The sequence below is a fragment of the Nelumbo nucifera genome, chromosome 1 (assembly GCF_055504915.1).
Source record: "Nelumbo nucifera cultivar China Antique chromosome 1, China Antique-T2T, whole genome shotgun sequence".
NCBI classification, from domain to species: domain Eukaryota; kingdom Viridiplantae; phylum Streptophyta; class Magnoliopsida; order Proteales; family Nelumbonaceae; genus Nelumbo; species Nelumbo nucifera.
Window position 1 is genome coordinate 17830242 of NC_142649.1, and position 144179 is coordinate 17974420.

The window sequence follows — 144179 nt, forward strand, 5'->3', positions numbered from 1 at the left end:
TTAATTAAAAAGAGTAAAACTCAAGCAAATTCGGCATCTTGTTCCAATCCCATCAAGTTCATGCCTCCATAGGCATGCATAGAGCAATGATAGGTATTTTTGCATAGAGTAATGGTCATTTAGTATTTTTGAATCCATAACTATAATGTTAGAGAGTAGAGATAAAAGGGGATGGAGAATACCTTGCATCATTAGAAACCAAAAACTCCTTATGTAAATAACTAAATCCAATGCTCGGTTGAAGCACATTGTCGTTGATCCAGGTTTCATTTGCCCATCACATCAAGGTCTCATACCTAGATATGTTGCAGAACCTATTGATAGTAGTCGATTTTAGTTTCTCTTTCATTTTTTCTTCATGGTTCCCTTTTGAAAATTTGAAGGATAATGTAGGGTAAAAGAATCTTTAACAACCACAAGGTAAATTTAAGTCCAATGACAAACCTCAGTTTTATTTTTAAGTTATTTTTTGAAACTTTAAGGTATTTATAAGTCTTTAGCCCTATTAGAGGTATAAATTGGGTCGGGTCGCCTGTGGCCCAGCACGGCACGGCACCACACGACAGCCCACGGGCCGTGCCAAGGCCAGCATGATGGTCTGTGTCGTGCTGGGCCTGGGGTTTGAAGTCCACAGCCGGCACAACATGGCACAATCAAGTAGGCCGTGCTGCCCACGACCCCCATGCCAGCACGGCCCAGCCCACGGCATGGCCCATATATACTATTTATATATATTTATATATATACATAATATTTATATATTTTATATATTTATATATAATATATAATATATTATATAAATTATAGTTATATAATAATATATAGTATATAATATATTAATAAAATAAACAATTTTTTCAATTTTATTATACTAATTTATTTAATTATTGTATATATAAGCAATTGTATACATCAAAATTCACATAAAATTAAAATTTTAATTTTATTTTCAAATTTTTAAATAAATAGGCAAAAATAACTTTAGCCCAGTTCATGGCCCGACTTGGGCCAAGGCTTGGCCTACGGGCCAGCCCGGCCCGCAGCACGGCACAACACAACACGGGCCCACGTGGGCCTGGGCTGTGGATCGTGCCGGGCCGACCCCCAAAATTTTCACCGAGAAGGGTGGCACAGCCCATGTGGGCCTCAGCCCCTTCAGTTCGGGGTGGACATCTGATAAAGGTGAGATAAATGGAAGAGTAGCTAACTAGCACGCTACAACTAGCAGCCTGCTAAAAAACAGATGTAACAAGCAAGAAAACAAAAGTGCGCTAACGCGCACTCCGGCTTTCGAGAAGACTTTCTTGAGCATGTCAATTTATGGACTAGTTGTGGCATTAGCACTTTTATTTGCGAATCCCTTTGTTTAATCCTAGAAATGTGATTAAAAACGTATTTTTGATTTTTTCTTATTACTTTGCTTGGACTTGCCTCTTGCTTTTTCGAATTATATCAAGATTTCACTCCTACAATCACTTATTCATTGAGACAATTTCCCATGGGAAAGTCTGATTTGAGAATGAAGAATTAGCGAATCGGATGTAACCGTTTCTGGTCACGTATTATTTTTTTTAGTGCAACCCGGTTGCTCCCTACAGCAGATGATCATCCTGCCTGCTCCCAGGTGGCCGGTGACTCAAGGGCTGAAGCGGAGCTCCCGGGTGTAGTGCAACCCGGCTGCTCCCTGCAGCAGATGATCTGCTCATCTTTGTAGACGGCAGGAATTGGTTGCCTATAAGAGCTGAATTAGAGAACACGGGGTGGTTTACCCGGCGGGGACACTCCGATGGCTAAGTTAGCACATAGTAGAGAGCTTGAAGATGATATCAGAGAGTTAGAGAGCTAGAGAGCAGGGGTTACCATCTCTTTTCTTGCCTCCCTTCATTTCCTCCTTTGGTGGGTGAGGTCTTTATATACTGGAGTCCTCGCGGGTTTGGTGGAGCAATTCCTGGATTCCCGCTGTGATGGGACCTGTTTTCGTGTTAGGTGGGGATAATGCCACCAACTGGTGGGGTTGCCCATTCCCACATGAATCGGGGAGTGGGTGAGCTAATATAGCCATTACAAGTCATAATCCCATAAAATGCGGGGTACGGTGGTGAGCTCCTCAGGGTTGTCATGCGGTGGTCGGTCTGACTAGGAAATGAGCTGCCCGTAAGGTGCCAGGCAGCATGGTGGCGAGCTACCTGTAAGTGCTGCATGGCGGCGAGCTGCCTAGTGGCGAGCTGCCTGTGAGTGCCAGGCTATGTAAGGTGCCAGGCTACATGATGGCGAGCTACCTAGTGCCTGTAAGTGTTGCATGGTGGCGAGCTGCCTACTGCCTACGAGTGCTACATGGTGGCAAGCTGCTAGAAAGTGGTGAGCAGCCTGGTTAGTTAGCACTTAGTTCTCATAAGGTGCCAGGTGTCATAATGTCATTGGAGGGCCAAATCCGCCCTCATCATTTGCCCCCCACTCCTGAGCTGAAAGTAACTCGACAAAGGGAGTAGATTTCTCCTTTTGGCCCGTAATTCGACGAGTTCGTAAGCGTAGATTCAGTTTCTTAGGCTCTGGGAGTTGCTTGGAAACGAGCTGCCCGTAAGGTGCCGAGGTCTCTACCAGTTCGGTACTGTAACCCTTAGGCTCTGGGAGCGACTTGTAGTCTACTCCTGGACTTTGCTAATGCCGAAGAGGCGACTGGGTCTTATGCAGTATTGTAGCCCTTAGGCTTCAAGAGCGAATCGTAGTCCACTCCTAGATTCTGCCCATGCCAAAGAGGCGACTGAGTCTTATGCAGTATTGTGGCCCTTAGGGAGCGACTCGTAGTCCACTCCCGAACTTTGCCCATGTCGAAGAGGCGACTGAGTCTTATGCAGTATTGTGGCCCTTAGGCTTTGGAAGCGACTCGTAATCCACTCCTGAACTTTGCCTATGTCGAAGAGGCGACTGGGTCTTGAGCAGTGTTGTGGCCCTTAGGCTTTAGGAGCGACTCATAGTCCACTCCTGAACTTTGCCCATGCTGAAGAGGTGACTGGGTCTTGAGTAGTATTGTGGCCCTTAGGCTTTGGGAGTGACTCATAGTTCACACTCCTGAATTTTGCCCATGCCGAAGAGGCGACTAGGTCTTATGTAGTGTCGAGCTACCTGTGAGGTGCCGGGCTGACCAAGTGCCGAGCTGCCTGTGAGGTGCCGGGCTGACCAAGTGCCGAGCTGCCTGTGAGGTGCCAGGCTGACCGGGTGCCGAGCTGCCTGTGAGGTGCCGGGCTGATCGGGTGCTGAGTTGCCTGTGAGGTGCCAAGCTGACCAGGTGCCGAACTGCATGTGAGGTGCCGGGCTGACCGGGTGCCAAGCTGCCTGTGAGGTGTCGGGCTGACCAGGTGCCGAGCTGGATTGATGAGATTCATTGCTCTTTAAAGACCTGCAAGGAACTAAATGTCAGAGGACCCGGGGTGGCTAACCCGGTGAGGTCGCTCTAGTGCTTAAGTCAGTACTCTCATAGTAGAATACGAGCTAAAAATCACAAAATTTGAGAGCTAGAACTTACTTACTTGTTTCTGGCTAAAAATCACTCGCCAGGTCGACGCATGTGCCAGGTCGCCAGGTCGCGCCTAGGGCAGGTTGCTAGGTCGGTGCCTGTTCCAAGCCGCACGCAGGTCGCCGAGTGGGCGCCTTAGAGCTATGATTGCACTACATCAACCTCGTGGTGCCGGTCACCCACTCCTACAAGAAGCTGCTAGGAGCTCGACCAACGGGGGCAACACTACTGATTTTAGGTCGCCAGCTCGCATGGGAGCCTTGGAAGGCTCGACCAGCAAGGGCGCCCATGTAGTCTGTTGGCTGCCAACTTCTGCAGAAGCCACAAAGCGCTCATCTTTGTAGAGGGCAGCTCGCGAAGATGACTGATGAGGTTTTATTTTCTGTGAGAAGAGGACTTAGTTTTTTGTAAGATGAGAACTTAGCTTTTGTAGAATGAGAACTTAGCTTTTTGTAGCGATTCCCATAGACGGCGCCAAATGATGTAACCGTTTCTAATCATGTATCATTTTTTGTGGTTAAGTACCTCATCATCCCGTCTGCTCCCAAGTAGCCGATGACTCAGGGGCTGAAGCGGAGCTCCCTGGCGTAGTGCGACCCGACTGCTCCCTGCAGCAGATGATCTGCTCATCTTTGTAGACGGCGGGAATTGGTTGCCTACAAGAGCTGAATCAGAGAACACGGGGTGGCTTACCCGGCGGGGACACTCCGATGGCTAAGTTAGCACATAGTAGAGAGCTTGAAGATGATATCAGAGAGTTAGAGAGGTAGAGAACAGGGGTTACCATCTCTTTTCTCTTCTCCCTTCATTTCCTCCTTTGGGGAGTGAAGTCTTTATATACTGGAGTCCTCGTGGGTTTGGTGGAGCAATACCTGGATTCCCGCTGTGATGGGACATGTTTTCGTGTTAGGTGGGGATAATGCCACCAACTAGTGAGGTTGCGCATTCCCACCTGAATCGGGGAGTGGGTGAGCTAATATAGCCGTTACAAGTCATAATCCCGTAAAATGCGGGGTACGATGGTGAGCTCCTCGGGGTTGTCATGCGGTGGTTGGTTTGACTAGGAAACGAGCTGCCCGTAAGGTGCCAGGCAGCATTGTGGCGAGCTGCCTGTAAGTGCTGCATGGCAACGAGCTGCCTAGTGGCGAGCTGCCTGTGAGTGCCGGGCTCTATAAGGTGCCAAGCTACATGATGGCGAGCTACCTAGTGCCTATAAGTGTTGCATGGTGGCGAGCTGCCTACTGCTTGCAAGCGCTGCATGGTGGCGAACTGCTTGGAAGTGACGAGCTGCCTAGTTAGTTAGCACTTAGTTCTCATGAGGTGCCAGGTGTCATAATGTCATTGGAGGGCCAAATCTGCCCTCATCAGGATCCACTTGCTCTTCCTTCCTGCCCTTAGTCCAATGGAACCCCATTTTTTAGTGCCGACAACTCCCATCATATGAAATGGGTTCAACGTTCAATTATGAAACCCTTAGAATAAGAGGATGAATCGAAATATAGCTGCTACACCAAAACTAGGCGCAAAGAACCAACCAGACTGACCTAGTGGATAAATCAGGAATACAAAAACAAAAACAACAATTGGAACAAAGAATGCAATTGCGTTATAAGGGTGCAATGGAACAGATCGAGCAAGCTCGAATTGATGTAACGCCATGGCCCAGCACGACCCACTTTACACCTCTGAACCCTATTATTTACTATCATCGTTATCATAAAAAATCATCACGTGCAAACCATGTGCTCACTTACTAGTTATGTTAAATGGATATGAACTTATGATGGTAAGAAAGAATTATAAAGATGAATCTATGAATGATCTAGTTTCGTAACTTTCATTAATCCATCAAGAACTTATGACAAAAATAAAACAGCTTTTCTACTTTTTGATAATTTAGAGAAATAAAAATAATAAAAACTGAATAAATATTTTAGTAGTTAAAAACTGAAAATATATAACTTTCACATGATATGATATATATCTTAGAAATTTTGATGGATCAAATATTTTCTAAATTAAGATTATATATTTCTATAAATTATTAGTTATGGTTTAATTTATAATAAACAAGTAAATAACAACATATTGATGCTTAAGAAATAAAAATATTATTTACAAAATCGACTTGTTTGCTTTAATAATTTATAAAAAGTTAAACCCATCAACTTAATTTTTTTGGTTGTTTACACTTTACAAAATTAAAAAGCTAAATATAAAAAATAATTAAGCAATTTTGGTCTTTAAGTGGTTATTTCATGGTTATCTTGGATTTAAATGGCATATGTTAAAATTGAATTTTGATCTTTAACAAAGAATAATAAGAGCTAGATATGGCATTATATTTTATAGCCAAATTGTTTTTCCACTTTTTTGTCCTCTGAATGCAATAACTATTGAATGTATGAATGTTACAACATCCGAAATGAAGTTGTCTAAAATATTTACCCCTTTGAATTTATTTTATTTAATTTTTCGTAGATGAAAACAGAAAAAGGAAAACATGAAGAAAATGGTTTTATGTAGAAATAGACTAGTAGCATTTACTACACCAAATTAAAAAAAGCAAGCGGGAAATCTAAAGCCATGTTTTGTTCAACTCTCATTCTTTTTCATTCTTACCTTAGATGAAATTCTAAAATGGACAAGAATGGGTAATCATGAATAGAATGGAAAAATACCACTATGAACCAAACACATTTTTCTTGGAAAATAAATTTTTTTCAAACTAACAAGTGTCCATGTTGCTCATTTTCATTCTTAACAAAAAAGAACAAAAACTTTGTTAGCCACAAACCACTGACCTAGGTCCAAAATGTTTACCCATAATTGGCCATCAATACAAGTTTCCATGGCAATCCACCAATAAACATTTATAGAATGGTTTTGGAAACCTAGACCGGCGGTTTATGACCACTAACATAAAGTTTCTTTGAATGAAAATGATCAAGATGGGGCATAATTATTTTTCATGCTAAATGCTACCACAATTTTTATGCTATGAGCTGATTTTTCATTCTATAAAGAATTAAGGCTAATGGAAAGAATTTTATAACCAAATGCTCTAATGTTATTCATTCACGAGTAAGAAATAAAAAAAAAAAATGAGACCTAGAGCAGCAAACCAAACATGGCCTAAGCCACTAAAAAGAACATATCCTAATACGCCCAAAAGGAGTAAACCAAACATGGCCTAAGCCACTAAGAAGAACATATAAAACAACAAAGTATCGACTTGTTCCAACACCAAAAGGAGTACCGATTCACCCAATACGCCCAAATGTATCTATACCTCTGCATATCCAAAGAATATCATAATGCATGTCCATTTCAAAGCTTATTAATAGAATATGTTGTATGATACTTGAACCTTGGTAGCAATTAGTTGGCATTTTCATTGGGAAAAGATATTGCGAATGAATGTTTTGATTTAGGGCACCACAAGATTCATCCCACTCCTCTTACCATTACACAAAACACAAAAAACAAAACGCTAGGCATTAACAAAAAAACTGGCAACATCGCTTCCTTTTCATTCTTAAAAAAATATGTTTTCCTACTTTTCTCCCCTACTAAATAGGAACATTTTGCACTTGATTCCTCTTGTTTTCTTGTTCACTTTTCTCCTTTAGTTATCCTCCCTCCATGCCCCTGTAAGTTACATGTTTTATTTATTTATATGTTATATACTGTAGTTTTCTTTTGCCGTTTTTTTTTTTTTTTTTTTTTTTTTTTTTTTTTTTTTTTTTATCTGAGCATTGCATAAGTCTTATCTAATACTTTATATTCATTATTTCCCACGCACTGCACGGGTTTTTCGCCTCAGTTCTGTTGAAAGAGTCCGACTCCCATCATACATACACGAGGACTCTTTCCTTGGACTGCAACATTCAGCATTAGAATCATTTTTTTGTTCACTTTCTCCTAATGTGTAAGTAGATTCCTCAGACAGCCCTGTAAAATGTTTCTGAGTAATTCCTTTCTCTTCACCTGACTGTACAGTCTGGTGTGGGAGCACAGCAGCTTCTGCTTCTGGGTCAACTTGTACACTGCAGTGGTTTCTATCTGACTGGAGGATGATCTCTTCACCACAGACACCCATTTCTACTGATCCATCTATTGTCAAGGGCACTGGATCTCTTGGTCCTGGAACGGGTGATAAACCCCTAATTCAATTCTTTGATTAAAGAATGGAAATATATATATATATATATATATATATATATATATATATGAAAAGAAACAGTCTTTACTCTTTACAGGCAAGAGCAAAAGGCATACCTGCACATCTGCTCTCTGTAACTTCTTTCTCATACAATCTCTTTTGTAGCAATGTTGTCCCAGGAAACATCATCAAGTTGATGTTGTTCAACTGTTCTTTCTCTTTATCCTCCATTGGTTTAAATCCGAAACCCAATGTCCAAGTATCCAATAAATTTGGAATTGCAGCTACAACCAGTTTCTCAACCTTGAATGACTTCAGCATCTATGAGGGTAAAAGCAAGTACAAGGATTGAAGTAAAATACCTAAGAAGCCTGTAATCAATGTAACTTGCTGGTTTCGAACACAAAGTTCAATCTGTGCTCGTGAACAAAAATGATAAAAACTCAATGATAAGATGCATGACTTTTTTCTTTCCTTTATAAATTTAATGAGATCTCTCCTTTTTCCCCTGTTGAACAAAATGGAACCTCAAGCAATAATGAAGAGAAAGGCCAGATGAAATCAAGTCATGCGGTATTTGGTCAAACTTTCAATGGTGCCATTCAAGTGGACCTCCACTATAGTGTTTGTTTCATGCCAATGTATGGTTTTAGGTGATTCTCCCACTAAGCATGCATTTAGTTATCTTTAAGTACCAAGACTTGAAGACAACCATTGAAAAAGTCTTCAGAACTTTTGAGTGATATCCACCACTATGACCACCCAGACACATTTACTCTATTGTTGTGAAAATATAAGTATTTACAATTAAAATACCTCTTCAATAGCACTTATAAGGCGTCGACACATTCCCTGTCGGCGACGTTCACTTGAAGTTGCAATAAGAGGCATCTCTGCAACTGTTACTCCATGGACCCTGCATAAAATCAAGGACTAAATTAGACTTGGATTCCTTTGGATTAGTCAACCAGACCAAGATCCATAACAATATCAAGTAAGGAGAAAACCAAAAAGGTTAACATCTAAAATAGAGTTGCAAGACCATGTTGTGGTTTAAATTCAGTATTTCTATAGTCATTTATATCCTTTATTCACCCTCTTATTTAATGAGATATTTACCATTTATCAAAAAAATAAAAAGAGTATGAAGGTCTACCTGCCAGTCAACAAAATTGGATTAAAAAAACCTGCCAATTTTATCATTCTGGCTGTTAACCCTTTGTTCCAATTAGTAGTCAAGTCCTTGGTGCTCAAACCATTAGGAACATATGCAGCTACTAAAAATTGTGGCCAAGCCTTCATCAAAAGGAAAGAACAAAGGGAAAAAAAAAATACTTGTGCACAGAATCTTGAAGCTCTTAAAGCCAAGGCAGAGTTTTATGAGAATGCCTCCTTTTACAGTTTATTGGAATAGGAAACAAAATGATATTATTTTTTTATTCTAATTCTCAAATCTCAAAGAGTTCAAGGCATGTATGTTGTTCAAAGTACTATTATCATTGTAAGGGCAATTGAGCCATTCGACTAATTAGGATGGGGGAGGGTGTTGTAATTTTATGTGCTCTAATCTAAATACAAGTGCAAGGGCTACACATGACACTTTTTGGTAGCCCATTCTTCTCTCCTAATTCTTTTTTTTTTCATTTCTAATCTCATACAAAACATCAAGAAACTTGAAAAGTCATTTCAATGACCTCTTGCCAAAACAAAACTTTGTAATTAGAGGACAGAATCATTTAAGCAGTGAAGTTTTGAAGGTAGTTCCATAGGTGATGCAATGCAAATCAGTCTGGTGTGGGTAGAGTTTCAGGGGCATTATGGATAGATTATTCTTGTATTCATGGGACTCAAAGCTTATGGTGGTTTGGTTAAACCAAAATCAACTCTCTTGCAAGGCCTAATGCTTATATCGCATTGAGTCTGTAGTGGATAGAAGTGGAAGGAGATTCTAAGGTCATATTCGTTTCATGACCACCTTCCAAGAAAGCCTTGCACAGTTCATCTCATTATTCATTTCCTATCTAGCATAGCTTATGCCTTGTTGGCCCTCTTTTTCCACATGGAGGGCCTGAGCAATGTATTCTTATCTTCTGGAATATGTAGTATTTATTTCTCCACATGGAGGAAAGTAATTAGTTTCAAGGTATCCATTGATTAACCTACATACTTCTCAATGAACAAACCATCAAAGCTAAAAACTATGCAAGTCCTTATCCAATTAAAGAAGTACCTGATTGATGCTACAGATATGAGCTCATCATCCTTCTCTAACACCACAGCATAAAATCCTTCATAATTCAAACGCGCAAAATTTGATCTGAAAATTAAGAAATGGTTTAATATTGTTTGCAACTTTAGATGCTAGCAGAAAAAGCCAAAAAAAAAAAAGTATAGATCTAAAAGAACTAAAACAAAAGTTCCAGATTCTTGAAAATAACAGACAATCTAACATTTTAAGAATGTAACTAAGGATTTGCAACATATACACCCAAAAAATTTCTTGTTTGAGTGTGTTTTCCTCTATCTTGTTTTTTTTTTTTTTTTTTTTTTTTGGGGGGGGGGGGCAGGAAGAGGAGGGGAGGTCTTACTCTTACAGAAAATAATTTGCACTATCCTTTGCTAGATTAGCAAGAGGTACAAGTGTGAGATGGGAAGACTGCTCAAGCTGCCACGACTAATGATAAGGAAAAGGACGGCGCACTGGAAAATCAAGATTGCCAAGATTGTTAGAGGTTGCTTCAGCTTTTCTAAAGGAACCAACTACTACTACTTATCAGAATAATGGAGAAGGGAAATTGTTGGGTAGAATAAAATAGTTGCAGGAGCTGGAGATACCCGAAAGGTGCTAAACTAGTTGTAATGGAGAAAAGAGGGTTGTGACTAACAGGATTGCAAATGGATGCTAGCTTTTTCTTCCCATTAAAACTGGTTATAAATCATTGGAGTTTCAAAGACTTTGAACAGATGTTTTGCTGGACAGTTATGTATAGAACAGAAATGTTGGCCAGCTTTCCAGACCCATGCTCTCCGGGTGGACCTGTCTTGCAACTTCATAGGCGCCATGAATGTTGACAGAAGGTAGAAATCGACCTATTAAATAAAAAGGTAGAGACCCTTTTATTAGCATTTTGAATATGTGAAAGGCAGGTCTAACTTATTTCCAGGATCTCTCAATGCTTGAGCCTTTTCTTTTCTCTTCCTTTTTTCCCATGGCAATAGGATATTGTGGTGAGTTGATTTTTTCTATTTATAATTTTATACTTTTGTTAGAATGTTAGAGTGATGTTCGGCTGATAAGAGTTCTTATTAGCCCATTCTTATGTGTAACTTATCTTGTAACTGGGCTTGTGTTAATGGGCCTAATCCTGTTTAATGATTTAAGTCATCTGGGTGTCCCATCACTAATCAGGGGCATCCCAGTAATTTCTTGTACCTTGTACTATATTCATCTATAAATAAAGGACTGGTCGACTGGCTAGTACAGTTCGGCATTCTCTTCAGTTCTGTGGTTCTCTTCTCTTCCTTGCTACTTCGAGTATAGCTCTTCAGATTACATGGTATCAGAGCATTAGCTCCTTCCTGGTTTCAGCAGGCGCACTCTCTTCTCTTGCTGTCTTTTCATCTTCTCTCTTCTTTTTCTGGGTTGCTGCAGTGAAGACCTAGGAGTGTAAGAGAGTAAAGCAAGTTCGAACCTAGGGTTTCTCTTGGTTGTAGGACTCAAGGGAAATAAGACCCAAAAGTAGATGTCCTACTAGATTATCTCCAGCAAATAGTAGCTATTGGGCTACTAAGAGAGGTCTGTATAGGACAGACCTAGTTGAGGACTGATTTCAGCAGTCCTAGCACTAGCCGAAAGGGGGAGAACTTCCTCTACAGTTGCAGCTTCGTGCTCCAGCAAGACTTGCGCAGAACAAGTGGTAAAGACTTAGCCTTCTCTACAGTTGCAGCTTCGTGCCCCAGCAAGACTTGGGCAGAACTGTGGTAACTTCAGTTACAGATTTTCTTCAGGTCGGTTATCAGTCCTACTTTGTGAACTTCAGTTACTTCAGGTCGCAGAACAAGCCCTAACCGAAGTAACTTCAGTTACTAGCACTGTGAACTGGTTCAGTTACAGCCCCTTACTTGCTACTTCGGCCAGTCCTAAACAGCACTGCACAGTACCCGAACTGTGAACACTTCTACCAGCACTGTGAACACTGTGACCACTTCGGCCAGTCCTAAACAGAACCACCTACAGCACTGTGAACAACTCTTGGACTGAAGTCAGGATGTCCTCACTATCCGGTGAAGTTTCCTCTAGAGATAACAGACCTGTTTCAAGGTCCTCAAACCTGGAAAACCCTAATCTGCACAGCTTGCAGATTACAAGTGTGCTGCTAGATGAGTATAACTTCAGAGAGTGGTCTGTCTCAGCAATGCTGTTCATTACCTCTCGTGAGCACACAGGCTATTTGGATGGAGACAAGAAACAACCAGAAATTGGCAGTCCTGAATACACCGTGTGGCGCAAGGAAAATGCCACAGTCATGTCTTGGTTGCTGGCCTCTATGACTCCTAGGGTGGCCAGAACTGTTCATCACTTCCCCACAGCTGCTAAAATTTGGGAGAAAGTATCTAAGACATATGGCCAGAAAAAGAACAATGCTAGAATCTACAGGCTGAACCAAGACATTGCAGCCCTAAGGCAAGGAGACATGTCCGTGGCAACCTACTTTGCAACACTGGAAGGCCTCTGGGAAGAGCTTGACCACCATTTGATTTTGGATTGGGAAAATGCTAATGATAAGGGGAGGCATGATAAGCAGATTGAGGAGGGCAGAGCCTTCAAGTTTCTGGCGGGTCTTGACCCTGTATATGAAGGTATAAGGTCACAGATTCTAGGGAGAGATGAATTACCTGAGCTTCACCATGTCTACTACCTGGTGAGGAATGAAGAAGTAAGGAGAAAGGAGATGCAAGTTGACTCCCAAACACAATCAACAGAACTACCTGGAGAACATTCAGCCTTAGTCTCCACTAAGGGGAATAGATTTTCAGACAAGAAGTCCCTCAAGTGTACACATTGTGGTGGTGAGAAACACACAAAGGAGAAATGTTGGGTATTGTACCCTCATCTGAAGCCAGCTGCTCTGAGAAAGGACAAAAGGCAACATAAGGGCCACACAGCAAGTGGGAATCTTGCCACCAACAACAGTAGTGACAACTCACAGAGTATTCAAACAGTGTCATCTTCCACCGCAAGGCAGGCTGCCGACTCCTCTGGACCAAGTACTTTGGGCTTCACAGCTAGTGAGGTAGAGGTTCTCAGCCGGGCATTAGCCCGTCTGAAGAACAATTCTTTAGCTTCCACCTCTCTTGCCAAATCAGGTACAGCCTCTGCATTTAGTGCATCTAGTTCCATAAATTCTACCTCTTGGGTGATTGATTTCGGAGCCACTGACCATATGACACATATGTCCTTATTCTCTACATATCATTTGTTGTCTGGCCAGGATAAGATGAGAGTAGCTGATGGGTCCATCTCCACCATCTCTGGAAAGGGGGTGGTTGACCTAAGCAAGGATCTCTCTCTTAAATCAGTCCTACATGTTCCTAGTCTTACCTCAAATCTGTTGTTTGTTTCAAAGCTTACGAAAAACTTGAACTGTAGTATAACTTTCTTTCCTTCTCATTGTGTCTTCCAGGACAGATTGACGAGGAGAACGATTGGGAGTGATCATGAGTATGGGGGCCTCTACTATTTTGATGAAGATGTCAGCTCAGCCTTGCAAGCTTCTACTACTAGTCCGGAAAGTGGGGAGTCAATAGCTAGGCTGCACTTGTGGCATGCTAGGCTAAGTCATTTGTCCTTTTCTTCCTTAGCAATGTTGTTTCCCGAATTATGTAAGGGCATTCCGAGTCAGAGTTTAATTTGTGATGTGTGTCAAATGTCAAATCAATGTAGATCAATGTATCCAATTTCTAGTAATGAAATTCAAGCCCCTTTTGATTTGGTTCATTCTGATGTTTGGGGTCCTTCACCCATTGTTTCCATTGATGGCTTTCGTTACTTTATCAGTTTTATTGACCATTATTCTTGGTGCAGTTGGATTTATCTGTTGAAAGGACGTGAAGAAGTTCCCCGGATAACTATGATGTTTTGCAAGATGGTTGAAACACAATTTGATAAAAAGATCAAGCAATTCCGTTCAGACAATGCAGTTGAATACTTTGAAAGATCCTTGAACTCATTCATGGAAGATGCAGGCATGTTACATAAATCATCATGTGCTTACACCCCTCAGCAAAATGGGGTCGCTGAGCGCAAGAACAGGCATCTATTGGAGACAGCTCGAGCCCTTCTTTTCCAACACAATGTGCCTAAGCAATATTGGTCTCAAGCTGTTCTCACTACATCATACCTGATAAATCGGATGCCATCTAAGGTACTGGATATGAAGACCCCTTTCTCTGTTTTGTGTCCCACTCTTCCAGAATTTCCTCTTCCCCCGCGGGTTTTTGGTTGTACATGCTTCATACATGTGAAGGATCCAAAGAAGACCAAACTGGATCCTAAGACTACGAAGGGAATATTTTTGGGGTACTCTCCTACGCAGAAGGGGTATAAGTGTTATGATCCTGTCTCCAAGAAAAAATATGTCACCAGGGATGTAGTCTTTTTTGAGTCTCAACCCTATTTCCAGTCTTCTTAGAATCCTCTTCAGGGGGAAAGTAGTGGGTTGGAAGAGGATTCTCATTCTCTCTTCTTTTTTGTTCCCATTTCATCACCTTCCACTACTACTAGCTGTAACATTCCGGGTCAACCTAGTGAGACTTCCACTGTGCCAGTTGCTTCTCCAGATTCGGCTGATGCTTCTGAAGGTTCCAGTAAACAAGAGAAAGAGATACTTACATACAGTAGAAGGAAGAAAGCCCCTCAACCTCATGATTGCAACCAGTTGAACTCAGATCAATCTGTCTCTGCAATCCAAGGTAATTCTGACTCACTCAATTCAGATTTGGATCTTCCTATTGCTCTCCGTAAGCCTATTCGCTCTTGTACCACTCAGCATCCCATAGCCGATTATGTTTCTTACCCACACTTATCCCCTACCTATCATTCCTTTGTGTTTGCTCTTTCCTCTGTATGTGTCCCTTCCAGGTATTCAGAGGCGGCATCTGATCCAAGGTGGAAAGAAGCCATGAATGAGGAGATGAAAGTCCTAATGAAAGCAAGGACATGGGAATTGGTGGACCTACCAGAGGGGAAAGGCACTGTTGGGTGCAAGTGGGTATTCACAGTAAAGCACAGGGAAGATGGATCAATTGAGAGGTACAAGGCCAGACTTGTGGCAAAGGGATTTACACAAAAGGAAGGAATTGACTACAAGGAAACCTTTGCCCCAGTAGCAAAGCTCAACACAATCAGGGTTCTACTGTCACTAGCAGCAAAATTCTCTTGGGAACTTCATCGACTGGATGTGAAGAATGCCTTCCTAAATGGTGATCTTCATGAACATGGAACCCCCACCTGGATATGATGTTGGAAAGAAGGTATGTAAACTAAGGAAAGCATTATATGGTTTGAAGCAATCTCCCCGGGCATGGTTTGAGAGACTTTGTTTGGCCATGAAGAAAGTAGGGTACACTCAGAGCAGTGCAGATCATACATTGTTTACAAGGAGACAGGATGACAAACTTACAACACTCATTGTGTATATGGATGATATGGTGATTACTGGAAATGATGTGAAAGAGATGAAGAGGCTGAAGGAGTTCTTAGCTTCAGAATTTGAGATCAAAGACCTAGGAAACCTAAGATACTTTCTTGGAATTGAAGTTGCTAGATCAAGAGAAGGAATCTACATATGTCAAAGAAAGTATGTGCTAGATCTCCTAGAGGAAACAAGCATGATGGGGTGCAGGCCAGCAGACACTCCAATAGAACCAAACCATGGATTACAAGAATCAATGGGTGAGGAATACTGTGATAAGGAAAGGTACCAAAAGTTGGTAAGAAAACTGATATACTTATCCCTTACTCGGCCAAACATTGCCTATGCAGTGCATGTTGTCAGTCAATTCATGCATTCACCAAAGACCCCTCATATGAGAGCAGTGGAAAGAATCCTCAGATACTTGAAGACTTGCCCAGGGAAAGGAATTCTATTCAGAAAAAACAGCAGACTTGAAATTGAAGCCTACACTGATGCTGATTGGGCTGGATCTGTTGGAAACAGAAAATCAACCTCAGGTTATTGTACATCCTTGGGAGGAAACCTAGTCACATGGCGCAGTAAGAAGCAGAATGTTGTGGCTAGATCTAGTGCAGAAGCAGAATACCGGGCTATGGCACACAGGGTTGCTGAACTCTTATGGCTCAGGACTCTCCTTAATGAGCTTGGTATCAAGACTGAGGGTCCTCTCAAGCTGTATTGTGATAATAAAGCTGCTATCAACAATGCCAACAATCCTGTGCAGCATGACAGGACAAAACATATTGAAATTGATCGACACTTTGTCAGAGAGAGAATTATTTCAGGAGAACTCTGTGTGCCTTATACTCCATCAGAGATGTAGATTGCAGATGTATTAACTAAAGGGCTGGCATCAACGAAGTTCAGGGACATACTTGGCAAGCTAAACATGACTAATATCCATGCTTAGCTTGAGGGGGAGTGTTAGAATGTTAGAGTGATGTTCGGCTGATAAGAGTTCTTATTAGCCCATTCTTATGTGTAACTTATCTTGTAATTGGGCTTGTGTTAATGGGCCTAATCCTGTTTAATGATTTAAGTCATCTGGGTGTCCCATCACTAATCAGGGGCATCCCAGTAATTTCTTGTACCTTGTACTATATTCATCTATAAATAAAGGACTGGTCGACTGGCTAGTACAGTTCGACATTCTCTTCAGTTCTGTGGTTCTCTTCTCTTCCTTGCTACTTCGAGTATAGCTCTTCAGATTACAACTTTTATGGTGAGTAACTCCTAACAGTTTTGTCCAGGGACTTAGGTTTAGGGATTTTCTTTCAGTGCTTTATTTTTTATGGTTTTCTTTGTCCTTTGTCTCTTTAATCCTTTTCCCCTTGTAAATTTTCTCTGTTGCTGAGCTTTCTCCCCTTGTAAATCTATCTTGCCTTCCTCTACATTTTGATTGATGGGATAGGCCCTGATAAGTCACCAGGTGAAGGATCATCATATGTGCATTCCCACTCAAACCCTCAACCCCTATGAGACTCCTCCCTTCACATGGAGAAAAACAGGTCTGATAAAGCTCAAAACAGCATGGAATGCCACCACTTTTTGACTCCTCCGACCACTGAGCACACCACACCACAAAGGAGAAATCCCTTAACAGACAAAGAGGACCATGACTCCGTTCCATCCTTATCACCTTCAGGAAATAATCTTGCAAAACTAGTAATTGCCTCACTCCATGGACGATTAAGAGGTAACCGTTGTAACCTCTATCACCAACTCAGATGCAGACTTTGTCAACTGAAACCTCACCCTGCCCAGTTTTTCAATTCCCCACATCCATGGAAACCATTCAAAACCTACTTACCAAGAAAGGGTTCATGGAGTCCCTCCATCAATATCTTTGTCCCATATAAAATGTAAGCATGTAGACTTGAAAGAACCCATAGGTCCCATACAATAAGCCCTAACCCATAAGCCCAAGAGAGGCCAAAAGATTCCATAGGATCTGCTTAATGAGGGATCATGGCTTACCAGATCACACTACAGGACCCTGAACCAAATCCAGTAAACCATACCACTCCCCAAAGTTCAAAGTATCGATACAATACATCCCGTATTGGGTGTATTGTATCATATCTTTTGACTCCCAATACACCTATTTAAAGCAAGTTTGATAAATGTTTTAATAAATAAAGTATATAAAATATTATATTTTTATGAGATTTTGGAAAAATAAAACTAAAAAGAAACTGTGAAGGCAAAAGGTTCAAAGTATTGATACACCCCTTCTTCCATATCGGGGTGTATCGATACTTTGAACCTTGCCACTCCCCCCACTCAGACAAAACTGAACAGACATGTGTGTCAACTGTCAGACAAAGCCCGAGACTCATCCATGCCTAAGAAGGCAAAAAAAAAAAGGAAAGGAAAATAATGTAAAGTTGAATAATCTACAACCATCCATTGACATTGGTAAGACTAAGATTGAATTAACTCAAGTAATGTATATGGTTATTTAATCATATAACACATGAAAAATCAAAGAATTGAATCAATAGGAGACAAAGAAAGCATTGCTAAGGCATGATTGAATTTCAATACACACACATCCTTAGCAAAAAAAAAGCTAACTAAAACAAGTAACTAAAACAAGGAATTATCAAAAAAAACTATCTATCTATTACACATTGATATATATCTATTACACAAACTAACTAAAACAAGGATGTCCATGCTTTTTTCTGTTTTTTTTTTTTAAATTTCCGTATTTTTCATGCCTTTTAAAATTGAACAAAATAACTCTCTCTCCTCTTTCTCATTAACTCCAATTATCTCTCATTAATCATACTATTAACTCTCTCTCTCTCTCCTCAAATAACCCATGCCACTAATTCTCTTTCCTCTCAATTACTCCATTAAATTGCCTAAAATTCATTAATTCTATCAATATCTCTAGACATAAAAGGAGAAAGAGAAGAAGCAACAGAGAAAAAGAAAGAGTATTTGCCAAAAAAGATGTCAGTGGTGGCATACACATTGACTTATATATTAGGGTGTTAAAAGAATAGAGAAAATTACAATAGTACCCCTGATTACAACTTAACAAAGAAAAGATAGTAACAACATTCTATTCTAAGGAGTCTCTGAGGATGGAGAAAGCGGAGGGAGGCTTCGTGGAGAAAGCGGAGGGAGGTTTCGTGAAGAAAGTAAAATGGGGGTCAGCTCTGAGGAAAGAGGCCAAAGATTTCCTGTTCGAAGAGATACAGATCAAAGGAAGACTGGGTTTGAAAGTAAGAGAACAGAAGAGAGCCACGATCCTTGTGGAAGGCTCAGAAATGATTGAGTAGGTGAAAGAGTTTGTCTCTGATGCAGCTGCTAAAGGGAAGCAGAAATATCAGAAAGAAAATTTCTCAGGATCAGGTAGGAGGTATGTGCTGGAGAACAAGAGGAATGCAAAAGGTGCATTTATTTCTCTTACTGAATATTTCTCTAAAGGAAGGAAACAAATGATTTGTCTTCCTCAAGGGAAGAATGACCAAGGGTGGAGAAGGATTGCTGGGATACTAACAAATTTCCTAAATAGAAGGAAAATGGAGAATAAAGAGAATTTGAAAGTTGATGAAAGGGGACAACGACCAGAAACCAGAAGCTAGTTTCTGTGTAAAAAAGAGGAAACAAACAAAAAGCTTGTGGCCATGGCAAATAGTAGGAGGGACCCTTCATTGGTAGCAGATGGGACAAAAGGAAAATGGGAAAGAATGCTAGTGGTTGAAGCTGGAGGAGTGGTGACAGACTGGTGGAAAGTTGCAGAAATGTTGAAGAGCAAGATGGAGCTAAGAAGCACCTTTATTGTGACCCCACTCGATCCTGCTAAGGCAGTGTTGGACCCTCTTGAAAACCAGGTAATGTTAGAGCACTAAGTATCCAAGATGATCTGGGAACCTTCTCGGTTTTTAAATGGGCGTTTTCATCAAATTCAAAAGTGTTCTCAGTGGAAGATAACGTAACTGTTCGAGTGATTGGGTTGCCATTCCATCTCTGGAATCAAGAAACAGCAAACTCAATTGCTTTGTTGTGTGGAGCTCGCCTGATGGTGTTTTCTGGGGAGACCTGCTAAGTGCAGCCATTCTACTAGATGGTGTAAAACCAGAAGATATACCGAGGAAGGTGAATGTCGCTGTGGAGGGTTTGTTCTTCCCAGTGTGGTTACTGTCCTCCATTGAAGCTACCCTTTGGAGAGAAGCAAGGCAGGAGGAAGACGAAGAGGTGGAGGATTTGCAGCTACGTGGCAGTTTGAAGTTGGCTGGAAAAAAGAACAAGGAGTTGTCACAAGAATGGACAGCCTTTAGGCAGCCCAAAAGACTTGGATCAGGAAACTAATAGAAGTATTAGACGTGTTACACAAGGCAACGGTGGGAAAACCAACGCTTCTTTTGCTCAGGCAGTTGCTTGTGGCACTAAGCAATTTATTTCAAAGGAGAGGAATGGTCTGAGTGCAATACGGGAGGAGGGAGGTGATTCATCGGGTCGGGCAGAGGTATTGGTAACTTCAGGAATTTGCACAGGGGTCCAACCAGCAGGCCCATTTCTAAATTGTAATTCTGGGCCCAGTAGGCCCAAAAAGTTAAGTGGCTACTCTTAAAAGACCCTAGGTAGACAGTAAAAACTGTCTAAGTGTGTGATAACTTAAAGGAGCACGTGACAAGGCTTACTCCTCAGGTAGACAGTAAAAACTGTATACCATCATCTTCTTTGAGCCCTTTCTCTCACTCGAACAGTTCAGCGAAGGTCTCCAGCTCGTTACAGTGGAGACCCTCGAAGAAGATGCCTCGTAAGGAACAGGAACGACGTAACCCTAGGTGTGTGAAGAGCAGTGAGGTTTTCGACTCTGTTTCGGAAAGTTTGACAGACGATGAAGAACCTCCTGATTCGGATTCAGATTCGGGAGAAACCATCAGCTTGGGAAGTATCGACCTCCAAAAACCAAAAGACATACTGGAAGAGGGTAGCCTAAACACTGAACTGTTATTCCTAGAGGAGGAGACAGACTCGCACGACTCTGGTAATGTCAAAACGCAAAGAAGAGTGAGCCTTAGAAGTGGCGAACAGATTTTTCCCAAACTGGGTATGCCATACAAAAGACAGGTGGAGTTGGGAACACTTAAAGAGGTAAGGCAGATTGCATCCCTGCCAATAACGAGTCTACTCCATATGTGCAGCCTAGTCAGGACATCAGGCCAGAGAGACAGGAATCAGACTTGGAGCCTTACCTAAGGATTCACGCAGAGGGAAAGAGAAGTGAAGTTTCTTTGACTGTAGAGGGTGAGAAAGTATTGGTTGTACCTAGTCCACTTCCAGGGTTGAGTCCGGAAAAGGGGAAGGGCCTAGTCCTGACTCCAACAATTGATACCCAACAGCTGGTCCACATGCAACCATCTCTGCTAAATCCAGGTAAGCCTGTCCATTTGGTTTTAGATACTAATATGGGTTCTCTGCCTGTAACAGATATCCTGGAATCTCAATCAGACCAACCAATTGGCAGAAGGGGAGTGGCGATTGATAATGACAGAGTCCGATCTGAGAAGGGAGTTGGGTTGTTAGAGAGGAAACAGGAGGAATTAGAATGGATTTGGGAGCAGATTTGTGCCATGTTGGAGGAATATAAACAGAAGGAGGAAATGACAGAGGTGGCTCCAAAAAAGCCTGAACCAGAGGCAAGACCCAATAGATCGGGGCAGGAATTAGGAAATAAAGGGCAGAATAGGAAGTCAGTGGGAAATAAGGGTAGGAAAAAGAAGAAAAAGTCTGAGGTAGAGAGACTAATAATGGACATTGAAGGGGATATCGAGTTCAGTGGCAGAGGGGGAAGAAAGAAGGGTTCTAAATGAAGAAACATTATATTGGAGGGCTAAATTCTTGAAAGGTAATGAAGATAATCAGCTGAAATGTAAGGGGCTTGGGCAGTGCCAGAAAAAGGAGATCGATTAAGGAGCTACTTAAGAGAGAAAGACCTGATGTTGTGATGTTGCAGGAGACAAAATTAGCCAAACTGGATAGAAGGTGGGTCAGAGAGGTCTGGAAAATAGGAGGGGTAAGATGGTGCTCAGCTTTGTCATGGGGAGCCTCGGGGGGAATAGTAACTTTGTGGATTCATTTGGGTGCTAACAAATGTATATGGTCCAAATAATCACAGAGAGAGGAATGAGTTGTGGGAGGAGCTTCATGGAATTCAAGGTTTATGGGATTTTAATGCGATAAGAATCACAACTGAGTCAAATAATCCCAGGCAAGCCATTACAACTAGTATGAGGAAGTTCAATGACTTCATTAATTCTTGTGAGTTACGAGAGCTTCCTTTACTACAGCCTACCTACACTTGGTCCAACTTCCAAGAAAACCCAACTTGCTCAAAGCTTGATAGATTCCTATTTAATGAGGGTTGGGAGAGCCACTGGAGAGGTTTGGTGGCTAAGGCCCTACCTAGGATAACCTCTGATCACTGCCCTATAGAAGTAGGACAAGAACCTCTTGGTAATGGACCTAGACCATTCAGGTTTGAGAACATGTGGCTGACACATCCGGACTTCTTACCTAAGGTTAAGGAATGGTGGAGTGAAGAGATGAGAGAAGTGAAATGGAATGGGGTTAGATTCAACAAAAAATTAAAAAGGTTAAGAGGCAAAGTAAAAGAATGGAATAAGGATCAATTTGGAAGAGTTGAGGAGGAAAAAGCTAAATTATTGGTTCAGATTGAGGATTTAGATGCAAAAGAATCCCAAGGGATGATGGATGAGCAAGACAGAGAAATGAGGTGGAAACTAAAAAAGGAGTTAGAAGAGACTTTGTTGAGGGAGGAGATCTCTTGGAGACAAAAGTCCAAACATAAGTGGATCAAGGAAGGGGATGGGAATACCAAATTCTTTCATGCTTTGGCTAATGGGAGAAGAAGGAAAAATTTGATACTAAAGCTTGAGGTTGATGGTGTGGAGATAACCTCTCAAGAGAAGATTGCCAGTAGGATTGTGGATCATTTCAAGTCAATCTTTCAAAGACCCTTAGAGAATCAATTAATAGTGGGGGTCCTGGGGGAGGAGAATTGGCCAACTTTGAACCAAACAGATAGGGGATGGCTAGAAAGAATGATTGAGGAAGAGGAAATTAAACAAGCTATTTTTTCTATGGATAGGGCTAAGGCACCGGGTCCAGACGGATTTACAATGGCATTTTATCAGGATTGGAGTATTTAGAGGGCATAGTCAAAGAAGACTTAATTGGAGTATTTAGAGAATTTGAGGATAAACATTTTGTGAGTCCTGGAATCAATGCCACCTTTATAGCCTTAATTCCCAAAAAGACTAATGCCAGACACCCCAAAGATTTTTGGCCAATCAGCCTGGTGACAAGCATCTATAAGATTCTAGCAAAAGTGCTCTCTAGGAGGATCAAAGCAGTTCTCCCTTCTCTCGTTAGCCAAGCACAAGGAGCCTTTATACAGGATAGACAAATTACAGATCAGATCCTTATTGCAAACGAGAGTGTGGAAGAGCTAAGGAGATCGGGCAAAAAACGATTTGTTTGCAAACTGGATTTGGAGAAGGCCTATGACTTGGTGGATTGTAGTTTCCTGCTGGAGATGTCAAGAAGACGTGGATTTGGAGATAAATGGTGTAATTGGATAAGAGGATGCTTAAATTCTTGTCGTTATTCAGTGTTGGTGAATCGAGTGGTTAAGGACTTCTTTCCAGCCAATAGAGGCTTAAGACAAGGGGATCCACTCTCCCCTTTCCTCTTTACACTTGTTGCTAATGTCTTTAGTAGGATGATCTCCAAAGTAGATGAGGAGGGCCAAATAAAGGGATGGAGAATAGGGAGTAGAGGCATTCCAGTAACTCACCTTCAGTTTGCTGATGATATTGTTATCTTCTATGAAGGGAATGAATTGAGAAAGGTGGAGAACCCTTAAGAATTTAATAAGAACTTTTGAGAGTGCCTCCAACCTGAGGGTAAACTTTGATAAAAGTTGTGTGGCTGGAGTAAACATGGAGAATAGGGAGATTGAATCCATTGCAGAATGTTTAGGTTGCAATACTTCTTCTTGGCCTTTGACATACTTAGGGCTACCCTTAGGAGCCAACCCTAAAGAAAGTAGTTTTCGGGCCCCTATTGTGGAGAAATTTGATAAGTGCTTGGCGGCTTGGAAAAAGAATTACATCTCAATAGGGGATAGGCTAACTTTAATTAAGGCTACACTTGCCAACCTTCCAACCTACTTCCTTTCGGTGTTCAGGATTCCTCCAAGGGAGGCTAAGAAACTAGAGAAGTGAATGGCCCCAAGAGAGAACCAGGAGAGGTGAAAAAGGATCACTTGGTCAAATGGGAGATAGTTAACAAACCAAAGGAAGAAGGGGGTTAGGGAAGTGGTTATGGAGATGGCCCCAAGAGAGAGAGAGATAGATTATGGCATGACGTGGTGGCAAGCATTCATGGTTGCTCAGGAAATGGTTGGGATTCCGGGATATCTCGCCAAGCTACCCTTACTACACCTTGGAAGGCTATACATGGTATTCTCCCTCGCTTCCTCATTTTCATCAGGTATGATGCTTGTTCTGTGCTATTTTGTTCTGGGAGGATATTTGGGTGGGTACTCAACCCCTCAAAGATTGTTTCCCCTCGCTCTATTCCCTTTCCCTTCACAAAAATGAGCCAATTGCAACTTTTCGCCCGAGCCCGTTAAATCCCTTATCTTTAAACTGGGACTTTGGTTTTCATAGAGGGTTAAGGGTCGGTGAGTCGAGTTGTGTTATTGAGCTAATTCATTTACTAGAATCCGTTTGTTTGGACCCCACTTCTTCTGATCAAAGGGTTTGGACTCCTCTTCCAAAAGGTACATTTACTTGCTCTTCTTTCTAAAATCCCTCAATTCTAACCCCATTTTCCAAGGATTCCCTGTCAAAGAAGTCTGGGCGTGACCTATTCCCCCAAAAATTGTTGTATTCTGCTGGGAAGTCTTCTACGGGAAAATCAATACTTTGGAAAAGTCACAGAAAAAGAGACCCTCTCTGTCTTTCCCCAAATTGGTGTTCCTTGTGTAAGGCCGAGAATGAGGACTGTTTCCATTTGCTGATCTCCTGTTCCTTTGCTACAGCTATATGGAGTTGGAGCCTTTGTTTATTTGGAGGTAGGTGGTTTATGCCTTCTGATTTAAACTCGTTATTCAATGCATCTGTTTTTGTTTGGCACACTAGAAGAGGTAAGGTCATGTGGAAATGTGTCAGGGCAGCCACTTTGTGGACTCTTTGGGAGGAAAGGAATGCAAGAATTTTCTTAGAGAAGGAAAGAAGATTAGATGAAGTGAAGGACTACATCCTAACAAGAGCAATCCATTGGCTAAAAACCATGGATATTTTTTATGACTTCTCATTTGATGACTTGTGGAGGAATTGGCTAGTAATAGCTAACACTTCAACAAAGAAGAATAGAATTCTGTCAGAATGGGTTCCGCCTTTGGAAGGTGTCATCAAGCTGAACTTTGATGGAAGCAACCAAGGCAACCCCGGGCCTTCAGGTATAGGGGGTATCCTGAGAAATAAGGACAGCAACATAATTTCCGTATTCTCAAGACTGGTGGGAGTGGGGGACTCCACAAGGGCAGAAATCCTTGCTATAGTACAAGGAATTCAGATCGCTAACCAGCTTGGGGTGGAGCATCTCCTAGTTGAAGGGGACTCTCAGGTGGTAACAAGGTGGCTTCTAAACCCGGATACCACCATTTGGGGCTACAAAGATCTCATAAAAAAAGTAAAGTGGTTAACCAACAATATGAGAGTTGAGGTAAAATGGGTTAGTAGGTCTGCTAATTCTATGGCTGATGCTTTAGCCAAACAGGGGGTTTCTAGGGAAGATCTTTTTTGTGCTTCTTTGTAAGTTGTTATTAATCTGGAAATCTGTACTTAACTAGCCCGGAGAGGTTGCAACTCGTGCCTTTCCTTGGGGACTTTGTACTATTGTCTATTGCTGATTAATAAAATTATTTCAATTATCAAAAAAAAAAAAAAATTCTATTCTAGTAACAGTCTAACAGCAGTCCTAACAACACAATTTTAAATTTGGGTTGGGTTTGGGCCCTTTGGGGAGAGGAATGAACTATAGGAGGAGACTTAAAAGGGCATGTGGGGAAAAAATGTATAGGATACAATGTTCTTAAAATCGTAATCGTATCATAAATCATAAAGGGGTTTGAATCGAATCGTATCCTAAATCGTAAGATTTTTTATTATTTTTTCAAAAGCTGTTAAAAACTCTAAAATATACCTAAATCTCTCAAAAATAGAAAAAATGACTTTGCACAAGCTTTCTAACCCATAAACATCTTATAACTATATAGTAATGACAGACTTGTAGTAACACTAGTGCCAATAAAAAGCAATATCTTTAATTATCTTGACATGAAATATGAATGAACCATTATTTGTCAAAAAAAATATGAATGAACCATAATTTTTTAAAAGGAACAATAATGTTTTCTAGAGTCTAGAAGTATAGAGTCTTGTTTCAATTGTTTTAAATTTTAAGTTTCAACTTTCAAGTGTTCAACAAAGTAACAAACTACAGCACATCAAGTCATCAATTAATAATTATCCATACAATTTATACAATAGTGAGACAAACACTACAAATGACAGTTGTACAACTAAAGAAATTAATTTCTCTGAAATTAATGAATATAAAGAGATATCATGTGTATAGAACTATGGATGAATTTTAATTCCATTCTAAAGAATCAAATTTTAAAGTCTAAGTATAAGTGCTTCATAAATCATAATCTAATTTTGAAGAGGAAGGAAAATATAAACAAGGGAAAAATGAAGAGAAGAAAGAATGGGGCAAAGTCACTGTTTTAATATGAATAATGAAAGAAAGAAAACAAATGAACCCTGCTTTCTTGTTAGAAAAGAGTGAAAATATAGAATATATCCCTGTTTTTTCATAAAAAAAATGAGAGTGAAAATAATAGAATGAAACATGTTTTAACATTAGCAAAAAAAAAAGCTATTTTTGCACAATAGAAAGCAACCTGCTTTAACCTACAAAGTGCAAATACATCTCTGTTTTTGCATAATACAGTTTTATTTTATGTGTAAAAAGGAATGAAAAATGGGGATGAACCCCGGTTTTGTGATTAGAAAAAGGGTGAGGGGAATATATCCGGGCTAAAGCCATACTTTCATGCAAGAAAACAAGTACGAATATTGGGGAAAAGCCCCTGTTTATGCATGGGAAAAGGGTGGAGCCCCTGTTTTTATGCAAAAAAAATCAAGAAAAAATATTACGAAACAAGGGAAATATTACAAAACTAGGTGCCCCTAGCTTTCATGCAAAAATGAATGAAAAACATAGGACGAAGCCCCTGTTTTCATGCCAAAAAAAGATTGAAACAAATGGAGCGGAGCCCCTGTTTTTATGCCAAAACACCGACTGAAATAAATAAGGCGGAACCCCTGTTTTCATGCCAAAAAACTAACTGAAATAAAGGAGAAGAAAGAAGACAAGAAGAAAGGAGGAGGAGGAAGAAGAAAATAATGCAAACCATGTACAAATAATATAAAAACGGTAGAAATCAAAAAACAAAAAAACAAAATCTCTCACCTTTCAAGGCAAACAAGTAGAGGAGGTTTGGAGCTTCACCAAAACAATGGAGGGTTTCTTCTCTTCCAGTCTCCGGCCAAGTATTTTCCTTCAATGGTAAGTCATGTTTGATTGACCAAAGTGGATATTCTATGTTTTATAACTAAAATGGTGATTCTGCCCCTCTATGTAAAGGAGAAACTTTAAAAAGGAAAAGGGTTAAATGGTTATTTAATCTTAAGTTAAGCTTTCAAACTCTAATCGTATGAATTGTCCAAGAATCGCGATTTACAATTTACACTAGCGATTTGCTTACAAATCGTACGATTAATTCAAAAAACAATTTATATATACAATTTGAATCGTACGATTCAAATCGTGAATCACACGATTTTGAAAACATTGATAGGATATGATATCGTGCATGGAGGATCTGGGTTTGGGGAAACGAATGAGTTAGGAGGTAAAATATTAAATTTTGTGGTAGCTTATGATATGACAATTTTAAACACCTTTTCCTCAAAATGATAAACATTTAAAAGTGGGTCAAATATAAGTCAAATAGAATTTTTCCTTAAGAGAACAAAACGAATTGATGCATAAAGATTGCAAAGTTTTTTGGGAGAAAGCTTAACAACACAACATAGGCTAGTAGTCGTAGATGTGCACATTAGGAAATAGAAGAGAAATAGGTGTCCAAGAAGTAGTTGGAAAACTTGAAACAAGAAAAGCTAGATCAATTTAGATGGAAAAATTAATGATATTTGGCTTATAATGGCGAACAATATAAAGAAAGTAGCAAAGAATGTCTCAGTAAAATATAAAGGGAAGTGGCAAAGTACTAAAAAAACTTAGTGGTATAATGAAAAGGTTCAAAATATAACTAGTCTAAAACAAGCATGCTATAAAGAATGACAAAAGGTTAGAAATGTAAAAAAATGGGAAAAATATAGAACCATAAGAAAGGAAGTTAAAAAAGTGAATGAGGTTAAATGTGAGACTTATGGTGAGCATTACCATAAATTAAGCAATAAAGAGAGAGAAAATGGAATGTATAAACAACAAAGTTGAGAAAAAGGAAAGGCAGAGGTTTAAACCATGTTAGGTGCATTAAAGATGAAAACCAAAGAGTCTTGATAAAAGATGAGAAAATCAAACAAAGCAAAAACAATTTTCAAGAATAATTAAATGAACAACATGGAGAGGGTACTACTGGAGGAGAATCTAGCAATATCAATAGTGTTAAAAATAATACATACCTTCGTAGAGTTAGACTTACTGAAGTAAAAGAGGTACTAAATAAAATGAATAAGGGAAAGGTGTTAGGACCTAATGGGATTTCAATATAAGTTTGGAAAGGCATAGGAGAGGAAGGCTTGTTATGGCTAACCAAGCTATTTAATAAGATAGTAAAAGAAAAGAAGATGTCAGATGATTAGAGAAACAACAATATGGTGCCTATATTTAACCAAGTCTCCACCCTCTCGATTCAAACTTGAGTTCTAGGGTGCAGTCTGTCTACAACCGAGATGAGATTGGGAATATCTCATCTTCACACCTACGTACTGATTCTCAGAAGGGAGCAATCCATGTAAGGAAGAATGGAAATTCTGAAATGAAAATTTGAGACGAACTACGCTTCGAGATTCAATACGGACATGGAACGAAGAATCGCAATGGTTGGTTCAAAGACTTTTGAACTAGAAAAAAGAGGATGTAATCAACACGATGAGATATCGGTAACAGAAAGAGGAAGGGGAACTTGGACTCGACTCCTCCTTTCTCAGGAGGACCTCCCCTGGATCAGGGTTTTTGTGCAAGAAGCAATGGAAAGGCAGACATGACCTATTTCTGACCGTAAGAGAGTGTCAAAAGGAAGAGTTCTTGGTTTACAACTCAAAGAAAACAAATGGGGCAGATTCATTCAACTGAGTCATTGGGAAAAATCAGACAAGGTAAGAAGCATTTGTATACTTGAAGAACCAACTATAGGAGGGTGGAAGATGTTCCCACAACTGATAAGCTATTTCTGCATTCCTAAGCTGACTTTGTGTCCTATAGAAGCTTCGACAAACCTCTTCCCTCCTCTAGACTTGAAGAGTAAGATTGTCAGGACAGGAGGTTCAGCTTTTATTTCAATTCTTCACCTAGATAAACTGTTTGGAAGTTGGAAGTTTGCTTTTGTCTGCACAAAAACTCCAAAACTTAACTGGAGGGAAGTGGAGTTAGGCCTGTCTGCAAACCTGCACACAGAGGACCTCATCAAGCTATACCCCTTCGAAGAAAACAAAGCAATAGGCTTTGCTACTACAGAAGATCTGGTTTTAGCTTGGGTTAAACAGGAGACTGCTTTTATCTATGGTGACAGGATAACTCTAGAAAGATGGTGGTCGAAGGTCAATGAGGTCCCTAACCTTCTAAATTTCAAAGTTTGGTTAAGAATTAAAGGCCTTCCTTTCCATCTTTGGTCGAAGGAGACTTTCTCCCTTTTAGGAGAGCTATGCAGTGACCTGGAAGAGATAGATCCCGAAAAGCTGGACCTCTCCAACTTGAATTTCACTAGAATCAAAGTGACAAGTTGAGGTGTGCATGCTATCCCTAGATCAATTCCCTTGCTCAATAGGAATGTCTGGTTCTATATCTCAGTGGAGATGGAGAAGACGGATGAGTCCCACTCCAGTTGCACCTAGTCAACTCGCCTCAACGGCTCCCACCCACGTGGCAACCCCTACTTCGACCTCTCTCTGCAAGCAAACACATGCAACCTTTGTAAGGAAGAAGCAAAGTTGGCAAAGAGAGGAAACCGGAAAGTCTCGACCATTCATAAAGAATTCTAAAGCTTCAAAAACCCAGGCATCCAAACCTGACCCAAATTCAAATCAGTTTGAAGTTCTGGACCTATCTTCAAAGGCCCACGATTCCTAGGTGGACCCAAGTCCAAGCTTGGTGAGCCCACCAGAAACCCCTTCCTTCTCTGGTTTCTCAGTACCAAAAACCCCCCCTAGCATAGGTCAGAAAAAAGGCAATGCATTCAGAGCTCCTACTCCTTCAATGAGCTCTGGTATTTCGTCATCTTGTGAGGAAGAAGATTCAGAGGAAGACACCAGCTCCTATATTATAGAACGTGATGCAGACCCTCAGGAGATAGCATTTGATAGAGCCCAAAGATTGTTCGAAGGAAAGAATTCTGGGGTAGTGTTGAGATCCTAGAACAAACTCAATTAATTGATCCAGATTATGGGAAACTCTCTGATTTGGAGAGCTTTGATCGTAGACAAGGAAGAGTCTCATCAGTCCATTCTCCTAACTGCCTCCAACCTAGCCATTCAACAACCAGGCCCACTCTCACCCCTCCTTCTTTAAGTTCCTCAGATCCTCAAAATTTAAACCTCTCTCAGAACACTCACCCTTTCTCTTCTTCTTTTGCTTTTCTAGGTTCAACCGAAGAGTTATCCCTTCAAAAGCGCTTAGAACCTCAACAAACAACTGTGTCAAGCGGTATCGGAAGGCAGAACTCGACAGACTTAGAAGTGGAAGAGCTAACAAAGTCTCTGGGAATTGAAAGAAGGGCGACAGGTGGCAAAACACAGGGGGCAACTCAGGAGGAACAAACCAGTAACAAGAAATCCCAGGAAGACAGAAGGAAAAAAGGACCCAAAAAAGAATTACAAAGGCTTCAATGGGGATTACAAGACTGGAACTCAAGAGGAAGTAGGATGAACAAGGGAGTTTCTTCAAGAGAGACTCGATAAAAATTCTAAGCTGGAATGTCAGGGGTTTGGGAGGTCAGCTCAAAAGAAACTTTGTGAAGGAGACTCTAAACAGGGAGAATCCAAACATAATTATTTTGCAAGAATCAAAAAAAGAAACTGTAGACAGGAAGTTAATGAAGTCCATTTGGGGGATAAGGGGAAAGAAATGGATAGTTGTTCCTGATGTGGGATCTTCAGGTGGCATCATCTTAGCTTGGAATGAAGATGAACTCTCAGGCCTAACTCTCCCTACGAGAGAGAGATTTTGGGAGGAATTGGATTCTTTGCATGAAGCTGAAGGCATTCCGTGGTGTCTGGCAGGAGACTTCAACATCATAAGGTACAGTCATGAGCACTCAAGGGGTAGAATGTCAACAAGAAGTATGAGAAAATTTTCAAACTTTATGTCCAGAATAACTTGTGTGATCTCCCCCTTAAGAATGGTCAGTTCACCTGGTCAAACATGCAAGGAAATAACATCAGCTGCAGATTAGATAGATTCCTTACTTTTCAAGATTGGATGGAGAAATTTCCCAATCTATTCTAGGAACTACGTTCTTGGTGCACGTCTGATCATTGGCCCATAGTGCTGAACACTGAATTGATCTTAAAAAGAAAGTCCCCTTTCAAACTGGAAAAATTTTGGACCTTACACAAGGACTTCACCAAAAATGTAGCTGGTTGGTGGGAGGAATGCATTGTGGAGGGATGGCCTGGTTTTAGTCTGCTACAGAAACTAAAGTTCATAAAAAGGAAGTTAAAGAAGTGGGGAAAAGAGGAGTTCAAAGCCCTTGAGGAGGAAAAAAGGCTGATCATTTCTGAATTGGAAGTGTTAGATATGAAGGAACAAATTGGCTCTCTAGAAGAATCAGGTAGAGAAAGAAGAACTGATTTGAGGAAATTGTGGGAGAAGGTTATCGGAAAAGAAGAAATTTATTGGAGGCAAAGATCGAGAGTGAGATGGCTGAAGGAAGGAGATAACAACTCTAGATTCTTCCATGTTTATGCTTCGGGAAGACGTAGGAGAAATCTCATCTCTAAACTGAAAGTGGACCAGAGGGAAGTGGAGAATTCTGAGGAGATCACAGAAGCTTTTCTTTCTTTCTTTAGAAATCTTTACTCTTAAGGAAAAAAATTGCAGCCACTTCTTGGGGAGTTGGGAAGGCTCAACCCTGCCTTCAGACAAGAAATCTTGGATGGAAAGACATTTCGAAGAGACAGAAATCAAAGAGGCAGTCTTTATCATGGATGGAGACAGGGCTCCTGGGCCAGATGGATTCCCCCTATTTTTCTTTCAAAAATGCTGGGATATTGTTAAAGAAGATCTATTAGAGTTTTCAGGGATTTCCACTCCTCTGCCATTGTAAACAAAGGGTTAAATTCAACCTTTCTTGGTCTCATCCCGAAGAAAGGGGGAATTTAAGAGGTCAAGGACTTCAGACCAATAAGCCTGGTAGGGAGCATTTACAAAATCTTGGCCAAGGTGCTGGCAAGGAGGCTTAAAGAAGTCTTAGGACAAGTGGATTAGACCTCGAAAAAGCTTATGACAAAGTGGATTAGGAATGTATTTTGGACTGCTTAAAACTGAGAGGTTTTGGTGATAAATGGACTCAGTGGATTAAAGGCTGCATTAGCTCTTCTTGGTTTTCAGTGTTGGTAAATGGGGAGCCTAAAGGTGACTTCAAGGCTAGTAGGGGGCTCAGACAGGGATGCCCACTTTCTCCTTTCCTCTTTACCTTGGTCATGGACACCTTCAACTATCTTTTTGAGAAAGCTAACCATCTAAACCTTGTGAAAGGGTTTGAAGTAGGGAGAAATTTGGTTCATATTTCACATTTACAATTTGCGGATGATATCATTTTGTTTTTGGATGCATCCTTAGAAAACATCACAAATGTAAAAAGGATAATCGACTGCTTCGAATTAATCACGGGGTTGAGTGTCAATTTTAGCAAAAACAGCATGGTAGCCATAAACTTTGTAACAGAGGATCCCCTAGAACAATTCAAATCAGTGCTGGATTGTAAAGTGGAAAACCTTCCTATCTCCTACTTGGGGACGCCTCTTGGTGGAAATAAATTTTTGGGGCCCGGTGGTGGAGAAATGTGAAAAGAAGCTAGCGTCCTGGAAAAGATGCTACCTCTCTAAAGGGGGAAGACACACACTTATAAAGGCCTTCCTTGCAAATCTACCTATTAACTTCCTATCAGTTTTCAAATCCCGACAAAAGTGAGGAATTTAATCAAAAAAATCCAAAGAAATTTTCTTTGGGATGGAAGAGAAAAGAAACCATTTGGTAAGATGGAAGCAAGTTTGCTAGCCAAAGGAGGAAGGTGGATTGGGAGTTGGACATCTAAAAGAGAAAAAACACTTCTCTTCTGGGCAAATGGCTATGGAGGTTTCCTATCAAATCCAATACCCTTTGGACAGCTGTAATCACAAGCAAATATGGTTCAAGCAACAATGGATGGGATAACAATCTCCTTTTGAACCGGGTAAAGTTATCAAATCCTTGGAAAGGTATTGTCTCCTCACATTCTGTCTTCTTTTCTTTTATTAGATACAGATTGGGAAATGGCTATAAAATAAAATTCTGGAAGGACCTTTGGTGGGGAAACTCTACTTTAGCAGCCTCCTTCCCTAGACTCTACAACCTCTCCCCAGACAAAGACTCAACTGTCTTCTCTTGTATTCCTAATTTGCCCGCTAACAACAACCTGAACTTACAACTCAGAAGACCTCTAAGGGACCAAGAAATTTCAGACCTCACGGCCCTCATCCAAACCATCAAGGAGGTCTACTTCTCCCCCCATTCCCATGATACCCGAGTGTGGACCCTCCACCCAAATGGCAAGTTCTCTTCCAAGTCTTTGTTCAAGGCTGTTTCAACAGGTGAACACAGGTCCTGTTTCCCCTTCAAGAAAATCTGGTGCAAACACATCCCTTCTTTGTATGGGAGGCATGTCTTCAGAAAATAAATACATGTGACCTCCTTCAGAAGAAAAGTCTGTGAAGACTTTACGTTTCTCCTCATGCTTGCTGTTTGTGCCTGCAAGATGGAGAAACGGCTGACCAACTTCTTATCCATTGCAAATTTACTCAAAAGGTCTGGCTGCATTTCTTAAAGCTGATAGGGTTATCAGTTGGTCAACCCAAAACATATTCAAGACTTAGTTCACCAGTGGCAAGGCTGTGGCCTAAGCAAAAGAGGCAAAGCATACTGAAAAATGGTGTTACATGCAGTTATGTGGGGTGTCTGGGAAGAAAGAAACAAGCAGGTATTTGAAAACAAGGCCAGAAATCTAGAAGAGTTACTTTTGGACATCACCTATCACTGTAACTTTTGGGCTGATAATTCGGAGCTATTCCAAGATCTCTCAATCAATGACTTTAACAGAAACTTACAAACTATTCTCTTCCTCCCTAACTCCACTCAGATCCCCTTAAGACATCCAGTTTCACTCAGTGAAGGTGGAATATTGTTACATTTTGATGGGAGCGCAGCAGGCAATCCAGGGTTTGCTGGAATAGGGGGATTCTTAAGGCTGAAGTGATGGCTGCTCTCATTGGAATCAGGATAGCTAAAAGTTTGGGTATTCAAAATCTTTCCATCTTAGGGGACTCAGCAAATACCATCAAATGGTTAAGGGACTAGGAAGGGGGTCCTTGGAGGTTAAGCCATTATTTGGCAGAAGCAAGGGATTCCCTAGACAGTTTAAAAAATATTTAAGAACGAAGGTTATATACAAAGTTGTATGAACCATCGAGGGATTAAACTCATGAACCACACTACGAAACTTTTTGAGGGAATAATTGAATAAAGATTACAACTTGAAACAAGTGTATCAGAGAACCAATTTGGCTTTATGCCAGGGAGATCAACCATGGAAGCTATATTTCTTTTGGGATGGGCGATAGAAAAGTTCATAGAGAAGAAGAAAGATCTTCATATGGTGTTCATTGATCTAGAAAAGGCATATTATAGAGTTCCCAGAGAGATGATACGGTGTGGGTGTTATGGACGCCTTCCTCGGGAAGACGTACCATTGTCGCCGGCAGCAACAGGCACCTGACCCACCGCCAGCAGCAGCAGTGATTCAGTGATGCTCATCCTACCCAGTTCGGCAACAGCAGCCTTATCTAGATCAGATTAGCTCATCTTATTGTTCTTATCTCTTATCTTATCTTGTTAGTAGCTTATCAGATTATGTTCTTATCTCTTATCTTATCTTGTTAGTAGCTTATCAGATTAGGATTAGCTTATCTTATCCTTAGCAAGATAGAACTGGAAGTCTCCCAATTCAGCAAGGAGACTCCCTTTGATTAGGACTCTTGTAATCTCCTATTTAAGGAGACCCCATTATTGAATGAGATATCGAATATTCAGTTGAAGAAGTGAGTTAGGAGAGTTGGTGATCTCTTGAACAAATCACCAGAGGCGCCAAGATAGGTTCATCAAGAGCAGGAAGGAACAAGGGAAAACAGGAGGTTTTCCCCGTGAACCGACCCGTGACGAAATCCTATTCCCGGGCCCTCAACAACTTGGTATCAGAGCAAGGCGTCATGGGTGATCTGGAGCAGCCACCATCCAGGGTCCACGACCTCGAGCACCAACTCGTGGAGACCAGCTCCGAAGTCCATGAGATCAAAGACGAAGTGAGGGAGCTGCGACGCCTGATGGAGCTATTCCTTTCTAGCAGGGAAGGGAACTCTGAAGGAGGGACAGCCGCCAATGGCCGCCGGCCAGATCTGCCAGAGTCTTCGGGCGAGCAGCAGTCCGTGAGCCAAAGAACCACAGTCGTCCCCAAGTACAGCACGCTGGAATTCCCGTCGTACAACGGCAACGGAGACCCCTTAGGCTGGCTGTATCGCTGCGAGCAATTTTTTCGGAACCAACTGACAGATGACCGAGATAAGGTAAGTCTAGCCGCCTTTCACTTAACAGAGGAAGCACAACTTTGGTTTTATCGGTTAGAGCAAGAAGAATTCGGGCTCAGTTGGCCCCAGTTTAAGTCCTATTGCCTTCTTAGGTTCGGACCCCCACTGACCAGCAACCCACTAGGTGAGCTGATTAACCTTAAACAAACCGGCATAGTGGCTGAATATCAGCGACAGTTCCAAACCCTCCCCGCGAGGGCATCCTCCGTGCGACCTGACCAGCAAGTGGATATGTTCACGGCAGCTATCAGAACCCCTGCGGGTGGATGTCGAGATGCAGAATCCCCCAAATTTGGTCACAGCCATGAACTTAGCCCGTGCGTTCGAGCGCAAACTGCAGCTCAGCCGCGGAATTTTTAATATGGGTCGGCCACCAAACTCATGGGTACCCCCAAGATCAGCAGCAACGACCCCCTCTTCTGCTACCAGCCGAGAACTGAAATCTCCCACCACCACCGCCTCTAGACCAATGACAAGTACAGGTAGCAACATGGCTGCTCCACCCATTAAGCGTCTGACCAGGGCAGAAATGGCAGAACGCCGAGCAAGAGGCCAATGTTTCAACTGTGATGACCTCTACTCGGCAGGACATAGATGCAAGAGGCTTTTTTGCCTCCTCATCGATGAACAAGAGGAGGAGGAAGAAGAACCAGTCATATTCGAGCCAGAGATCTCTCTCCATGCGATCACTGGCATTAAAACTTCTCAGACCATGCAGCTACAGGCACAAATAGCAGGTCAACCGGTGCGCATTCTCGTCGATTCAGGGAGTACACACAACTTCATAAGTGAACATGTCGCCCTTCAGTTAAAACTGCCAATGGAGTTTCAACCGCGACTACAGGTAGCCGTCGCAAATGGTGAGAGAGTTCACAGTCCAGGAATTTGTAAGGACGTGCCGGTACAGGTCAATTCTGAACTGTTTCTTGCTGATTTATTTGTACTTTCATTGGATGGGTTCGATATTGTTCTAGGGGTCAAGTGGTTAATTACCCTAGGCCCGATTTTGTGGGACTTCAGTGCACTCACCATGACCTTCCACCTAAACGGAAAGCAAGTTTCATGGCACGGTTGCAGGGTTAAGGAAAAGACACCACAGGTCCATGCACTTCAGACAAAACCGGCAGCCATGGAAAAACTTCTCGTCGAGTTTTCAGATCTGTTCCAGGAACCCAAGGGCCTTCCCCCTCCTCGAACTTGCGACCATCGTATTCCTTTGGTGGCGGGTTCAGCACCAGTCGTTGTCCGGCCTTATCGCTACCCTCACTTACAGAAGGACGAGATAGAGAAACAATGTACAGAGATGCTGAACCAAGGAATCATACGCAAAAGTCACTCCCCCTTCTCTTCGCCGGTTCTGTTGGTGGCAAAGCAGGATGGAACGTGGAGGTTCTATTAGCACCAGTCGTTGTCCGGCCTTATCGCTACCCTCACTTACAGAAGGACGAGATAGAGAAACAATGTACAGAGATGCTGAACCAAGGAATCATACGCAAAAGTCACTCCCCCTTCTCTTCGCCGGTTCTGTTGGTGGCAAAGCAGGATGGAACGTGGAGGTTCTATGTTGACTATAGAGAACTCAATGACCGGACGATCAAAGATAAGTTCCCTATTCCCGTTGTGGACGAACTGCTGGACGAGTTGCATGGTGCCCAGTATTTCTCTAAGTTGGACCTCAAGTCCGGATACTTCCAAGTTCCCATGGCTCCTGGTGACGTGAAGAAGACTGCTTTTCGCCCCCACCATGGCCACTTCTAATTTTTAGTCATGCCATTCGGACTCTCCAACGCCCCATCTACATTTCAGTCACTAATGAACGAGGTATTCCAGCCCCATCTGCGCAAATTTGTTTTAGTTTTCTTTGATGATATTCTCGTTTACAGCCATTCATGGGTAGAGCATGTCGACCATCTGAGGACTGTTTTCGAGCTCCTACGCCAACACAAATTATTCCTGAAACGGTCCAAGTGCTCCTTCGAGGAGCGACAGGTTCTTTATCTCAGCCACGTCATCCATGGGCAGGGTGTGACAGTTGACAGTTCCAAGATTCAGGCTATAAAAGAATGGCCCAAACCTCAATCAGCCAAGGCCTTACGTGGGTTCCTCGGTTTAACGGGTTACTACCGCAAATTTGTACAAAACTATGGAGTGTTGGCAGCCCCGTTAACCAACCTGTTGAAGAAAAATTCCTTCCGGTGGGACGACGCAACAAATGAAGCTTTCCTGACACTGAGAAATGCCCTGTCTTCCACCCTTATCCTGCAATTACCTAATTTCGCCCTCGAATTTACAGTCGAGTGTGATGCTTCCGGAGTGGGTATCGGGGCCGTACTACAACAGCAAGGGCACCCGATTGCTTTCTTCAGTCGCAGACTGGCCAACCGGCACCTGAAGCTTCCAACCTATGAGCGCGAACTAATTGGCCTAGCCCGAGCCGTCCAGCACTGGAGGCCATATTTGTTGGGGCGGTCGTTCGTCGTCAAAACTGATCATTACAGCCTCAAATACCTGTTAGAGCAGCATCTCACCACTTCCCCTCAGCAGCATTGGGTTAGCAAAATGCTCGGGTTTAACTTCCGGGTGGAATATAAGGCGGGATCCTTAAATCGCGCAGCTGATGCCTTGTCTAGGCGAGATGAAGACGCGATGGTTCTGTGTAGCATTTCCCAACCTTGGATCTCTCTGTTTGACGACATTAAGAAGGCAGCACCACAATCCCCGGAATGGTCGCTCTTGCTACAACAGATCTAGTCCGACACCGCCGACCCCAATTGGTCACTTCAAGACGGGTTGGTACTGTATAAGGAACGAGTCCATCTTCCACCAGACTGCCCGTTGATCCCCACCATCATCACCAGCATCCATAACTCCACCCACGAGGGCATTCAAAAAACAATACACCACGTCCAGACTGATTTCCATTGGCGAGGTATGAAGACTTCTATTCGAGATTTTGTCCAGAATTGCTCCACATGCCAACAGCACAAATGGGAAAACCTACACCCGGCAGGCCTCCTTCAGCCCCTTTCCATCCCGACACAGATCTGGACCGACATCTCCATAGACTTCATTGAGGGACTACCCAAGGTAGGTGGCAAATCAGTTCTCTTCGTGATAGTCGACCGCTTCTCTAAATACGCCCACTTCATTCCTCTATCACACCCGTACAATGCCACTTCGGTTGCCCTCGCCTTCTTTACACATGTCTTTCGCTTACATGGGTTACCAGAATCCATAGTCAGCGATAGAGACCCGGTTTTCACTAGTGCCTTCTGGAAAGAATTATTCCGGCTACAAGGCACCACCCTGGCCTACTCATCAGCTTACCAGCCACAAACCGACGGTTAGACGGAAGTGGTTAACCGCACAATCGAGATGTATCTCCGCTGTTTCGTAGGCAATCAACCACGACGGTGGGTGGATTGGCTCCCTTGGGCCGAGTACTGCTACAACACAGCCTACCATTCTTCCCTCGGCATGACTCCCTTTCGCGTCGTTTATGGCAGGGATCCTCCCCGCTTGCTGTCCTACGAGCCGAGTTCTACTCGTTTGGAAGCAATTGATCACTCCTTACAAGAACGCGACACCCTCCTAGCCGATGTCCGCCTTCGCTTACAGCAGGCCCAGCTCCGCATGAAGCTCCACTATGACAAGCACCACCGGGAACTGTCATTCGATACAGGACAATTTGTTTGGTTGAAACTCCAGCCCTACCGGCAACGCTCCTTGCGCCACAAAGCTGCCCCGAAGCTGGCCCCTAAGTTCAATGGGCCCTACAAGGTTCTACGACGGATTGGCAGTGTGGCCTACCAGCTGGAATTGCCGGAAACCAGCCGGATTCATGATGTCTTCCAAATCTCCTTGCTGAAGCCATTTAGGGGTGTTCCCCCGGACCAAGTTCCCTCCCTGCCACCCTCGAAAGATGGCAAGCTGGTCCCCCAACCTAAAGTTGTCTCCCGCTCTCGTTTCAATCGTGGAATCCTTGAAGTCTTGGTGGAATGGTGTAATTTACCATCAACAGAAGCCACATGGACCCCATTGGTAGAGTTCCAAGCCACATATCTAGAGTTCAAGCTTGAGGACAAGCTCGTAGTCCAGGAGAGGAGTAATGTTATGGACGCCTTCCTCGGGAAGACGTACCATCGCCGCCGGCAGCAACAGGCACCTGACCCACTGCCAGCAGCAGTAGTGATTCAGTGATGCTCATCCTACCCAATTCGGCAACAGCAGCCTTATCTAGATTAGATTAGCTCATCTTATTGTTCTTATCTCTTATCTTATCTTGTTAGTAGCTTATCAAATTATGTTCTTATCTCTTATCTTATCTTGTTAGTAGCTTATTAGATTAGGATTAGCTTATCTTATCCTTAGCAAGATAGAACTGGAAGTCTCCCTATTCAGCAAGGAGACTCCCTTTGATTAGGACTCTTGTAATCTCCTATTTAAGGAGACCCCATTATTGAATGAGATATCGAATATTCAGTTCAAGAAGTGAGTTAGGAGAGTTGGTGATCTCTTGAACAAATCACCAGAGGCGCCAAGATAGGTTCATCAAGAGCAGGAAGGAACAAGGGAAAACAGGAGGTTTTCCCCGTGGACCGACCCGTGATGAGATCCTATTCCCAGGCCCTCAACAGTGGGTCTTGGAAAAGAAAGCAGTTTAAAATAGGTATATGGACCTAATTAGGGATATGTATGAAGGGGCAACAACCAATGTTAGAACACAATTGGGAGAGACTTCAAATTTTACAGTTACTATGGATCATGACCAAGGTTCAACACTTAGCCCTTATCTATTTGCATTGATCATAGATGAATTGATTAATGATATTCAGGAGGAATTTCCAATGGTGCATGTTGTTTGTGGATGACATTGTTTTAATTAATGAAACTAATGAAGGATTAAATGCAAAATTAAGCTTATGGACAAATACCTTAGAAGTAAGAGGTTTTAAAATAAGTAAGACTAAAATAGAGTATATGACATGTAAATTTAGTAATAACAAGAGTGTAAATCACGATACACTTAGGATTGGAGACCAAGAGATAACTCAACGTGACCATTCCCAGTACCTTGGTTCAATAATTCATAACAAGGGAGAGATTGAGGAGCAAGGTTTAAAGCTGAAGCTTTGGTTTTTTAGCGGGTTGTGAAACCAATGATAAGGTTTCACGCTAGTAATAAAATACATGGGGCCCTCACCTTTCACAGTGGGACCCATGAATTTATTACTGGCATGGAACCTCAGCATTGGTTCCACAACCCGCTGAACAGCCAAAGCGTTCAGCTAATCCGAATTCGAGATTGAGGAGGATGTCACCCAAAGAATTAAAGTAGGATGGGCAAAATGGAGTGGTGCATTTGGACTATTATGTGTTAGGAGAACACCACTTATATTAAACGAAAAATCCTACAAAACAGTTGTAAGGCCAGCCATGTTGTATGGAGCAGTGTTGGGCAGTCAAGAAACATGTTCACTTGTCCAAAAAATGAATGTGGTAGAAACATGAGTGCTAAGATGGATGAGTAAAAAAACTAGAAAGGATAAGATTAAGAATGAAGTTATCCCTAGGAATGTAGGAGTAGCTCCAATAGGTGATAAAATGAGAGAGCAAACTAAGATGGTTTGGGCATGTGCATAGAAGACCACTAACTGCACTAGTTAGAAGAAGTGATTTGTTACACATTGGAGGGCCTAGAAGAGCTCGGGAAGACCAAAAAGGACATGAGAAACAAGATCGGCGAAATAGGATTCATGTAGTCGACCCCATATAGTTGGGATGAGAAATGGATGGTGATGATGTTAAGTTGGTGGATCAGTCGGAAGGGAAGAAACCTGTTGGGTGTAGATGGGTATTTACAGTAAAATACAATACAAATGACTTAGTTGAAAGATACAAGGCCCAACTTGTTGCAAAGGGATACACACAAACTTATGATATTGATATATTAAGGAACCTTTGCACGGTTGCACCAATCACCAAGATGAACACCATCAGAGGATGGATGTTAAAAATGCCTTCCTTAATGGTGATGTACGAGACGAGGTATATACAGAATTACCCCTAGGTTTTATGATACAGATGTAGGAAAAAAAGTTTGTCGACTAAAGAAGCCTTTGTATGGTCTAAAGCAATGTTATAAAAACGCAAGGCAAAAAAAAAAATCATGGGGCAATTTGTGCTTGAGGCACAAGGTGCAAAAAAGCAAATATTAAACATAATATTAATAAAAAAATATGAACTTAAATTTTAAAATAAATGTTTTTTTCACCTATTATCTGAAATTAAAATACATAAACATAACATGTAAAGTGTATTCAAATGAAAATATAAAAATAAAATCAAGCATATAAAACATATACAAGCATGTAAAACCCTCAATCTCTTTTTTTCCTTAATTGCATTACTTAAAATAGCTAATGTGATGTAAAACATCTTGCATTCCTATTTCTACGAACCACCTTTGTACCAAGCCCCTCGAGGCAAGCCCAAACAAGTCCGTTTTAAGTCTTAATTCTTAATTTGTACACAAAAAATGATTTTATAAATTTAATTGTTTTTTAATAAAATATTTTATTAGGATGAATGAATGAACAACATTAGAAAAAAGGAGGTCCTCAAAGCTTTGGTGTGCAAAGTGAGCAAATGTTGTTCATTCATTCATCCTTATAAAATATCTTCTTAAAAGGCATTTAAAAATATAAAATCATTTTTCGTGTAGGGGTTAAGAATAAGTCCCTAACATGGACTTGTTTGGGCTTGCCTTAAGGGGCTTGGCCGGGGTTCCACCCCTTAGACCTAGCCACTAGGTTCAAAAAGAACAAAAAGCACAATAAAAAAGTGCATGACTAGGCTAAAGCGCAAGGACACTAGGTGCATACCTATGTGCCTCGCTTGAGCACCTAGGCACACCTTTTAAATCATTGGTTTGAAGCAATCTCCAAAGTCATGGTTTGAAAGATTTAGACTTGCCTTGGAGAAGTTTGGCTATGTACAGGCCTAGTCTGATCACACCCTTTTTATCAAGAAAGCAGGCCCTTCCTTGACTGTTGTGTATATTGACGATATTATGGTGATAGGCAATGACACTTTTGAAATTGATTCTTTTTTTTTTTTTTTGATCAATAACAAAAAATGATTCTCTTAAGCTTCTACTTAATAAGGAGTTCGAAATGAAAGACTTGGGTAATCTGCAATATTTCTTGAGAATTGAAGTGACTCTAAACATGGCATTTTTTTATCTCCAAACGGAAATATGTCCTTGATCTATTAGAAGAAATTGGAAAATTAGGAGTTAAACTTGCCAACACACCTATTAAGTAGAATCATAAGTGTAGAAGGTAGTGAGCCTCTTGAAGACAAAACTATGTTTCAACGGTTGGTTGGGAAACTTCTTTATCTTTGTTTGACACGGTCCAACATTTCTTATGTTGTCAGTGTTGCTAGTTTGTACATGCATTCTCCTAAAACAACCCATCTACTTGTAGTTGAAAGGATCCTTATCTACTTGAAGAGATGTCCAAGCCATGGCATACTCTTAAAAAATAATTGTCATATGAAAATAGAGGTGCACACAAATGCCGATTGGGTCAAGTGTGTTGATGATAGGAGATCTACCTTATATTGTGCCTTTGCTGGAGGGAATCGTATTTCATGGAGTAAGAAACAAAATGTTGTTGCCCATTCTAATGCTAAGGCAGAGTGCAAGTCCATGCCTAATGATGTGGCGAAAGTGTTATGGATGAGATTCTTACTTAAGGTGTTGGGCATCAAATCTAAAAGGCCCTTGATGTTGTATTGCGATAACCAGGCCCCATAATCCAATACAACATGATAAAGCAAAACATATACCGACATTTTATAGAGTTGCTTCTCAAGAACTGTGTCTTCCTTATGTTGTCTCTAATATGCAGCTTGCTGATCTCTTCACCAAAGTAGTTACCAAAATCAAGTTAGAGACAGATTTACACGAGTTGGGAATGACCAATATCTATTCTCAACCAAGGTTCAAAGTATCGATACGATGGGCGTATCGTATCGTAACTTTTGAAAAAGATACGGTCCGAAACGCCTGTTTCCAGGTGTTTCGGACCCCCAACTTTTTTTAAAAATAAAAACATCTTATAAGCTTCCCAAAAAACCAAACTTTGAAAAAAAAAACTAAAAAAAAAGTGTGTATCGGCCATTTCTAACTACCGATACGATACGGCCAAAATGCGTATCGTATCGATACTTTGAACCTTGTTCTCAACTTTTGGATAAAAAAAAAAATTGTCTATTCCCCTTGAGGGGGAGTGTAGAGATACAATTCTGTAGACTTGTGCTTCCCTTATTTGTTTATTCTTATTGTTTTTTCTTTCTTATATAGGCGGCACTGACTTTTATTTGCAAACATATATACAAAAGTAATGGGGTGGTAAGACCACAACTAACTACACCCCTTCTCTCATTCTCTCTTCGCTCTTTTCTCTTCTTCTCCTTTCTTCTGTTTTGTTCTTCTTTCTCTTTTTTCTTGTTGAATTTACATCATAATAGCTCAACTATTAAACTTTCAGCCAAGTAAACATAGTGAAGTTAATTTAAGAAATTACTTCAATAAAATAAAAAAATGTACTAATTGTTATTTTTGATAAAAAAATATTAATAGAACTTTTGAAATTAATAAAACTACATTTTGTTACAATTAATAAAAAGGGTAAAGTTTCTTAACATTAGTAATAAAAATAATATCCATAGTTCCATACAAAATTAATTTAAAATTAATATAAAATTAACACAAAACTATTGAACAATAATAAAACTAATATATTTAAGAAAATAAGTAATACAAAATAATACAAAGTTTTTTACTTTTAAAATTTGTTCTTCTTGATTTCAATCAAATTTATTTAAATGTTGTTTAAACTGAACATTAATAAATTTTATGGTTTGGTTGGCTTGAAACGAGGGGGAGGGGAGGGGTAATAGTCATATCTTCAAAGGTTCAGCATTGTCAATCCCTCAAGGAGTTTAGAAACTTCTCAGCAGTTCAGTTCCCAATGGAACAAATAATTGGTGGTTGATTTGTTCTATTTGAGCATTTTTGTATATGTTGTGAATGGTCTATATTGTGTGTCCCTTCTTCTTAAAGGGCCTTTTTTGTAATTCTGGGGGTTCTTCCCTTGATCTATAGTGCAAATCAATTTACTTACCTCTCAAAAAAAAATCATTATATTTATAAAATTCATAAAAATTATAAATAAAAAAATAAATTTATTTAAGTTAATAAAAACGATTAGAATAAAGATTTAATAAAAATAAAGCGTAAAAAATTAATTCCAACCAGTGCATATAAATGTATATGTTATATTAGACCACAATAATTTTGACTGGAATAATATGATGAAGTGAAAGTAGTGCTAAATTCTTGTTGAAGTTTGTCAAGAAGCAAATAACAAACAATTAGAATATACAAAAAACTAGAAAACAAAAATGAACTAGCAAACTCATCTAACATCAAAGTAGAAAAAAGGAAATTGTAATAAATGCATAACTGAAACAAGGAGAAAAGGACCCACCCCCAATTGTATAATACATGAGGGATCATGTCTATGCCAGTTCTTGGATCCACCATCGAAAGAAAGCATTCCTCCATAATAGTAAGAGCCACAGCTAACTTTGAGTTGCATTCAGCCATCAGTGCAAACTTTTGTGCAGAAAGGACTTTTGGATCACCATGAATACATCGCAGAAGAGTCCAAGAAAAGCCATCCTCAATACGGTTTGGCGCACCAACACGGGAACGAAGACCAGAATAAACCTGCATCCAACAGTGAATCAAGTTCTTAAAAGTAAGTCAATTACCCTTTTCAGAATACTAGTAGTTGCAAGAGATCAATCATAATTTATAGCAGACTCCAATCATTTGAAACATTCCATTTTTTTCACTTTTGTACTATAAGAACCAATGAAAACATCAAACAAGCAAATACAATACAAAAATATGGTCATAAAAGGCTAGGCTAGGCTGGGTCGAGGGATTTGGAGATTTTATGATATTTTAACAGGATGGGAGAAAGGCTAGGCTGAGCCAAACCCAATCAGAATGTAACTTAGGGTTGATGGATTTTAGGTTGGGCTAGGGCTAGGGTTGATAAAGGCTGGGTTGAGTTAGGGTTGGTGGTTTAGAACCTGAGTTTGGACTAGGGTTGAACTTAACCTGACCCAACCCACCCTGACCTACTTTTGTTATATAAAGGGCTGTGATCAGGTCATATTCAGGTCGGATCCAGCGACATCCAAATCCAACCCAATAATTGAAACTTCAAATCTTCATCTGATCTGAGATCTGAAATCTGAAATATTGGGCATGGATCAGACATTCAGATTTAATCCAAATCCACCTTATTGTCATTGAAATCAAGAAAAATTAAGAAGTTTTAATCCAAATCCACCTTATTGTCGTTGAAATCAAGAAAAATTAAAAAGTTTTAATCCAAATCCACCTTATTGTCATTGAAATATTGGACTTGCATCAGACAGATTCAGACTCCATATGGGTTATATATGTGTTTACCTCAGATCTAATTCAATTATGAGCCAGTTCTGATCATTTTCCATATGGGTTATATATGTCAAGTCTATAAAGAGTCCTTGCAATTGAAATTGATAAAAGCTAATTTGATGAATAACTCTCATGTCTTTTATGTTCTAACAGAGAGAGTTATTCTCTTTCTTCCTAATCTGTAATCACTTGCTCATTCTTTGGACAGTGAGCTGCTTACATGTTCTATTCTTTATCTTTATTCGCCCAATTACCAGTCTTCACTCTAGAATGCTCACCAAGAGATATAAAGGCTGTAGAAACTCTTAGCCATCCATCATCAAACTCAGTGATTGATAATCAGTTCCCTATGATTTCAAGTAAATCCTGAAGTGACTCTACATTGGTGATAAGAGCTTCCCTCTAGAAATCTCACCAACAGATAATAAAAGGTGACTCTACAATCACCTGTCTTCACTCTAGAAAGCTGACCAGCAGATTTAAAAGCTGGAGAAACTCTTAGCCATCCATCATCAAACTCATTGATTGACAATCAGTCTCTATGATTTCAATTCTGAAGTGGCTCTACATTGGTGATAATAACCTCCCTATAAATGGTTTTGGCAAATGGAAAAATAGTAATATTGATTCTTTTTCTGCTTTTTTTTTTATGAATATAATATTGATTCTTTATCCAAGTACCTGGTAAGAATTAAATTATCATTTCTCTAGGAGTGATGCTTGTATTAGAACTTTCTTTACTAAATTTCTTTTTCTCTTACAAAGCCATGAAGCCACTGGTTTATTTTCCTAGATGAACTGGGATACATGCTGAAGGTGTGATCAGGTTGTCATGGGATGGATTTCTTCAACTGTGGAAGGCCCTGGAACCTCATATTTCTCATATAAAAAGGTAGAGCCTTGGCTACTCCCATGAACCACTCGTTGAGGTAGCTCCTAAGATCAGCAAATGATTTAGCAGAGTTCTTCTTCCCCTTTGTTCGGTTATTCCTCAACATCTCTACAACGGTCCAAAGTCCTCTGCAACTACCTTTTTCTGGTTCTAATTTCTAATCTCCTCCCATCATCCAGTGTCTCTTTCTGTCTTCACTGACGCTCTTTCTTTTTTACTCTAGTTTTATCCTCTCTCTCTCTCTCTCTACGATCCTTCTTGCTTGCTCCATCCGTGTGTTTCAGGCGAATCATATTATGTAATATGTATTCCCACGCATCTCTGACGAGATCTAAACTGTCAATCCGCCGAGTAGCCGGAACCCAACAGTTGAACTTGCATCCATTTTTCAATCAAGCAAGAGGTTCAGCTGCTGCTACTACTACTTCTTCTTCTGTACCGGCAAACTTGCTTACTAAGTCGACCAATAACACTGATAAACAAAAGGACTTCGTTTTCATTTATCAAAAAAAAAAAAAAGTACTTTGTTTTCAGTTTGTTATTGAGGTCTCTTTCAGGGATTGTTGTGGACTCGGGTCTAGGATTTTGGTTGTGGTCTTTTGCTGCTGTTGCTGCTGGAAATTCGTCAGTCTCTTTAGCTGATTTTCACCAACAATGGCTTTGGAGGAAAAGCGGCACCCAAAGACTTTCCATGATGGGGGGAAAGAGAAGAACCCCGAGTTTCTTTTTGGATTTATTTTGTTTTCTTCTAAATTTTTCCATTTTCCAACTGTTTTGTTTAATCAGTTTGGTAAATTAAGTGGGAAGTTTTGAAATCATAACAGTGATGGATTATTGAAATCAGGAGTTCAGTTGTTACGCCTATACTTGAATAATGCTTCTTGAAACTGTTGGAATCCAATTTCAGATAGCATCATCACCAACCTGATGCATGTAAGTCATCAGCATTTACATAAAGAATTTCATGAATTAATGCTGAACTTTTTTAATGATCAAAATTATGCTTTTCTTTCTCTGTACAGGATGGTTTCTACCACTAATGTTAAACCAAGATCAGTTTATTTACTCCATTGGAAACTTTTATCTTACATTGTTTTCTTCATGCATGTATGTATGTGAGAAAAGGATTTAAATCATTTAGGAAAAAGGTTTTTTAATCATGTCAACTAGAGTTTTTCCCTACATGACATCCCCCATTTTCTGTCACAAGGATGAAATATGTGATGGATCTGAACAAACCATCAAATGGTGGATCAATTAGATTGGCCATGTGTTAAATCATTCAGTTCACATTGTCCTTTATTTAACAAGTTTTTATATATCGGCCAGCTAGAGAATTGATTCCAAGAAATCTGGTGATGCCAAACGTGATTTTGTTTCTAATAAACAAAAATCAGATGATTGTGCCAAACATACCTACCAATTCTCTGGATGAAAATTCTTAGAATCCATCCTTTTCTGAAAGGATTCTAAGAATGAGAATTTTCAGAATTGATACCAAACGGGGCCTTAGCTTTCTGTTAATTGTAGTGATATTGTACCATTTCTGTTTTTTAATAAATAAATAGAACCTTTTATTAATTTGGAAATATTAGCACATACAAGCAGCCCTTGGAGAGGCGCGAGCTGTGATCTCTCCACTAAAGAAGAAAGCAAAAGCAAAAGTTAAAGTTGTGCCCAATACAAAAATTCCCTAGCTGCCCCTTGCTTGGCTAGACAGTCCGCCATGGCATTTGCTGATCTCCCCACCCATTGTATTCTTAGGTCCATGTTTTTTGTCAGAACCTTAAACTTTTTAATTTCATTCCTGAAGCACCAAACTCTGGGTTCTGTAACCAGATTATTACAACCTTTGAGTCACCATTTCTGTTTTTTCCCCTACTACTGAAATTTAATGACAGGATTTTTATTGAGCACACACACACACATATATATATATATATACAGAGAGAGAGAGAGAGAGAGAGATTATATGTAATACATGGTACAGTTATCCTTCAACAAATTTAAATATCTTCTTGATAATCCAACTATATAGCATTGTTCACAAACAAAGAATCTTGCATGAATCTATGATTTAGGTTTATCCAATAACAAATATAATTAGTTGGGTTTCTTTCTTTTCTTTCCTTTTTTTTTCATTTTCCAAATCAAAGCGGCAAGTGATTAGAAAAATAGCATCTAATTATCAATCTAAATTTCTAACTGCTAAAATAGATTTTATGTCACTTAGCAATTAACACCATATGCAAACAAAAATTTCAAAGTAAATTGAAAGAAATAAGTTGAATTTCACCCAAAAAGAAATTACAGCTCACAATAAAAATTAATTATAGTTCAAATTTTTTTTCTTTTTTTCAAAACAGAGTAACAAGTAAATAATAGAATAACTTAACAAAGTATACATTGTATAGTACCACATGACCTTCAATTTTAAGAGACGACATGATCATAAAACAGAGGAAAAACATTATACAGAGTTATTAACATATCTGCTCGACAATAAGAACTTCAGAATTTTCTAAAATGTAACAAAAAAGTTTAAAAATCATATAAAAAGGACAAGACAGGACAGTACAATTAAATATGACCACATTTTACCAAGATACAACATAATAAATAAAAAAAGAAAGAAAACAGAGTACATACCAAATGATGAAACTCTCAAGTACTGCTAAAGAAATACAGTTTATATATCAATAGGTTTCTGTATAAAAAATAAGGATCTTTGTACAAAAAGCTCTCACGTTTTGTAAATATCAAACACTGTAGTTTGTACTAACTACTAATATATAAAATGGGTGGAAGAGAGAAACCAAAATAAGCTCTTATTGTTTGATCATGAAGGATGATATTGATCTATAGTTATTTTTTTGAACAGCTTTAAATGAGTTTGTATCATCACCAATGCCACAAGGACTTCAGTTATATTATATATATCATCGTGTAGAGATCATATGTGCAAGAACGTTTTTTTGAGTGTGGGGTTAATTTGGAAGGGTCACACAAGATGCAGCTGCATAAGCACTTCCTCTACAGCTCTACCATCAAATCTTCCATCTCAAATCAATTGCTGGAGCTACCCATGTCAAAGTCCATTGTATAATCATGTTCAATAGTAGGAATTACAGAGGCTACAAATTTCAAGAACAAGAACAAGTACTTGTCAACTTATGGTTCATCTCCTCGTGACATTAGAACATCAATGATCTTTTTCATCACAGCACCATGCCTACATGGATGTACAGATGCATGCTTCCCTGGAAAATGAGGATGGTCCTCAACGGTCACTGTTTTGTGGGCTTGGTCTTGACTAACATCTTTAAGTACAAGCTCTGGTTCTAAGAGAATCCTTGACTCATCATATCCAGTAAGCCAAACACGTGGAGTTTGATAATACTTACCATATGTGACGCTAACATTATATGTTCGAGTCTGGAGAATATTGTCATCATCAGGTTCATGAGCCACAAGATATGTAGATTGAAGTGTTGCAGCATCTGTCTCAATAAGGTTATCAGGATCTTCATACTCTTCCATATCTGGAATATCTTCTTCCTCTTTACCACCAAAATATGAGGGGATTGAGTGAATAGTTTTGTTCTTGCTGATCTCTAAGGTCTCCATGGAAGGTAAATTTTCCTCCTCATCACACTTGGTTTCCTTTGGTTTCCCATGAGTTGCTAGTCAACCATCATTATCTTCATTATCAAGAAGAACTTCCCCTCCTGCAGCTTCATATTCTTCTTCCACAGATGCTGCACTTTGTAAACAAGGCACATTTCTAGTGATTAAATACTACTTATCAGGGGGTAAGTAGGACTTGCGTTTGCTCGGCTCCCCAGATTCCCAATACCAGGTAGGGCATTTGGAGACAAGATTATCGCTGGCAAGAATGAATTAGCTGATGCTAAGAACACCTTTCTTCTTGAATGCGGAGACCGTACGAGGCCCTGTAATCCTCTCGACGGTCCCTTTGAAGGCTTCATTATTGATATACAGTTATTAGTCCTAATGTTTTTGCACATAAAGTTAATTTTGACCTAGGGTTTCTTATTTTCTCAAATAATTTAAACTTTCCACGCTCTAAGACTTTCCAACTTATGTTTTGAAGGCCAGCTTCCATTAATCTCCTTCTCTAATACAGATTTGATAAAACACTGGTATACAACAGCTATGGGGCCTTAGCACTACAATATCTAGTTGTGGACTTTGTAGGGTGAAAGAAGATAATTTGAGTGATTAACAATGAAGAAAAGAGATGGACACCAGGAGCCAAGATCATGTACAAATCTCCATTTCCCATTGTCTTCCAAATCAATGCAATCATTAAACAGATTGTCTTTAGTCCCAGACCCTAAATCCTCTCCAGAATTTTTTTTCCTGATAAGCAAGTAAAAGATGAAATGTCATTAAAAAATACGAAGAAGAGGGTGAAGCGCCCTTGACTCATTTACAGAAGCTTCTATACATGTATACCTTTCAATCCCTCCATACACTTTGCATCAATAAAAAATGATAGAATTCCAACTGTTCAAAAACTATCTATAGGTATAAAAGAGTTCAAGACCTGCACCCATCGCACAAGACGAGACCATTCAAGATCTACAGGACAAGTTTACCCTTTTTCTTTTTTGATTGGAAATGGTAACTTTCATTCAATTAGTAATAAGTACAAATATTAACACCCGGAGATAGGGTGCTGATCCCTCAAAGTATCTCAGAATTACATCGAAGCCCTAAACAATTCCTCCCCAGTAACTCCTTGCATTGCTAGAGTATCAGCCAGTCCATTTGCTAATCTTCTAATCCACTTAAGAAGTACCTCAACCACTCTTGCTAGGCACCTGATTTCTCTTACAACCTGTCTAAGGGTCCAGATTCCCAAGCTGTTTCTTTGCATCCAACCTATTAACAACTTGGAGTCGCCCTCCACCTCAATTTGCTGTAGACCCATCTCTTTAGCCAATCTCAAACCTTGGCATAGGGCCAATGCTTCAGCTCTTCGTGAATCACCTACCCCTATTGGTCCTGAAAAAGGAGACAAAATTGTTCCTTCTCCATCTCTTAACACACCCCCAATACCAAATGGACCCGGATTTCCTTGAAGCTTCCATCAAAATTCAGTTTAATCCTTTGTTATTTTGAAGGTGTCCAACTTTCTTGCATAGCAGGTTTTGAGGGTGAAGAGCCAGCAACTGCACTCCAGCCTCTAATTATATCAACAACTGAAAAATCCTTGAATAATTCAAGTGTTTTCAACCAATGTGCAACCTTGATGGTGATGCATTCAATAACTTCCTCTTTTGATTTTTGTTGCCCTTGAAAAATTCTGTTGTTTCTCTTCCCGAACTGACCAAAAAATGGTTGCTCATGTAGTTCTCATTATTCTTCCCCTCTTCTTCGGCGGTCTAAAGAAGCTCGGGTCAAAAAGGCCCACCACACCTGGGGGAGGTAATGATCCAAAAACATTGTCTTTAATAGAGAAAAAATTGCCAGCAGCCCCATTTTGGTTTCCCTCAGTCCTCTTCTCAGCCCCAAGTCCCAAGAGTTCTCGTTAGCATAGATAGAGGAAATGACTTCGAACATGTTTAAAGAAAGGGAGTAAATATTCAAGATTCTATCCTTAAGAGAGGTGTCCCCAAGCCAAACATCCTCCCAAGATAAAATACCAGAAATAGCTTTCCAAGGAGAGTGTCGCCCTGGGGTCAAGACTAGCATCCCATCCATTTGCTACCAATCCATAGAAGCTAACTATCACCTTGTACCACAAAATATCCTGCCCCGAAGGTAGCCCCCATAGCTATTTTACCAACAATGCTATGTTTCTTAGTTTTATATTTCCAATGCCTAAACCCCCTTGATCTCGGATTCTAGAAACCATCTCCCACTTCACTAAATGATGCTTTTTTGAATCTCTTGGTTCCCAAAGAAAGTATCATGTGATCTTTTCTAGCTGATTGACAACCTTAACAAGTATTGTGAAGGTAGATAAGAAGAACACCATAAAGTTTGTTAGTGTTTACTTGATTTAAAGTGATTAAAGTGTATATTTGAGAAGCGATTTTTGTTGTCAAAATCAGTATAAGCAAGAAGACTTCGAAGCCCCCATCCAACCATCAATTAATGATTTTCACTGGCTTACTCACTAATGCCACCATGGAGATAGTGTACTTTTAGAGAAAATCAGAAAATTATCAAGCTACTGATGACTTAGCCAATAGGGTTTGTAAACCAGTGTGTCAGCCTCGGACCGGAAAAACCAATTTGGCCACTGTCACAGGTTGAGTGGTTCAACTATACAATTTAGTTGCCTGACTCACTCGTATAAAAAAAATGAAAAAAAAAAGAAATAAAAAGTAAATGGTTCCAGATTATCTTTACACCAAAATAAGCATAAAACAACATATACTGTACATTATCTCCAAGAGAGCAACATAAGAACTCACAATACAGCCCAGTACAATTGATCCCTTCCCACCCCCTGCTTTGCCAAAGCATCTGTTCTTTTTACCTACTGAAATTGTATGTCCATCCCCCTAGTTAGCCATTTGATTTCCCTTCTTTCATTAGCAAACTTCCAAAGCCCACTTCCCTTCCGTAACCAACTTAACACCAACTTTGAGTCCCTTTCAATAATTAACTTCTGTATTTTCAGTTCCTTGCTCTAATACCTTCCAGTACAGCATAGATCTCGGCTTTAAGAGAGTCCCCAACCCCAATGAAGCCTGAATACATTGCCATCACCTTCCCATCCTCATCTCTGAACACACCTCCTACACCTGAAGGGCCTGGGTTACCTTCACTACTCCCATCAAAAAATAGCTTTATAAAACCATTGCTAGGTGGTGACCACATAGGAGAAGCAGAAAACCGAGCTGGAGCAGAGTTGGCCACTTCCACCCAATTGGTCAGTAACATACCTGTAAAAACATCATCAAACAGCTGCACAGATTTTAGCCACTACACCACCCTAACTGTTATAACCTCAATAACACCTTCTTTACATCTTTCCTTTCCTCCCATAGATTCTAGCAAGTAGCAGCCCTCACACATCTTCACATAATCCTTCCCCTTATCTTTGGCCATCCAAGGAAGGAGGAGCTAAACAAACTTTGGATGTTTGACGGGCAAGAAATTAATAAGTGGTAAGAGCTTTCACCATTAGCCTTACAGAGAATGCACCAACTCGGAAACAAGCACCAATAAGGCCTTTTCCTTTGGAGTAAGTCACAAGTGTTACATCTTTCTAAGAAGGCTTCCCAACAGAAATCTCCAATCCTTGGAGGAATCAGCTCACCCCAAACTTCCTTTACTGGGAAATTTTGTGCAAGATTACTGGTAGAATGCAAGAGGGACTTAAAAAAGGAAGCACAAGTGAATATCCCAGAGGGAGCTAGAGTCCACAGTCTCTTATCCCTCTCAGAGGGATCCAACACCACCCCACTTAAGATTTGAATCAAATTCATTACATTTTCAGCTTCTGAATCCCTTAAGCCTCTCCTAAACCACAGATCCCAATCAAACCCAAAGTTAAACTCGGAAGGAACCAAAAAACTAGACACAACCTTGCCTTTGTACCGGGAGAGTGAGAATAGGTAAGGAAATTAGTCTTTCAAAGGTAATTCACACACCCAAATGTGCCCCCAAAATTTTACCCGATTCCCAGAATAGAGGTCATACCTGATGTGTTGCAAAAAAGAAGGTAGAATGGCATGTATGGATTTCCAAGGAGATGCTCCAATTGACCTTGCCAAAGACCATGTATCCCAGCCATCCTTTGCCTGACCATGAATACTCAAAATTCACCTTCCAACCTCCACAACCATTTACCTAACAAAGCTTCATTTTTCTTTTGAACATTGCCTAATTCTAACCCTCCATCAGCCCTACTTTTAGAGACCAATTCCCAATTTACCCTATCCTCCTTTTCCTCCCCTGGTTCCCACAAGAAGTCCCTCATCAACTTTTCCAATATTCTACAAATCTTTGCTGTGATTCTAAAAACTGACAAGTAATACACAAGCAGACTTGCCAATGTAAACTTAATCAATTGATTCTGCCACCCAGAGATAAGTAATTCTTCTTCCAAGAGGCTAACTTCTTCTAAAATCTATCAATTACAAGGCTCCAAAAGCTCTTTCTTCGGGTTATCCCCTAGAAGCATCCCCAAATAATGCATAGGCCATTGAGCTACCACACACCCTAAAGCTTCAGCCCTTTCCCTTATAGCTCTCTCTTTCATATTAACCCCCACCACACAGCTCTTATCAAAATTCACCTTCATATTTGACATCTGTTCAAATACTTGAACCACCAACTTCAAATTTCTGGTCCATCTCACATCCTCCCCCTCACAAAACAAGATAGTATCATCAGCAAACTGTAAGTGGGTAATAGGTATACTATCTTTTCTAACCCTCCACCCCCTCACAAGACTTCTCGAATTTGCTCTCTCAACTAACCTCCCCAACACTTCTGCAATCAAGGTGAAAAGGAAAGGGGAGATAGAGAGAGAGAGAGAGAGAGGGTTCCCCTATCTAATTCCCTTAATATTTGGAAAGTGATCCACTACAGTTCCACTCACCATGATAGAATAATGACAAGTCTCAATACAACCCAGTATCCATTTGCACAATTTCTTCCCGAAACCAAAACAATCCAACATTTGCATCAAAAAAGACCAATCAACCATGTCATAAGCCTTTTCTAAGTCCAACTTGCACACAATCCCTTTCTTCCTTGTTCTCTTCAGATCCTCCACACACTCATTGGCAATCAAGGTGAAAAGGAAAGGGGAGATAGAGAGAGAGAGAGGGTTCCCCTATCTAATTCCCCTAATATTTGGAAAGTGATCCACTACAGTTCCACTCACCATGATAGAATAATGACAAGTCTCAATACAACCCAGTATCCATTTGCACAATTTCTTCCCGAAACCAAAACAATCCAACATTTGCATCAAAAAAGACCAATCAACCATGTCATAAGCCTTCTCTAAGTCCAACTTGCACACAATCCCTTTCTTCCTTGTTCTCTTCAGATCCTCCACACACTCATTGGCAATTAAAATTTGATCCACAATCAGTCTATTTCCCACAAAAGCTTCTTGGTTATGTGAAATTAGATCTGGAAGCATCTCTCTAATTCTTCTAGACAGAACCTTAGCAATTATCTTATACAAGCTATTAACCAAACTAATGGGTCTAAAGTCTCTCGGTTGACTTGCTCACATTTTCTTTGGGACTAAAGCTAAAAAGGTTGAGTTCAGTCCCAGAAGATTTATCATCCCTCCTGGAAAAATGGTGCAGATGTACTTTATAACACCCACTAGCATATGTACTTGGGGTAACTTTGACAATTGACCATGTCAACATTCCTAAGAAGTGGGCATCCAGAATACAGCTTTGGCTGCCAGTACCCAGTCCAAACTGTCCAAACATTCAGTCTGATCCAAGCCTAAGAAAATGACCCCAACTTTGCATCCAAACTAGAACTACATAATAACTTCGAAGTTCCAATAACAAGATTGATTTTTTTATTAGCAATAGCTAGATTGACTTTCCCAGGACGTTACTGTACCAGTTTAACATTAACATAAATAAATTGTTGTCTTAACTAAAAAATACACACCATGTTTCTGGTAATATTCAAGTTTAGCATTACAAATGTCAGAATATATCATGAATATCTTCTCTAGGTAAACTAGGTGCTCACTTGTTTAACCAAATCTGAACAAATAATAATAATAATAATAATAATAACAACAACAACAACAACAACAACAACAACAACAACAATAATAATAATAAACACATACCTCTTGACAATCCCCTCCACAAAACCATGTTTCAAAAACCATTCCCTTATGCATACCCTTTTCATGTATACATGCTTCATGATCTGTTGAAAAAAAAAATTACAAGTTTGAGTAGCCATAGCTCAATCAAAAAAAAAAAAAAAAAAATGAGTAACCATAGATGTCTAAATGATCCTGGGCAGTTTTACTTATGAATTTAAAGTCATACCATTAGGCACATCATATCTCTTTTTTCTAAAGTAGAAAATGTTTTATTGAAAAAAAAAATGCAAGGGATTGGTGAGATAATACTCCACCAAAAAAGCCTCTCATAAAAAGACAATGCATTGACTCAAACATTTAAACATACTCTACAACCAAATCTACAAAATTTTACATCCACAAGAAAACTGATTATTCATTTATTAGGAATCATTTTCAGTGATTGAGATTAGAAGACAATTCATTTCAAATAGAACGGAAAAGGACCAAATTCAAATCAATGTCAGTGGTCAACCCAGTTGGTTTGATGGGTCTATCCAAATTTGGTCCATAATTACCTGGTCCATTGGCTTATTCAGCCAAATTCAGGTCTCCATATATTGAAAAAGTTTAGGGGGCACATTGTGATCAGTATGACCCAAAAATGATCTTCAATGGAATGATAATTATGTTCTAACCAAATTCTCCTTGATTATTTACTTTATACCAGTTCAAAGTGCAGTCCATGAACACCACATTTATTAAGTTCAAAGTGCAGTACTCATGGAACATTTCAAGTCTCCAGCCAAAATTCAAAATTAATGCATCACATATAATAGTTATAATAACAAAAGGGGTAAAAGTTACATTTGTGCTCGCATTGTGAACATTTTAGCACGAGGAAGGAATCAGAAGCCTCTTGCGCATTGACCACATAACCACAAATCCAACATGTGCAGTTCGGGCAATACCAACTGCCTTCAGGGAGCTCCTGTGTAAAGAAAGAGATTTTAGTACACATAGTTGAACATATCCACAAATAACACACCTACTTTCTTTTAACCTATGCTAAAATTCTATTAAACAGAAGCAGTACCCATATTGAAGTGTTCAATAGAACAGGAAAATATACCTCTGATTTATCATTTATTCAAATAACATAAAATAAATATTAATTCAAAACTCATATAATACAATACTAATTTAAAATGGCTCGTCAATTAAATAACACAAAACAAATACCAATTTTTTTTTTATCAATAACATCAATTTCATTAAATTAAGAGAATAGAGGGAAAGGAATACAAAGGGAGATAAAATAACTTAGCTCCCCAAAAACAGAAAACTCAGGGAAAGCAAAGAAAATTAAAAACTAGCCCAGAAAACAGCCTCCCTATTCACTCCTTGCTTGGCCAACCCATCCGCAAATGAGTTGGCACTCCTCTTCACCCAGCTGTACTGAATCTCTATGTCCCTACCCAGCCATAAGAACTGTTTTTTCTCATTGTTAAAGTTCCACAAACCACTGTCCTCTGTCTTCAACCAATTAATCACCACCTTCGAGTCACCTTCCAGAATCAAACGGCTGATATTTAGATCTTTTGCTCTTCGAATTCCTTCAAGCGCTGCAAGGATCTCAGCCCTAAGAGAGTCACCTTCTCCAATAGGGCCAGAGAATAAATCAGTAACAATCCCTTCCTCATTCCTGAAGACTCTTCCAATCCCAGAGGGCCCTGGATTCCTTACACTGCTACCATCAAAATTCAGCTTTAAAAAGCCCCAAGGGGGGAGGGGACCAAAACGGACAAAGAGTCCTCTTGCATCTTGCAGTGAGAGCAATCTCTTTCCAGTTTCTTAGCAAGTCATCCATAGGACAATCTGAAAACAACTCCAAAGATTTTAGCCAGTGGACCGCTCTTATAAGGATTCGATCTAACAAATCTTCCAAAGTTTTTTCCTTGTCAAAAAATATGCGTGAGTTTCTTTCTTCCCACAAAGACCAGCAAACCGCTGCCCTAATACACCTCCACATAGTCTTCCCTCGCTTCTTAGGCCAACTGAAAAAAGATGGGGAAAACAAACATTGGGCAGTCTCCGGAGGATACCAAGAACACCCAAAACGGGAGAAAACCCACTCCCAAACAGATTTAGCAACCTTACAAGAGACCATGAGGTGGTAGCCAGATTCCCCATCAGCTTTACAAAGAGCACATATATTAGGAAGTAGACAATAGTTGGGTCTCTTTCTTTGGAGTAAGTCTAAAGTGTTGATTCTTTCCAGGAAAATTTCCCAACAAAAAAAACCCCACCCGAGGAGGAATAGGTCCGCTCCAAATTTCCTTAACTGGAAAGGACAACCCCAGGGGGGTAGGAGGCTGAGTTAAAGTTTCAAAGAAAGAAGCACAAGAAAAGGTACCAGAGCTAGAAAGGGTCCAAAATCTGGTGTCTTCCTTAGCAGGGTATAGGAAGACACCCTCAAGGGAGGCTAGCAGAGCTACCAGGCTATCCAAGTCCGTATCCCTAATTTCCCTACGCAGGCCAAGGTTCCAACCAAAACCCAAAGTGGAAGCTTAAGGGACTAAGAAAGAAGAAATGGGTTCATTTTTCAAGTCTGAAAGAGCATACAAGGAAGGAAACTTGTCTTTCAGAGGAGAATCCCCGACCCAAAGATGTTCCTAGAAAATTATTCGGTTACCAGAGTTTAGACCATACCTGATCCAAGGGGAGAAAACTGGAAGCAGATCGTGGATGGATTTCCAAGGAGAAGCAGCTGAAGCCCTTGCCAAGATTCCAGGATCCCAGCCATTGTCTTCCAGCCCATGAATGCTAGCCACAATCTTAGTCCACAATTTATCCCTTTCCAAAGAGAACCTCCACAACCACTTCCCCAAAAGAGCCATGTTCCTTTTCTTGAAATTACCAATCCCTAGACCTCCTATTGCTTTACACCTAGAGACCACCTCCCAACTCACCCTATGATCTCTCTTCTCCTCTCTAGGCTCCCAGAGAAAGTTCCTTATTAATTTTTCCAAAAGATTTGAAACCTTTGAGGGGATCTTAAACACTGACAGAAAGTAAACAGGAAGGTTAGCTAGGGTAGATCTAATGAGAGAGACTCTTCCACCTAAAGAAAGATAACTCCTCTTCCAGGCCGCTAGCCTCTTCTCAAACATCTCCACAACCGGAGCCCAAAAGCTAACACTCTTAGGATTATCTCCTAAAGGGAGGCCCAAGTAAGTCAGGGGCCAGTCCATAATAGCACAACCTAGCTCATCTGCAGATTCCCTTAGGTCTCTTTTGTTCACATTCACTCCCGCCACACAACTCTTGTCGAAGTTTACCTTGAGGTTAAATATCTGCTCAAAAAGTTGTATTGTCAACTTTAGATTCCGGATCCAACTGAGGTTCCCTCCTCCACAAAAAAGGATAGTATCATCTGCAAACTGTAGAAGAGTTAAGGGAACCTCCTCCCTTCCTACTCTCCACCCTCTTATCAAATTCCTCGAGTCTGCTATATGGATCAAACGCCCAAACACATCAACAATAAGGGTGAAAAGAAAAGGGGAAAGAGGATCTCCTTGTCTTAGACCTCTCAACGCCGGAAAGAAGTCAACCACAGTCTCGTTCACCAGGATAGAATAATGGCAAGTCCTAACACAGCCCCAGATCCACTTGCACCACCTGTCACCAAAACCAAAACTCCTCAACACCTCCATCAAGAATGACCAATCAACCAAGTCGAAAGCCTTCTCCAGATCCAATTTGCAGACCACTCCCTTCTTCTTTGACTTTCTAAAGCTCTCCAAGCTCTCATTTGCAATGAGGATCTGATCGGTGATCTGTCTTCCCTCCACAAAAGCACTTTGGTTGGGTGCAATAATAGAGGGGAGCACCTTCTTTATCCTGAGAGACAGCACCTTAGCAATGATTTTGTACAAGCTAGTCACCAGACTAATAGGTCTAAAATCTTTTGGTTGAGAGGCATCTTTCTTCTTTGGGACTAAGGCAATGAAAGTTGAGTTCAACCCCGGGTTTATAAAACCCCTCCTGTGGAACTCCTCAAAGACCGAAGCAAGATCATTCTCCAAGATATCCCAGCAATCCTGGTAAAAGGCCATTGTGAACCCATCTGGACCCGGAGCTTTTGTCCTATCCATAGAGAAAACTGCTTCCTTTACCTCCTCCATATCGAATCTTTTTTCTAGCCTCTCTCTTCTCTACACTTAGAGTCGGCCAATCCAAACCCTCCAACCACACTCTCTCATTCATAGGCCTTCTGAAAATAGATTTGAAGTGATTTACTAGGGCCTCTGCAATTTCAGCCAAGTGAGACAAAACAGTTCCATCAACTTCCAAGTTAGAGATGTAATTCTTCTTTCTCCTTCCATTTGCCACTGAATGGAAAAACCTTGTGTTTCTGTCTCCCTCCCTTAGCCACTTACACCTAGATTTTTGCCTCCAACTGATTTCCTCCTTGATCAGGATGTCTTCCAACTTCCTCCTTAAAACCCATCTCAACTTCCTTTCTTCCTCTCCAAAGGGGCCTCTCTCTTCCTTCAGGTCCAAATCCTCAATTTGCTCCACCAAAACTTGCTTTGTCTCTTCTAATCTTCCAAATTCCAGCCTATTCCACTCCTTTAATTGAGATTTTAGGTTTTGGAGTTTCTTGTGGAACCTCATTCCCTCCCAATCAACTACCGGATTCGCTTGCTCCCACCACTCTCTGATTTTCTCAGTGAAACCCAAATGAGACAACCACATATTTTCAAACTTGAAAGGGGTAGGCCCTACTCCTCTTAAATCCTCTTTTACCAAAACTATTGGCCAGTGGTCTGAGGTGAGTCTAGGGAGAGCCCTAGAAGTAAGGTTGCCCCAATGATCCTCCCAATCTGTTGAGAACAAAAATCTGTCAACTTAGAGCAAATTGGTTGAGATTGAAGGTTGGACCAAGTGAAATTATTTAGGAAAGGAAGTTCTTTGAGATTAAAAGAGTCCACAAATTGGTTGAACTTCCTCATACTTGTTGTCACTCTCTGTCTGGGGTTGTTGGTTTCCTCCATAAATCTCACTACATTAAAGTCCCCTCCCACACACCAGGGTCCATCCCAAAGGCCCCTAATGTCACTCAATTCTTCCCATAATTTCTCCCTTTGCCTATAGTCATTGGGGCCATACACATTTGATAGTACCCATTCATACCCATCGGCCACCTGTTTGAACTTCAGGGAGACAGAGTGATCTCCAATTAGCTCCTCAACACCTAAGAGAATCTCTTCTTTCCACAGGGTCACAATCCCTCCCAAGGAACCCCACGAAGGAGCAGCCACCCACTTAATACCTCTAGAACTCCACACACTCCTTGCCCAGCTGCAATCAAAATCCATTCTTTTGGACTCCTGAAGCATAACCACATCCGGATTGAACTTCTTAATTACCTCTTTGATTGTTGCTCTCTTCCTAAAGCTGCCCAACCCCCTCACATTCCAACTTAGGATTCTCATTGAAAACTAAAGGCTTTAACCCTAAGTCCTCCAAGAACTATTTAGGCCCTTTTCTTCTAATCCCTTTCACTTCGAACTTCTTGTCCCCCTCAATATCGTTTTTTTAATCTCTCCACTTCACTCTGCCTTCTAAACTTCAACTTGCTGTCCTCTTTATTCTGCATGTAGGCTTTTAGTTCATTCGGGTTCTTCAGCTTGCACCCCAACTTTTTCACAAACTCTGCAACCGACTCTTCCCCAAAAGTTTCCTCTTTCCCTAAAGAAGCACTCTCTTCACTCCTAGGAAGCTTCTTGTTCCTTCTCACTTTACCTCCAACCACAACCCTGTCTGTCCCCTCTAGGCTCCCTCTCTGCAAATCCTTCCTTTCCACTTCACCCAAGAGGCTTTCTAAGATTTCCCTAATTATTGTCTCTCTGCAAGATTCCTCACCCACTTCCCCCCCTTGTAGACTCATTGTGGCTTTCAGACCAAGGGCTTCTGACTCTTGGTTGGGAAGAGAATCTGGTACAAGAGATACAAAGCGCTCATCAGTATCCAAAATAGAATTGACAGAGTTGAGGGATTTACCTGAGGTAGAGAAGTGAGGAGAGAGCAAAGGCGAAGGAGAGGTAGTCACTTTCTTTTTTGGGAAAACAGAGCACTCTGTCTCCCAGAGATGGGGGAGGGAAATCCCTGTCGCTGTATCAACACAAAGACCCCTTTCTGTACCCAAGTATGTACCTCTCTGTGAAGTACCCTTGTTCTGCTCTGAGAAAACCCGAGCAACCTCCTTTTCGGCCTCTTGCAAAGCACTAGAACTGAGGGGGGGCTCAGCCAGTAAAGGGTTAAATTCAAACACCCGCTCCTCCCCCTCCACCTTTCCTTCCCCCACCGAATCCCCTAAGAACAAACAGTCCAGGCTAAAAGAATCACTGTTCTGACCTTTAGATAGAGCTTCAACTGCCGCACTGCCTAAACTCCCACAATCATCTGAACTGTCAACATGATCAGAAACTGAATCGCAGCTCAACCAGCCTTGATCAGCCTCTTCTTTCTCTTCTGGTCTGTCTCTCGAATAGCGCGGGTTCGGGCGATCAGAAAGACTGAGATTTAGCTCGTCGCCGGCTGCCCGTCGGACCCAACACAGAGGCCGGCGCTCTCCAGCCTTGTTCGCAGACTTCGCCCCTCCACAGTCGAGAGGGCGAGACTTAGATGATGATAGATGAAAGAAGTCATCTATCATCGTCCCATGCCTGCCCCGCCCCACGTGACGACTTAAGTTGTCACGTGGGCTTTTAAAACCGATAGGAAGTTCACCCACTGGCCCAATCGGCTCGACCATTCTTAGAGCCAGTTCGGAGAGAGACAGCACGCGAACCGATCTTTCCCAACTTAGCCACGTCAGCATAGGACGGGCCACCCTCTTTACACAACACTTCTTCAAAAAAATTTGAAAAAGAAGCCAAAATAGGAAGGCTTCGAGACTTGGGACACCCCTGCCCCTGTTCCCCTTCCTCTGTAAAACGCCCACACTCAACAGACTTACCCACCAGCCCCTGAAGGTCACGTGTACACCCCCCTGCGAGCTTGTCAGAATCTTCAACCTCTGGTCGTCTTCCCCAAAGCAAAGCTTCAACTTCTGAAACTAACCAGACCTTGTGCCAAGCTTCTTCTGAGAGAACTTCGAAGATCCGCGGCAAGTTCTCCGGATTGATCCCAGCAACCTTGAGTTCCACCGCTCTCAAGTTACTTAAGTTAGCCTCCAACAAAACTCCACCCATCGCTCTAGTAATTTTCCCCAGAATAAGGTCATTCCAAAGGTTGAAGGGAAGACCGAGAAGTTTAATTCAAAAACTTCCGGCTCTGGGTTCAACTTCGTTGCAATCTGGAGCCCAATTCTGGACCTTAATCAGGCTTCCTTCTACAAGGAAAGAATTGAAGAACAAAGTCTTATTTCCAATATCTAGGAGGGCTTTATTTCCAGCAAAAGGTAGCAACAATACATCTTCCTTTGATCCCAACCTCTCTGTTAAAACTTCTAAAACTTTCGTCCAGTCTTCTAACACCCTTTCTGCCACTAAAACCACCCTCTTCTCCCAGCTCCCTCTCCCTTCTTCCACTACTACTCGTCGGAGGATAGACGAGTTGGACACCAAAACTTCAGGGTAAAGCTTTGGGCGGAGCACAGAACAATCCTTCGAGCCAGGGGCTTCTTCTACTCTACCTTCGACCTCCAAGAGAAAAGCCTGAAGATTAGAAGCGAAAGAAGCCCACCCTCTTCGCTTCAGACCTTCTGGAATACACAACACTTGTTTTTTGTTAAAACCAAAGAATTCGGTGACCATAATGAACCACCCTTTTCCATTCCTTTTTAGCACCGCTTCGAACCTCTTGTTCTCACAGGTCAACGAGTTTCTCCAACCTTCTTCTCGAAAGGAAATTACAGCTCCATCTACAAAACCTTTCAGCCACACACAGGCCTCCTCTGGTAGGAGAACCGACGCCCTACTCCCTTCTCTGATTTTCAAAAGAGCCTTCCCCTTTGTCCTTCCCTGCTCAAAGAGGAAAGATTTTGCTTCAATGGACAAATCCAGTCTCCATTTCCCCGCCAACTTGAACTTCCTCTCCTCTCCCATATTCTTAACAGTTCAGTCCTATTGCTTGGCTAAGCTATCTCCTCTCCCTTATAAAACAAATACCAAATTACAACACCATATTAACCACATTGAAGCACTCAGCAGAGTAGGATAATAGCCCCCTGGTTTGTCTATTTAATTTGAAATATCCAAACGATAAGCAAAAATAAATAATAAATGTTGAAATAAAGATTATATGATAATTCACAATGCTAGACTTGATAATGAACAACATGAGACGCATTCCACTTGGAGCAGAAGAACAATAACTCAGAAACTAGTCACAGTAAATTCTGAAACATATCTGACAAAAAAACAAAAACAGATATAGCTCTAGTTAACAACAATGCATACACCAAGTACATCTTAATGTTATATGCACCTCTGTTGTCAAAAGCATCAAAACTCAAAGGTAGAATTATCTCCTCTCCCAACACTCTTGCTTGCTCTAAGTGATTGTACTGCTCGTTTCCTTTGCTTTCTCTGTTCTTTGTTGACCATGGGACCCGAAAAAGGTGAAATTACCTCAGTGAAATTCCATGGCAGAAACTATGCACTTTGGAAGTTTCACTTTCAGTATTTTGTTGAAGGAAAAGGACTGTGGGGCTATATTGATGGTTCTACAGTCATGCCCAATACTAGTGATGCTAAGGTGCTGAAGCAATGGAAGATATAAAATGTACAAGTTTTGTCTTGGATTCTTGGACTGTCACTGTTAATGTTGCAATTCCAATGAGGTGTATCAGCAACTCCCATCCAGACTCAAGATTGCACATGACATGTTTGAATACCTTGAGAAGGTGTATCAGCAGTCAACTATGTCTAGACAATATTAGATACAGACATATGTTCTTATGCTCAGGGGGAGAAAAGAATTCAAGAGTATGCTGGTTTCATGAACCTTTGGACTGAATATGAGTTGGTTCACCTGGGGGATTTGTCTACAAACTGTTTTTTTTCTTTGATATTAAAATAAAATAAAGTTTCATTAAAAGAAAACAAAAAGATACATCATATTCAGGTGTTAAGGCAACACTCAACTTTAGTAAAAAATACAATAGAACTTTTCAATTACACATCAAAACAAAGCTATTCAAATTTCCATTTGAAAACTCAAAACTTCGCCAAGGTCCTAACTAGAACTTATCCATACTCTAGTAATAAAAAGACCCAATCTGCAACAGATTTGCCAACAGCCGCCATCATCCTTTCCAGCTTACAAGCTTTATCTTTAAAAATCCTTCTATTTCTTCCCTTCATATGTTCCAGAAAATTGCAAATGGTATGCACCTCCAAACCATCCTTGCTTTCTTCATTCCTCTTATCTTTGGCCATGATGAAAATATTTCTGCAGGTACCACACCCCCTTCTTCTCTCCAACATTTTTAAGACTCTTGGGTCCCAGATGACCCACCAATCATCTTTGAGTTTTTCCACCTCACTTTCCTCGTCCTTTTTTTTTTCTCTTCCACAGCTCCTTCTCTTACAAGAGTTTGTCCTAAACCTGGGTTGGTGATCTTCAAACCCATTCTCTCTACCCAGTCTCTTAATGGGATCTCATCAGACCTAACGCCTTCATCTACTTTACTCCCCCCTCCTGGGTCCCTGCCCCCTTCTCTCTCTTTTCCCCCTAACCACTCCCTATCCTTCTCCCCTATCTTCCTTTCCCCTCTGTTTTGTTTGACTACTATCTTTGTTGTCTTCCCTTCTTCCACTTACACCTTCCAACATTAGCACCCAAAAACAAAGGAACAGAGTTACCTTGGAGGGAAGGGGTATCTGTAATAACATGACTCGAAGGGGCGTTGGTACAAACAGTCCTATCCCCCTGTTTGGTGTTGTTGAAGATTAATTAGTTTTATGATGTTTTTCTAAGTAGATGTTTTATGTTAGTTGTCAGATAGGAGGTGGGGACCACAGTAGTTATGTGAGTCCAAATTTTATTATGTTTTTGAGTGTTATATATGCTGTTTTATGTTTTGCCACCCTATAAGGGCATAGTTGTCTTTGTACTGTTCTATTATTTTAGTATAAATAATAAGTGTTTTCAACTTCTTCTCTCTTCAAGAAACTACTTTCTTTCATATTTTTTGATTCAGCAGATTCCTACTTAGTATCAGAGCATCGGCTAGGGTTTCTTGAAGCATTCTCATGCAGCCCTAGATCAGCCGACTGCATGAAGTAGTAAAGGGCTGATCGATCTGCTATAGATTGCCCAGTTCTTGGAGTTTTTGGTGGGATCTAGACATCAGGAAGGTGATCTACTGTTCGGCATCAAAATCAGGAAGAACTGGAGTACGGGGAAGAGTCCCAGAAAAGTTTGACTCTTTGTTTTTGATCTGATCTTGGGCGCCCAGGTATTGTTAGTTTTCTTTTGATTTTCTGAAAAGGGCGGTTTGGTTTCTGAAATTTTCTAGGCCTCCTGGAGTGGTCGATCCACTTTTCTCTCTGTTGGGAGGCGTGGGGAGGAGAGATTTCCCTCCAGCTAGGGTTTTCTTCTTCCGGAATGGTTGGTTTCTATGTGTGTGATATTAAATTATTTTTTGAAGGTCTTCAATCTATTTTTTTTCCTTACTGTTGAACTGTTTGAAGTAAAATGGAGAGTTGGAATACCGAGATGAAATCTACCAGTACTGTGGGACTGAGTGTTGGAGGTAGTAGTGATATTTTTGGGTTTGGGATCATTACTACAGTAAAACTTGATGGTACAAATTATTTGGAGTGGGCACAACCAGCTAAGATGGCTATTGGTGCCCGTGGAAAATTAGGGTATCTCACTAGGGAGGAGAAGAAACCTAATACAGACTCTTCCCGATGGGTGCAAGAAAATTACATGGTAATGTCCTGGCTATGTAATTCTATGTTAGCTCATATTGCAAAAAAATTCCTATGGGCTAATACTGCTAAGGAGATTTGGGATGGAGTGACTGAAACCTACTCTCAGAAGCAAAATGAAGCCAAAGCCTATCAGTTAAGAAATCAGGTGATAAGTATGAAACAGGGAGAAAAACCTCTTGTTGTGTATTTCTCCATGCTGAAAACCCTATGGCAGGAAATAGATCACTTAGAAACTGTGGTATGGGAAAGTGTAAATGATGCAGCAACTTATCATAGACTGGTAGAGAGGAATAGGGTTTTTGAGTTCTTGGTGGGGTTGAACCTGAATTTGACATTGCTACGCAGCATATTCTTTCTAGGGAGGGTGTGACACTCTCTCAGGCCTATGTTTTTGTCTCTAGAGAGAAGAGTAGGAGGAATGTAATGCTGAGACAGCCTGGGATTAACCAGTCAGCTATGGTTGGTACAACAAAACATAAGTCGAATGCAGACAGGGGGAGTAGTGAGACTAGAAGGGAAGATAAGAAGGACTTGGTGTGTGATTATTGCAAGAAACCTAAGCATACCAGGGACACTTGTTAGAAGCTTCATCCAAATCTTATGCCTACTCAGATAAGAAACAAGAAGGTAAATGCAAATGTAGCCACTACAAGAGACTCTTCAACCCCTCTCTCCCAAACTGATTGGAAATCCATTGTAGTAGCAGTAGTGAGAACAGAATTGGAGAAGTTTGGACAGCTTATGAGTAAGAAAGATTCACCCAGCTCTAGCCTTCCAGATGGATAGCAGAATGCAGGAACCAACTACACCACTTCCTTTGCACATACAGGTAGTTCATATGCAACTACAAATCTTGCATCCACTTCAGGTAAGGAGGGGCCTCCCTGGATTATAGACTCAAGAGCATCTGAGCATATGACTAATGCCCCTACCATTTTCAGTTCCTATCAGTTGTGCTCTGGTAGAGACAGAGTCTCTACAGCAGATGGTTCACATACGCCCATTGCTGGGAAGGGAACAGTTAGAGTGACCAATGATATAACTCTGTCTTCTGTTTTACATGTCCCTAGACTTCATACCAACCTATTGTATGTTAGTTCTTTGACAAAAAAATTTGAATTGTTTTGTGACCTTTCTACCTGTAATTGTGTTTTGTAGGATCTGGAGTCAAAGAAGATGATTGGGAGTGGTCGTGAGGTGAATGGAGTCTACCTTCTGGATGAAATTCCGAGACATCAGGGTCATCATGTTAGCAGTAGCAGTAGTAGTGGGTCAGAATCAGTGAATCAGATTAGGCTTTGGCACAATCACTTGGGACATCTTTCTTTGAAATGTTTTTTTCCAAAGTTGTTTGAGTCTGTTCAATTATCTACTTTGGAGTGTGAGAGTTGTCAGTTAGGAAAGCATTGTAGATAGTCTTTTAAACCAAGTAATAAAAGAAGTACTTCTGCTTTTAATATTGTTCATACTAATGTATGGAGGCCATATCAAATCCCTTCCATGGGAGGATTTCGTTACTTTCTCTTGTTTGTGGATGATTATACACGATATTCTTGGATATATTTGATGAGATCACGTGATAAGTTCCTAACTTAGTACGACAATTCCACCAAATGGTTCTCACACAATTTGGAGTGAGAACTAAGGCTTTTAGATCAAATAATGCCAGAGAGTACTTTGAAAATGACCTAACCATGTATCTCTTAGAACATGGTGTAATTCATCAGAGAAGTTGTGCATATACACCGCAACAGAATGGAGTTGCTGAGAGGAAAAACAGGCACATTGTGGAGGTGGCAAGAAGTCTTATGGTGTGTGCTTCAGTTCCTGTTCAGTTCTGGGGAGATGCAATTCTTACAGCCGTACATTTGATTAACCATGTTCCTTCACAGACTTTGGGGTTTAAGGTGCCATTTAGCCTTCTTTTTCCAAATGGAGAGATAATTCATATACCTCTGAGGGTTTTTGGTTGTGTTTCTTTTGTTTACATTCTTGGCCCTCATCACAATTAATTGGATCCTAAGGCCAAGAAATTTGTTTTTCTTGGGTATGCTCAGAACCAAAAGGGGTATTGATGTTATGACCCAGTGTCGAGGAGCAGATTTGTCACTATGGATGTTACCATTTTGAATCCACATTCTTCCTCTCGAGTGGTTCTCCTCAGGGGGAGAGTTTTGGGAAGAAGAACCCACAATCTATTCCTCTTCCTGTTTCTGTGGTGCCTCCATCAATTCAGCCAGCATCTACTTCAGTTCAGCCAGCACCTGCACCTCCAGTTTCATTACTTGAGCCACTATGGGCAGCCTCACAGCAATATTAGCGCCGGCAGATGATGGTTGACTCCACACATCCTCAACCCACACCACTCTCTGTCAGTCCTTCCGAAACTCCAAATTCAGCATATACAGTTCCAGGTATTCCTCTTGAACCTGAGCCTGTTATGTTTTCTGATGATAATGTTTCTGTCCCTAACACCATTGTTGCAGCTGATCCCATTCACCTTGATCTTCCCATTGCACTTCGTAAGGGGAAGAGAAAGTGTACAGCCCACTACATTTCACACCATCTTTCCTACAGTGCCTTATCACCCTCCTACCGTGCTTTTCTTTCTTCCTTGGATTCTGTGTCTATACCTAGGAATGTTACTAAAGCTCTCTCCAAACCTAAGTGGAAAACAGCCATGCAAGATGAGATGGATGCTTTGGTCGAAAACCAAACTTGGAAAATAGTTGATCTCCCCCCAAACAAGGAGACAGTCGGATGTCGATGGGTATTCACAGTGAAATATAAGGCCGATGGCAAGATAGAAAAGTACAAGGCAAGGTTGGTAGCAAAAGGGTATACTCAGACCTATGGTGTTGATTATCTGAAAACCTTTTCACCATTAGCTAAGATGAGTTCAGTTCGCATCCTTTTATCTCTAACAGCCACCTATTCATGGCCCTTGTTCCAGCTTGATGTCAAAAATGCTTTCCTTAATGGTGACTTACAGAATGAGGTATATATGGACATTCCAACAGGCTTTTATGAAAATGTTGGTAAAGGAAAGGTGTGCAGACTCAGAAAATCTCTGTATTGACTGAAACAGTCACCGAGGGCTTGGTTTGACAGGTTCAGAGGGGCACTCATCCGTTTTGAATACACACAGACACAGTCTGATCACACCCTCTTTGTGAAGAGGAGAGATGCTTTGGTGTCAATTCTAATTGTGTATGTGGATGATATAATGGTGACAGGAAATGATCTCGAGGAGATTGATGATCTCAAAAAATCATTGCAGCAAGAATTTGAGATCAAAGATCTTGGTGAGCTCAAATACTTTTTAGGGATTGAAGTTGCAAGATCTAAGCATGGGATCTTCATTTCACAGAGAAAGTATGTACTTGACCTACTGCGAGAGACTGGGAAGTTGGGGACCAAACCAGCAAACACTCCTATTGATCCAAATCACAGAATTAATGGTGTGGATGGTGAATTGGTAAAGGATGTGGGGAGATATCAAAGAATGGTGGGCCGACTGCTGTATTTGTGTATGACATGACCAGATATTTCTTATGTTGTCAGTGTTGTGAGTCAGTACATGCATGCACCTCGGGTTCAGCACTGGGAAGCTATTGAGAGAATACTTGCATATCTAAAAAAGCACCCTGGCAGAGGCATTCTTTTCTCAAATCATGAGAATCTGAAGTTAGAATCCTATACAGATGCAGACTGGGCAGGATGCTTAGATGACAGGAGGTCTACATCAGGAGTGTGTTCCTTTGTAGGTGGAAACTTGATCTCCTAGAAGAGTAAGAAGCAAGCGGTTGTGGCAAGATCAAGTGCAGAGGCTGAGTATAGATCCATGGCTCATGGTGTCTTAGAACTTCTTTGGGTTAGATCTCTTTTGAGTGAGATTGGTGTGAAAGTAGAGGAACTTATGATGTTATACTGTGACAATCAGGCTGCAATCAATATTGCCCACAATCCAATTCAGCATGATAGGACAAAACACATTGAAGTTGATAGACACTTTATAAGAGAAAGGGTAACAACCGGAGAAGTTTGTTTGCCTTATGTCTCTTTAGAGTTGCAGTTGGCTGATGTTCTCACTAAAGGGGTGGGGTGGCAAAGAACAAGCTTGAACATGATCTACGCAAGTTGGGAATTTGTGACATTTACTCCCAACTTGAGGGGGAGTGTTGAAGATTAATTAGTTTTATGATGTTTTTTTGAGTAGATGTTTTATGTTAGTTGTTAGATAGGACGTGGGGGCCACAGTAGTTATGTGAGTCCGTGTTATATATGTTGTTTTATGTTTTGCCGCCCTATAAGGGCATAGTTGTCATTGTACTATTCTATTATTTTAGTATAAATAATAAGTGAAGGGGGCGGCTGGATTATTGCTCTCTTTTCTTTTCAACTTCTCTTCTTCTCTTCTTCTCCTTCTCTCTTCCTTCTCTCTTCAAGAAACTACTTTCTTTCATATTTTTTAATTCAGCAAATTCCTACTGGTGTAATCCTTTGGCTGGTCACTTTCCAGCTTTAAACCAGGGTTGAACCAAACCTGGTGCCTTAACCTTCTTTGGAGTATCAGTGTTCTTCCTCTGGCTGAACTCCTGTATTGTCAACTAACCCTCTGTGTTTGCTCCTAACTCTGGCTTGTTTCCCCCTTTCTGGAATACAAGGCATTACCCTGAAATAGTTGGACATGTCGTTCAATCAACTAACTACTATCTATGCTGCCTTCCCTTCTTCCACTTACACCTTCCAACATTAGCACCCAAAAACAAAGGAACAGAGTTACCTTGGAGGGAAGGGGTATTTGTAATAACATGACTCGAAGGGGCGTTAGTACTAACAGTCCTACCCTCCTGTTTGGTGTATTAGTCTGGCCTTGTGAAACTTGAGGGTCTAGGTGCAGATAGAAAAAACTCTCCAAATTGTATTCTTCCAACTCTACTGAGGGATTTTTCTCCAAGCCCTGTATACTTCCAATACTAGAAAGTTCATCTGAACTGGTATCACCTTCTTCCTCTTCTGAACTGCTCCAATTAGAGTCGTTGGGATCCCCACTAATATATATGTTATATGTATGCATATGTCTATATATTAATATTTTAAAAAATATGGTTGAATATGTTTGAATCTTTTTTAATAGGATTGTAAATTTTAATTTTTTAAATAAAATAAAAAAGAAAAACTAAATGGTTGACATTATAAAAAGTCACAAAGAGTGGGGATCCCCGTGGGGATGGAGATCCCCGTGGGGACGGGGATGGGGATAACCAGATGTGAGGGATTTGGAGTTGCTTTCCATTGGATACATAGGTCAACAAATAGTTTGGTTGACACTATGGCCAAACAAGGGACAAAAGGGGATCAATTATTTTGAGAACTCTTGTTTGAGCATCAAGTGTAATAGCAATAGCTGGACTTAGGTGGTAGTTTCCTCTACAATATTGAATGTTTGTACAAGAGTGCCATATGATGTCAGATACTTCAATTTTTAGCTTAATTTTTGTATCCAATACCATATCCAGCCATGTCCAATGTTTTAAAAGTGCAAGGCACAAAAATAGCACAAGAGCCTTTAGAGCCCGATGTGCAAAAACAATCAAAATAAAATACAAAAAAAAACAATAATGCATAAAAATTCAAACCTGAATTTTAAAAGAAATTAAATATTTTAAAAAACCCATTGGATCAAATTAAAACAATTCAAAGTGAAAATGTGGAAGTGATAGAAAACATATGTAAATTGTACCAAAGTGTTTCAAGCACTCAACAATTCATGTCAATTTATTTATCCATCTCCTAGTTGCATTACTTAAAGTAACTAGCGTTATGTTAAACACCTTACATTCCTAATCCTAGAAATCCTAGAAGATTAGCTCACTAGCTCCGTAAAAGCTCCTTGAGGCAAGCCCAAACAAGTCCACATGGGGGTTTGGGGCAGTGCCCCAGACCTAAATTTTTGGCTCGTAGCCATATATATAAAGAGATTAGTTTTCTCATTTTAGTCCCAGTTCATTCTATTTTTGGATTAGGGTAAATATATAGTTGTACCGGTATTGCTTCTTTATTGGAAATTTTGTTATTTGAAATGCTATTAGCCCATGTTGTCAGGGCGACGCCTAGGCAGGTGCCTAGGCAACAAGGCACCCTTGGAGTCTCACCTCACCTAATCACCAAGCAGTTTTCTATAGCGTGGTATAACAAACTTTTATATTCTTAATTTTTTGAGGTTATAATTATAAAATAGACATTTTTAAACTAAAATACTCATTTTGTGTGTTTATATATTAATTTCTTTTTTGTTATTTTCTTATTTGTTAGGGTTTAATCAACACAAACATTGCTAAATGCTGTATTGAACCCTCAAAGACTTCAAAACCTGAACCAATAAGTAAGAAAGAACATAAAATGTTGTCCAATCAACACATTATTTTCTTTTTCTTTACTAATTTTGTGCTTTTATATACTAATTTCTTCTTCTTTTCTTCTTTTCCTATAACAGAAATAGGGGTTCAGGCCCTATATTTTTTGAATTTTCTTTTCTTTCTTCTTTTTCTTCTTGTGAATATGTTGGAATATGTTGATTTTCTATACTTTAACATGAAGTTTATTCTTTTCATATGAAAATTATGGATATTTATTAAGGATTATGGAACCTAGGGAACTACCCAAAGATACATGTTTTTACTTGAAAAAAATCCATCGCCTAGGCGACTAGGTGCCCCCCTGTCGCCTAGCCTCGCCTTGGTGCCTTGAAAACTATGCTATTAGCAAAAACTAAAGCTTTAGGTATTTGATAGGTCTTTGTTTTTGTTCATTTTAAAAGTTAATAGACCATTACTAGTGTACAATCAAAAATATATGAACTCCTAAAAAACATATATGAATCCCTAAAAAACAAGAAAACAATCAATTTAAAAAAGGTGCATGCCTGGGCTGAGGCACAAGACACGCCAAGTTGGAATAGACTGTGCTTGGGTTCAGACAAGGGGCATGCCCTGAAGTGTGCCTCACCTGTATATAGGCTCACCATTTAAAACACCGGCATGTCTTTGACGCATCTGAGTAACATACATTTTCTAACCTGAAGATGAGAAGCTTGGCACATATCACATGTACCATTCCTTAATTAATAGTGACAATCATGGTTTGAATCCCCATTTAGAAGGTGAACGTTAAGGCAAGTACTGAGAAAAAAGGTTTGGGACCATCAGCCACTAGGTGATCAAGGCTAAAGGTTGAGTTAAAAGTAGGCAGGCATATAAGTAGGTAGGTATAAAAGGATGCAGAAGAGGAAGAAGAAGGAGAGATGAAAAAGAAGAAATGTTTCATCCTTTCCCTTTTTTTCCTTTAGGCTTTGTTTGTTTGCAGCACAATTTCATTTGCACTAGTAAAAATGCATGAGAACGCAAATGAGAAGAATGCAAATTCTGGTTCACTTTTGCTTTGGGTTTTACTTTTTTTTACTCAAGTTTTATTTTACTTCAATTGCAATTTAAACATACAAAATCAAGCAATAGCTGAAACAAAAATAAATCAAATTTTGCACTTAAATCATTTGCACTCCCATACTTGTACACCAATGCAAATAAAACAGCTCTGAAAACAAACCAGGCCTTAACAAATTTAAAAAAAAAAAAAAAATCAAAGAATTTGATCATGCTTCTATAACCTCAACAAAGTACAGCTTCATAGGCTAAGATAGGTTTCTGGTGCAAACCCAATTAGGGACCTTGACACCAGACCTGTCCCAATAGAGACAAGACAAGGAAGGTTACCTGTTAAATTAGTCCACTGCCATCCCTATTCCCTAGAGGGTTCAAGTATCAATCACAATAATATATGACAGAGAGAAAGTAAGAATGAGTGACTAAGCAACAGTATTGATAAATATAAGGCATGCTAGGCACATGTCAATGCAACAGATATGTCAGAAACAAGGTTGAACAATATGGAAATGTTTGTCCTTATTTATATACTTCAAAAGGTACACAAAATCCATTTCTTATGCAGATTACATGACTGTCTCATTGTTTTAGTACACCATTTAACTTTGCATTTTGGTAACATTCAAAATGCACATGCAACCACATGCAGAAAAGCACATGCTCATATATTTGTATGCATTTACATGGAGTGGGACATGTCCATGATTTTAGATCTTTCCCATGTCTGATACCCCATATTCATGTCAAAATTCTGTCCTCCAGAAATGAAAGGTTTAAGCATTAAATAATATCAAGTAAAAATAGCTGGATGCTAGGGATGAGTCAAGCAACGTTGACAGTTCTAAGGGAAAGCACAGAATGTTTGGAGGGTTGAGGCAATGCATTGAAAGTAGATACTCAAGGGGTAGAGGGAAGAAATGACAAATGTGGATTTCATGGGTTGAGGGCCTAGAGATTCAAGGTCTGGTTGTGGTTTTGGTTTGGGTAAGCTCATGGGGCTTTGAGATCATTTTGTTGTTTTTTGGGGGTGTGCTTTCTTGTTATCTTGGACTGTGGTAACTTTTTGCTATGGCGGTAGATGCCCAAGGTGGTGGATATCATAATTTTTCCTTCTTTTGCTGTTGCTGGGAGTTGTGGTCACTTGTGGAGGATTTTGGTTTTTGGTCTTTTTCTTCCTCTTTTACATATGTGTGCTAACTGTACAGAGAATGGGCTTTGCTAGGGTAACTTTTTTCTGCCTTTTGGAGTTTACCTCCACTTCCTTTCCTTAGTTGGCCTATAATGTCCACGTACAACTTGTATATTTTCTCTATCGTTTAATATACTTTTTCCAATTACCATATAAAACATCACAAAATATGTCAAAGTGGCACCAGATCCAAATGGTAAAGGAACATTATTAAATGCAGAACCATTGGCACTCCTTCAAGAACTGAAATTAGTTTTCTCTTCAAAGTGGTCCAATCTGATGGTAGATGAGGATGGCAAAGTAGTTATCAGCTGGTTATCATTGAGCAGTGAAGTTACTTGGACCGACCGGTTTATGTTTAGAGAAGCAAAAGTTTTGGCACCTTGCCTACACTGGTTCAGGCAGATCCCAAGAGAAACAAATAGCAATGGCAGATTCTCTAGCTAGAACAGGGGTTCCTAAGGAGGAATTTGGCATGGGGGATACAAGGCCCCAGAGGAGATTTGTAAGATTATATCTCTATTTTATCGGTTGCTGGTGTGTTCGGTGCCATGCTGCTATTATTGTCCCCTTCATCTTCATAATTAGGGAGGTTCAGACCACTTTGAAACTGATATTTTAATAAATTACTGATCAACATGTGTATGTAACAGTGGCAGGAAACAAACCTGTGCAGACAAGCATGAATGATGAAAAGTTGATGGGCAGTTATCACAACATATCAACTCCCCACCATCTCCACAACGTCCACATGTATCATCGTTTTGATCCATCTCATCAACTTGCATTGCTTGCCTGCCACCTTTCCTGGACTTGTATTCAGAAGACCAAGCCTCAAGCTGGCATAGGGTGAATGACTTTCCAGACTCCATAAAAAGATTCATGCAAGGTCTATACAGCTTGAAACCTGCATGAACCTTGAACTCAGACACAGAAAATACCTTACGGCAACACTTGCAGAGTATACCATCCCTTGAAATCCAGCCATCTTTAACCACTAAATTATCTTTTGGGCTCCGATACTGGATCACATCATTCACAAACACTACACCAGAATCAAGTAACCATGACAGCACTGACCTTGGCCCTGAGGACGACCACTTACCATCCTTGTAGTGCTTTCCACCCTTACCAGGACTTCGTGGAAGCAACTTGCAACTTCCCCTTTGACTTTTAAGCTTTCTAACAGATTTTGAAGATTTTGAGTTCCAGACCATCTTCACAGTAGATCCCTTGGTGGAGGGGCTGAAATCCTGGTTTTTAATAATAGCAGCAATCAGAAGGTCATCATCCTCAATCTGACATCTATGCAATCTCTTTGGTCCATTTTCACTGTGGACTACAGATTTTCTTGACCTGCCAATTTTCTTGCAATTCTGGGAAGCAAGAGAAATACTGTTCACCTGCAAAGGGATTTCATCAATGCCATTCTCGAAGTGAAGTTTCCTTCTACGCTTCCTACTTGGGGTGACCACATGCAATTCATCTGATCCATTGCACTGGTGATGAAACCTCTTAAACTTGGATCCTTTTGCACCTTGATGCCGAAGACTGCTGGCAGGGGAAGATCTTCTGCGACTACTATCATTTCTTGCATTAGCTTTGCAACACTTCTGGTGTTCTTTTAGATGCATATGAGTCCTATTTCTTTGGTAACTCCGTGTTCTAACCTTCTGAAGTGATGATAGACATAACTTCTTTGATTTTCTGTTTAATTTGGTTGTCTTAATTTCAGAAATATTCTTAGACATCTTATATGTCATCTTTGTTGATCTGATTTCTGTAGCCACAGATTCATGATCATTCTCGGGTGTTGATGATTCAGCAGCCCTGTGACTCTTCTCTTTTTTGAATGACGAAACTAGTTCTCCTTGGCCAAGTGAAAAATCAAAACTATCTTTCTTAATGTCCATATCAGATGATAAACCTTCCCTGCAGACACTTCTCTTTCGAGAAGAAGACCGTGTTTCACGTCGCATTGTAACTTCTCGGATGATTTCAGGCATGCCTCTCTGAGAAAGATCCTCCTTTGGGTTCTCTATCATTCCATGGCATATCTTTTCTTGAGGATAAAGAAGCATCTTCTGCTGTTCAACTGCAGATTGCTTGCATAGTTCAAGACCTGTTACAAAGTCTCCATTATGTCTAGAAGACAACATACCCTCTTGTGTTCTTTCCATCACTGAATTCTTCAGCACATCTATCCCATTGACTTCCACATCCAAAGCAAAGGGCATACTTTCATCTGCTTGATCTATCACAGTATGTTGCACCAATGAATTATTTGCATTGGACCCTTCTGGTATAGAATGAATTGACCCTCCTGTCGCTAGGTTCACACCACTTAAAAATGTGCTTGAATTTTTACGCAGATCAACTGATGAGTTCAAAGACACATTATTTACTTTAACCTCAGATTCACTTTCTATGACCCTTGCCTTGTTCTTTAGGTTTCCTTTGCCTACCTCTCCATCACAGCAAAGTTTCCTGCTAAACCCTTTGGAGCTATGGTTGAGTACAAGATCCTCATCTTCACAATTTTGTTGAATAAGCACTGAGCAACTACTGTCACCACCACCCTTCTGACTACAATTGCATACAATCCCCTCAGCCACACATTTAGAAACTAAAATAGTAGAAGACAAGCAAGTATCCACCTGTGCCAATGTGCCATTTGAATTACAAGCTGTTATTGGAATCTCATTTCTGCAGCCCAACTGATCCAGAGCAGATCTCTCTAACTGATTTTCCATCCTATCAATATCTTTTCTTTTACAAATAACAGCATTTTCCTTGCACAAATCAACCAATGCATCTTTAATAGCTTTCTTTTTCCTTCCGCGCCTCCTTCCAGAACTTCTTTCACCAGAGTTCTGGAGATCTCCAGCTTGTCCATCCATCATATTTACAGTTCCTGAAGTAGTTGGAGCATTATTCAGCATGCCATCTGGTCGGACACCTGTGATGTCTGAAAAGAGAACCGGTACGGAACTCAAATTCCAGCTGCTCATTTGATCATTTAAGGTTCCTGCAAGCTGATCTCTAATCTTACTTCTGGTATTTGCTCCAGGGAACCTACCCTTTTCCGTAGTTACATAAATTGGCATACCTTTCAATGTGTTTCCTTCCCCTCCATGTCGCCACTGACCAAGGGCCAAGAAATCCCCCTTGCTATATTGTTCCTTGAGAATATGTTCCTTAACCTCCTCAACCACTATATCTACAGTTCTAGTAGTGACAGGGAAAGAATTATGAGAATGAATATCCACCCGTGTGCCTAGTTCATGAGCTAACATCAAATCCCCAGCAATCTGCTCCCTAACTCCATCCACATTTTCCATTGCAAAAGCAACATCTGGCTTCTTGTCTAAATCAATCAACAATGAGTTCCTGTCTGCTTTAACTTCCTTTCCTCCTCTTAGTACACCAATCTTTTTGTCGATATACACAACAGTCACAAATGGATCTAGAAGATTCCAATGCCGAGCCAGCACAGCAGTACTATCCATCAGATGCATCTCTTTTACAATATTTTTTAATGTATTACATAAGTCAGTCCAAAATTGGTTGATATTAGTCCACTGCTTCCCATAATGTTCCTGCATTAAACCACATCCATCAGCAAACAAACTTTCACCACAGGACTTCCAAGCTATATGGAATGCTCGAATAACTTTTCCCTTGGGTGATATATAGACTGAAGCCCAATAAGACCTGCTAATCATTTTCCTCTTTTCAAGGCTCCAGCCAGAAGCCTTAAATAAACGATCAATATGAGCACGGAGATTGGGACGGGGATCCCTTGCAGAATTGCTCCTCTGCCACACATTAACCATGTCAGAGTTTAAAATAATGGATTCTTCTGATCTTTCATTGGAACCCAGAAGGGCTCCAGACTTGTCTTCAACAGTGATGCATGAATCAGCAACCAAAAGCTCAGGTGCAAAGCTTTCGTTAGGAAGAGGTTGACTAATTGCTTTACTTTCAAGGACTTTCTTTCCAGCAATTCCAAGAAATCTTGACACTTTACACTTGTTTTCTGATGCTCTATAATTAAAAGCGTCACCATCATCTGCATGAACTTCACTGCCCATCTCTCCATGTTGCTTAAGAAAATAACAACTTGAGATAATACCCTCACTGGAAGATTCAACTAAATGGCATATTGTTGTTTGATTGATGTGGCATGATTCTGGATGAGAAGCAACAGAAAGAATTTCTTTCCTTGGATCCAATTGAATCAAATCCCTTCCCACATCAGAACATTGAGTTGTAATTTTATCCTTGACATCAGAAATTTGATCAACTGACCATTGCATCCTCTTAGCTTTCACTGCAGCGTCATTCAAAGAAGTAGAGCTCTCAAGAAGGCAGCCAGACTTCGAAAGTCCTTTGCTAGTTCCATCCAGGTTCCCCTTCATACACTCAAAATCATCATTTACAGAACCAGAAACTTCCACAAATATATCTTTTGTAGAGGACTGACTGGTTAGAACCGAATTTTCACTATTTGTGCATAGCAATGTATTTGGGCAGTAACTGTTCTCTGGTTCAAAATTGATAAGCCCAGTAACAAGACATCTCTTAGCAGCACTTCCTGATTCATTTCCATAGAAGACCTCCCTAAAAATTCGGTGCTCATCAATTGAACCTTCAAAGTCATCGTCATACAAACACTCAATTTCTTTGCTGAATAACATCTTTGCCAACTCCTTTCCACAGCTACATTGTTCTCAACATTTCTCAAAATAAATAATTAATTCAAATAGCCCCAACAAGCAAATAATTTCTCGTTGTGGAGTAAAATCCAGTTCTCCCTTCATTAAATTTAGAAGCCTTTGTCTACAACCTTGCAAATAAACATGGGGAAGGGAAAAGACCACAATGCATCAACATAAGAAAACTCTCAGTTCACGCCATCCTATTGTCACTATAAAACCTGCAACTAAAGACCAACACAAAAAAGAAAGAAAAAATAATGAAAGAGCATTAAGAAGCATTCTAATGCTCACATTAACTCTAGTATAAGATTTGTAACTACTTATTCCTTTTCTCTAGGAGAAAACCTACAGGAATTACTGAAAGTGCAGAATTCTCTATTATCTCCCAAGAGAAAATTACAGAAAGGAATCTCCCCCCTTGACACCCCAGACTCACAAAACACTGCAAACTAGAAATGTATTTTGAAAAATAAGATAAAAGAAAGTTAAATTTGTAGCATTTGGATCAAAACAGAAGCATAAATAAACACGTGTAAACAAAAGCACGGCTCCAGAAAATCTAAAACGAACCTTGTAAAGTTAAAATCCACAGTCCTTCCCTAATACCAAATTTCACAAAGTTAAAGCATAATCCACATTCAGATTTCGACCTCAAGAAAAGAAACAGAGAAATGAACACGCAAGAGAACACCCAAAAAAAGACCATTTTGAAACCTCCTTTCATAAGAAGACTACCCAAAATACAACATTTAGCATACCAATTCCTCCCATTAAATCATGCAAGAAAACAAAGCTCAAATTTGGGAAAACGTGGAACACCCATTAAACTATACTAGTAGAGTAACAAATTTCATAAAGAAACTTCAGAACGAAAAGGCATACATGCAACACAAACACCTTGGAAATGACGGTTCCAGTCTTCAAGCGAAAGCAGCAAAGGGTTTATGACTAGGGTTAGGGTTTTCCCACAATTGCAGATGGTTCGGCCACGTTCAACAGCTAGGGCAGAAGAAGACGACGCAGAGAGCATAAAAGAACCGTCCTTTGGCTTCATCGCCTTCTAAAATAGACAGACCCCACTAGTAAATATCGAACAGATGGTGGCTTTGGCTTTGGCTTTGGCCCTCTGGCTTTGGGAAACGCACACAATGTACCCGAGTGCTACACTCTCCAGTCTTCTCCCTGCTCTCCATCCATCATCCACCATCTCTCACCGACTCGCCATGTACATATCTGTTGTTTTGTATGCTGTATATGTACTCGTCGTCATGGCCCCATTTTAAACACATCAGTCACACTGATTCTTGAAAAGTGAGCTTTTTTAAGTAGTCTTAACTCTTAACAAAGGTTTGAAAGAGAGAAAGACTGTGACTAATGTGACCACGGAGATGAGACGAGCTCGTACCTTTTTGGGTTAGGTGGGTTTCGTCTTTGTATTTTTTTTACTTCTTTGCTTTGGGTTAGAGTTTTCCGCGTGCGTGCGTACATGCATGTCAAGACTGTGAAGAGACTCGAATGGTGTTCGGCACATGAATTATCCACGCAGACTGTACTGTGTAGCCTACCGGAAACGAGGAGACTTCGACAAATGTGATCTTTTCATAAGCTCTGATCGATTTTTTAATTTTCGCGATGATTTGGGTAAATTTGATAAATTTAACAAGTTTGTTTTCATGAAACGAATAATGGTTCTACGTGCTTGTTGGAGAACAAATTCTTCGTTGATCACAAGTTCGTTCCCAAATTAAGCGTATACCGAATGCATAGTGTAAACAGAATGATTTCGAGGACAATGGTTTAACATACTTTGAGCTTATGTGTTCCAAGAAAAAAAGAAGTGGAGGTGGAATTAATGGGTAATTCTAATCATTCATGGAGAAATAAATTCAGTCTTTTGATCTTTTCACACTGCTGAAAACGCTGTAATTGGCCGAGGCAGTATCTTTGGGGCATTTTGGTAGTCAACATCTGTAGGTATATTGATCCAAATCCATTAGTAGCCGCGCTGTGTGTAAAATGCTATGTAATCAGTGAATATACCAATGTTTTGTATATACCAGTAAAATGCTATGTAACCATCTGTAGGTACTGACCCAATTGTTAGTTTTTTCAGTTATTTATTTTTTATTTTATAATTTTGTTGGAATGTGATTAGGGTTAGTTATTTCAGTTATGACATCACTATGAAACATTTAAGGCTTCATTTTTCAATTCTAAGCCACTGTTTTCCATCAATCATGCTGCATAATTAATGTTTCTGCTGTTCTGATGGATTGTTCGTTCGATAGTAGGTTGAAAGTGGCTAAATGAGTTATGGTTTGTCTTTTGATGGATAAAATAGTCATAAAACTAAAAAAAATGAGTTACAGTAATAATAAAGACAAACAGGTTGACCATAATACCAGAAAAGACAAGCTTATATTTATAACCAATGAGTTATGGTATAATAAAAGTGGTAATCAATTAGGTGGTATTCATTAAAATTAAAATTGAGGAGGGTTTGATTGTTCATTCTCGCATCATAAATTTAATAAGTCAAAAGTTACAAGTCGTTCAAGTCTTACTACTCAAGACAAAGCAACTCATTCAATTGAATTCAAACAGGAGATGACTTGGTAGTTCAGTTGGTTTGTCGCTCAATATCCTTCTATTTGAGGAGGTCTTTTTTTTTTGAAAATAAACATAAATGTACTACACAATGGGGGGTAGTATGTCCCCAAAAGCCAGTAGAACAATTAAGAAGAAAAAAGGAAGAGATGAGATGCTAAAATCTAGAGAACAAGAAGAAGAAAAAAAAGCCTCTCGAGCCAGCTAGTTAGTCGCCTAATTTGCTTCTCTGTAGACATGTTGATAGTGAAGATCTCCATCAAACAGATCCCTTTTCCATAAGCAACTTGAGATAATACCTTCCATCTTTCAAGGAACATCTACTTTTCTTTTGAGGCAGGAGATGACAAAATACGAATCTCCTTCTATGATGATAGGAAACCCCCTATAGTTTGTAGTTAGGACATGGGCTTCCCATGCCACCCATGCTTCAACTTGGTTGATGGAACAAGTACCAAGTTTATATACTTTGACCGCTAACACCTTACCATAATGGTCCCGGACTATACAAGCCACCGAACAGCTTCCATCACTATTACGAGAGGCATCAAAGTTTATCTTAACAAAACCATATTTTGGAGCTTTCCAACTAATTTGTTTCCACCTCTTGTGAGATGTGGTAGAGGTACTGAATTTATTCCCATCAAAAGTTTCCGTGAACATATTTAGAGCTTTATCTAAAATTATTGGAATGGGAGTAGTACCTTCATTGAAAGTTTTGGAGTTCCTATTTTTCCAGATCACTCATAAAATAAAAGCTAATTTTTCCTTAACAAAAAGAGTTTTGCTTTCTTCTTTAGTGCACATTCTTACCCACTTGTTTTATGTGAACACAAATAAAAAGAGTTTTGCTTTCATTGAAAGTTTTGGAGTTTCTTTAGTGCACATTCTTACCCACCTTAGATTTTCATTTTTAGCCAAACTTGTTTTATGTGAACACAAACTTTAAAAATGTTTGGGTAAAAAAGAAGCTCTCTAAGGTGAAAAAGGTTTGGGTGTAGATATTTGTTTGTTAGAAGCACAATAGGAAGTAAAAACTAGAAAGAAGCCACCGCCACTTTAAATGAAAGAGAAGGGAGGGAGGATGGTTAGAATGCAAGATGATGTGGTCTCCACTTTTATATGATAAAGAATTGAAGTAGGAAGAAGGTGGTGTAAATTCTGCACTAATTTTTTGTAATGTAAAATTTGCACTACCTAATGCAAAAGAGAAAAATATCAGATAGGAACGCAATTCATAATTTACAAACAAATGAAAGTCATGAACATGCTTTCATTGTAAAATTAAGCATAGCATGGCAATGTTCCAACGAGTATGCTTTCATTGTGAAAGTCATGAGCAAATTTCTAGAGAGAAACGAAGTAAGCAAATATGTTGAATCAGTCTGCCCGCTTTCACAAGGTAATAAGCCATGAGAACCCCATCCCCATTACGATCTCATTGAATGCTGGATGCATGATAAACAGAAACACTCGGGTGATCATGGCTTCTCATTTAGTGGATGTTGGCACCAGTGGTGGGGCCAGGAATTTTCACCTTTTAAAAAAAAAATGAGGTGCAAGGTGATTAGGCATTTAAAATGATTTGACTTATTATTATAACATATTTATAATCACAATTGTATAACATCTCACAATTTCAATGTATCATGTCACCTAATGATTCAAGATTCAAGATCACTAAGGTGATTCAAGATTCATCAATTTAATGATTCAAGAAACCCTTTTTTTTCCAAATCCCAGAACTAATCATTGCAAAAATATTTAAAAAAAAATAGACAACCAAAATGCGATTTTCTTACTGATTTCGTTTATTTGCTGATGTGGCATGAATGATACATCAGCAAAAACGGAACACTTGTGAAATGCTTTAGTGCCAAACACCTACTTAATGTTAATGCATATTTTCTACAAGTCAACAATCGCTTTTATCTCTCTATTCTGAGCTAGTTTCCATTGAAGGCCTATTGCACATGGGCTTGTGAACGCATTAGCTTCCATAGAATTAATTTTCTTACTCATAAAAAGTAAGGTTGCAATGCTAAAGACTCAACTTATGTGCACGAATTAAAGTATTGATACAATACTCCTGATTAGACCTGTTCATGGGCCGGGTGGCCCACGGGGCCGGGCCGGCCCGGCCCGACCCCCGGACGGGCTTGAATAGGCTTTTTGGCCCGTGAGCTTAACCTCGGGTCAAAAAGCCCAGCCCGCATAAAATTCGAGCCGGGCTCGGGCTTTGCCAAAATAGCCCGGCCCGACCTATAGTTAAACCTAAGTAAACCCGGCCTGGCCCGACCTATAGTTAAACCTAAGTAAAAATCCTATGTGATGTTCATTTGAATAAATTTTTTTATTTGATAAGGTTGTTGATTCACTTGTAGGCCCATTGTTCATTTAAATAGGCGAAAAAACATCTGAATTAAAATAGATAATATCTATTTGAATAGGGAAAAATTCAAATTTCTTTTATTAGGTCGGGCTTCGGGCTTTTTATCAGGGCCAGGCTCGGGCCCAAGTTGTAGGCCGGGCTTGGGCTCGGGCCCAAGTTGTAGGTCGGGCTCGGGTTCGGGCCCAAGTTATAGGTTGGGTCGGGCTCGGGCTCGGGCCTAACATTTTTCTGTTAATAAAGAGTCAAAGCCCGACCCGAGCCCGGCCCGGCCCGGCCCATGAACAGGTCTACTCCTGATATAGGGTGTATCATATCCGTATCCATGGTCATGGATAGGGGATACACTACGACTAGGAATGTATCTCACGAGTCATGCACATACGCCTCCGTATCAGGCCGTATCACACCACATCAATGGATATGGTATGATATGCATCGATACGGAAGCATATCCGTGCCTAGATTGATAAAACTATATATTGACTGTTTTTGAATTGTTTTTCATATTTAATAAAAATTAAAAAATATAATTATAAAAAACTGAAATAAATAATTTAAGATTAATTTTTCTAAAATATATAATAAAAACTAAAAATTATAAAAATAATATATTTAATCTACCTTAAATGATTTATATATTTTATTTTACACATAATTATATGTTAAAAATGAAAACATAGTTATTATATAAAATTAATAAATAAATAAATTTTCTCAACAAAATTAATGGAAAATAAAAATTATATTTACAAGAACTGAAATGAATAATTTAATATTTAATTTCCCAAAAAATTTAACAAAAACTGAAAATTATAAATAATTTATTTTATCTACCTTAACCTATTTATATGTTTTATTTTACAATTATATGTTAAAAATGAAAATATATTTATTATTCAAAAAAGAGTTACTATATATAAATACTAAATAAATAAATATTCCCAAAAAATTAATAAAAATTGAAATGGAGTGATAATTATTATATAATGTTTGAATGCTCCAGAGTCCCGATATTATTGATTGTAATATTTCTTTTCATATAACCTTTTGAATGGTCTGTTCCCATATAATTTTGGAATCGAAATTAGAATGGTCTGTTCCCATAGTCTGTTTGGTTTAGACAGCAATGAAAATGAGAATGGGATTTCATTCCCAAAGGAGGAGTAGGGAATGACCATTCCCTCAAACGGGGGAATGCCATTCCAGAAGGAATGGGAATGGGATCCCAATTGCACCCAACCAAACAGTTGGAATCGGAATAGCCCATCCAGATTCCGATTCCAAACCCCTATTCCCGCGAATCAAACGGGGCCTAAATATGTTTCAATGCAAGGTTTTGCATTGTATATATTTGTATTTGTATTCTAAGGTTCAGTTTGGAAATAACAAAAATACAAGGTTTAAAAATGTTGTATACAAGGTTTTGCATTGTACATATTTGTATTTGTATTCCAAGGCTCAGTTTGGAAATAGTGAAACTACAAGGTTTAAAAATGTAGTATACAAGGTTTTGTATTGTACATATTTTGATATTTGTATTGCACTCTTTTCAAACTGTGATTTTAAGCATAAGTGCATAAGAGTGCAAATGAGTTGAGTATAAATTCTGTTTTTTTTTTTTTCCTTTCTAATTTGACCTTATCTTTTTTTTTTCTTGAGATAACTTAAAGTAACCCACGTTAGGCTGAGTTTGGAAGGACTACAAATGCAAATATGTAGAATGCAAAACCTTATATTTTGTATTATTTTGTATGTATTTACATTGTACATATTTGCATTTATACTACTTCCAAACTGAGCCTTATATGCAAAAAAAAAATGTAGGTAGGGGAGGGTTATTTGTTTAACAATGAGGTAAAAAGGTAGTTGTGTGGTTCTTAATTTATAAGAGAGATAATTGTGATAGGTGAAAGCTGAAAGGTGGTGCAAATGAGACAGCAAGTACACATTTTGTATTAGACAACAATGCAAATAATAATTACAAACAAATGGATGCAAAATTGAACTTGGTGCAAATTTTGTATTTTGTTAAGATTTGCATTGTGAACAAAAGGAGCCTTAGGCTGCGTTTGGTTGCAATGCAAACGCAAATATGTACATTACAAATTTACCCTTTTTTCGGTTCATGAATGTAAACACTGTTTACACTTTAAACCGTTTTTGCAATCATCTTTTTTGTTTGAAATTGGTGCAAAGTGTGAGTCCATCATTAAATGCTCCAACTATCTTATGCTCTAATGCCTTAATTTTGGTCAAAAAATTAATTATCAAAAGAACACAAAATTGTATCCAAAAAATAGGTACAGTAATACTCTCTTCTCATAGTATAAAAGTGTCAGAAAATACATTTTCGATCTAATAATCATAATTATTTTACATATCAAACACACGCTCGCAAATGCGAACCGAGGTATAGGATGTACAAGGCTTGAGGCTAGGTTTGAGTACAGGCTTAACCCAATACCTGACCTGAACATACTCTAAGCCCGAATCTAATTCAATGGAATATTCAATCCAACCCGACTAGGCAACAAATATTACACTTTTGATCAACCAAGGCTATGTATAAGCGTTTCAATGCCATAAATGTTAATGAGTCAGGTTCAGAATGGCCTGACCCCAACAACCTGATCCCCGACCTGAAAATTCGACTAAAGCTAACCTGGTTCTAACTTGGTAGGATTGGGTCAATGCGGGTTTACCACTTAACCCAACCCACCAGCATCCCTGATGAGGCCATCGTAGAGGTTTATTTGACATCATGTCCTCCTCTTTTTATAGTTTCCTTCTGTGTTCAACCTGAGAAAAAAATCAAGGGTTGAAAAATATGAATCAAATTTAATTTTAGGTTGGGTTAAGCTAACATATAAAATGTATATAGTATGTATTTAAACATTACATTTTTATAAATGGTATATACCTTTTTCCGCCTTTTGGCTAAGATCATGTATATGTATGTAGGGACGTAAACGGATAAAAAGACATGGTATATTTGAATATGATCCGATATTATTCATGTTAGATCTGAAGATCTGATTGGATCTGGTAGGATTCGATTTGAATTCGAATCCTATTGGTTAGTTGGATTTTCAGATCTGATTGGATCTGACTTATTTTCTTTAAAAATTAATAAATTATTAAAAGAAAAATAAAATATACTAATTTAAATAAAGTAAAAACAAAAAATATAGGTATTTTTTAATTATTATCATCATATATAGACATATTTTTATAAAAAAGTAAATAATATAATAAATTTATAAATATAATATATATATATATATCGGATCTTCTTGGATTAGATAGGGGTGACCCGAATCCGATCCGATTTCTAATCGGATCCTATTATCTGATCCAAAGATCTGAACAAGAATGATTCAAATTTGATCAAATAGGATTGAATCGGATCATGATCTGATCTGCACTGTATCAATAAATTTAAACACAAATATTTTCTAATATAAATATCATATTCCCAACCACTATAATAATGCTAAGATGAATCAACTTCAAACTGATAACACCAAGTCTAAAAAACACAAGATCTTACAAATAAGAGTTAAAAAATGAGATTAACCCAAACCCCAGGAAACTCTCAAGCCAGGATGAAGTCATCTGATTGGATTAGGATATTAAACCTCAAACCAGCCTAACTTGACCCCACTTACACCCATATTCGATGATCAATTGATCATTACCCTTCTAACCATTACCATTGCTATTAAAATGGTACCATGAAGCACTTGATTTGCAACAGGGGACACGGGTGCTGATTGAAGGTTTTGAATCCGATCTGGTATGAATATTAGTGTTCACTTCTGATTGATTGGTTACGTGCACCGTCACCTTTACATGTTTGTGTTTTATGTGGATTCAATGCCCGATTCGGCTCAACCAAAATTTTTATATAGGTTGGGCTTGAGTTTTTGAACATTAAGTTGGGCTTGGGTCAAAAAATTTAGGCCTAACCTAAACTCAAGTTGGACTTAGGTTGAGGCCTCGGGTAGCTTGAACTTTTCAATCCAATTTATGTCTACTTAACATTTTATGATATACATATCTACATATTATTAGGGTTATAAATGAATCGGCCCCAACTCGATGGATTTGAACTAATTGTCCCGATGAATCGATTCTAGTTCCCAATTTTTTGTCCCAATTATTATTGGGTCCACCCTATCTCAAACCAATTAGAACCCAACCCGAGCTTATATATATATATATATATATATATATATATATATTATTAAATATATACATACATGTAATATTTAAGTAAAGGATGTTTAAAATGGTAATTTTTGTAGGGTTTCATTCAAAACCCTACCGAAATGCCCTTTGACCCTTTCATTTCTTCTCAATTCGAAAGCCACACTACAAAACACAAAACAAGAAAAGGTAGGGGCACATGGATGAACGCTCAAACAGTTCATCGTCCATCGTCCGTCCGTTCGACCGGTGACTGTTCGTCAACTCCGTCCATTTCTTGTCGTCCATAGTCATCTACATCTGCTAATTTACAACTACATCTACATTTGCATTTTCATACTTGAAAGCAATAATGAAAGAGGGGCTTCTGGCTGCATCTACAAGACTCTGTTCAGTGTCCATCTATCTGTCCATTTGCTTCTCGCCATCTGTCCATCTTTTGTCGTTCGTCTGTCTTCTCTCACCGTTATTTTCTCCTCATAGGTATATTCTCTCTCCACCATTGTTCATACTAGCTGATAATGAAGAAGAATCTTTATTTATATTTCTTTCTCTTTTCTCGATTGCAATCTTTCTACTAGACTTCTTCATCTGGAACCAATAAACCACAGTGTTCTTACATTTTTGTCCAATTATAATCGGGTCCATCGGGTTGGACCTGATCGGTTCGGTTCTGGTTCCAAAATTATAAAACCTATAGGGTCTGGGTCGGTACCAAATCCATGGTTTTCCTTGTTGGTTCGGGACCAGTTCTACCAGGTTCAACACACTCAAGCCCAAACCCAGCTCGAGATGTTAGGTTAAGCTTGAGTTGAACCTAGGTTGGTAAACTTAAGCTTAAGCCTAAGCTCGAGGTAGGGATGCAAGCAAATCAGATCGGATTCGAAGGGTATATCTGAATCCAATCCGACAATGTTAATTGCATATCCGATCAGATCTGATAGACATGGATATGAATTCGAATCCAATCAAGAAGTTGAATATTTGGATATGATTCGATACAATTTGTTTTCTTTAAAAATTAATAAATTATTAAAAGAAAAATAAAATATACCAATTTAAATAAAGAAAAACAAAAATACAAGTATTTTTTAAATTATTTTTATCATATATATACATGTTTTTTTATAAAAAATAAATAATATAACAAGTTTAGAAAAATACAATATAAATAATATACTTATAAGTAAATAAATAACATATATATGTATTATATATTTATATAAATAAATATATAGCATTATATCAGATCAGACTGGATAGGGGTGATCTGAACGATCTGATTTCTGATCGGATCCTATGATCTGAGCCGATCCAAATTGGGGTCATCTAAATTTAACCAAATTGGATCGGATCTTAGATTGGATTGTGTTGAGAATGTGTATTTGGCTTTAGAGGTATTGTTGTCTTTTCGTTTTTTTTTTTTTTTTTTTTTTTTGTATTTGGGCGCCCTTATAGGGACATGGCTGTAATTTCAGATTTATCATATAATAGATCTTCTGGGTGTGAACAGTAACACCCAAGTTCTCTCCCGTAACTCTTCTTCTTCCTCTTCTCTTCTTCTTCTTCTTCTTCTTCTTCTTCTTCTTCCTACAGACTTGGTATCAGAGCGGGAAAAAGCCTCGAACTAGAACCAGCGGCAACCCTTGAATCTGATATACTCTAGTTTGCCTTGATTTTAGGGTTATTGTGGTATGGTTCTTATCTTCATCTGATGTGTCTATGATTTTTCCCGGATTTTACAATAAAAAATTACAAAAAAATACTGGTTCGATATTTGGACTTTTTCTTCCTTGTTTGAGTTCAATGCATGCTTGAAACTTGTTGGTTTTGGTTTATTTGGCATTGCTAAAGGTATGGGAAGTGGTTTCACATCCTTATAACCTCTGATCTTTCTATGGGAGGTCTTTTTTCTTCCCAATATTACCGCCAGTTCAGTTTTGGGCCTCCCATTGGATTCCAACCGAGTGTTTCCCATCTTTTGTGGGTCTTGTGCGTGTTGGTTGGTGGTTGTAGTGCTGTACAACTGTTAAAAGGCCTACCCAACTCAAATGGATGTGCCTAAGGAGTTAGAAACCTCTTCCGAAGTGATGCCAGGTAATGTCGATGTCTCCAATGGTATGATATCCACTGTAAAACTTGATGGAACCAACTTCCTAGAGTGGTCTCAATCAGCCAAGCTTACTATTGGAGGTAGGGGTAAGCTGGGATTTATTACTAGTAGGGAGGAGAAGCCAAAAGCTGATGACCCCAAACTTGCTAGATGGGAACAGGATAATTCTTTGGTTATGTCATGGCTGGTTTGTTCAGTGCAACCACATATTGCCTGCAATTATATGTTCCTCTCCACTACCAAGGATATTTGGGATTGTGTTATAGCCACGTACTCTTAAGCAAAAAAATATAGTCTGAGTCTATTAACTCCGAAGAGAAGCCTGTAATATACATCAGGGGGAGAGGACTATAGCCATGTACTTCTCATCTTTGTAGTCTCTATGGGAAGAAATAGATCATTTGGAGAACTTGCAATGGAAGAACCTTGAGGACGGTGAACAGTATCGAAAGTATGTTGAGAAAAATAGAGTGTTTGACTTCTAGGCTGGATTGAATGGTGAGTATGATTTTACCTAACAACACATCTTGAGTGCAGATATTGTTTCCCTTGCTACTACATACTCCTTAGTGCAGGGAGAGGAGAGTAGAATGGTTGTTATGATGCAGACCTCAGTGATGGATCGTTCTTCCTACATGTCTTCAAGGTCCAAGTCGAGTACAAACAAACAGGGTACTAATGAAAAGCATGAAGATGTGGTATGTGATTACTGCAAGAGGCCGAGATAGACGAAAGATAGGTGTTGGAAATTGAATCCACATATGAAGCTTGACAAGTTTAAAACCGCAAAGAAGGGTAATGCTCATCTTGCTACTATTGGAGTTGATTGCCCTCCTAATGTATAGGCTCCCACACATGATTCCTCTGATGTGAGGGAGAAGCTCAGGATTCTATTGACTCAGCTCGAGAAGTCTGGGCTCTCTGCCTCTACTAGTTCTAATAATCCTTCCAGTGCTTTTGCAAAATCAGGTATTGCACTTATTTGTCAATCTTTTCCTATTAGCTCCTAGGTTGTGGATTCTAGAGCTAGTGCACATATGATTGCTATGTCTTCCCACTTCACCTCTTATAAGTTAGCTCTAGGGGAAGGAAAAATCACTGTAGCCGATGGATCGTAGACCCCTATCTCTGGTTTGGGGGAGGTTAAGCTTACTTGTGATCTTTCCTTGAGCTCTGTCCTTCATGTCCTCCACTTGTACAAGAATCTTTTATCCATTAGCACTCTTACCAAACCTCATAACTGTTCAGTGACCTTTTTCCCTTCTCATTGTATTTTTTAGGACCTGAAAATGGGGAGGACGATTGGAACTGGACATGAAGCTAATAGAGTTTACCTTTTTGATCAAACCTCTGAGCAAGGATTACTGTGCTAGATTGAGTCATGTCATGATGAAAATTTGAGTTTTTTGAAGTTTTGGCAATGTCGCCTCGGTCATGTGTCTTTTAAGTCCATTAAATTTTTGTTTCCAAACTTATGTTAGTCTAAGTGTAGTTTGGGTACGCAATGTGAAGTTTGTTATCACTCAAAACAATGTAGAATTATATATCTTTCAGGTAATAGAAGGAGTGATGTTGCTTTCAACTTGATACACACTGATGTTTACGGCCCATACTCTATTCCATGTATGGGCGGCTATAAATATTTTATATTGTTCATTGCTGATTACTCTAGATATACTTGGCTTTACCTGATGAAGAGTAGCGATGAGGTCCTTTTCATTGCTCAAAACTTATTTAAGATGGTGGAAACACAATTTGAAAGGCAAATCAAGATAATACGGTCTGACAATGCTAAGGAGTATTTTGAAAAGCATCTGCGATTATTCTTTGAAGGAAAGGGAACAATTCATCAAAGTTCATGCTTTCATACTTCGCAATAGAATGGTGTAGCAGGGAGAAAAAACAGACATGTTGAGGTGGCAAGAGGCCTTTTCTTCCAGATGAATGTACCAACTCGATTATGGGGAGATGAAGTTGAAGCAGCAGTGTATCTCATTAATAGATTTCTTTCGCGATCCCTTTCTCTTCAATCACCTCATCAACTTTTGTTTCCTAAGGATTAAATTTTCAGTTTGCCACTTAGAGTCTTTGGTTGTAGATGCTTTGTTCATGACATGAGTCCTTCTTGTCTGAAACTTGACACTAAATCTATCAAATTCATATTTTTGGGTTATTCTTTAATCCAAAAGGGGTACAAGTGCTTTGATCCCCATATTGGCCGAAGGTACATATCTAAGGATGTTACATTCCTTGAGTCTACTCTATATTTTCAGTCCACTCATCATTCTCTTTAGGGGGAGAGTGTGAAGATCAGACTTCTTTTTGTTTACCTGGTCTTACCTCTATGGACATTCCTAGTTTGTCTTCCCCTTGTAGTAACATTATTCTTGTTCCTCCTCCTCCTCCTCCTCTCCAGCGGTCCTAGCAACATTGGTTTATAAGGCATAAAAGGAAAGATACTCCTAACACTGAATGCCCACAACAATCGAATCACCCGATTCCAGGTAACTCTTAAAGCAACCCTGAACTTCCTTCTCCTATTATTATTGAGCCTGGTGTCTCATAATCTGACCTTGACCTTCTCATTGCAATTAGAAAAGGAAAAAAAGAAATGCACTGCCTACCCCATCACTAACTATGTTTCTTATGATGCTCTTTCACCCTCCTATCATGCCTGTGTTACTGCTATCTCCTCTGTTTCTATTCCTCATAATGTTTCAAATGCAGTTCAGTCACCTCAGTGGAAGGGTGCTATGAACCAAGAGATAGAGGCTCTCTTAAAAAACCATACCTGTGAGCTTGTTCCTCTTCTTGAAGGCAAAGTTCTAGTGGGCTGCAAGTGGGTATATACCATTAAATATCGGGCTGATGGATCAATTGAAAGATACAAAACTGGGTTGGTAGCAAAAGGATACATCCAAACATATGGGATTGACTATCAAGAGATCTTTGCTCCTGTAGTGAAAATGAAATCTAACCGAGTTATTATCTCTTGCTGTTTATTATTCATGGCCTCTATATCAGATGGATGTGAATAATGCCTTTCTAAATAAAGATCTTCAGGAGGAGGTATACATGGATTTACCACCAGGGGTAATCTTACCCAACAGTGAGGGGAAGATTTGTCATTTAAGAAAATTTCTTTATGGGCTTAAACAGTCCCCTAGAGCTTGGTTTGATAGATTCAGGAAGGCTATTCTCAAAATTGGGTTTACACAATCACAAGCGGACCATACTTTGTTTATACGAAGGGTTAATGGCCTACTCACCTTGTTGGTAGTGTATATGAATGATATTGTTGTCATTGGAGATGATCACTCTGGGATAAACCAACTAAAGTCATTCCTTGCTTCTGAATTTGAAATCAAAGATCTTGGGAATCTCAGATACTTTCTTGGAATCGAAGTGGCAAGGTCAAAGGGAGGGATATTCATTTCACAAAGGAAGTATGTCCTTGATCTCTTTCATGAGGTTGGGAAACTAGGGTGTAAGCCAGTTGAAACTCCTATTGACTCCAATCATAAACTGAGTGCTAAGGATGGAGATATTCTTTTAGACAAGGGTGTCTACTAGAAGCTTGTTGGTCGGCTTCTTTACCTATGTCTGACTCGACCTGATATATCCTATGCTGTTAGCATGGTGAGTCAGTATATGCACAGTCCTAGGACTTCACATATGCAGGCCGTCAACAGGATTCTCGCCTACCTAAAGGGGTGTCTAGGTAAAGGAATGCTATAATCTAACCAGGGACATCTCAAGGTTGAGGCTTATATTGATGCTGATTGGGTTGGTTCTATAAATGATAGAAGATCCACCTCGAATTACTGCACATTGGTAGGAGGTAATGTTGTGTCTTGGAAAAGCAAAAAAAAAAAAAAAAAACAATCTGTTGTTGCCTAATCTAGTACTGAAGCTTAATACAGAGCTAGGGCTCATGGTGTATCGGAGTTGCTATGGATGGTTGAAGTCTTTGTTATAAAAAATTGGGATCCAAGCTGAAACCCTAATGATGCTACACTGTGATAATCAAACTGCCATAAACATTGTTCATAACCCTGTTCAACATGACCGTACAAAGCATATGAAAGTTGACAGACACTTCATTAGAGAAAAGATAGCTAATGGAGAGATATGTGTGCCTTTTATTAAGTCAAAGAACCAACTTGCTGATTGCCTCACTAAGGGTCTCAACAAGCCAAAACTTGATAGAAACTTGAGCAAGGTGGGCATGATAGATATCTATGCTCAGCTTGAGGGGGAGTGTTGAGAATGTGTATTTGACTTTAGAGGTATTGTTGTCTTTTCCTTTTTCCTTTTTTTTTTTTTATATATTTAGGCACCTTTATAGGGACATGACTGTAATTTCAGATTTATCATATAATAGATATTCTGGGTGTGAACAGTAATACCCAAGTACTCTCTCGTAACTCTTCTTCTTCTTTTCTTCTTCTTCTTTCTTCCTTCCCTCTTCCTACACTCGACAACTGATTGGATCTTGATTTGATCCATTTGCACCCCTAGCTTGAGGTTTGTGAGTCAGGGTTGGTCTTGGGTTAATCCTCAACCCGACCCAACCCACCCAAGGTGCACACTAAGAAGGAGCATTGTGACATACCTAATTGTATTAGTTTTTATTTTCTTTTAAATTGTTTTAACTTTTACTAAACTTTTATTTAGTATTAACTTTTGTTATTTTAAATGGATTAGGGATTTTAAATTAATAATAATTAAGTTTAAAAATAATAATTTTGTTAATTTTTTAATTTTATCAACAAATTTGTAGTATCAATTTATTTTTTTAAGTGAAGTTTAAATGGGTATCAAATTATAAGATTTAATTCTGAAGCTAAACTTTTCTTTTTTTTTGTTGTTTTATTAATAGACATGTATTGTTTTTATTAAATTTATTTTTAAATAAAAACTTGTATAAATAAAAAAGTTATTAAAATAATTAAATATTAAAGAACAATAAATTACACCAATTTATCATAAGTTTACACTAATTAATTATTAAAAAATCAGAAAATAACAGTAAATTACAACACTAAATTAAATATTAAATAACTATAAATTACAATAATTTAGTAACTATTAATGCACTAATAATTATTATTAAAGTAATAAATATGCCAATAATTAATTAATTAATTAGTAAATTACTGTAATTACAATTTTATCAAATTAAAGAAATAAATTATTGAAACTTTTGAACAATTATTAATTTCCCAAAAACTGTGAAATCATGAAAATTATTTGTGTAAATTGCACTAATAATTTTCTTTAAATAAAAATTACAGTAGTAATTATTGTTGCAATAAAATTCCAATAATAATTATTAATGTAATTATTAGTAAAAATAATAATAATAATTATTAGTGTAATCATTATTATCAATAATAATTAACATTAGTGTAATTATTATTGCTAATAATAACTATTAGTGTATTTATTATTAGCAAGAATAATAGTGTAATAAAATTAATTTGAAGAAATTGTAATTATAGTAAATTATTGATGTCAATAATAATTGTAATTTAATTATTTATTACAATAATAGTTTAATTAGTGTAAAAAATTAATTTGAAGAAACTTTGATTATAGTAAATTAGTTCTTACAACAATAATTATAATTATTAGTGTGGTAAAATTAGTTTGAAAAAAGTGTAATTATTACACTAGTAATCATTATTAGCAATAATAATTACATATTCGTGTAATTATTATTCTTTAATAAAACCGAAATAATAATTATTATTATTATTTAGGGTAAATTACAAAGATCCCCCTATACTATGGGGTCTGTGACAAAGACCCCTTGTATTTTTTTTGCGACAAAGACCCCGTATACTATGATCGTGAGACAAAAACCCCCTTTAATTATCTTTCCGTTAAAATCTACGGTTGCAATATTTTTTAATCCCCATAATACCCTTCTAAAAAACACTGTTCATCTTCCCCTACCTTAGTTAAACGAACAGCAGCTGCGGTAATCCACATTTCTCCTCTCTTCTTCCTCTCCAAAAGCCAAATGCAGCAGATTCTTCATAATCTGGTATTTTTCCTGTGAGGTTGTTCCGGTTGAGGTAAAGATTTTCTAGTTTTGGTAGATCACCGAGGGAAGTCGGGATTGGACCAGAGAAATGGTTGTAACCCAAATCGAGGTAGTCCAGGTTCTTGAGTTGGCCGGGGAATTCAGGGATGGGGCCGGAGAACGAAATCCGATTGAGACGAAACAATTTGAGGTTCCAAAGTTTGGTGATGGAGTAGGGGATGGAACCGTTGAGCTGGGTGACTTCATCGAAGGAGAGGGTTTCGAGATAGGGAAGGTCACCGATGGTGGATGGAATTTGGCCGGGGATGTAGGCTCGGAAGAAGGCGAGTTGGGTAACTCGATAGGTTTGAGGGTTGCAAATGACGTAGTCCCAATCACAGCAATCGATTTCGGGATCCCAAGAGACAAGGGCGTTGGGATTGATTATAGATTTCTTGATTCTCAGAAGGACCTTTTTATCATGCGGATTGCAATGAACAGAAGAGGAGAGGGTGAGAGATGGGAGAGAAGCTGAAACGAGGAGGAGATAGATGGAAAAGAGAGAGTACTGAACAGGTGTTGCTGCAGAGAGACTTCATCTTCAAAACTTGGTGATGATTCAGAACCAGAAATGACAACATAGAGCAAAAGAAGGTTTGAATTTATAGAATGCGTACATATGGTGCATGTGCAGCTTGTATAGAAAGTTACGCTACTGATTTAAAGAAAATGGAATATGGTTTCCCTTGGTTTCTCTGTTTGTGTGCTTGATGTTAAACACAAGATTATAAAAAATCATGGCTTGTTCTTCTGTGTTTTGACTACAAACTTTCTTCGGGTTCATTGTGCAAATGAGATGGGATTTTTCTATGTTGACACTGCAACAGAACAAAACATTGGTTAATTGTAGCAATAAAATGAACATAAAACAATATTTGCTTTACTTGGCGTTAATCCAAGTTCAAATTTAAAAGAATATATGAGAAAAAAATACAAGGAAAATCAAATCAGAGAAAGTACTTTTCCTTTGAAATTAATATATTGTTTTCGTTTAGAGAAAACTTCATATCAAACAAGTAAATTATTGTTTGAAATTTTTTTAGACCAATTTCGTTTAGAAAGTACTCTCCCAAAACCAAATCACTGCTGCCCCATCACGTACACCACGGTCTATCTCCCAATTCCAGCGAAAAGAAAAAGGAAAACAAGACGAAGTAAGGGGGAAAAAAGAACAAATGAAAAAGGAAGAAGAGAGATCGGGGAGAGAGAAAAATGTGAATTACGGCCGCTGCTGTATCGCGAGGTTGGGGAAGATGAACAGTGTTTTTCTCTCAATTGTCTATAAGAATAGTATAGAGATTAAAAAAATAATATAACAGCAGATTTTAACGAAAAGTTAATGAAAGGGGGTTTTTGTCTCACGGTCATAGTACAGGGAAGTCTTTATCGCAAAACAAAATACAGGGGGTGTCATTGTGATTTACCCTATTATTTAATAAAACCAAAATTGTATAAAATATGTGGATGGGAAAATGAATCTGGGTCAATCCAACCCGAGGCAGTAATTTTCTTTCTTAACCCGGTTTGTGCTAGTGAAACAGCCAGATTTTGCTTGGTTTTTGACTGTGGATAACCCAAAAGCCCAAATTGATTCATTTGACGCTGGCGGCTATTATTTATATCAAAAGCGATCTATTTGGCCGCTACATACTACATGGTAAGTTGGTAACGAAAGAAAGCGTAATAATATTTCTGATTCCAAAAGCGATCCATCACTAGCGACCTATTGCGCGGCCATTACAATAATTTTTTTATAAAGGTCGCTTGATTCCAGAAATCTCGTTGAACAAGGCTGTGGCGGTGAGACACCCCATTACATACAGGACCTACTAGCAAAACTATAGGAAACATAGAGATATTAACAACATTCTCCACATTCCTCGTTAACAATGTAAATTATGTAATCAAGTTATGTATCACCGGAATGATGTCGACAACCACTATTTATGGGAAAACAATGTTTGGTGGTCATTGGTTTTTAAAGGTATGGGGGAAAGATTCTCCCCTGTTTTGTAAAACAATTTACATTTTACAATGACAAAGTTTTACAACATTGAAACAACATAAAAGCATTTGTGTGGAAGAACTCGATGGTTAGAGAACATACTTGAGAGGGATGATTCAGAAGGAATTGGTGCTTGAAGAACTGATACTGTTGCAAATAGCCCTTTTGGGTTTTGACAAAAAATTTCCCGGTCTCAACCATGTGCACAACACAGGCTGTCAAACGTAATAGCCAAATCTGCCTCAATTGATGGATTCTCTATGTAGAAATTATTGGGAGAGGTTAGCGATGGAGAGAACAATATTGGATTAATTTCTGGAGATTTGGCGAGGATGGGTTGATTTTCTTCGATTGGTAGTGCCTGGAGGGAATGTCGAAGTAGTTGCTACAACAAAGCCTGTAATTGTATTATGAGATGTGAGAGCTGGTTGCCAATGATAGATAGATCATATTCACTGCATTTGCTGCCCATCGTTTTTGACATTTAAGTGCTATAACTGGCATTCTAAAAATTAATTAGGGATAATTCTGAACAAAAGAAATTAATAAATACTTATTGTATAAACACTTAGCTCATCCAATAACCATTTATTTCAAACTTACCCAAACTGTTCACTTATGGGCTAAGCCCCAGGATGAAGGGCCAATAAGCTGTTGTGGGTTTGCTCAAGGGATTGAAGGTACGAACCAGTTCATGGATAAATTGTTATCCTTCGTTCAGGGAAACCAGGACTTGCTTTTGGCAGGCGAGCTGTCACCCTTGATTAATGGAGAAATTGTCATCTACTGCTACAACGCTTGAATCGAACGTCCATAGGCTGTGACAAGTCGTGGCCCTGGAACGGCTATGGAATTCTCAGTAATGCTGGTTAAGCAATTATATGGGAAAGATAAAGCAAATGTCGTTGCTGGACCGATGGTATGTTTCTTTCTTGTGAAATGCAAAGTGACCTACCAAATGCTGCATGTATCTGATTTGGATTGGTGCCATTTCAAAACACTTAAGGTTGCTATGGATTGATATTCTTAACAATCCAGTAAAATAGAAGATATTCAACATTTCATATGCCCTTTTTTTCCCTCCGCTTCTCATTTGGGTGGCACTCAAGTTGGACTGAAGCATGTATCTGGTAATCTGATTTGTTGCTAAACTATTGATTGTTGAGCCTGAAAACATGGTCTCTAGAATATATTTTAACCTTTTGGTTGTATTTGTATTAGGTTAGTAGGCTGCAACAAGTGTTGACACTGTTAGGTTGATGGATGTGTTGTGATGGATTAGTTTTGGTACTGGAAAAACAATGTGGAGTTTATATTGGTTGTCTTGTTAGGCAGGTCTTGAACTCCTTACTGCCTCAAAATTTGAAACTAACCTATTTTAAGGTTTCTGTTTTCCTGCTGAAATTTGAAGGACAAAATGATGATCTAACATCTTCACCTTGAAGTATGACAAAAAAAAAAAAAAAAAGAAACTTTAAATCAGTAGTTTGTCATTACCTTTTTGCCTTCACTGATGAAGATTGTGTGGTAATGGCCTGCTATGGTGATGATGATATTTTGGTGGTGTGTGAGTAGGCTGGTGGGGGGTAATAAGCCGAATTTGGGTTCAAGGCCTATATTAGAATCCCATTTTCTTGGGATTCTAATATATACTTTTTTTTTTTTTGTGAAAAAGGTAAAAACTTCTGGTATACACTTTTTAAGATCTGAAAGAATTATCTTTCATTTTTCTTTTGCCCAACACTAAATATCTGTAGAAGTCTGGTTGGGATTTTTTTTTTTAATCATCAACAGTTCAGTAGAGATTTTGTTAAATCTGAGATATAGAGAAATTTAAAACAGAAAATGAGCCTTAAGCCCTAGATACCCACATTAATGCACATCCCTACACTGGTGATGTAGGCCCCAAAAAGAGGCTTCCTTATCAACACCTTATCTAGAAAGGGAATCTGCTATCAAATTAGCAGATATTCTAAATTCTACTCCAACTGAACAAGGTATTCAGTATGCTTTTTAGGCATTTGTTTTCCCTTACAGTGTAAATTTTTTTTTCAAGGAGTTGAAGACAAGAGCATTAGGATACTGTTTTTTTTTTTTTTCTTTTGTGGGGGGGGTGGGGGGGGGGGGGGGGGGGGGGGTGGGGGGCAGAAAGACAGGAGCTACACAAATCTGGGGCAGCTCTTCCCCAAAAATTCATTTGAACAATATAATCCAAATCAGCATAATGCTGAATGTTCTCCATGTATCCCGCTCTGGCAAGCCAATCTGCTGCCTGGTTATCTTCATTCTTACCTGACTCTTTGATAACTTTACAATCCTCTGTCAGTATTCAAATGTTCCATAGAGGTTCAACTTTGTCTAATGATAATAATTTTCATCTATTGTACAAGTGTACTTCAGTGATGGTTGTTCAACTAAAAAGGCCCCGTTTGGCTTCTTATCCATTCATTTGATGCTTGGGCCTCACTCAACAGTTTTTTATGGCCTTGGATGTTGATGTTACACTTAATACTATGTGTTGAGGATGTCTGTGAGAGATAGCCATACTTGTCCTATGACATTCATTTAACATGCTTGTTGTGCTCAGGATTATGGTTTGGTTAACACTTTCATCTTAATACTCATCAAAATGATATTCATAAATTTCAGTCTTGCTTAATCCATTTCAGTCTTTAAATGCATTGGCCTTCTTTAGGTAACTCCACCAGATGTTTAGTCCCTTGTATCTCCATGGAAGGCCAATGGCTGGTTGAAGAAAGGTAAATCCCTGTGGAATTCTGTTACCTTAGTTGTCTGCTGGGCTATCTGAAAAGAAAGGAATTCCTATATTTTTAAAGGAAAATTAAATCCATGTAAGGTTGTAATTAGGAAGGCTGAGGGACAGCCTTTGATATGGGTGGGTGTCCTGCAGCTTTTTGATGGAACATCCACAGATCAATTCAGGAACCCTCGCAGGATTGACATTGTTGACAACAAATAGCTTTTTCTATTTATGTCTATATAAACACATATATTGTTGCTGGTTATACTCCTTTGTACAGATTGAGGGGCTCGCTCCCTCCATAGTAATAATACAACTATAACTTTCACATTTCAAGAAAAAATTATCTTTGCAACATAAACTATTATATTTATTACTTGCTTGATTAATGATTATTAAAACTGATTGGATAATTAACCCAAGTTTGTAGTTTTTTTTTCTTTTGCCAATCACCCTTCTTTATCATTTTCTATGTTTTCCTTTTGTTTTCACTGCAATGTTGACTATCTTTTTGCATGTCTTGTAACTGTTGAATTTTTTATCAGGTGATGCTTCCAGTCATGGAGATGAATATATTCTGAGAGAACTAAACTCAGTGCAGTGGAAATCCAACAACATTCCTCAGATGAGATTCCTGATTTTGTGCATATTTCATTTTTTCCCATTTTCTATTGGCCCACAGCCAGTTTTCCAATTGGTTATTTCGTTTTTATTCTATTCTTGTTACTTACTCCAATTCCACTATATTACCCGTGCATTAGATTTTTACGGACCTATGGTTTCTACCATGTCATTATCTCCTCTTTTCTAATCAATGTGCTTAACACTAAAAGGGGAACAAGGAATATCTATCTGTATTATAAGCATATGGAATGTGTCTCTAAACTCAATTTCCAATTCATGGTTTTGTGGATGTGCACACTCGGTGTTGTTTAGATCAATATTTAAAAGCATAGAGAAGGTGTGGAGTGAGATGCAAGGACCTTTAGACTTTGGATGTCTGAGGTTTAAGCTTTGAGGCATGGGCATAGGTTTAGCCTCATGAGTATCCTCTTTGTTGAGAAAAACATGAATCTCAATTAGGAAAATCATAGAATTATGCACAAGAGAAATTTGCTTTATGGAAAAATTTATGCTGTCAAAAGACATGATACCAGGAGGGCTTTGACCAATCAAAACCCCTGTGAATTTGATAAATAACCACCTGATTGGTTACCACATTTATGATACCAGTTGATTAGTTACACGTGTTTTCTGGTATCATGTTGTTCCAGTATCATAGTCGAACCCATATTTTATATATGAAGAACATGTAAATGAGTAAACAATCACATAAACAGGGACCATATGAAGCATAAATCCAAGGTTGAGGCCCTCAACTTGAGGGTGGGTCCTTGTCACAAATATGTTGAAGCATAAATCCCACATAGATATATATTACACACATGCATATACATACACAGATCCATAAGGTGTAGAGAATGTTCCATATACTTTTGAGAAGGGCTGCCTTAGTTTATGTACCACTTATTCTCTCCCCATCTTATATTGATTGGTTTGATGAGTAGTTGAATTGCTTTCAATATAAATATTGATGGAAGCTATTACAATTATTGATGTTTTGCCACAAGCAAAAGCAAATGTTGTGGTTACCCCTGCTGAATATTAATCAGACATTGTGGCATCATGAAAGGTGAAGCTAATGGCAGACATACTCCTTGATGAGGCTGCTAACTTGTGATACAACCTAATTGTTTTTCCAGTAGGTTCTAGCCACCTGGGCCTGAGTTATTATGCATCAGATTACTTAACCAACCTTGAAGCATATGCACAACTTTTTCCAAGTGTGCAGGGTGGATTTCCTGGTGCACAAGCATTCTTAAACTCAAAGAAGCTTGTCAGTTTGCTAAGGAAGCAAATGAAATCAAATAGACCTTATGGAGCAATTTGTGCATCTCCAACTATTATCTTAGAGCACATGTTTTTACTAAAGGTATGACCAACACCCATGGTTCACTGAAACTGTCTTTGGTATATGGGTACCTATGTGGCTGTGTAAAACTTTTGTTCTCTATACAAGGTAAGAAGGCTAGAGCTTATCCACCCATGTGCAGCAATATTTCTGACCCAAGCAAGGTGGAGAATAGGGTAGTGGTTGATGGCAATCTCATCACCAGTAGAGAGCCAGCTGGTACTTCGATGGGGTTCTCATTGGCAATTGTAAGCTGTTTGGTCGCCAGATAACATTGGAGAATGGAGATTGCTAAGACTATGGTTTTCATGAACCCATTCTTTTGGTGATGTGAGTTGTTCGAGTATGAGAATTGAGTCATGTAAGTCATCTCAACCTGTGCTCCAACGTGGTATGCGTTTAGCTTAGCTTCTCTTTCATCAAGTTCAAGTGGTTTCTATCTTCATCCTAGTTGTAAACTTGCAAAGCAGTGTAAGAGCCAAGAGGGCAGTACTACAAAAATGTAGACTTTGGAATATGTTTGTCAGAACTTACCTTGCGGCCCAGAAATTCCTCAATCGTTGTGTTTCTACATGGAAATACAGAATCCAGTTTAAAACTGTTACTGTTTGTGTGGTGTTCCATGTAGTATGAACCTTCAATAATATGTCTCACGCAAGAGGAGCCGTGTTCCATGTTTGAAATGGCTGGCTTTTGGCTGGACTGTGGCTTTCGGGTAGAGTACTTCATTTTGCTCCCAAGTGATGATTTTCTCAGGGCCCAATCCATGATCACCCCTCGGGAGCCCATAAGTTGGGCTCAGTTTGGGAAGAGTGTAAGTACAAATATGTTCAGTACAAAACCTTGTATGCAGTATTTTTAAACCTTATATTTGGGAAGAGTGTAAAATGCAAATATATTCAATGCATAACCTTGTATACACTATTTCTACATCTTGAATTTGCAGTGTACATATTTGTATTTGCATGAAAATATGAAGGTGTGAATTAAATTTGAGCTAAGAGTGCAACTTTTGGATTGGACCAACCTGAAAAACCTTAGGCTATGTTTGGTTTGAAGGAAAAGGTAGGGAAACCTATACAAGGTTTATAAAGGTTTCTCTACCTTTCCCTTCCTTTCCCTACATTTTCCTTCAAACCAAACACAGCATTAACGAATATGTTTTACATGGATGATATAAAGTTTGCTTAAAAAATGGATGGGAGATTTACAATTTAGTGGACAAATATATGAACCATGTATCTGCCATACAAACTGGAACTATGTTACCTGTGTCACATATCATTTACCTAGAAAACCAATAATGGTAGCCCTGTATCAGATATCATATTGATATTTTAAACCTCAACTACTATTACAATAAGCTAGATTAACAATAGACCTTCAGAATTTCCTTTTAGACATACTCATGCTCCATGGAAAATTTTGAATTGGTGGGAATGACTCTAGGGTTTGGCATTTGTTGCATTAGTACAGGAAATGGAGCTTTTTATCTCACTTAAAACCAATTTTCCATGTATGAGATTCTTGGGTTGCCTTAGACTTCATAGTTATTTGCTAAATGCCTTCCTAGCAAAAATCGTGCAGACACTTTTGAGCATGGTTTTCAAAACCGGACCGGATCGGAAGATCTGATTGGAAAAATCGGGAATCGGTTAGGTGACCGGTTCTGTTTTTCTACAAAACCGGATTTTCTCAAAAAACCGTTGATTTTGGTCAGTAAACCTCTGACCCGGGCAGTTAACCGTTTGAACGGTTCGAACAGTTTTGACCGTTTTTGATTTTTTTTTAAATTTTTAAATTTTTTGTCAAAACGGTTCGACCGTTCGACCTGGGAACCAGACCCTTGACTGGTTCATTCTCTAGGTCAATTTTGAAAACCTTGCTTTTGAGGCATTACTAGCATGTATGCATGTATCATGTATGTGACCATGTGTGTATGAGAGGGAAGGAGAGATGAAGACGATGGGTACAACAGTATTACATTAGAGTTAGGGAGAGGAACATATATATACCTATCTTGGGCCTCTTTGTGCTGAGGTCTAGTATATAAGCAAGATCGCATCTCCTTCCCACAAGGGGCCGCCCGCAGCATATCCCCGCCGTGTATTAAGAACATCTCTTGATGATATTACCAGAACCAATGATGTCATCATTGGGTAATGTTCTCAATACATGGCGGGGATGTGCTGTGGGGTGTTGTGGGTGGCCCCTCGTGGGGAGGAGATGCGAACACAGTATAAACAAACCCCAAGCCTATTCTATCTGAATTCAAACAACACATTGGGTGAGGGTGTGAACCTTTTAGGCCCATGTGCGAGCCTAATTGGAGGTCTGTTTGATAACTCCAACTTAGGTAGTTAGGTGGGTGCACTTAGAATATGACAAAAGTGGTTCCACACCCGAACTGCCAAGTAGTTGGTTATCAAAATTATTAACTGGATAAACAAAGAGAACACTTATCCGAACTTCGTACTAGACTTAAAAAAAGGAAAATTGTAACAAAACTAAACCTTCAGTAGCATTGTTATTTTGTCATGTAGCGGTTGCCCTGATCAGTTCACGGGCCGGGCTTTGGGATCGGCTATATATTATTTTGGATTTGGGCTTAAAAATATGGCAAAAACTAAGATTGAGCTCGGCCCATAACAGGTCTTGCTAATTTAATATCATGCTTACTTTCCGATGTTTTGTTGTTATGGCTGCGTTTGGAAACAATGCAAATGGAGTGTAAATTTTGGTTCAGGGTAAATTTGCACTTTAGTTCATTTTTGCTTATATTTGCAATATTATATTTATGCATTGACAAATGACAGAAAACATATTTTCTAACGCATATTTACATTGATAATAAGATGTAAAAGTATATCAATAAAAAAGAAGTAAATTTGCATTTAAGTGGGTTTTTGATAAAAAAGACATATGTTTGATTGGAATTGGTGTTTGCATCCATTACAGTTAAAAATCTGTTTGGTAAGAAGATAAATTTGTCAATGCAAAACTAATCCAACTTTACAATTTATATGAACTATTTTACACTCTACATATTTGCATAATTTTCAAACGCAACCTTATTATTTACTTTCTACACCTGCCACACCCCACCCGATGTTCTGTTACTATCACGACTAATGACCAATTTGTCAACATTGTATCGTTTGGAATGGTCAGATTTTGAACCAAGTCAACCAACTCGCAGGATGGTTCACCTGGTTCTCCTGTGATTTACACAGTAGATCAAGATTTTATAGCCCAGGTTCTTGATGGGTCTGAAATTTATGGTGGTATGTTGGGTATCCATGTAATTGGGAACCCAATTGCGGCCCATCTGGCATCTATGATCTAGGTGGACCATGGGCTGTGCCTGATGACTTCAAATACCGCCACCCATGATGGGTCTCTTTTCAAGTGGTGGGACAGGCCTCTAAGCCCTCACTCATTAGACAACTTCTTCATTTCTTCTCTTTTTGATGTTTGATGTTGCTAACTTGCTATTGTATGAAGGAGGTAACAGAAGGGAAGGTCACTTCATTGCTTTAAAAAAAATGAAAATTTATATTTGTCAACACCCTTTATTGTAATATTGCCAATTCAGTAATCTATTTTGATGGGGCACAGTTTTCCAGGAATCACCCAGATGGAATCCTCACACCATCAACCCAGAATCTTGCCAATAAAAAATACAAGTCGTGGCAATATAGCTTGCCTTATTTTATAGGTGTTATGCAATCTCTGTCTCTCTGCCCACGTCATTGGACTAGCTTCTACGCCTCTCCTTATGCCTTCACTGATAGATTCTCTCTTCTTACCTGCTTCTCTCTAATGGGAAGTCTTCTGTAAAAATATGTTATACAAATATCTTGACACGTGGGCTGAGGTTTGGATTCAACTTTCAATCGAGAACGGGTTTCTACAAACAATTTTCTGCTATAATGGGTCCCAATAGATGTCAGAAATTGTTCTTTTTTTTTTCTTTTTTATTTGAAAATTTCTGTTCAGTGGAGCTGTAATACTTCCATTTTGATAAAACATGATTCTTTTATTAATTTAATTGTAATCTCTTCATTCCTCGTGGGTTTGTGTGTTTATAATTAAATTATTCAGACTGTTGAGCTTGACTCACAGATGAATTAATCAATCATTAAGCTATAAAGGAAACTTGAATTAATAGTTTCCATATGTGAAAAGTCAAGTTCAATTGTAGAAAGTTATCTTTTGGTTGTTTGAGGTTGTTTTTAGGTCATTGCATACATAAGATCGTATTAGGTTAGCAACCTTTTTAAGAATATTTAGGACAGGGAACAAGCTTACTTAATGCCTCAATTAATTATAATTGATGTACAATAGAATTACACGGAACCTTAAAGACTGTTCTGTTTGATAGAAAATAAGAGAGGAAAGAAAGTTGTGAAAAAGTTCCTAATGAATTTCACAAAATTTGTTAAACAACTTTCCTTAAATTTTCAGCTTCTCTCTTATTTTCTATCAAACCAAATATGTTCTAAGAATCATTTTTAGGTCTTTGAATTAGAGGCATTGATTCCATATTCATAGATAGATAACGCAATCATGTGATGCAATGGTTCATCTTTTCTTGGCAAGTTTGAAAACAGATTGGTTGTCAAAACAGAAACACAAAACATGTTCTTGACTGTGTATGTGTTTTTAGTTTTCAAAATTGAAACAAAAAACATGTTGAATTTCTAGTTTCAAAGATATGTTTTTATCTGGTTATTTAATATTATGTTTCATAAATCATATATAATTTCTGTACTACCGAATTATTTGTTTTGTTTTAAAAACCATTATTTTGATTAGAGGTGGATGCAAATTGAGCTTTTTGGTTTAAATCGAGCTTTGAACTGAGCTCGAGTCCAATATAGAGACTTGCTTGCTAATAATTTTTTATATGTCATCATCATCGTCATCTATAGCTTATCCCAACTATATGGGGTTGGTTACATGAATCCCGTTTCGTCAATCCATTCTATTTAAAGCTATTTTATTTTTTGTATGTATATTTTTTTATTTTTTATATGAAGCTTGGGCAACAGTTGAGCTTGAGTCGAGCTGAGCCGAGCTTGGAATATGAGCTTTTGAGTTGAGTTGAATTCAAGCTCAATTTTCTAGCTCAAATTCAAACATCATGTTCTTTTGGCAAGTTGAGATCCAATAGGCAAATATTTAGCTTGGATCAGCCTAAATCCACCCCTAATTTTGATATTTCCAAAAATATGTATTATTTTTTCAAACAAAACCAACTTGCTTTCTGTTTCCGAAAAAACGTGTTTTTTTTTTCTCTGATACAACAATTTAAAAAATATATGACAACAAAAACATTCATATTATAGAACACTCCCCAAGTTATTCAGCTCAAGTAAGTCTATTTTGCCTTTCAACTCTATCAAGAGTCATGTCCTTTGTTAAATGAGAATGGAAAACTTTTGGCTTCTCCATCGTACCCAAACGTCAGAATCCAAATCTGAAATGGCCAGATTAATATGAATCTATCCCAATTTAGTCCAACTAAAATTCGTGCTTATTAGCAAAGTTACTTTAAATATTGTATTTCTCACTAAAGAATTTGCAAATTCAAGTCTCAATAAATTTATTTTTAGCTAGTTTTTTATGTATAAATAATTTCTTAATTTGTTTTATTAATACAACATAAAGTTTTAGTTTAGTATATTAATGATGTCTGAATTCGACAAATAAGTATGGATCAAATTTAGGTAGATCCAACTTGAATCCAATCTGTTTTCTAACCTACAGCCTACCATGAATTTGTTTGTTATGCATGTATTGTTTGTTTGTTTTGATGGTGACTCTAATTACGATGGTGATCAGCTAGTGTCAATCCTAACTCTAGATCACTTTGGCCGCTGCGAGTCTGGATCTGCTCCTCAACGCGCCTCAAGCCGGCTTCACAGCCATATCTCACCTTATATTAAGATGGGGAGATGTTCCTAATACAGGATGAGATGTGGCCGTGAGATTGGTGTGAGGCACAGATCCGGACTCGGCAGCTGCATGAATGGAGCTGTCAACGAGTCAGTGTGGTTTGAGATACAGTGGACCAATTCTAAACCGATTATTAGTTGGTTATATAAGATAAGCCTCGAATCTAATAATTGGATAATTGAATCCGCCCTAATGAAAATGACAGTAGAATAGTAAATTTGATAAAACAAATAAAACAAATGTTTTAAACCCAAATCAGCTTATATATTATCTATTAAATTTATCCATTTAGACAAAGTATAACAAAAATTACAAAAAACCCCCAAAATTAAGAACTCTATATATTATTCAAGGTTCAAAATATTGATATACCTAGTACATCGGTAGTCTTTTTAGGTTTTACTTATTTTTTCGAAACCGGTTTAGAGGGGTCAATTTAAGGCCCAGCTATCCTCTGAATCAGTGGCTGACTTGATACAATCCCTGAATGGGCGTATTAGAAAGTCATCGGCATGATACGTATTAACTGATACAGGCCGATACGTATCAATACTTTGAACCTTGATACTATTAAACCCAATTATTAAATCAGGAAAAAACCATAGAATCAGTACTGCTATGATTGGTCAGATCAATTCAGTTCTGTTAGATAGACCCAAACCCAACCCATTGACAACTTTACCCACGAATAAGAATGCTTTTGGTTGAAGTAGGACCTTGAGTAGGGATACAAATTGATTGATTTAAATGGTACCAACCCTGTCAGGTTAGGTAAGGGTGTTAATGGACCGGTTTTGGATTGGACCTCATCTAGTCCAAAATCAATTTGGACGGACCAACAAGACATATTGAATTGGATCAATCCAGTCCAAAATATTTATTAGATTGGATTGGACCTAGTCCGTCTATAACAAATTCATATTGGATTGGGTTGGATTAAGCCAATATCTGATCCATTGGTATAAGATAATAATATATGTGTCAATGGACCAGGTTTAGGTTGAAACCAATCTAAATCAAACTGAATTTGAACACAGACTGGATGGTCCAGACATTGAATTGGACCGGTCCAAATTGGTCCAAAACATTCATTGGATTGGATTAGACCTGATCCATTTATAATGGACTCACATCGGACTGAATCGGATTGGACCAAATCCAGTCCAATTGACACCCCTAGTTAGGGCGGGGTCAAGCTTGATTAGATATTGGGTTGAATTTGGGTTGAAGTGGAATTATAGTGGATCCCGGCTAATTAGCATTGGTTCAGTATAGGTGTATTATGTATGAAATGGGTCGGGGTAGGTTCAATACTTCCCTCTTTACTTCGTTGGATCAGATTGGGTTTGTATTTAACAAAACCCATACTGAACCCACCCCGTTAACATCCCTAACCTTGAGAAAAGGGGTTATAGAAACTTAACGAAGACAAAAGGGTCAGATAAACATCCATTAATCTGATGAATACTTTGGCTCATTTTGGACCAGTCCATTTCAATGTGTGAACTGTCCAATCTATTCAAATTGGTTTTAATTTAGATTTGTTTTAATCTAATCCTGGTCCATTGACACCTGTATTATTTTTATAGTCAATCAATGGATTCGATATTGGTCCAATATGACCTAATCCAATATAAATCCATTATGAATGAACAGGTCAATTCAATACATCTTATTGGTCCGTCCAATCTGTCCAAATAAATTTTGAATCGGATGGATCCGGCCCAAAACAGGTCCATTATTGACACCCATGGCATGAGAATGCAACTACATTGGACTGGGGGGACTATAAAAGGTGCGCCATTAATGTACGTAATGGCTTCATATGATATGTGCCTCAGTGCCTACTCATTCATGAAATACAGTATGATGGAGGGCCAGCTCACCAACTGATGATAGCGCTCTCTAGAGTCCTTACGTGATCCAACACCCATAGGATAATGGTGACAACTCCATGCATTGGATAAGCATTAGAGGGCGGTGGCTATCGGACGGTGGATATCAAGGCAGCATCAAGGAGGACTTCGATCCTAACTAGAAGACTAGGTGTTTTAGTTGTTTTAGACCTTTACAACTTTTCTTTCCTAGTTACTATATGAGTTTCCAGATGTATTATAAATATCATTATTTCCAAGCGAATAGGGACACAAGAATTCGCCAACTTCTCTTTCTCTTCCAAAGGCTCACGCCTAGTTACAACCGGCTTCACGAAGAAGCCTCGTGTTCGCCCGGTGCTTGCATAGCCAGCCCGGTTTATTGCTTCCACGTTGCGTCAGGTGGTATCAGAGCGGGAGTTTGCCCAGTCAGATGGCCAACCAAGACGGTAGTAGTCGCAACCAACCCCGTGACGGAGATTAGGGATTACAAGCTGTTTGGAGAGCAATCGAAGAGCAGCATACAACCACGTGTAACATTGAGCAGCAGTTGGCAGAGATCGCTGGAAAACTGCGGACCTTGTTGCGGGAGGATGTTCCAAGGAACCGGGATAACCCGTACCCAACCGGAGGAGACGACCACGGTAGACCACTCGTCAATCCCATACCCCGGAATCCTGTTCTTGATGATGATAGTGACGACGAACTAGAGCTCGGCGTTGCTCCAATACTTCCCGACGACGACAGAAACGGTAGGAATTGGCGCAACCCTCCCACCCGCCGAATACAACTAACACCAGAAAGGCCGCCACGGGAGGAAACGCTCGAGGTAACACTTCAAACCCTCCTAAACGCAGTAATCCCTATGCAAAACCTTCTCCTTTTAAGTGCTTCAAGTGCAATGAAGTTGGGTATAGGTCTAGTGACTGTCCCAGAAGGAAGGCAGTTACCATGGTAGAGAGAGAGGAGGAAGAAGATGTTGACGATGAAGTATATTGTGGACCTGATGGCAAGGATGAAGAAGGTCCCTATGAACATGAAGAATACAAATGTGTTGTGAGAAAACTAATGCTGTCCCAAAGAAGCAAATATACCACTCAACGACATCAACTGTTTCACACTAGATGTACTATACACTGTAAATTATTTGATTTAATTATTGATAGTGGCAGTCAGGAAAATATTATTTGCAGGGATGTGGTACATAAATTATAACTACTTCTTGAGAAGCACTCGAACCCATATACAATTGGGTGGATCAAGGAAGTCGGCGACATACGAGTGGAGGAACGCTGCAAGGTCCCATTCTCCATTGGTAAGTATACTGATGAGGTATATTGTGATATTGTAGATATGGATGCTTGCCATATTTTGCTGGGTAGGCCTTGGCAGTTTGATGCAGATGCAAAACACTTGGGTAGGAAGAATACCTACCAGCTCGAAAAAGAGGGTGTATGCTACACCTTATTACTCATGGTAGAAAAGAATCCACCAAAGGCTCCAAAGGCAGAGGGGAGAAATTTCCTTACCATTACACATCACCATGCTGAATTTGTAAGGGAATGTAAGGATACCCGCAAGGTCCACTTGTTGGTGGTGAAGAGAGAAAGCATGAATGACACTGGAGGAAAACAAAATTCCAGTGGAAGTGTAGGGACTACTCGATGAGTTCCATGACGTAGTTCCTGATGAGTTACCTAATGAACTCCCACCCATGCGAGACATCCAACAACATATTGATTTTGTTCCTGGTGCTAGTCTACCTAATCTACCACACTACAGGATGAGTCCTAAAGAAAATGAGATCTTACGGGAGAAGGTAGAATAATTATTAAGAAAGAGGCATATTCAAGTCAGCATGAGTCCTTGTGCAGTACTAGCATTATTAACACCCAAGAAAGACGGGAATTGGAGAATGTGTGTTGACAGCAGGGCCATTAACAAGATCACTATTGGCTACAAGTTTTCCATCCCCAGACTGGATGACATGCTGGATCAACTTGATGGAGCCGTAGTATTTTCCAAAATCGATCTTAGGAGTGGTTACCATCAGATCAGGATCCGTCCCAGAGACAAGTGGAAGACAACTTTCAAGACTAGAGATGGGCTATTCGAATGTTAGTCATGCCCTTTGGACTAACCAGCGCACCCAACACCTTCATGAGGCTAATGAATCAGGTACTGCGCCCTTTTATTGTCTAGTTTGTTGTGGTATATTTTGATGACATCTTGATTTATAGAAAATCTATCACTGAGCACCTAGGACATATCAGAGAGGTCTTGAATGCATTAAGAGAAAACAAATTATATGCTAATTTAAAGAAGTGCACTTTCATGAGTGATAATTTGTTGTTCTTAGGGTTCATTATAAGTAAGGATGGAATTAAGGTGGATGGGGAAAAAATGAAAGCCATTAGGGAGTAGCCGACCCCATCAAACGTCATGAACGTAAGACGTTTCCATGGGTTAGCAACTTTCTACAGGCGATTTATCAAACACTTTAGTAGTATTGTAGCTCCCATCACTGAGTGTTTGAAAAAGGAAAAGTTTCAATGGGGAGAAGAACAAGAATAGAGTTTTGCTCTCATAAAAGAAAAATTATGCATCGCTCCTGTCCTTGCATTACCAAGTTTTGACAAACTATTTGAGGTTGAATGTGATGCAAGTGGAGTTGGCATAGGGGCCGTATTTTCACAAGAAAAGAGACCAGTTGCCTTCTTTAGTGAAAAGTTATGCGAGGTCAAGAAGAAGTAGTCCACTTATGACAAAGAATTCTATGTTGTAGTTAGAGCACTGAAAACCTGGGAACATTATTTAATTGCTAAAGAATTTGTTCTCTACACCGACCACCAAGCTCTTAAGTATCTCAGTAAGCAAAAGCAGTTGCGGAGTGACCTGCATGCAAGATGGTCTGCTTTTATTGATAAATTCCCATACAAAATTGTGTATAAGGTTGGACAGCAAAACACAGTGGCCGATGCTCTAAGTAGGCGTGTAGCCTTCATCAAGACTCTCAACATTGAAATAGTGGGCTTTGAATGCTTGAAAGATCTATATGCCCAGGATGAGGACTTCAAACAGGTGTGGGAAAAGTGCATAAATTGACAGCCAGGTGATTTCTACATTCATGATAGGTTCCTTATGAAGGGGGAACAATTGTGCATCCCTTTCACCTCCCTCCGCGAGAAGATCATCAGGGATCTACATGGGGGTGGATTAGCAGGACACCTCGGAAGAGACAAAACGATTGAAACAGTCAAGGGACGTTACTACTGGCCTAAATTAAGGAGGGATGTGACCACTATTGTAAGTAGATGCTATATGTGTCAGACAGCTAAGGGACAGACCCAGAATACTAGCCTCTACATGTGTCTACCTGTCCCTACTGTGATTTGAGAAGACTTGTCCATGGATTTCGTGCTAGGCTTGCCAAAAACTCCAAGGAATATGGACTCCGTCTTCGTAGTGGTTGACCAATTCTCCAAAATGGCTCACTTCCTCCCATGCAAGAAGACCGTAGATGCAACAGCGATAGCTAAGCTATTTTTCAGGGAGATTGTCCGTTTACATGGGGTACCTAAGGCCATCACGTCGGACCGAGATACGATGTTCTTAAGTCACTTCTGGATGACCCTATGGAGACTATTTGACTCATCATTGAATTTTAGCAGTACAGCTCACCCACAGATAGATGGGCAGACAGAGGTGGTGAATCGAACCCTAGGTAACTTGATCCGCGATATCTGCAGGGAGAGACTGAAGCAGTGGGATTTTGCCATAGCACAGGCAGAGTTCGCTTACAAAAATGCAGTTCATAACTCTACAGGTAGGTCCCCGTTCTCCATTGTTTATATGAAGGTACCTAACCATGCGTTGGACTTAGTAAAGCTACCCAGAGTGCCCGGCCTCAGCACTTCTGCAGAACAACTGGCAAAACAGATCTAGTCAGTCCAGAAAGCAGTGCAACAGAAACTGGAGCGAACCAATGCCATGTACAAGATTGCAGCTGATAAGCATCGTCGGCACCAAGTGTTTGACGTCGGTGATGAAGCCATGGTGTTCTTAAGGAAGAAACGCATACCTGTGGGAAAGTATAACAAGCTACATCCTTGGAAGTACGGTCCTTACAAGATCCTTAAGAAGATCAATGGCAATGCCTACGTAGTGGACTTGCCAGATTACATGGGTATCTTCAAAACTTTTAATGTTGCTGATCTTCATCGTTACTTACCGGAGGCAACACTTGCATATCTCAGTCATGACTCGAGGTCGAGTTCTTTCCAAGTGGAGGAGAATGATGGAGGGTCAGCTCACCAACCGATGACAGTACTCTATAGAGTCCTTACGTGATTCAACACCCATAAGATAATGGTGACAGCTCCATGCATTGGATAAGCATTAGAGGGCGGTGGCTATCGGACGGTGGATATCAAGGCAGCATCAAGGAAGACTTCGATCCTAGCTAGAAGACTAGGTGTTTTAGTTGTTTTAGACCTTTATAACTTTTCTTTCCTAGTTACTCTATGAGTTTCCAGATGTATTATAAATATCATTATTTCCAAGTGAATAGACACACAAGAATTCGCCAACTTCTCTCTCTTCCAAAGGCTCACGCCTAATTACAACCGGCTTCACGACGAAGCCTCGTGTTCGCCGGTGCTTACATAACCAGCCCGGTTTATTACTTTCACGCTGCGTCATAGTATTAGACTAGAATTGAGGTGAGGATGGCTTTGTCTTTCTCTCTAACCTCTCTCTTTCAAATACAGTATTAGACTAGAATTGAGGTGAGGATGGTTTTGTCTTTCTTCCCTGACCTCTCTCTTTCAAACCATACAATGATGCATCATTGTCTCTCTGGTCAAATAGGCGGTGGTTGTTAAAAGCAACAAAGTCAATTAGCGTGCTGCCTCCCTTTCATTTGGCTACTGCCCGAATCCGAGGAAGCTTATTTGGCCATTGCCCTTTGCCACTCTCTTTTTCTTTACCCACATGGCTATTATAATTCTTGTATGAATTATTTCAGCCAAGTAATATGCGCTAGGGCTAAGTATGAAAGTGCACCATTTAATGCACGTACGTAGTCAGCTTAATACATATTTACCAGCTGGGGCTAAATCATTTCTTTGTATCCAGACTCAGGAGGCAACGCCCATAAAAGGGCGATGGCCACAACACTTAACAAAGTCAGAGAGCAGGGTCCCTTACTCACATGGCCTCCTTCTGAATGCAATGAAGCTTAACTCTTTTCCACCAACAGATGGTTTAATTTAAACAAGACCCAAATTCATAAAGCATTAGAAAAGAAAGATAATAATAGTTTTTTTTTTTTAATTATTTTCTCATCTAGCTTGCCAAGAATGTTGAGCTTGTCTTACATTATTGGTTTCAAATGGCCAATGTTACCTCATGTTGGCCCTGGCTAGGCTATCCGGGCTTTTGGGAGGGGTGGACTGGATATAGATCTAAAAACTTTTGGATTTTCCCATTAAACTAGGCAATAGCCTCTAAGATTAGTTTATAATTTGATCCTTGTGGGCTTAGCTCAAATCTAACTTACCTTGCCCCATGAATAAAGCAGGGTGGTTGAGGGTGGCCTTGAGATTGAGAAACATTTTAGAAAAAATGAAAAGTAAAGACACAACTCATTAATGCTTTGTCATTGTTGACAAATGGGGTGGCTACGGCCTCCATATGGCTTTGTCATACGAACCCTTTTTTATTTTCCAAATGTTTGCCAGGTCGAATATTGTTTCTCATTGAAAAAAAAAAAAAAAATCAATCAAGCATTTCTTATCAACCTACCCAACCAAAAAATAAAATAAAATCATTGTAGATGAGTGTGACGTAAGGACACGACCATGCTCATCAAACCCTACAATTTGCAATAATTGATTTATTTATGTATTTATTTTTGGTGAAACGCTTTGCAACAATTGATTTAGTCAAATACACAAACACAATTGGGGCAATGGGTAGGACCAAATGGCCCCAGGTTTTCCAAATTTCCATTAGGTTCACTTATTAATTTTACTATTTTTTTCCTTAAAAACTATTTCTTTTTTTGCAGATTTGCTTCACTCATTCACTTATTAGACAAACTGCCCCATTCATGTCTCCACCGTCCTTTCTCTAAGAAAAAGATTCCGTGGAACTGGGTGTTCAGTTTTAATTTATGTCTCAACTCTCAATCAATCAAGAGAAAGATGATTGTTATTTAATATTAATATATTAACTTCAGAATTCATAATGATCAGGATTTGCTTCAAAGGGCTAATATTTTTGAGAACCCATTTAATATTTATATCAAATGTATTGTTATTTAGAATAACAGTTAATTTCTCCTTTTAATGTTTTAAAAACTGTTTCGTTTCATTTCTTTTCTTTTCTTTTCGTCACTTTTTTATGATAATTTCCAAAATGGAGATGATTTCAACTATCAATCTTAAATTTTCATGGATTATTCATCAACTTGAATAAATATTTATTTAAGTATTACGGGGCTATGGGCACACCCCATGGGCAACTTCATGGGATCGGCCCCTTGTATTTTTATTATTTTTGGACCACTATAAAGTGCACCATTTAATGCGCATAGTCCCATTAATATATAATGCCTACTCATGGAAGCATTTAAGGTCACAAAAGAGATTGTCTTAATTTATTTCTCTCTCTCAAATAATGGTTTCAGTGGGATTTGATGTAAATGCAAATATGCAATGTTGTATTTAAAAGTTATGACACATGAAATAAAGTCAAAGAGTACGATCTTTGCTTACCTGTAAAGCAAAAAGCAAATGACTGAGAGATAAAAAATTGGACTAGTTCTTGTTCAAAATAAAAAGTTTTTTTTTGATAAGTCTTTTTATAAATATCTTTCAACAGTTTAGATGGTTAAAGATATATTGAATTTTTGGGGATTTGTCTTTAAAGATAAAGATAATTTATTAAGCGGTTCAGTCTATTGGATTTCTAAAAATATGTTTAGAGATTATATATTACGTAGAAAAATCATAAAGCTTTATTTGAAGCTTATTAAAATTCGACATTTTCAATCTTTTTTAGTCCTTATGCATGCATCTTCTCATTTTTCTAGCTTTTAGGAATTTCTTTTGACAGCCTACATAGCTAAAAGATGCATTGAGTTTTCCAGGTTTTATTTTTAAAAATCAAGAATATTTGGCAAATATCCCGATTTACCCTGGTGTATTGGGTTGTTAATAAAAAAATATTTTAGCCATGAAAAGGTGGAAAACTTCATTTGAATCTTTCTGATTATTGGCCGTTTTGGGCTTCCGTGAACTTTCTAGGGCATGAGTATTTATAGTTTTTCACCTAACCAAATCTTTGATCTTTTGAGTTTTGAAAACACCGAAAGATCACATGAAAAGACTTACCAAATGCCCCAAGCATCTTCAAGATGAGAAAGGCTCTAAGCTTCAGTTAACTGAATCGGGTTGGATTCTCTCCTTGTATAGACGACTAGACGAGGTCTTCAGTCTTCATCCACCTACTCTAACATCGCCGGCCGAAGACCATGTCCAAGCCCAATTAAAAGTTGCAATTATGGACTTGTCTGGGTTGACTCTGGTCTGACCTGGTCCAATTAAGTCGGTTCGGAATTAATTGAGCCCAAGAACTAACTTTAGTTCAACCCAATTTGATAATCACCGAATTTGGAATGCTAAAATGTTCAAACTAAAATAGAAACTTTCCTTTAGCATTTCAGCAACTTCAGTCTATTCAGTTGCTAAATAATGAAGCGCAGGCGTTACGATGTTTTTTTTTTACCCCTAAAAATTTATCATATACCAATAATCCCACTGGATTCAAATTTCAAACCATTTCTAAGTTTGAAATCTTTTATGCATTTTGCATTTGGTCTGTGTTTGGTTTGAAGGACCCTTCATTTCCCTACCTTTTTCTTCAAACCAAACACAACCTAAATTTCTACTTCATTAGTTAATATTCTAGCCAGCCCCAAGAACTCCTAGACACACATTAATTTATGCTTCGTTTGGATAAGCTTTTTCTTTTGAGCTTTGTGCTATGGAAAACGAATTTGAGCCAAAAAGTGTTCCGAGCATCTGTAAGAATCGCTTTTACAAATATCACAATATAAGGCCAAAACACATCCAAGCCCCAAAGGACAATGCCTTTAAAAGCTGGGGCTTTTTTGCTATTGGACTTTAAAAGCACAAATCCTCGATCTTATCCAAACATAACGTTAATTAATTCCTCTTAAAAAAGGAATAAATCACACATTTATAACAACAAAAAAAAAAAATTAAAACCTTCAAATGTTTGTGTATAGATCGAAATTAATAACAAAAGTAGAGTAAAATTTTTGGTCAAATAAACATAAAATGGTAAAATATCAATCAACTATGAATTTGTGTTCAACTGGAGTCACGGTTTTATCAGTTAACCTGCCGGTTGGCTCAATTAACCAGGACCCAAACATGTGATGGATCACTGGTTCAACCATCCGCTCCGGTCCGACCCTAACAATACAGTTTCCATGTGTTGTGGTCACCTCAAAGACCTCATAGGCTCATATAGACCTGTTCATGGGCCAGGTAGCCCGACGGCCCGGCCCGCACCCCGGTCAGGCTTGATCATGTAATTAGGCCCGCAGGCCTGACCTCGGGCCTAACACAGTAAGCCCGACTGTGTTTCGGGCCGGGCTCGGGATTTGTCAAAAAAGCCCGACCTGGCCCGATTCAACATTATATATTTTATAGAATATATAATATATATTTTATATTATATAAAATATATAAATAGTATAATATTTATTAAAACATATATTCATAATTTAATATATACATTTTTTATTATTTTCTTTATAATCTCTCTCTCTCTCTATTCAGCCGCTAACAGTATGGGCTAAATTTCGGGCTCGGGCCCAGACCCAGGCTTTAGACTTTTTATGAGGGCTCAGCTCGGGCCTTAGAATATTCTATTAATACAGAGTGAAAACCCAGCCCGACCCGAGCCCAACCCGGCCCGGCCCATGAACAGGTCTAGGCTCATACCATGCTGTGAGGTGATTTAGCTTAGCCCAGTAGAAACTGAGCGCGCTGTAGGGGATTTACGCTGAGTCCAGTGGGTTTGACCTGGGCTTACTCAATCTACATCAAATCCATCTCTATTGAGCTGCCTTGTGCCCTTGTCAGTTCCAAGAATGTGCCATTGATCTGATGAGGTGAAATCATAATAACTCTTCTCCAAATCTTTCTTGTCTGAGATGAATTCAATTATTTTAAGCCCAATTCGCTGGGCCACACCATATAAACCCATTATTCTGTGGGCCCATTCAAGAGGCAAAGTAACTAAAATGACGAGCACATTCTACTCTAAACAATCTAGAATGGAATTAATTCTACTCCAATCGGTCCAATAATGCGCAAAGCCCATCTAAGAATGGGCCAGTCATGGCTACCATCGTTAGGGCTAGCAAACGAATGTTTTGGGGAGTTGGGATATGCTGAGCACAATACATTATTGGCCTTCTTCACTCAGTTGCACATTGAGAACATGATATTCCCAATGTGCGGCTGGATGAATTTCTCCAGTAATGTATTGTGGTCAACGGGTCCAGACTCCATTTGGGATGCTCTAGATTCGACAGTTGGGGCCCATTTTAGGACCCTACTATTAAAATAATGGGTTTTAAGTTATTATGCGATCCCTTTGAAAAACATTTCCTTCTATATCCTTTATGGAGATATCTTATAATTAAATGTTAAGAGTTAAAAAAATTATAAATACATCTAATAATTTATGTTGTAATTATATAGCAATAAAAATAATTATATTCCAATATGATGGAACCAACAAAAAAAGTTTCATTTGTCTAGATTCCATGATTTTAAACTATACAAAAAATCTGTGAAATCTATATATTTTTATTTTTTTTAAACCATAAAGAACTTCTAATCTATAATATTTTTTTTCTCTTCATTTTCTTCTTAAAGGATGATTCTTGATGAGATATTTCTTCTAATGCTTGGAATGGTATATACTCTTAAACAGAGAAAACCATGTCATTATAACTCAATTTTATAAAGTTTTTATTAATATTTTACAATTTACTAAAAAATACAGCATTCTATTCTTGAAAGAAAAAACCTAGAGAATATTTTATATATATATATATATATATATTCTATTTCTTGTTTATTTTATAAGAGTTTCTATAAAAAAAACTCAGATTCTATGGATCAGTATTAAACAATGCAAATTTTCCATCATTTGGGTAATAAATGATTAATCAGGGCGCCCACCGTTTTATGTCTCTTAAATGTAAATTATAGTTCTACTCATCCATCAGTGTCATTTTTGAAGCTGACTTTTGCAGCTAGAAACCGTTCTTGTTAAAAAAAACGGAGACATGTATTTATTATATATGTGGTAAACAGTAGCTTAATCAATTCAACTAGTTCTTCCATCTATACGGACCGACTATTCTATGTAGAGAGATAACGTGGCAAATGGGACACTTTTTTTTTTTTTTTTTCTTTTCAGGGGCGGATTCAGTTCTCACAAAATTGTGTTTACATCGTTTTTACAGCACTTTTAAACTGTGCATCGGAAACATTTCCATACTTCTATCTTATATTCATGGAGAGATATTTCCAATGCACGGCTGAAAAGAGATATAAAAACGCTATAAACACAATTTTGTAACCAAATTTCTATTTGGTCAAGTGACCATCTCAACTATTGGGTCATTGGTAGGAACCTTATAGCCTAATCCATGTTAGTTCTACAATCTTTTACTTACCCCTCAGATCATCTGAACCAGATTTATATTAGATTCTAAATTGCAATTGTCCACTGGGACTCCTCATATTACTTTTCAACCCTTTTAGAATTTTTTTTTTGGTTTTTATAAATTAAAAAAATGGGGCTATTTAAGCTCACCCAGAAACTGAATGTAACATGGACATCTTTTTAACACCATCCCATGCATTGCAAGAGTCTCTTCTGGACCATATGGCAATTGTCTGATGAGTAGAGGCTGCATGTGGTCCATGTGGAATCCTTTTAGGCCCTCAACCATGTCAACACGTGTACATGTGGATAATTCTAAAGTTGTGTGGACTTCTTCTCTGAACGACCCTTGCCTGAAGGGGATGAAACATATTTCTTATTATTCTTCTTTTTAAATTTTGTCTACAAGACAAAAGTTGAATAAAAAAATAGCATTTCCACAAGTGCTTAACCTCTTCCTCTTAAAAAACAAGACAACTTCTCATCCCAACAATAGTTTACCCGTCATTGGAGCAAGCAACAATTGGGTTTTGTGTTTGACAAAGAGAGTGGTGATGTAAGAAGAGAGTTGGACAAAGCCTTGGTGCTCATTAATTACTACAGGAATCTTATCTTTAATCAACTGAATCTAGTCACAAGACCAATATAAAAAAACCCAGCTTTTCATCAGAGATAATGGGTTTGCAGGGACCACTCCAATGGTTTTAGATGATCATGACAACGCAACACACACCTTGAAGCACTTAAATTAAGTGGGCATTTGAAATGAACAAAGCCCTTCTCAAATTATTATTATTATTTTTTTATGGTTTTATCAAACAGTTGAGAATCTTAATGTCAATTTGTCAATGGAGGGCGGGAAATTCATTGGTCCTTTTAATTAAGCTAAGGTCATTATCTCTTCACCACCTCAATTATGTGGGCTTTCACACAGCGGTTTATGGCGTTACATGAAGCCGTATTTGGTTAAAATATGATCAGAAAACGGAAATTTGGTTTTCTGATAAAATTATCTCAAGTAGTTTCTCTTAAACGGTTCAATCAATATAACTCAATCAACGCAGAAAGATATTATGAGATTGGTGTGAGGAGCGCTACCTGAGAAACAGATCCGGATTCAATCATTCAAAGCACAAATCATCCAAATGGGCTTTATGTTTATTTGTTCATGGTTTCTACTTTCTTTGTCGTTTATGTTTTATATTTTGGGGTCGCAATACTTGCATAATTGGGAAGGCAATTTAAGTAAAATTTGAAACACATTTTATGCGAGCAAAACGCCAAAAGAAGTTCACACTTCACAGTTCCACATCAACCGAGGGAAACCCTTTTTCTTTAATTAGATTAACTATATATCTTAATCGGAATGAGCTTTGCTAACCTTCACATAGATTGACCTTCACTCATTGGGGCTTGGACAGGTGATCCACGCCCAATTCTGTGAAATGACTGTTTTAAACCTACAGAGATTTAGTCGTATTAGATCGAGTAATCAAACAAATTAATATTAGGGATAAGCAAAAAAAGAAAAAAACCGAAAAATTGAATTGATCAAAAAATCGACCAAAACTGAATTGAAAAATCGGTTAACTGAACCAATTGGTTCAGTTTTGTTTGGTGTTTTAAAAAAACTAAAGGTACTAGTTTGGTTTTAGTTAACCAATATAGAAAACTGGCAGTTAATTAATCGAATCGATCGGTATACATATATTTCTATATATATTATATATATATATATATTTATGTATATTATATATATATATATACTATATTATATATTTTTATTATATATTTATATATATTTTTATAATATATATCATAAAAATTAAAAAACCAAAAAACCGATGGTTAACCGATTGGCTTCAATTTGATTTTGATTACCAATTTTCCAAAAACTGATAATACCAGTTTGATTAAAAAAAAACAATCAAACCATGAGCACCCCTAACTAATTACCTCTATTATTAGCAGAAGGAATTTATTCAAGTTTTCAAGAATTAGTATTTTGCAATTAGGAGATGCTAGGCCATATATTTTTTCATTAAATTCTTTCTCCATCACTCTTTCAAAAGATCTATCTTCTGTGTAAAGCAAACTCATTTTTAGGATAGAGTCTAAAATGGTGAATGACGGCCTATGATGTATTGATGTGGTCCCAAGAATCAAAATATCGGTACGTCTCGATATGTCAGATGGGGCATATTGGGTGTTTCGATCTCACACCTTTTTTTTTTTTTTTGTCTCAAACCTGTTGAAGGGGTTTGAGTCAAAACCACAAAGAATTAAAGTTTTGTATATTGGTGAATGATTACCCACCGATACGGGCTGATACATTGTAAAATTTTGATTCTTTTTCCTACTTAACATCATTTAATTCAAGGTAATAGCAAAAGTGGGTTGTTCAGGATAATGCAGAATCAGAAGCATTTTGGCTTCGATCATCCTTTCCAGAAAGTCTTTATAGAAAGAGAGTCTACTCGGTATCCAACCAAAAAGAAGAAATGAAGAAAAGAAAATCTATGCAAAAGTTTATCTCAAGTAATTAATATATATTTATTGTATGATCATGGGGTCTGTAGAGCCAATTCTTCTACTATTAGTGGTTTTCCACAACTAATCAACCCCAATTTAATAATCTAAGCAACACAACCACATATCTCTTTTGGGAGATAAGATGTTTGAAATCATCTGAAGAATCCCATTTGTTCTAATCAGTTTCTTACGTGGGATTCCATAGTTGTTTAGCTTGGATTGAAAGGAATATTTACCAAAGCTAGCAATTGGGTAATCTGAGCTCTGAGAATTTTAAGCAATACAAGTCATACATGAACTTAAGGCATGAACACTGGTCATGGATCATGCCTAGTCAATCTCTATTAAGATCATAATCATCTTTGTTGGGCATTAACTGCTAATTGTTGCATTTATAGAATTTTTCATTGGTTAGCTGTCATAGATTAATTTTACTTTGGATTGATTAGCCTACATTTGGTTACTGATTTGAAATATATACTCCGGGCACTAGTGATTGTGAAATGAGAACACCGACCCTCTTAAACTATGTTTTATATAGCTTTTGTTTAAGTCTAATAAAGCAATCTTTTTTGTCATTCGTTCCTTATTGATTAAAAGGGATGTAGGAGATGCTCAAATGCTAGGCTGTAGGCATTGTTTATTTCTTCTACATATCTGAAATCTGACCAAAAATAGAAACAGAGAAAGGAGAGAGAAAGCCACATAAACACATTTAACATTTCACTGATATCTTTCGTTGTACAGTTCTTGGGCAATGTCTTTTATAGAACTTGGAAATTACACATTTATGTTGTGTTCACGGATGACAAAGAAAAAGAAACCACGCCTACACAGACTGCACAGTGGTGCATTATAGTTTCATGAGTTTGTAGGGCTGTCAATGGGGTTTCGGGTTGACCGGACAGAACCGACCGAATTATGCAGTGTCTGGTCCTGCATTATGTTACTCCCAATATGTTGCACAGTGGTGCATTATAGTTTCATGAGTTTGTAGGGCTGTTAATGGGGTCTCGGGTTGATCAGACAGAACCGACCCAAATTATCCAGTGTCTGGTCCTGAATTATAATTGTATTGGATTGGGATTAGACCAGGCAACCAGGTCAGGTCGGGTCAATGCAATTTTGGGTTATTTTTTTGGGTCGGGTTGTAATGACAAGACCCTAACCCTAAATATTTAGGTTAGGATTGACCCATGGGTCAAATGGATCAATGGTTCAATTTCCCGAGTGAGTTGGTCTTTCACCAAGTCATTATTTTGTTACCAAAAATATGCATCTATCTGCCTAATTTGAATTATTCAAACAATTCAACCATCTGGGTCAATGCTGGTTTGAAAGCATTGGTTTCAAAAGAGGCAATCCGACAGTAGGAATGGCAACAAGGTGGGGTGGGGCTGGGTTTGGCTTGCCCCATCCCCGACCTCAAACTCAAATGCCCTGCCCTATCAACGGGGCAGGAAATTCTAACCCCCCGTCCCCATAGAGAACGGGGATTCCCGAATTTACTCCACCCTGCCTTGGTCATTCTTACTTGTATGCTTATAAATTTATTTTTTTACTTTTTAAAATCTATATATTATATAACAAAATATAGTATAATATAATATATATTAATAATTATATGTATTATGTTAGATGATATAGTCGGGGCATGTTGGGGGCCAAGATCAGGGTGGAGTAGACTGATACCATCCCCAATCCCCAGAGTTTTGGGTTTCTCGGAACCTGTCACTCAATAGTCAAAAGAACCGCCCCAACCTAGCAGAAATGGGTCAAATTGCCATCTCTATCCGACAGTGACCCAAGACACTAACCCAAATTCCTTTCAAGTCAGATCAGATCATGTCGCGCCTTCTGGTATTCAGGTTGCTAGATAGGGGATCCTAGCCCACTTTTTATTATTATTGTTTTTCATTTTTTTCCCGGGGTTGGGTACTTGGGGTCCGATCGGGTTGATGGGTTGGGTAGACTCTTTGGCAGGTCTAGTTGGGATTGGTATAGCAGACCCTATCTGATCGGGAACTTCTTCTGAATATTTATTTATTGGGTTGGTAATGCAATTGTTTTGGTTGAGTGCATGCATTTTAAAGTTTATCTTCTTGTGCTCTAGAGAATTCAAAATCTTCAAATTTTCATGTACGTATATAGCTACCTAGTTAGCACCCCTCTTCAGTAGTTTTACTTACTTGTCCCAACTGGATGCTTAAATTCTTCCAATGTGGAAATCTTGTGAAAGTGAGTACTTAATTGTTATGTAGTAGAAATTTAAAATTTGATGGCATTCCAATTGGAGGTACAAAGCAACTCTTGTGGGGATAAAACATAGAAACAACTTGGCTTATTGAAGATCAAGATGGTAAATAAATTCATACTTGGAGTGTTCAAATTGGTTTGGTGTTTCTATCTATTTTTATTTTCTTTATTTTCTACTTTAAGATCTGATCATTGATTGAATAGTCCAAGTCTTTGAGTTGGTGGGCTGCACGTGTGACGCAGGGAAAGGAGGCATCGAGAGTGAGGGACTCCCTGTATGGTAGGTCCCTGGTCCCCCAGTGACTAAAAACTCAAATCCTAGGTGAGAATTTCGTGCTTGCAAGTTGCAAACAAGAGAATGCCAATTCCTTAATAATTTTACCTCAACCTACTGTTTTCTCTTATTTTTTTAATCAAACCAAACTCTGTTTTATACATATAGAAAAGTTGGAAAGAATAGTTTAGCTATGATTTGACATACTTTAAGTGCTGTTTGGATAAGCTTCAAATGAAGGGAATTCCAAATTTAGTGAGGCATCACATACTTTCTCAATTTGTAAGGAATTTTTTTGTGCTTATATTTGTATTAGCAATAGATGCATGGGAAGATAAAGAAGACTAAATGAAAGAAAGAGAAAAACGTCATAGAATTACGCTCAAACATCCACATATAAACAAATCATTCAAACCTAAAACTCTTCATTAAATTATCATCTCTTTAATAGAAACAATTTTTAAACATTCTTTAAATACAATCAAATAATGTTAAAATGATAATTTTATTCTATCTCAATATAACAACCTTGTCAACTCGGGCGAGGAAGATGTATCTTATGTTTGCAATGAATGTAAATGAAATTGTGGGGTTGAGAGTTGGTTTAAACAATTAAAATGAGTGTTTTCCATGTATGTAAAAGTGACATACGATAAATCTCTTATTCTCACTTCTATCATCATTTTTTAACATATATTCTATTATAACATATATTTACAAGTTTGTTAATATGAATAACCTCAAATATAATAATGTTTCTTTTTAAAAAATGGAAACGATATAAAACTTCTATTTTTAAACCAAAAAACAAAATTCATTAACCACTCAAAGCAAGATCAACTTGTAAAGCTTGTGACCAGGCATATCGGTGAGACAGAGAAAGAGCATGCCTAACTAAGATATGTGCAACTCTATTGCAAAAATGTCATACAAACTTAATAGAGTAGAGGGGGAATAAAATCAAATAACACCTTAGGGCTTGACAAGGAGGAGAGGAATTCTCTCCCAACAAGGTGTGGGTGGTAGTGAGCACATCCCAACCAAAGCAAGCGGTCACTTATCAATGGAGTTGTAGTAAGCCACTATTAACAAAAAAACTTCAATTAATGTTGTGGCTATTTCTTCAATAAAAGTTGGTTAACTTGCTTACATGTTTAATAGAAAGAAAAGCTAAAGTATGCTTTTCCTCCACCTCCACCCTATCAAAATACAAAGCAGTGGGACCTTTTTTGGTCCTAACTTTCCATTTCTCCCCCCAATAAAGAAGAGAACCTTAATAAAAACCATTTGGTTGAGCTTTTGAAAAGAAGTTCCCTAGTGAAGATTAATTTGAAATACAAGGTTAATAGACAAATAGCGAAAATGGACAATACTAAGCAAAAACTAAATGCAGGATATACTAATGTCTTTAAAAGAAAAGTAAAACAAATAATACCACCTTCACTCATAGTTTTAACTCATAAATCTTGTGCTAAGATTGGTGTTTCACCTATGTTTGCCTCAACCTCTATCCAATCTAAGTAGTTTTATTGAGAGTCTAAGACTTGTAAAAGTATTAAAAGAATGATGAATGTTGGAGACCAAAAGTGGGGCATTGATGTAGTACAGGAGAAAGTCGATAAGTTCTGTGTAAGTTGGGATCATTCAAAGACACATAAGAAGTAGAGATGGCACCACCGACCCAGCTTAGTAAATATTTATTGAGATAGCATCATCACAGGATTTCTATCTTAGTTCGCTTTTACAAGTTGGTGCCATCACAGGGTTTCTATCTTAGTTCGCTTTTACCAAGTTAGCATTATTTCGAATTTATATTCAATTAGGACTTTCCTTTTGAAGGATGTTAGTATGATTCTATTTTGGAGTGTTTTCTTAGATTAGGATTTTAGTTTTTTAAAGATTTTTAATAGGATTCTATTATGGAGTGTTTTCTTAGATTAGGATTTTAGTTTTTTAAAGATTTTTAATAGGATTCTATTATGGAGTGTTTTCTTAGATTAGAATTTTCTTTTGAAAAGAATTTTAGTAGGATTCTATTATGGAGTGTTTTCAGATTAGGAATAGGAGCCATAAGGGTGTATGCCTATATAAAGAGTAGCTAGGGAAATGTTAAGACATTTTTTGGATATTAAGTTTTCTCTTAATCATTCAGTGAAGAATTTTTTTTCTTGGTAGTTTGACTTTTGCTCTTTTCTTTAAATCTTTTCTCAATGTGTTTTGTTTCCGTACTGTGTTAGGTATGAAAAAAATCGGTGAGATGGCCATGGGGCAACTTTAAGAATCATTTTGATAATGAAGAAAAAGGGAAGTAGAGTATAGGAATCAATCTAATTTACCATCGAAGATTATCTTGTGCAAAAAAAAAAGTATTGCAGCAATAAGTGATCGATGGGAATATTACTATTTATTTTGATATGTAAATGTAAATGGAGGAATGAAGACAAAAAACCCTCAAATTACATGGGAGAAACTATAGATTCAAACAAAAAACAAATTATACATCAGCCAAAACTGCAGAAATTATGGCTCTCTACCTATAGATTCAACAAAGTCGATCTCCCTAAACATTTGAAGACATCTAAGGAATATCGTGTAAGTATATCCGAAACTATATAGCTGGAACAATTTTTGAATTTAAGTTTATATGTTTTGGAAGTTCTACCATAAAGGAACTAATAAGTTCATATGTTTTGGAAGTTCCAAAACCAAGATTTAGTTTCGTTTTTTTTTTCTTAGAAAGGCCATCAAGGATGAAATAATAATATATCATACATAAATCATTTCAAATAATGCCTACAACACCATTTCAAATACAAAATGACAACTAAGAAAATGAACTTACCATCGTCACTTTGTGCAATCTCCATTGTTCATGGTGATTAGAGAGATGTCAGAAATAACACGGATGATGAAAGAGGCCAAAGGATAATAAGGCCTTAAAATATTAAATCTTGGATTAATTAGAGTAATTGAACATACTTTACTTTTTAGGGAGAGTGTGTGCAAGAGAGAGAAAGTGTGCTTAGGAAAGAAGGGTTTGAATAGATGAAATATTGGGTTAATTATAGCAATTGAACATAAGCTAATTTTTAGGGAGTGTGTGTAAGAAAATGAATGTGTATTTAGGAAAGATCTTAGGACATTTAAAGAGGTTGAGTGGAGTGGGAGAGAGAGAGAGAGAGAGTGAATCAAAGCCAATTAAACATTTATATTAGAAAATAATAAGCATTTATATTAGAATCGTAGAGAGGCCGAAAAGGATGGAAGAGGTAATTTATTGATAAAAAGGATCATTTTGATAATTTCAAAATAGAAAACTCACTCATGTAAGAATTGAGAAAAGCAATGCCTAGGTGTGAGCAATATGGTGAGAGGATCCCTTCCTCCGTTTCCTCTTTATTATATTTATATTAGAAAATAATAAACATTTATATTAGAACCGTAGAGGGGCCCAAAAGGATAGAAGAGGTAATTTATTGACAAAAAGGATCATTTTGGTAATTTCAAAATAGAAAATTCACTCGTGTAAGAACCGAGAAAAGCAATGCGTACGTGTGAGCAATATGGTGAGAGGGCCCTTGCCTCCTCTATTTCCTATTTATTATATAGATATAGATTCTTATTTAAAAGCACACTTACCCTATTTAGATATTATACTTTTTGTAGCAAATGCATAGGGGCTTCACCAAATGACCCATAAGAAACCAGTTTGCCTGGTTTTTGTTTGCAGATAAAATGAAGGAAATCAACTTTTCCTTGAAAAATGATATCAATGAAAAAACAACCATTTTTCTCATTTTCATTGTGCTTCAATTAACTTGAAATCATCTAGAGACTAGAGGTAAGTAGGAAGTGGTTGAAAAATATACAAGGAAGTTCATTTCCCCACAATTAATTTACCACTTTTTTAAACATTTGTTTTCTGCAGCCATTTTACATGTCACCATGAAACCATATGAAGCCTAAAGTTAGTAGATGACAATCACATCTTATACAAATTGGCAGACCCATCGTCTATAAATGAAAGATCAACAAAACCCCATGAAAAAGCCAATTTCAAAATCTAAATGAATAAAATTAGGGGTGGCAAATGGGTGGATTGGGTTGGGTTGGGTAAGGGTTGAATACCAACCCACCCATATTATTCACCAACCCACCATGACCTATTATCAATCCTTGTTAAAGGGTCATAACCCACCCTAACCCTAACTCATCTTGATTCACCTATATTGACCCACTTGACCCATTCATATTGACCCTTAACCACCCTCACCCATACTTAAGGGTGTTAATAGATTTGGATGGGACAGACCAAAAAGACATAGTGGATTGGACCAATCCAGTCCAAAATATTTATTAGATTGAACTAGACTTGGTCCGCCCGTAATAAATTTATATTGAATTTGGTTGGGTTAAGCCAATATCTGGTCCAATAAGATAAGAATATAGGTGTCAATGGACCGAATTTGGGTTGATACCAATGTAAATTTAAAATGAATTTGAACAAATTGGACGGTCCAAACATTGAATTGGACCGGTCCAAAATGGTTCAAATTATTCATTGGATTGGATTGGACCTGGTCCATTTGTAATGGACTCACATTGGACTGGATCGGATTGGACCAAATCCAGTCCAATCAACACCCCTACCCATACTAACCCACCTACCTTCACTTATAAATATAAAAATGGGTTGGGACGATCCGTATACCAAAAAATGCAAAAATTGTAGATAAATTCAAAAAATAGTAGAAAAATTGCAGAAAATGCAAAAAATACAAAAAATACTAAGACATTATGAAAAATACTAAAAAATATAGAAAATTCAGAACTTTTGCAGAAAAAATCAGAAAATATGCAAAAAATACCAGAAAATTGTAGAAAATGCATGGAAACACCAAAAAAAAAAGCAAAAATATGTAGAAAAGCACAAAAAATTGTAGGAAATTAAAAAAACCAGAAAAATTTAGAAAATCTAGAAAAATACCAAAAAATTATAAAAAATTAAGCAAAATACCAAAAAATTATAGAAAATTCAGAAAATAACAGAAAATTGCAAAAAATGCAAAAAATGCATAACTTTTATAAAAGTGCTTTCGTAAAAGTTCTTTCAAAAAAGTACTTTATGAAAGTACTTTTGCAAAAGTGCTTTCATAAAAGTACTTTCCTAAAAACACTTTTACAAAAGTGCTTTTATGTAAAAGTGATTTTGTAGAAGTGCTTTCGTGTAAAAGTACTTTTGTAAAAGTGCTTTCATAAAAGTAGTTTTATAAAAGCTCTTCTATGCTTTCATAAAAGTTTTTTCGTAAAAGTCCTTTTCATAAAATTGCTTTTGTATAAAATTGCGTGTGAACGCGAAAGTTAATAAAATCTATTTTCTTTCACTTTTATTCTTAAAATTAAATGTGGCATGGTCGTTTGGAAGTGTAATGAGATGTGAGCATGCTAAGAGGCCTGAGTTTGAATTATTGTGACTTCTATTTTTTGAGATTTGGAGAGTATAGATAGAATTAACTTTGACCCAACCCATTGTGCGACCCTACCCATCCTGGCCCTAATGGATATTCTCGATCCAACCCACCCTGACCTTTTTTCACTGACCCTAATAGGTTACTTGAGTCATATTGATCCACTAATAAATTGGGTAGGTATGAATGGATTCCAAGGTGGATGGGTTGGATGAGCCAATTGGGTTGGGGTCAAGATTGCTAACCCTAAATAAAATCATAAATTGATAAAATCAATCAATATAAGAGAAACAATGAGAGATGGAGAATCAGGTTATTAAGCCTTTTCTTTCCTATGGAAATGGTAGGAGACCAGGAGATATCAGCTAATAAAAGAGACAAGACTTACCTTTTTCGTTCTCTTCACTTCTAAAATAATGTGTTGGTAATCAATAGAAAATTTTTCATTAATTGCTTGATAAACTGAGGCAAACCAACTTTTCCTTAAATGGAAAAAAACAAATAATTTTTTTCATTTTCCCACAATTAATTTACCAGTCAATTTTATGGACAGTTTTGTTTTCTTCAGTCATCATGAAACCATATGAACCCTAACATTAAATATTAACTGCGTGTAAAAATATTATAGAATATTTTTATTTTCTGCTTCTGTTTTCTGCAAAGAGGGCTATTTTAGTCTTTTAGTGGAGGCGCATGTTAGAAAATGCCAATATTATATATAAAAATTGCGTGTAAAAACATTAAAGAATATCAATAATTAATGATGTCTCTGTTAAAGGTACTGGACCTTAGGGCTTATAAATGTGTGTGTTGTCTCAGGGAGGATTCTCAACGTTTAATCACTGTTCTTTCTGCTTTTCCATCTTTGTTTCTCCTCAGACTCCTGCTGAGAAAGGGCTGTGCAGGTTCTCATACCAGTCTGCCTCTGTGAGTTCTTGGGGTTTTTGAACAGTGGTTTTATTTTCTTTAACCAGGAAGAAAAAGAGTTCTTTGATCTGGGTGGGTTTCAGAGATTCAAGTACTCTGCAAGTGGGTTTTTTTAATCTATTGTGTCGTCTAAAGCTCGAAAACCAAACTAGAAATGTTTGAATTCAAGACAGTAAAGAAGAAAATGTGGATGTTCTCTATTTGATTTTCTGCAGACTAGATTGTTCTCTTTTTTTGCGTAATGGAAGGTTTGAGAAGAAGCAGGACAAAGGGACTGCGTGGAGGAGTTGAAGATAAACTGCGTCGACGAAGGTTGTTCTTTTGGCCCACTCCAACGAATCGCCCACCTGGTTTTGGATACTCATTTCAGCTGCTTCAATTCTGGTTCTTGAATTCATAGACTCGAGCTGATTAGAAAGATGGGTTCTTTTTCCTGGAATTCGAATGTTGTTTATGGGAGCGAGTATTCGAGATATTTTGATGGGTTCTCCCCGAATGTTGGGTTTCGGATGATGGGTCGAGGGGGGTCGAGTTCGTCGTCGTCATTGGTTTTGGATAGCGAGAAGGGAGAACTCGTGAAAGCTCCGGCGAGGTTGGGGCCGAAGGCTATGTCGGAAGCCAAGGCCATCGCTGCTCTGAAGAGCCACAGCGAGGCTGAGAGAAGGCGAAGGGAGAGGATTAATGCTCATCTCTCTACTCTCCGGAAGCTTGTTCCTTGCTCTGATAAGGTCTGTGTTTTTTTTTTTTTTTTCCTTACCTCTTTTCTATTCGTTTTGCTTCTTCTTGAAATCTCGTTTGTTCATTTCCTTTGCAAAATCCGACTGGAGGTTTGGTTACTATGGATTAATTAATTAGTTCGTGATGAATCTGGTTGGTTTTCATTTTTTTTTCTGCTGATTAAGATTGATCCTTTGAATTAGTTTTTAGTTCAAGTAGTATAATAGAAAATAACCATTTCCTCATCACTGTTTGAAATTATGGTTAAATTGTGTTGAGAGTTTATAATGCGTGGTACAATATTCGCCATTTGTGCATGGTCTGAATTGTCTGCTTTCTGTGAACAGATGGACAAAGCTTCCTTGCTCGCCGAAGTGATCAGCCATGTGAAGGAGCTGAAAAGGAACGCTACAGAAGCTACAAAGGGCTCCGTCATCCCAATGGACAATGATGAGTTGATAGTTGAACCACATGGGGATGGATCAGAAGGAGGGTCTGTTCTAATCACAGCTTCTCTTTGCTGTGATTATCGACCTGAGCTTCTGGCTGACATAAGACAAGCGCTCGATTCCCTCCATCTGAAAACAGTGAGGGCCGAGATCTCAACCCTGGGAAGCAGGGTTAAGAATGTGTTCGTCATGACTAGCTATGAAGAAGGGGGTGTCGGCAAAGGCAATGGCGAGGTATGCCACCTTGTGAGCTCCATTAAGCAAGCTCTGAATTCTGTCCTGGAAAAGGCTTCCTCACCGGAATTTTCACCGGGAATCACACTTTCCAACAAGAGGCGAAGGGTTTCACCTTTTGATCATTCCTCCAGCTCATCTTCCTGAGAGCAGAACTTCTGCTGGAAACTATTATGACAACGATATGCAAAAGATAGATGTTTACTTTTACATGTTTCATTTGTAGTGGCATACTGGCATGTATTGAAGTGGTAGAAGCCTCTATTCCTTCTCTATTCTGTGCTAGAACCCAGAGAGAATTTAAGCAAAAGGCTGGAGGGTCTCTGTAGATAGCTAAATAAAAGCATGAACAGTATTTGTTTTCTGTGTCTGGGACTCTGGGTAGAGATATATTTAATTTCTGTAAACTGTGGAAGGATAAACAGAGAAGATTTGTGTTTTTTGTGTAAGAAGGTGATGAATCTAGATTGGAATAAGAAGGTGAAACACGTTACTGATTTGCTCTTATTATTTGTTCAATGGAAGTGATGGAACCAAGTGTCAATCAGAAAAGAAAACTCAGTACAATGTCACCTCAGTATGATGAGACGAATATCTTTAGTCACAGTGCAAAGGTGTCTATGCACTGTTTGCACCATAGAAGTCGTTACATCTGCCCAAGGTTTTGTTTACTTCATATCCACACTAACTTCAGTAAAGGAAAAGGTGATGTGAGATAAGGAAAGAAAAAATTCTACACAGATGATAGATTCATGAAATGATTATTGATTTACTATTCTGAATGTAATAACTCTTCTTCTTGCATCAAAATTTGTGCTCAGTTTGAGGGTATTTTTTTATCCTTTTCCTTTTCGTTGCTGTATACGGAGGCACAAATCTAGTTCTAGATCCCGTACCTGGACCCATCATCTGCTTGATCCACATGCACCCTTGTCCCACAGATGAGGAGATGGTGGTGTCTTTCAGTCAGTTTTCACGATCATCTATGAACAAAGATATTCTCTTTCGGTTTTATATGGCAGAAGCTACACATTGTCCGTAGAAGTGTGGTCTCATTCAGGCTGGAGCTTCACTGCTTCAGTCTCAACAGGGTTGCCGACAGATCTGATAATGATCCCATCCGAACTTCATCGTAAATCTATTGGGTTTTTGTTTGTATCTTTAATGGAAGATCATAATTGGGTTATTTTCAAATGTACCCATTTCTCTCTCTGGTTGATGCATTTAAGCACGGCTGTTTAATAATCACTGATTCCAATACATGATTGCATTCAAAATGAGATGAATTCTAGTTTTAGAATTCATGTTTGCATCCATCATAGTTAAAAATCATTTGGTACAAAACTAAATCAAATTTGCATTCTTATGAACTAGACATATTTATATTTGTACCTTTCCATTGTGTAGAATGTATAAAAAAGTTGGTGTTTATCAGCTCATTTGCAACATCTTTGAAGACTTTGTAGTGACATAACAAAATGCAAGCTGGAAAAATGAATAGAAGTCAGAATTCAGAAAGGTTTCTTGATACATTTAGTGGGCGTTCTTTTTTTTTATTTTTTTGGATTTTGAGAGGGGGGAAGTTGGTCAATGAGATTTTGGTTTTTATTGATCAAGAATCTTATTTTCTTTTTTCAAATTTATGTAGGGACCAAAGAATGCTTATTTTCTTGGGTATCAGTCTTAGGTGGGGAAATAACTTTTTCACCTAGGGGAAAGTTGCCAATACTTGAATGGAACAAAAATGCCCCTTTTAATAATAGATTTTTATGGCTAAAATGTCCATTGCCTTATTTATATGAGAAATAAAAAAATATGGGTAAATGCACTTACGTGGATAAATATTTTTCAGAAAAACTTACCCAAATAACTGTATTTTCCCGGATAAAAAACTTACCAAAAAATGGCCTTAACGTCCAAATGAAGAGAATTGAGAAATGGCTGTTGATAAATTTAGTGATAGAAGTCAGAAGTCAAGCAAATTATGAATTACATGTGGCCAAAATAGAAGAAGGAAGAGAAGAGAAGAAACTTTGGATGGTTTGAAACCTTCTCCTGTGTTTTAAAGCCCTTTGAAATCTGATCGCAGAGTTAGACAATATGGCATGGAAGTCGCATAATGACTTCCAAAATTTTAACAAGTGGGAAAGAGAGATATATCCACCATTAATGGGGAGAGACAAACTGCTCTGCAGACTTTATGGGATAGTGTAATAAAAATAATACCTATGTAATTTGAGTTCCTTTCTGTCTTCTGTCGTTTTATTGTATGTATGGTCGTAATTTAGCTTATCTTTTGATTTCAGTAGGCTGGGCCTCTGCCTAAACCCACCTTACCTACCTAACAATTACCAACACCATAAACAAGTCTAGAAATCATTCTCTTTCCCCCAAGATGAGTTCAAATAGTTTAAGGCAATGGGTGAAATTAAGAGAGATAGGATGAAACAAAGGGAGAATTATCAGTTAGGAGTGGGTATGGTCCTAATTCCTGACCTGTCATTTTCGTATAAATGGCCACTCTATCTCAGGTTCGAACCCGTGTTATCACACATTCTAGACTGAGATTTTATCATTAGACCAAGTAATGGCTCCTAAACCTTGATATGATATGACATATATATATATATTTTCTTATTGAAAAATGACATTCAAATTGAATCCAAAATGCGGTCGAATTTGAAGATGTTGGACTTGAATTTGAATCTTAATAGACTTGGATCATATTCGGGTTTAATCCAATTTTGCTTTAATTTTTTAAAATACAGAAAAAATTAAAAGTTAACTACTTTTCAACTTTTATATATAATAAATTAATATAACTATAACATACTAAATTTATTATATATAATTTCATATAATATAATAAATAAAATAATGTTTTTTATAATTACAAATATAATTATATAAAATTTTATATATTAAAATTAATAAATATTATAATATAATAACATTCAGATTTTAATTGGATCAGATGGAGTCAAATCCACATCTGATCTGATTATTAATTGGATGTAAATTACAAAATCCAAATATAATTCTATTATGTAAATATATTATCCAAATTTGCATTAATTTGATTAGATATCGGACTTTTGGATCCATTGACATCCCCATTGATTAGCTTGCCTTTTACATGTTTGTCCTTTGGTTAAAGAGAAATTCAAAAAGCATGTTTGCCAATAAAAAAAAGAAGAAGAGGAAGTAGAAGTATCTATACAAAATGCAATAGAAGAAGTACCATGCTATTGAAATTGTTTTAGTTTGGTATTGGAAAAGCTAACTAATTGGAATTCATTGATTACTGGTGAAGTGTATATGTGAGAAAGTATCACCAACCCAAATTAAAAAAAAAAAAAAGAAAATGAGGAGGAAGAAAGAAAAATGTTACCTAACATATTAGAATGCTGATTGCAAGGCAGTCAATCAAATCAATATAGAGCAGAGATGAACAAAGAGGAAGAAGGCAGCATCAAAGCAAAACTTGAATACTAAATTGCTCACGTTTGAAGACAATATGAAAAGGCTTTATTTGGAGCCATATATAAGAAGTTTTTCTTTTAATTAATCTTTTCTTATGAAGACATCAAAACACTTGATTGGCTTTGAATCTAAATGAATTTTTATGTAGTCTAATTGAAGGATCTAGTAGGCACAAGTTTGTAATGAAGAGTTTGGGTCAAGACATAGGCACAGTATATGCAAAGATTAAAATTTTGATAAAATACGCCCCATATGTTTCGGGACTTTTCTTTTCTAAACCAATTTTTGAAAAATAAACTAAAAATTTATAAAAGCACAAGGTTTTTAGTACTGATCCACAGAGGTATATGATACTTTGAACCTTGAGTATATATTGAAATTTGATTATAAGGGTATTTTTTTTCATTAAATGTATCGTTAAAGTGATATTACATTATGTGCATATTTTTTATTATTTATTCAAGCTAGTTAAACGCCATTAGGCACCACTAGGCGCCCCATAGAGGAAAGATAAAAGACAAGCGGTACTATTGCAAGAAAGACTAAAATAATATTTCTTGCAATGTTAGCTTCCACATAAATCAAGGTGTTTAAAGTAGGCATTTTTTTTTTTTATAATGCCCCAACCAAACAGAAAAAGAAGATGAAACTACCATGTCTATTTGGCGCTGATTTGGAGTGTTTATAAATTTACATGCCGATGATACTAAACATCTAGTAAATCAGAAAATCAAACAATGAACTTAGGCCCTGTTCACTTTTCGGTAAGTTATTTACCCGGGGGTAAATACAGTTATCTGGGTAAGTTTTTCTTGGAAAACACTTATCTGGGTAAGCGGATTTATCCATGCTCTTTTATTTCTCATGTAAATAAGGCAATGACCATTTTAGCTATAAAAATCCATTATTAAAAGGGGCATTTTTGTTCCATTAAAGTGTTGTCAACTTTCCCCCTAGGTGAGAAAGTTATTTACCCACCTAAGAGATGGGTATCATTTACCCAGGAAAGTAATACCCAGGAAAATGAATTTTCCCTTGTCCCAACATAAATCTGGAAAAAGAACAAGGGATTCTTGGTCAATGGAAACCAAAATCCCATTGACCAACTTTCCCCCCTCTCAAAATCTGAAAGAAGAACGCCCCCTAATGGCATATCTTTGTAGCAGGAAATTATTCAATAAATACTAGAAGCAAATTAAGCCAAATGATCCTACTGCAGTGATAGACTTTGATGGGGAGAAGCTTGAGTTCATTAACCTTCCAATAATTTCTTTTTTTAATAAGAACCTTGAAACATTAGATGGACTACATAATTTTCATGGCGAATCTGAATCAAATGCCTCAGATTATTTACTAGAATCTAATCCTGGAGAGAATCTGATAAATCTTAGAATGCTACACAAACAGTTAAATAATGGACTAATTATTAATATCCCCACGTAGAAATCAATCCTAGTCGGATATAAAGCTTTGTTGAGTGGTTGAGAAAGGAGAAATTGGAGCTTTGGGCTTTGGGGAAAATGGTGCAAGCTTGGTAATCAAAGTGTCGTTTCATATGGTTTTCCTAGACCAAACCAGAGGTTTTCAACGGGATGAATCCCATTGGCCATTGTCATCTCTTCGTCAGAATAAGCCACTCAAAGTCACTCATTTGGGAATTGAAGTGGCCTCTTTGGCTCCACCAATCACTCTTCTCCTTTTTTTTCTGCAAAGAACTTGGTTCATATTTGATGCATTTACTTTTCCGAAACATCGAACTCTCCAGAAATCAGAGTGGAGTAGTGGACCAGATTTTTCTCTTTTCCAAACCTTTGTCAATTGCAATGATTAAAGAAAGGTTATTACCCAATATTGGTTCCATCTATCTGGGGTTCTAAGGAGGGGTAGACTGGGTGCGGTTTGTCAATTGCCAATTGTAATGATTTATGGGCTCGATTCAAAGGCCTAAGTCCAAATCTTTGGATCCCAATGTCTCAGTTTTGGGGCCCATCCACTCTATCTGTCATTACCTATTATCAATCCAAAACTAGAAGCCCATATATAGGTCCATGATGGACTATGGCAATGGCCAATGGGTCTGCTTGTATCTGAATTCAGAAGGCCAATCTTATCTGGTTTAGTAGGCTCTTAGCCTCCAATTTTGTATCTTCCCAAATCCCAATCCTAACCTCACGAACAAACCGTTTGGACCAGGTCTTGTTTTGCCTTCCTCTTGATGAGATTTGTCCTTCTCGAAATAAAATATTGTCTCAAAGATTAAAATTCCACCCTGAAAGCTCCAATCTCCTTTCAGAGCATTCCAACCCTTGATAACTAGCAGCCGACCTTGACCACCCACTCACCCAAGAGATAAAAGGCCATTACCACCTTGGCTTAAGACCTAAACAGGATTAAAAAGGAGGAAATCCTCCTTTTCACGGTAGATATTATCATACGGAAACCGTGCCATCGGTGTTGTCATAAAATTTGTATTTTCTTTTTGAAATATCATGAACATGATAGTGTCATCCACCGTGAGAAGGAGGATTTCCTCCATTTAGTAGGAGCTCATGAAAAGTAATACCATAAAGCAGTTATTTTGATGGATTAATTCCTGTGATCTTCACGCAGGCTATACGATACCAAATGAATAGCTTAAAAGTAGGGATGGATTTGAGCCGAATCGAGCTGAACATTTGACTATTCGAGTTTGACCTCAATTGTGGTTTGGCTTGACCTCAATTGTGAGTCAAAATTTCTTTATGTACATATACATTGAGCTTGAATCTCAATTTAGGCTGAACCGAATCGAACTCACGCAGGCTAACTCATAAAAAGCACAATTCATATCCACCCCTACATAAAATATTCAAATTTCAGAATTTAATATACAATCATCATATAATGTCTTGTTTGTTTGTTTCTATTTCTGATCTTAAATAAATTTTCCTATAGTTATACTGAATAACTTCCACATGATAGGGGTTTGTTTATTAGCAGCCAAACGAGGCGTTAAAGGATTGTTTTGAGATAATCCTTTTTAAGTGTTGGGAAATCCTATAGTTATACTGAATATCTGACCATCCCTCGGCGGACACAGTAATTTTGTGGGTTTAATGGTTTTGAACTTTTGATGCCAGACCTATAGTAACCCATTAGGATTTCCCTTTTTGCAAAAGCACGTTTGTCTGTTGTACTTTGGATGGACCACTCTTCTTTTCTTCTATCGAAACCAATTAATGTAGATTCCTTTCTTGCTTTTGGCACATTTGAATAACCTAGTGGCTTTCTGTATTTCCCACAATTCACAATGTTGTGTTTGGATAGTTGGAATCCAAATTGCCAATGTTCTTCTTCCAATTGAAACATGGGTTAAACTGTAAAGTGGCTTGAATTATTTAAGTAATGGTTCAAAAAGATTAAACCTTCGGACTGCATAAAACGAAAACTGAATTTCTCTGAATGATTTTATTCAGAATCAGTGAATTGAGTGTATGTATATATATAGGCTGTAGGCGTACAGATTACAAAGTGCAGATAAAGTTGAACAATTGTACAAGATAAGCATTACAGAGTGAAAACAGAGAGATAACCTTTGTGGAGTGATAGCTTTAGGAGATCAGTTCAAACTGTGGTTATCTATTCAACTGTGATTTACTTGGTTGACTTGTAATCAGACTCTTCCTATCCTTATCAGTTGTAATCGGACTCTTCTTATCTTTATCAGCCCCCCCACAAGCAGATGGGGAGATGGGGAGAGGATGTACCATCTTGTTCCTCAAGAAAGAAAGTTGGAAAGAGCTTAGTGGTTTAGTAAAAATATCTGCTGGCTGATCTACACTAGAGATGAAGTGAACATTTAAGGCCTTGCAAGCAACTAGCTCCCGAACA

General features: G+C 38.5%; 2 protein-coding genes and 1 long non-coding RNA gene across 11 annotated transcripts; 2 read left to right on the forward strand and 1 right to left on the reverse strand.

Moving 5' to 3' along the window:
* Window positions 1–7209: 7209 nt before the first annotated feature.
* On the reverse strand, window positions 7210–82511 carry LOC104612164 (uncharacterized). Of its 8 annotated transcripts, none has more exons than XM_088894919.1 (9): window positions 82103–82511; window positions 77153–81423; window positions 57763–57886; window positions 56935–57017; window positions 45237–45478; window positions 9910–9996; window positions 8496–8595; window positions 7796–8000; window positions 7210–7660 (listed from the first exon to the last, which is right to left on the reverse strand). In XM_088894919.1, exons 2-9 carry the CDS (start codon window positions 81182–81184, stop codon window positions 7305–7307), a joined length of 5229 nt encoding a protein of 1742 aa, XP_088751045.1. In that variant the 5' UTR covers window positions 81185–81423; window positions 82103–82511; the 3' UTR covers window positions 7210–7304. The 8 variants fall into 8 exon arrangements, with proteins under 8 accessions (XP_088751045.1, XP_088751041.1, XP_088751040.1 ...); XM_088894915.1 differs by having other exon boundaries at window positions 77153–81429; window positions 82103–82501; XM_088894914.1 differs by having other exon boundaries at window positions 77153–81429; window positions 82088–82467.
* Window positions 82512–101243: 18732 nt separating this feature from the next.
* Window positions 101244–106292, forward strand: LOC148802971 (uncharacterized). 2 transcript variants are annotated; one of them, XR_016081318.1, is made up of 3 exons: window positions 101244–101628; window positions 103929–105376; window positions 105464–106292. It is a non-coding gene; the product is annotated as an uncharacterized LOC148802971 (long non-coding RNA). The 2 variants fall into 2 exon arrangements; XR_016081317.1 differs by having other exon boundaries at window positions 101244–101541; window positions 105464–106291.
* A 29025-nt stretch (window positions 106293–135317) lies between these two features.
* Window positions 135318–137333, forward strand: LOC104612145 (transcription factor bHLH30-like). Its single transcript, XM_010279467.3, has 2 exons — window positions 135318–136154; window positions 136491–137333. The coding sequence occupies exons 1-2, from the start codon at window positions 135846–135848 to the stop codon at window positions 136971–136973; spliced, it is 792 nt and encodes a 263-aa protein (XP_010277769.1). The 5' UTR covers window positions 135318–135845; the 3' UTR covers window positions 136974–137333.
* The last annotated feature ends 6846 nt before the right edge of the window (window positions 137334–144179 follow it).

Coding starts and splice junctions, on each gene's coding strand:
- LOC104612164 (XM_088894919.1), bottom strand. CDS start 81,184: ATGTTATTCAGCAAAGAAATTGAGTGTTTGTATGACGATGACTTTGAA. Junction 45,479..56,934: donor GTGGAGGGGATTGTCAAGAG/GTATGTGTTTAT, acceptor TGTTGGATGCAG/GTTTATTCTGGTCTTCGTTC. Junction 9,997..45,236: donor CATGTATTATACAATTGGGG/GTGGGTCCTTTT, acceptor CTTAATTTTCAG/ATCAAATTTTGCGCGTTTGA.
- LOC104612145 (XM_010279467.3), top strand. CDS start 135,846: ATGGGTTCTTTTTCCTGGAATTCGAATGTTGTTTATGGGAGCGAGTAT. Junction 136,155..136,490: donor TTGTTCCTTGCTCTGATAAG/GTCTGTGTTTTT, acceptor TTCTGTGAACAG/ATGGACAAAGCTTCCTTGCT.